This window comes from Gallinula chloropus, assembly GCF_964237585.1.
Source record: "Gallinula chloropus genome assembly, chromosome: Z".
In the NCBI taxonomy this organism is placed as follows: domain Eukaryota; kingdom Metazoa; phylum Chordata; class Aves; order Gruiformes; family Rallidae; genus Gallinula; species Gallinula chloropus.
In genome coordinates, this window is record NC_140089.1 from 45,861,057 (window position 1) to 46,005,235 (window position 144,179).

Genomic DNA, 144,179 nt, shown 5'->3' on the forward strand with positions numbered 1-144,179 from the left:
GGAAGAAAGAGATGATACATGAACTTGCATGGCTGAAAAGACAGGAATCTTTATCTTAATTTTTTTCTTTGGAATATTTATTGAGCCAAATCCTACTTTCAATATAAAGAAATAGTACCAAAACCTACCAGTGAGTTTCCCAGAGAATTTCCCAGCTGGGGTTTCACCAAAGCAGAGGAGCAGAATAACCTCCTTTGACCTGCTGACCACACTCTTTTTGATACCACCCAGGATATTATTTTTGTTCTGGGTTGCAAGCATGCACTGCCAAATCATACGTAATTTTTCTCTACCAATATCCATAAGTCCTTCTCTGCAGGACTGCTCTCAATCCATTTATTCATGAATCTGTAGTGGTACTAGGGACTGCCCCAACCCAGGTGTAGGACCTTGTGCATGGCCTTGTTGAACCAAAGTTCACTCTGTATCACCTCTCAAGCTTGTCAAGGTCATTCTGGATGACATCCCTTTCCCCACACATATCAACAGCAGCAGTCAGCTTGGTGTCACCTGCAAACTTGCACTCAATCCCACTGCCTATGCCAATAATAAAGATATTGAGTGGTTCTGGGCCCAATACAGATTCCTGAGAGACACCACCTGTTGTTTACCTCCTCCTGGACATTGAGCAATTGACTGCAATTCTTTGGATACAGTTAGCCAAATCTTTAGCCATCTTGATCTCCATCCATCTCCATCCATCAAAAGCACATCTCTTTAATTTAACAACAAGGATGTTGTGGGGGACTGCATCAAAGGCCTCACAGAAGTCAAGACAGATTACATCAGTTGCCCTTCCCTTATCCTCCAGTGCAGTCACTCCATCTTAGAAAGCCACCAGATCAGTCAGGCATGATTCTCCCTTTTTGAAGCCATGTTGCCTCTCTCTGTGCACCTCCCTGTCATCCATATACCTTAACATAGCTTCCGGGAGGATCTGCTCCATTATCTTAGTGGGTACAGAAGTAAGGGTCCTCCTTTTTACCCTTTTCAAAAATGTGTGAAATGTTTCCCTTTTTCTAGTTACAGGGGACTTTGCCTGACTGGCATGACTTTTTACTTTGTACAAGCTATAAGTGTAGTTTGATTGATAAAAGTCTTCTAAAGTTACTCTGCCATCTACAGCTTACACAGAATTCTAAGGAAATCTAATATCTGTAAGAAAACATAAACCAAAGTTATCTGTGTCAGCGAATAGTAAAATTTATTCTCAGTCTCCACTGAGACTTTTATTTTTGCATAAAATATTTCATTTCCTAATTTAAATAATTCTCTATACCTTACTATGGCCAATTTTTAACTTTGACTAAAAATACTACTTTTGTAACTAGAAGGAGAATAATTTCATATTGTTGCTTTAGCATTTATAATTATCTTATTTTATTTCCATATATATATATTTAATTGAGCAGGGAGGATTACCTTTTTGTTAAGGTGGGGATTCACACTGGTATAAAACTCAAATTAATTTATCACACTTGTCAGCAGAAATTCAGGGAGTCGATGAACTGTATCCCATGTTCCTAAAATCAAGTTATGGAGTTAGAAAAAAGAACAATTTCAGAAGCTAATCCTGACATTATAGAATTTCTAACATATATACAGTAAACAATGTGAAGAGTTGTATCTACAGAAATATAGCTGTACATTTCTAAGTAGTTTGCATGTCATGGAAAAGGTTTTATTTTTTGAGCTAGGCATATCTTTTAATTTCATCTTTTAAATTAATGCCATCATTTAGTCCTGGACCTGCTGCTGGCCAACACTGAGTTCATCAGCAACAGTGGTAGTGCCTTTGGGATAACATAGTTAAGAAAAAAAAAACCCCAACAGCTATGAGTAGCATTTACAGGCAGAGAGACGAGTGAGAAGATGCAAAACAAATCTGCAGACACCAAATTCAATGAAGAAGAGATCTTCCAGGCACCAGAGCAGAGATTCCCCTGCGGCCCATGGAGAAGACCATGGTGAGGCAGGCTGGTCCCCTGCAGCCCATGGATAAGGATGGTGGAGCAAAGATCCATCCACAGCCTATGTGGAACCTCATACTGGAGCAGGTGGATGCACCCAAAGGAGGCTGTGACCTCATGGGAAGCCCATACTGGAGCAGGTTCCTGGCAAGACTTGTGATCCTGTGGAGAGAGGAACTCACGCTGGAACAGGTTTGCTGGCAGGACTTGAGACGATGTGGTGGAGGAGGGAGAGAAATCAGGAGTGTAGTTGAGCCAGGGAAGAAGGGAGGGGTGGGGGAGGTTGTGTTTTAAGATTTGGTTTTATTTCTCATTACTCTGCTCTGATTTGTTTGGTAATAAATTAAGTTAACTTAAAGTTGAATCTGTTTTGCCCGTGATGGTAATTGATGAATGATCTCTCCCTGTCCTTATCTCAACCCAGGAGCCTTTCATTATATTTTATCTCCCCTGTCCAGCCAAGGAAGGGAGTGGTAGTGCAGCTTTAGTGGGCACCTGGACTCCAGCCAGGGTCAACCCACCACATCAACCAAAAAGATTAAGGAGATCTTGATCACTGAGACCATGCCAGGGAGCTTTGAGCCACAGATGTTTCAACTTAGTTAATGAAAGTAGTATGACATACTTCCTCCCACATAATGGGATTAGATATTAATTTAAGAACACTAAATATTCTAAATTACCAGAAGATGTTCACTTTATAAACAGGAAATCTGTGTGCAGGGCAGCACTGCAGCAGGGTGATAAGTTATGGCATCATGGAAAATTCAGTGAGAATTTTTTCAGGGTACTAAAGAGACACCTGAAATTGCCAATTATCTTGTGCCAGAAATTTATCACAATTAGTGTTGAAGACTGATCTACTACTTACAGCAATGGTGATGAGAGCTTTGACATTTTTTTTCTTGTATAAGGAACTTTTTTGGCTATCACAAAATGCTCATTTGAGTGAAAAGGACAATCTCCCAGACTAAAAGTAGAAAGACCTGCAACACTGGTTTTAAATTAGGTTGGGAAGAGGCAAGAAACTAGATCATAATAATTGTTTGGACTCGCTCAAGTTAATTTAGCAGATACAACACATGAATAGGTAGGCTGAGGTCACAAAAGTAGTCTGAAACAAAGGTGGACAGTGATAAATCATTCAAATGTCACTAGAACAAGGGAAGAATGGAGTAGAATATTTATTAGTGAAGGGATTTCAGATGGTTAGAGCTAGCCTGGTGGGCAAACTCTGAATAAAATAAAAGTCACTTAAAGTAGCAGTCCTATGTCTGCATTTTATTAATTACACCTGTGTTTAATAACATTAGCAACACTGAAGCGTTTGAATTAAATTTCTAGTATATGGGTATGTGAAAGCTTAATTATTAAAAAGCGCGAGTGGAAGGAGTTTGGGGAATAGTAGGAGATACAGGGTCAAATTTGCCTACTCCTGTACATGCACTGTGAACCATACAATTATGTTTCCGCAGTAAATGATTTAGGGTGAATATCCAACTGCACATGAATAGTATTCTTTTTGTAGTTCATAACATTTGAATATGTGTCATAATTTCCTGCTGTTGGCATGCAGGTCTTTTTGTGTGCTTTATTCCAAAAGCTTTATTTCGAAAGACATATTTTTAGTTGCACTGCTGTAAATTGCTACACAAATGGAAAAATAATCCGGTTTCAGAAATTGTAAGTTCAAAAGGACTCATTTTTCTTAAGTGCTATATACTACTGCTTGCAGAGACCAGGTTGATTATTACTGATATTTCAGGTTGTAGATGGCCTTTGGACCTCCTTAAAATTAGACATCAGACCTATAATATTTTGGTTTTGGAGTTGTAATAGGAAAAAATAGTTCCACAGTCTCTATTATCAAAGCTATTCCTTAGCTTTACACTTAAACAAGTCTGTATTTTGTTATGAATTTTCTTAAGAAGATCAAGATCAAAACATCTCTTTAGCAGATTCTCATGGGAGTCCCTTGAAATATAGTGTAACTCTTAGCAAATAGTACATATAAGGATAAATTCAGTTTTGTTTTAAAGCAGTTGTCATCTTAGAATAAGAACTAACATGTCATACCAGGAGAAATACAAAGTGTAAGTCCAAACAGAATGAACAGTTTTCCCGTTAACTGTAATTTAGCGGCAAATGAATAAAAACTGGAAATAAGGGTCTGAAAGTGGTTCTTGGGCTAGCTCAACATAGGTAGATGAATTATGGAGAAAAAAAAATCGGACAAGGGATCTTTACCTCTTCTGTGAAATTACATTTCAGATCCTTACCCTAAACTCCCACTACCTTCATCCCCCTGGTCTACCCCTTTCCCGCAAAGTCTGTGTACTGTAAATTGTTATAGGTCTTAAACTGACTTGTCATAATTGGCATTAGTTTAATTAGTTTTGGCAGATGCTTTTTGGTGACTCATGGGAGAGTTCTTCTGGTCTCTAATAACAGATGTACCATTTCCTGTGCTAAAAAGTAATGACAACAATGTCACATGGCTATAAAATCGTAGGAATTTGCTACTCATAGTCCAATAAAAACAAGTTACTTAAAAAAAAAAAGAAATGGAGCAGATAAGATGGAAAATACACATTAGCAGAAATGTTTGGTCATAAAAGATCTGGTCCTTTGTCACTTACCTACATTTCCTATGTTGAACCAGAATTCTGTATTACACAAAACATTAGCTTGGTAGCAACAATTAACTTGTGTGACAAAGAAAACCCACTGCATTGCACAAAGCTACCTCTTCACATTGCATGCATGGAACACATATGAACTAATATAACTTTAATTATCATCTCTAGTACAATTTGCTAGATGTTCCCTTCTTTATCCTAGTGTGTTTCTCCTGGTTAAAGTTTTTCAATATGAAAAAGTTTTTCAATATGAAAAACAATCTCTGTGGAGTCAGAGAAGGCCAGAAGATGCTTTACAACAATTTTAAAATTGTGATTTATCCACATACATGTACTTACTCTTCTTCTCTGCTTACTTTATGCAGCAGAGATGCCCCCAAGAGATACAATAATAAATTAAAATCTAGCGATTAGGATAAAGGAGTTTCTTTTAATGAAGAGATGAAGTGGGGGATGGGACCTCTTCCAGGATAGGTGAGAAAAGGGAAGCAGGACCATTCCTGCATGCCATCTTCTTCCAGAGGCAGCCCTGGAGGAGGCCACCAGATCTTCACTAGACTCTCCTCAAGCCTTCAGGGAGAGCAATTTAAACTATCAGTGACTGTAAAGGGGACTTTTCTGCCACACCACACTCACAACTGTTGGTTCGGGTAAAGCTCCACAAATATGTGTAAGGCTTTGTGTCCCACAAATATTAATTTTAATTTGCTTTTGTAAGCATTCTGAGATTTTAACCTCTTTTATCAAAGAGAAAAATCATCAGGGCCACAGACTTCTGTCTGAACATAGAATCATATAATCACCTGGGTTGGAAGAGACCTTCAAGATCACCGAGTCCAACCACAGCCTAACCCTGCCTAGTCCACCTCTAGACCAGGTCCCCAAGCACAACATCTACATACGTTTTAAATACCTCCGGGGATGGTGACTCCACCACCTCCACCAAGCCTGGTTCTGTCACCTTCCCCCCTCAAACCTAGTTTAAAGGTCGTCTATCCCACTGATGGGAACCCAGTTACAACCCCATTCCCCTCTGAATCTAGTTTAAAGCCCTATGGATGAGGCCAGCTAATTCTCTTTCTAGAACCTTACTCCCACACACTCCTGTCAGACCTGTTGTTTTATAAAACCAGCCGTGGCCAAAGAAGCCAAAGCCCTGCCTGTAGCACCAGTGTCTGAGCTATGTATTTACAGACTGGATCCTTCTATTCCATCCCATGTCATCTCCCAGAACTGGTAGGAGGGAAGAGAAAGTAACTTGCACCCCAGAATCTTTCAACAACTGTCCCAAAGCCTTGAAGTCTCTCTTCATTCCCTTCAGGCCACGGGCTGCAGCTTCCTTCCCCCAGTCTGGAAGATGAGTAGCGTCATCATCAGACATTTGCCTGGCCATCCAGAGATATTTTTGAGATGCCTGTCTTACAGAGCACAGACACAAACATGTTGTTGTGCACAGATGTATCACACTAATAGCATTTCAAGGTGTGGATGCAGGTAGAAGGAACAGACTCTCCTGCTGTCACTAAGCCGTGATTTTTAGACCCAGCTGAAACATTTTTTACATAATTTGGGGCAGGGGGGTGAGGGGGGGGAGGAGTTAATGAAATACATTTTGAACCATTTCTCAACCAGTTTCAATGACTTCATTCCCCAGTGCAATTAATCTGTCACCTTTATCAGAGCTGAATTCACCAAAACAAAACAAAAATGAAGGGAATCTATTCATCACTTAATTACAATTAAAGGTTCAGATTTAGACAAGCTGCCACAGGGAAATGTAATTTGCACATCCTAACATCAGCCAACCTTCCTATGCCAGAAGGGGCAATTCATCACAGTGGAGGGGTATTTGCTGTTTTGTGACTGCACTGCCAGCAGTAAGCTCCACATCAACTCCTTTGTTAGACATCTTAGTCATGCCCTCTTCTGGACAGTGCTGTCCACTCCTTCATCTGCTCCTCCAGCAACTGGGAGTACCTGGGACTCCATACTGATGCTATTTATACTGAACCAGCACTCTGCAGCTGCAGCTTCCTCAGACATCGCAATGTGGGGAGAAGAAAATTCCTCAGTACTAGAAGCAACGGTTCATGCCACAAACGTGAGATCACCCACACTTGCTCTTTTAGTTCTAAATACCTCCATACATGAAGACAAGAAAGAGAAGTTTTTCATGAAAAGATGGACATAAAGGTGAAACTGCAGTTAAACCTGGAGTTGGATGGGTATCAACCGCGTTTCTTGAATCACCGTGGTACCACAGATTCCTCCTTTTCACCTCCATTTTGTTTCATGTAAAAATTAAATTATTAAAATATTTATGTGTTATAGGTAGGACCCTCACCTAATGCATGAATATTTTCATGACATGTTCAGTATTTGATGAAATAGATCCAGCCTCATCAAACTCTATAACGTGGAAAATCTTTTCAAAATAGAATCACAGAGATTAGATTTTCAGTGTTAGGGATTTTTGGACGTGTCTGAGAGTTTCTTTTGTGTTGAATTAAAGATAACCTTGACTTCCTCTTTTTGGAGACTCCGGACAACGTTTAACACAAAAGGAGTTATTTTTCTAATGAAGAAACCCTACTGTGACCTTTTTATTGTCTGTGATACAAAAAGCTCTCACCATAGCAGAAAGCAATGTCACATTTAATTTAAATCCTTGCAATTTGAATTGCCATCAGTGATAAGCTCTTCCTTATCATCAGCAGGGGAAAATGTGTCCAGTAGTTTGGAAAAGTGTGAAAATATTTCATGTTAATGAAAAGAAATTGAGAATTGGTTGCCGGGTTAAAATTTTTGTTGTATAAACCCAAGATGACTATGCATGATTTTAATAGAACAGTAATATCTCATGTGAAAAGACTTCAGAACACTTCAGGAGACCAAAAGACCAACTGGTAATGGTTTAATTTCACAGCGCTAATGTAGATCACTATGCTTTCGTCCCTTTGGCAACAGATAAACTGAATGAAGTTCAGGTGCTCTTTTTTGAGAGACATTCCAGGATCTTTTTTTTTTTTTTTTGATGGGCATTTAATTTGGAATTAATTTCATTGATTTAATGGAATTCACTGATATCAAGAAGAGGGCCTGACTGTCTCATGTGAGTGTTAACATATATTTATATCAGTATCTTATGGAATGACTTGAATCTTGAACAATAATTTAGTCTCCATTCATGTTATTCCTGTTACCTTCTTCAGAATTTATAGCTAGGGAGCTAAGAAGATCATTATTTACAAAATTCCTGGCAGGCCTACATAGTTCATATTTTCCCCAAAGGACTTACATGAATATTAATTCCACTACCATCTTATCACCACTGAGCAGAGAAACAAATTAGAATTTTTTTTAAATTGTTAAAAATATAGTCCACACTTCTTACAACTAAAGGTTCAACTTGTAAAACCATATACTTCATGAACGCAGGGTCATGAACAATGACTCACTTAAGTGAATCACCCTGGGTTCATGAAGTATATGATTCATCTAAATGAATCATTAGTGCATTCCTTTCTTCTGTCTTTCAGATTCATTCTAATTAAAGATAGAATGTATTTTGTATCTTGATTACTGTTTAAATAGCACAGTAGGTTTTATGTAAAGTGCATAACAACTTTGCTTCTTAACAGTTTTTTAGTATTTTTGCAGTGTGTATCTTTTACATTTTTCATTAGGAAATGTTTATGTTTCAAACAACACTGGCTCTTGTTTAGGATGACGAACTAATTTTTGTGTAAACAGTAAAAGTAATCATAAGACATCATGCTGGAAATCTCAGTTACCACCCAACGTGTATCTTATTTTTAGATATCATTACTCATGCATTTACATTTTTAGATACAGTTTTTGGCTTTACATTCAACTTCAACTCCACAATTCAACTTGACTCACTCACTGTTTTTTGTGTGTCAGCTGAACCAAATTGCAGTTCTCTCTCTGACAGAGCAACGCAGAAATTTTTTTTCAAAGTACACCCTTGTTTCAAATGGTCTTTGCTCCTGAAAGCTTAGTTCTTCTACTGTGGAGAGGTAAGGGCTTTTTAGGCACTATACCCTGCCTGGAGCATTGGGCAGCAGTTAGCAATTAGGGTCAATTGTTCACTCATCCACCACCAAGGAAACTGCCCCACTGCTAACAGAATTTCTGTGATGCCTTTTGGGTTTTATGTGACAGTGTAGTTTGAGAAAGACAGAAGAAAGATACAGGTGGTTGAGTTCAATCCAGTAACATTACTTGCCAACAGAAGTGAAACCAGAATTCACATCAGCTTCCTACTGAGGATGGGGACTGTGTTGACCATCTGTATTAACCACTAGGCATGATACCACGACAGTAGGCTTAACAGTGATCAAACACTTAAAAAATATAATTTGAAAGGATAGGACAAGTCACCATTCCTGGTCAGTATCTGTTAACAATTGAGAATTTTATTTCTGCAAAATTTTGAAAAGTAGTATTTTTATTTCCTGGTAGGTATATGGTTTGTTATAGATAAGAATGGTGTTAGAGTGAATAGTGACAGAATATTATTTTGCCCATCTTGTAGAAATAAGTATTCAATCAATAGTTTTGAGAGAGTAATTTAATTTGGGAATGTGCATTTGAGCATACAGGTGCATACACAGCATATACAACAGAATCACAGAATCACAAGGTTGGAAGAGAACTGGCTGTCAAACCGGACTCAGAGGGTTGTGATCAGTGGAGTAGAATCTGACTGGAGACCTGTGACTAGCGGTGTTCCCCAGGGCTCAGTGTTGGGTCCAGTCCTGTTTAATATCTCCATTGATGACCTTGATGAGGGAGTAGCACCCACCCTCAGCAAGTACCCAATGATACAAAGCTGGGAGGAGTGGCTGACACGCAGGAACATTGCGCTGCCATCCAGAGAGACCTGGACAGGCTGGAGAGCTGGGCAGGGAGAAACCAGATGGGGTTCAACAAGAGCAAGTATAAAGTCTTGCACCTGAGGAGGAATAACCCACTGTATCAGTACAGGCTGGGAGATGACCTGCTGGAGAAGAACTCTGTGGAGAAGGACCTGGAGATCTCTTGAGGTCCCTTCCAACCCCTACGATTCTGTGATTCTGTGAAGAGACCTTTGAAGATCATCGAGTCCAACTAACACAGACAAATGCTTCACAGCATAATTCCATACCCAAGGATTTAGCTGTCTTCTGTGTTTATCAGACCCATGTACTGAAAATAAAATCATCATGCCCACGATATTTCTCATTAAATGTCACTAATGTGCAGCTAAAATGACACTAAAGAAGAGTACAGATGTTTTTACTGCATTCTCATTCTTGGCAGGTCACCGCGTGCTTTTTTCCCTTCTTGATCTTTCAGATTACACATCTGGCCTCCAGAGCAGGTCTGTTACAGGGTCATATAAAACTCTGTCCCTTCTTGGCTGCTCCAAGTCCAAAATAAGGACAAACCCTCAAGTTCTTTCAACACTTGTGGGCCTGGGCTTTCATTGGATTCTTTACTACCACTAGACTCTATAAATGCTTCTATGCTCCTCAGGTTCAGGCAAGCCTAATTTGTTTTTTGGTAGCTAAATAAGTAATCATCTCCTGTCAAGCACTACCTTTCCACAGAGCGCAATCTTAGCTCCTGGCACACACCCAGTGCTTTTACTCCCACAGTAACAGATTAAAAAGCCCATCCTCTTCTCATTCTTAAAGAAAAAAAAAAAATCCTACAAAACCAAAAACAAACCAGCAGTGCTAGGCATCTTCCTCTGAATCTTCCAGGAAGCTTAATATTGGTTTCAGCCACTTCAGAACTTGCCAAAACCTATTGGGCCTTGCTGTGTATCTCTTATGTAAGGGTGATAAATCTCACTAGATTTGTCTGAACCTTGGAATACCTAATTCAAGAAAAATTAAGATGGGATGTCTTTTTTCTTTAAAAAAAAAAACAACAAAACAACAAAAGTTTCTACCAGTGATGAAAATGAAGACCATGTCATCATGCATGGGTCACATCAAAAATTTTGATGCAAATAATTTAAGAGTAAGTTTTTAATGCAAATAATTTTAAGAAGCATGTTAAAGAGTATGGATTGCATTTATACTATATATGCAAGATCACTGGAACAGGCTGCCCAGAGGGATTGTGGAGTCTCCATCTCTGGAGATATTCAATACCTGACTGGACACCTATCTGTGCAATATGAGCTAGGGAACCTGCTTTGGCAGGGACCTGATGATCTCTGGAGGTCCCTTCCAAAGTCTACGATTCTGCAATTCTGTGAATGTGCAAGAAGTGATGGAGGAACAGGAATAGGCATTCCAAATACTCAAATACTTCAGTCCACCAAGGAAATGACAAAGGCAGATGGCAGTAATTAGACCAAACAGCTTTCATCCTGATGTTCGCTGAGATAGACAGGAAAGGTCTACACAGGCAAGGGTATGGGTTCACAGGGTAGGTGCACAAAGGCAACAAGATCTTCTGATACTGTGGTTCTTGCCTGCTGTTCCAATCCTACCATCAGAACAAACACATCAAGGTGGTCCGGGAAGCTCTAACTCTGTGCCAAAACTCTTGCAGCATGGAAGTCCATGCACAGCAACAACTCCATACTGCACAGTAAGATCCACCGATATTGGCTCTTGTTGGAATCAATGTGCTTATTTACTCTAACAGCTCAAGCTTTGCAATCAGTGTTTATTATGTAAGACGCTGCTTGTCAGTACCTTTCAAATCCAACTTGCTATGCACCCTGCAAAAATAAAGAAGAAAAATCAAAACCACAACCCTCCCCCTTTACACTCGTTATATACCTTTTTGTTTGTTTGTTTTGCTGCTTACTGAAAGAATTACTCTACATTGACTGTGCCAGCTCCACTGCAGATCACAGGATTATCTCAGTGTTGATTGTTAAATGCAACAGAATGCCTCATATTGGCAGGTTAAGGTGATGGTGGGCCTTGATGTCCTAAAGGGTCCCTTCCAACCAAGACACTTCTATGATTCTATGACGTGCTTGTTCCTATTGGTAGACAAACTCAAAGGGTCCCTTCCAACCAAGACACTTCTATGATTCTATGACGTGCTTGTTCCTATTGGTAGACAACTCTATAGTGACAGGTATAGTAGCAGGAAATACTGTAATTGTAAGAACAAGTTCTGAGAAGCCAGGAACATCACTGTTAAACATTTTTGCCAAGCTATCCTGCTTCCAGATGACATACACAACTTTCAAATAAAAGAGCTTGGCCAGAGGTTTAAGCAATGACCTGCTAGCATTGCTTGGCTGCTTCCTGTATGTGATGCAATTGTGAAGTTACTCAGTCTTAATAACAGAACAACTTCTTTTTGAGCATTTAGTGAATCTATAGGGGGAAAAAAAATTTAAAAGCAAACTTAACAGTGAATTAAGTGTTTGGGGTATTCTTAGCCAAGGAATGATTTGAACAGATCAAAATAGCTCCTCAATTCGTTGAAGACAATGCCCTATTACAATTCATACTTCGAACGTCCTGCCTGTATATTGCAAATATTGTGCCATTGCATACACCACTTTTCAAATGTTCCTAAAACAGTACATTATGACCAGATATAGTAATTAAATAATTAATTTAAATTTTTGTGCAAGAGTTGGCATGGTTGCTATGGCCTTCTGACAAAAATCCAGTCAAGAGTATCTGATTATCTGATACTTAATATTTTATTCAGTTTGATTATCTGGATTCCATATGGACATGCTGACCTATATATTTGGTTATAGCAAGGAAGTGCTAAGGACAGTTTATAAAAGACATATATACGAAATCTTTGCTTTCTGTGATCTGGTACTCATGCAGTGTACCGAATGTTTTCTCAGGATAAATTTCTGTCTGTTTGCATCTGTATTCCCAAGGGAGCTCCTGGAAACTGACACATCAAAGCAACCCAGGTTTATGCTCTTTTCCTCAGTTATCCATCCTTCTTGGAATCAGATCCTGTCTTCAGCCTTCCATGCGTTCTGTGGCTACCTTTGCAGCCTCTATATGTGACAGGAAAATCCTACAATTTTATATCATGTACCTAATGATACAAGCTCTTTTGTTCCCTAGAATTAATAATCTCACATCCAAACAAGAAGAGACTACATTCCAGAGACAGACAGCACGTGTTCATTTGTTTTTCTAAAAGACACTGAAATTTCTGGAGACAGTGTGAAATTGGTAAATACTTTAAATGCACAAGTTCCCCCAGGAACAGCGAATACCAGAGGAATACGCTGAAATGGAAATTATGTCGGTGCCAAAGGCAGGATTTTTATCCAGAGAAAGAAAAAAAGGAAAACAGGCTTGAATTACGCAAGTATTAATCTTTCTTCTTCTTGGTACATGGTTTAAAATATGGTTAATATAAAAAAATAAAGATTGAAATTAAGATTGAAGCAACATTCATGACTAAGCAATCTTTACATCTTCCATTGCATGTACCATCTCCTCCAGATAAAAGTTTTGGCTTTTTCTCCCACTTTTTCCTTCCACTCTTTTTCATGGTTTGTTTATCATTTCATATCTTTCACAAGGCTAATTTGGCTTGGATCCATTTGAAGACATTTATCCTGATCTTTCTGTATTTAGATGGTCTCCATGTTAACTCACTGATGATAGGAAGACTCTCTTCTTGAGCCTAGGCATGTATTTCAGCATTCCACCTTCCAAGTTGGAGATGTTTATTAACGAAAAAAGAGCAAGCATTTCAAACCAAAATTGGGAACTTGCTTGACAAGAAGCAGAAAAGAGATGTAAGATCAGATGATGCACTCTAGCTAAATGGTGTGATGCCATTTCCTCTCACTCGACACCTAGGTTGCACTCCCAGACGTTAGTGTTAAATATCAAGAGTGCAGAGTGATTTCTTTTGGCTGCTGAGTTGGATTCTTCTGGAGGCTATGTGGCAGAGAATATGAAAGATGAGACATCTGAAGCAGAAATAAACTGTATATCTTAGGTTTCTAATCTAAAACCAAATCTTTAACACTTGAATGTACATCTTTATAAATGTGTATAGCCATAGGGATTGTAACAGTATGTATAAAGTTTGGGTCTAGGGCCTGATAAGGTTTCCAATGAAACACGCCTAACTGATGAAATCAGTAGGAGTTGGCCCTATGACTTCCAATAAAATTCGGACAAGAATCCACTTCAGCTACTGAGGGAAGCCATGAAGAACTTGAACATTCTAACACCAAATGTTTAATAATTAACAGATCTTCTCACGCTATTAAAAAATGTAATATTTCAAATGCACAGAACAGCTTCAAGACCTCTGTATCAGCACTGGTATGCATAGAGCTAAGATGTTAGACCAGAACAGTTCAGGGAAAAAAAATGCAAGCTGAGACACAAAAGACTAAAGAAGTCAGTGTTACAAAATGTAATTGACTGTGGTTAAGTTGGATAAATCACAATAGAAAGCATATTACTTCTCTCTAGTTAAAATGCAAACAAATACCTCAGTAAATTGCAGGGACCACAGATGTGCCAAGTTATAGAGAGGCCAGCAAGGGAGGGAAATAATTAATCCTTGGGGCTGAATCTGACACAGCAGATCCTTTTCCTTCTTCTGACAGCTACTTCAGTTTTGTGGCAGTCTACTTTTTCACAACACTCAAGTTTCCAGCTAGTTTATACACAGTGTTAACTTTAGATGTAGTAGTACCCATAAGAGAATCACACAGCACTGTAAGGATCCTGGTGAAGTCCCTTTTCCCCAACCAAAGCAAGAAAAAGAACACAAAGTAGACAGAAGCTGAGTGCAATCTTCTCCTCATATTTCAACCCCTCTATTATCCAGTTTATTATCCTCCCTTTACATGGGTTGCCTCTACTGTCATAGGAGCTTACGATCCTTAATGTTTCCTACAGGAATAGTGAAATAAACTGTCCGTTACAAAGTCCAATATCAAGACAGTGCTTATAGGCTTACCACTAAGGCTAATTCACTAGCCCCCACAAGATAAAGGTTGTGGGGGGGCTCCCTATGAACTTGAAAGACACAACTCTGAAATCGTAAATAAGAGTGCCTCAGGCACAAAGAAGGAAAGGCAGGCTGTTTCCTTCATCGTATTCAGGCACTATTGCAATGCAGAAAAAAGCATTCCTTAAAAAAAAAACCCAAGGAACTCTACAGCAAACATTGTACACTTTTTCTTTCTTGGCAGCTTTCACTTGAGGTGGGAGATAGCATGAATTTTTGTTTTCTGAGAAAATCCTCAGTTCTACACTGGGACCATGTCTGTGGTTGATAAATTTTAGTATATTTAGATAGAAAAGGATCAGTTATCAAAACAAGTTGCCATTCAAGAAGTGAAGTACATAATTTTTTTACCATCAAGTTCTCTTTGGTTCACACTTTGAATAATATCTGTCCAAGAAGGCTTGTTGCAAACTTCAGTGTATGGTCAAATGGAAGAACTGCCCCAAGACATGACATGTGGGATGGAATATATGGAACAGGTTTTGTCTTCTCAGCACCTGAAGTTTCCCGAAGTCAACATTGTACAAATCTATAATTATGAATTGAATTGAATCCCTCAATCAAAGACCACTTGTGATTCAGAAATTCTTTGGAGTGTCACATCTTGAACGTTTGTTTTTCACAGGAAGTAATTTCCATATTCTGTAATATTTCTGAATGTTATTCTACTTAGCTCTGTGAGCACAAGATTAACAGGCCCATAGGACTAATTGGTTCATCTGTGGTCCAATGAGAAGCATTTTTTTTACTTTTAGGCAAAGGGGTCACTTTTGAGGCCTACCTGGACAGATGAGGAGCACTTAAACTGTTTGGAGAGTGCCACATGAACAGATGTTGGCCACCTATAGATGCAGGCAGATGCACCTGAAGGTGGCTGTGACTTCATGGGAAGTCTGCGCTGAAACAAGCCCCTGGCAAGACCTGCAGCCCATAAAGAGAAGACCGCACTCTGCAGAAGGTTTGCTGTCAGAACTTGTGACCCAATGGAGGTCCATGCTGGAGCAATCTGAAGGTCTGCACCCCATACAAGAGACCCATTCTGCGACAGTTCATGAAGACCTGCAGCCCATCAGAAGGTTCTTACTTTGGAGAAGGTTGTGGAGGACTGTTTCCCATGGAATGGACCCCACACTGGAACAGGGCAAGAGTGTGAGGAGTCCTCCCCCTGAGGAGGAAGGAGCAACAGAGACAATGTGTGATGAACTGACCGCAACCCCCATTCCCTATCCCCCTGTGTTGCTCAGGGGAAGAGGTACAGAAATAAAGTTGAGCCAAGCCCAGGAAGAAGGGAGGAGTTGCGGGAAGGTGTTTTAAGATTTGGTTTTATTTCTTATTAATCCTACTCTGTTTTGATTGGTTAAGAAATTAAATTAATTTTATTCCTTGCTGTAATTGGTTTGTTTGTTTTGACAGTAGTTGGTGAGTAATCTCTCTTTGTGTTTATATTGACTCAGGAGCCTTTCATTTTTGTCCCGTCCAGTCAAAGAAGGCATCGATAGCACAGAATTGGTGGACACCTGGCATCCAAACAGGGTCAAGCTACCATACACAATAACACAGGGACAGCAACCTAATGTTACTGCCACTGTGGATCAAAAATTCAGCTAGAAGTTATTCTCTCTGCTATTCTTGAGGCCCTGTGTCCATATTCTTGACAAGTAAGAATCTCTTCTTCCTTTCAGACCTCTCTTCATCTCTTAGGGTTTTGGCAAAACTAGCAGTCCCCCGAAACAGACTCCTAGAGGCCCTGACAGAGAATTTTTTTGCCCATATTTTGCATATAATTAACAAAATATAAAATCATAGAAGCCAACACTAATAAAATGAGCCTACCTTGATATGGAAAAAGTTTTGATAAGCGGTGCTTTGCCAGGATGCAGGGCTTTGTCTCACCACTGAGAAGCACCTCATCTCTATTCTTGTGAATCTACTTGCAAAACTCTTGCAGATGTAGCTGATGTAGAGTTGTGTGCGACTAAGAGGTCCCACTGAATCAGCAAGGGATCTACAGTGAAAAGTATGTAACTAACAGTTGATGAAATTAATAACATTAATTTTAGGACACACCCCCCCCTTCCTAACTTTTTTCAGGTCAGTGAGAATGGCTAACTACAGTGCAGTGGTGAAATTCCAGAAGCTGTATTTGAATTATATTATCCTTTGGGGACAGTAAATGCCTTCCAGCTCAAATCCATTTCTCAAGAGGGAAATAAAAATGGAAGCACCCATATGCCACAGGGACTGTATCTGGGCTGTCTCTTCCTAGGGCTACATGTGTTGCTTGATATGTCTACTGGATGTAGCAAAGAAGAATACTGCAGGGATCTGAAATGTATTCTGTAGGGTGAAAGACCACTAGAGAAAAGCAAAGTCTGACAGTCTCATTCTGCAAGAATAAACTACCAAGTTAAAATGGTGTTTACCATTATTCTCAGATTACGTGATAGGGAGCATGACTGCAGAACCTACCAGTTGCCAAACTATAGGTATTTCAAAGATGAGGAACTATTGTTTTTGTCCAGTTGTGGAGCCAGGAGTTGGACTTGATGATCCTTATGAGTCCCTTCAGATTCAGGATATGATTCTATGATCCTCAAAATCAACCAATGCAGCTAATTCAGTTAACCTAATGAAATAATTGAAACCTCTTAGTTACACACAAGATTTGCCAGGAGCGTCACCTACATCTCCAGCCACCTAACTGGGGGCCTCTGTCCATGGTGCCAAGCCCAGCACTGCCTTACATGCAATCCGCTAGGTACGTGGCAGAGGAGAAGATGGGCAAGTATTAATACTCAGGGATAAAGTACAAGAGGAGTGTGAAAGACACAATTTAAGATGTCTCTGTAGCCTTCTGGAGAATCCCAAGAATATTAGAGTAATATTCATGTAACCCCTTGTTGTGGAGAAAATGGCTTTGGTCCCAAAAACCTGCAACATAGACAGGTAGCAGAAAAGGCAAACTATTGGAAGGCATGCAACAGAGTAGAATGACACAACAAAGGTCCTCAGCTTGTATCTCTGTTTTCTTCAAACATGTTCCTCAGCTTTTTTGCTCCTTCTCTATTAACTGCCGTGTTGAAGAAAGGATTGAAGAAAGTATTAATCTACTAACTGCATTTGCAGTAGTATTAAATGTGAAGAAAACAAAGCTCAGCAAACTCAAAGACCGCTTTTCTGTGTAAAACTCAACCTAGAAGGAGCTGTGCATTTTAGACTATTATTTTCTGGAAAATACTTGCTCCAAAAAAACAGAAGTAAATTGGTAACATGACATAGGCCATCTAAACAAGAAGTCCACTTGTGGAGATGCCATCCCTTTATCTGCTGTGAAAAAAAACCAGGCCTTTACAAACTGCATTATAGCTCCATCTGTAGGAAGCCTGAACATAAATTCTTCTGTGAGTCAGCAGATACACATGTATGGATATGTATCTCTCAGCTCTGGGTTTCCTTGAACCTGATTTTGAAAGCCTGAAGTCTCTAATTCTAGCTCCTCTCTGGCCCTAGGAATATTTCTGGAAGTCAGAAGAAAAACAGGCAAAAGGGAAGGCAAGAATGACATAAATGTGGGAGCACAACTCTCTCTTCATCCCAGTTAACTGAACTGGTTCATATAATTCAAAAGTTAGAAAAAAACCCCTTTTATAACATGCGGTTTTGAGATGTGACTGGAACACTTTTCGAGGTTTGGCTCCCGTGCCTTAAGCAGTTTTCTTTGTCAACTCCAATATTAAGGCGACGTTTTAAAGTGGCAGCCAGTTACGATTGTTCAGTGACAATAAATGCTCTTTTTTTTTTTTTTATTCACTCAGGGAAAAAAACGAGTTCTGTAGGAACTAGGCATATTGACAAGTCTTTCCTTCCCGTCTGTATTTCTGGGCCGTCACTCTCCGGCTGTAATGCAGCTGAAAGTAAATACACAGCAATACCAACAAACTCGGTTTGTATTAGCACAGTGATCTATCGCTGGTGACTGGATACTGAACAATCTAATCTTAAACGGGCTTCGGGTGGGCACGGATATCATCTCAACAAGACACAGCACACTGCAGGCTCCAAAGCCTGCAGGAAAAACACAAGTACACCCTTGCTGGGCTCTTGTCCGGCATGGCTGAGCTGCTACCTGACACATGGATTAGCTAATTTAAAGCTAAATCACTGCAGTATTTCCTGGCACAATTACTGTAATACACCTACACTTGGGTACTCTTCTAGTTTAAACACAACTCACACTGGTAACAGAGTATTTTTGGGGTATAATTTATCCTATTTACTGAAACAAAAGATTAAATTCTCAGTCAAAAAGTATTATTAGAAATAAAAAAAATGCTGGGAGAAATTTTCACACAGATGTATACCAGCTGTTTTGGCAAATGGAAGTGTTTGTCAGATGATGGTGGCTAGTTTTGGCGGTGCATGTTCAATGAAAATTATACGTATACTTACTAAAACAGTACTCTGCTTTCTTGTCTTGGAGGCACATTCGTTCCAAAAGAGAGTGCACAGTCACTCACTGGCCAATGCAATCTTTTCTGGTTGTGCCATGGGAATGGTCTTACCCGCTTCAGTTCATATAGGAGAATGACTTTTGTGTTTATGTAAGATTGTTTTCTTGGCATGAATGGTAGGGTTCCACTGCAGATTTGTATAGGTATTTCTGCAGCTAAGCCTGCAGCCGAGTTTCAGCTTGCACTGGCTTCTGTATGAATCTCAAAATTTTAGTAGAAAACATACCACTGGTACAAGTTGATCTTAGAATTTGAGTTTAGCAGTGTAAATCTGAGATTTAGAAATGACAAACTAAGAATCAAGGGACACTTTATTCCTGGCTGCTGTTAGAACTTTGTTTTTTTGTTTTTTTTTTTTTTTTGTCTGGGGCAATTCTTCTACTCTACCTCCCCATAGTTGATTGCTTGACTGTGAAACACTTTGCTGCTCTCAGAATCTGCAGCAGTGTGTTACAGATGCTGTGACAGAAGTTATTGTTACTAATAACCAAGGTATTTGAAAAAAAAGAATCAAAATCAACTTCATGCAGTTAACAGTATATTTGGTTTTCCGTTACACATTTATCCCATCACCTATTTTGCACCAGTACATTCCAAAGTTGGCAATATGGCAAAGTGGAGAGTTGGGTAATCACGCAGCTGTTTTTATAACACACTGCAGTCCATGTGGCATTTGTAAGGACCTCTGACAATGCTGAATTCTGGTTATTCCAGTGTGAGCTGCGCAGCGGTTCGCAGGATGAACCTGAATGCTCAGCTGTAAATTCCGTACTCTGTATGTGGGATCTTTCATATTGCACCATGAGCATTGTAATTTTTCTTCTCACTTGGCAGAACACCTGTACCATCTACTAAGGTTCTCTAATAATCTCTAAGTCTCTGGGCCAATTTTACTTGAAGGAAGATGGAGTCACAGAACCTTTGACAAACCTAGTCAGAAGAGGTTTTAGGTGATCACACATCCAACCTCTAGCCGAAAGAAGTCCTAATTTCAAGTTAGAATATGTTGATTAGGACTTTGGTCAAGCTTTTAAAATCTCTGGCATAATTCGATTTAGAAAAATTAAAGAAATTTGTGAACTGGTGGAGAGGTCAATATGGCCGGGGCTGTCAAAGGAAAGGGAGGTAGGAGGCAGTTAATGCACGTTTTGTTTCGCTTCTGCCAGTCAGCTGATAGCTGTTATTACAGCCTACAGAGGAACTGGCAAGAAAGAACTTGGTGAACATATCAAGGAAAAAAAAAAGCTTTGTTAGGTCTCCTGTTTCCAGAACTGCTTATACAATAAAACATAACAAAACAAAACAAAAAAACCCAAACCAAGACAGTAAACAGAATTTTAATTTTTCAATTGTTTTTTTCACTGAGGAAATGAAGAGCATTTTCACATTAGAGATATAAGCATATACATATATATATATAACAGCCCAGATTAAGAAACTTTAATTGCAGATCTCTTTCAAGTAAATGTGAACCTCCTAAACAGACTTTAACTAGAATTCAGTTTATTTCTGAAGGCTGAATTCAGATGGGCAGGTCTGGTTTTGTTACATTCTGCAATTCTTTCACAAGTCCATCAATTTGCTTGATTTATCCAAGTTTATTTAGAAATCCAGGAGAGTAAGAAATCAAACATTACAGAATGGATGGCAGAATCTCTAATTAGGTTGTAACACTTATAATTCTGCGGATTCATACAGACATACTCAGACTCTTCTAAGTCTAGCTAACCCTAGATTTATGAGTAAATATCAAGAGGCAAAAAGGACCATTTGCTCTGTTTATGGTGTTCTTGAGAAATAAAAGCATTATAAATGTGATATACTTTAATCATATCTTAGAGGTTGTAGACTTCTGGACCTCTGAATGTCCCATTATAGTAAGAAAATACATGGTTTACTCAGTGACTGGCTGGTGTTCCAGCTGTCTACCAATGGAAGATAAAAATCTTCCTAATGCAGTTTTACCCTCACATTTTATTGCACTCTATCAAATCCATCTGCAAATTTAAAAACAAAAAACAAAAAGAAACGTACAATATTTGATATAATTTAGTACTTTACATCAGATGTACTAACGTGGTTAAAGACCTCTCCAAAGCAAACAGCTTAGACAAAGATCGTTTTTCAGACTGATGTAAATATTTTTTAAATTGGTACCTAGCCTGTAAGTATTAAAGAAAGACAGCTTAAAATGATAGAAATAAATCTCAGTGTAGAGGTAAAGTTTTATATTCCAACCTCCCAAGAAACTGGTTGTACATAAGCAGGGTAACTGTGATTTCTGCATACCAGCACTGCCTCCAGCAATACTCAGCAATCCAGCATTATATATTCTTGAAAGGCAGAGTGACATCAAAACCACTAAGCATTTCAGGGATCCAGTAATACAGACTGATTTCTTCTTATTTCAGATGTGGTTTGTTTAACTGACAAATTGGATTTTATTTCCTAGTCAACTATATCTTTCAATGACCGATCATCATCCAGCTCTGAAATAAATGTTACCTGATTAAAGTAGTAAAGGTTAAAACATTTAAAACACATGCCGCAGATCTCAGAAATCAAGTCAAGATGTGTAAGGGTAAGAATTATTAGAGGATTTATGAAATCCGCTCCGAACAAATTGATTCATCAGTTTAGCCAAAGGCCTGTCAATGAATTCAAGAGCTTTTAAAAAAATGGAACATCTGTTGCATATTTAAAGGTTCTGTTTATATGTGAATAGAGTGGATTATTCTTTCTGAGGTGGGATACACAGTTTACATAAATATATTTGGAAGTTAATTTGGAATTGCTCTCATGTCCTTGAGGATCAGGGGTAATCCATGGAGGATTCCAGCAATCACCAGTCCTTGAGTCATTGGAGTGATTGAGGAGAATTAGATCTTGAGTGAAGCTGCAAAATACAGCCATAAATCTGGATAATGACATTGTCAAAACAACCTATTACCTCACAAGAGGTAATAGTAGCTTTTTTTTTTTGCCTTTTTTTTTTTTCTTCCCTTAAAGGAATCAAGATGGCCTTTTAGGAATAAGGCGAAAGCCTCTCTGCCTTCTGTGGACCCAGGCTCTCATTTGTCTTAACATTAAGAACTGACTGATCACATACCATTTTGGAAAATCAATTAAGTTAAGGATTAGGTCCACTCAGCTAAAACAATTTGTTTTACTGTCTTTGCTGTGAGAGGATGGTACTGATCAGAAGATGTGCATAAAGCAAATGTTTCAGCTCTTCAGTTTTTTAGTCTGTGTATCCACACATTCTGTTGTAAATGACTGCCCCGGATTCCACAGAAAACCGGCTTGATTGTGCTTCTTACTACCTATATTAACTTCATATACATAAAAGTATGAATTAATACTGCCATCTACTAATTCAGGGTTTTTTTCAATCTTTCTACATTTTGCCTCAAGTCTTCTCAGAAAACACTGCACCAAGGCACATGAATGCAAATATTGCTCATACCACACAGGAAACACAGAACCTCAAGACAACATTTTGGCATGAAGATGTCTCTTCTGCCTCATTTTCCATAGTGGCTGCTACAACTCCATTCATTTTTATGGTTCCAGTAGTTGTAGTAGTCAGATGATAAACACCAGGGAAGTCACAATAACAGCGCATCTGTTTTAACACAGAATTATTCCCTCCCATTTATGGACACAGAACTGGGTCCAAGTAACAAGTAAATCTCTTCTTTAAAAGACACACAATAGGATTGACTGGCAGTGGGAAGAATGTACTTGGGAACACTTTTTTCTGTTTTGTTTTGTTTTTTAAAAAATAGCTATGGCCACAGATTTGGATTTTTTCCCATGCCCTTCCCCATCCCACCCCCACCCCCCCATTTTTTTTTCTTTTTTTTTGTGAAAGCCAGTGGACTACACTTGACAATCAACCTGAGTCACCAGTTACTTGTGCTTTTTACTTGCAAAACAAGACCCACAGAGACAGAATCAGTCCTTAGGGCTGACCTGGAAGAGATGGCTGAATTTGAAAAGGGCTAGAAAGCTCTGGACTGACAGTAATCTTGAGTCTTGAGGGAATACCCTGGTAGGCCTGTACAGAAGCACAAGCAATGGAATGCTGTATATTTTTGCCTTTCCATTTTGTTCTTATTTTAATTTCCTTTCAGCTTTATTTACTTAGGATACTTAAAGCATTAATGTTCTTTGGTTTTGGAGTACAAAATTAAGCATGCAGCGTGAGAGCACCATGCTGAAGGCAGGTCCACTGCTCACTGCTGCTCTGTGGCAGTGCAACCAACTTGGTTACAGGTCTACTTACAGTCCGTAAGCAATCATCCTCAGAAGCAAAAGTATTCTTGCAAACATCAATAAATTTTCTGCTTCTTTGGCCCTTAAAATACACTATGAAAAACAGTAATTTAAAACTAATTTAACAGCAAATATTCAAAAAAATAAAATCCATTCTCTTTAAAAGTAGGGAAAAAATACTAAGGTTGGAGTCCAACCCCAGACTAGGAGTGAATATGTGGGGTTTATTTGTTTTCAAGACTTTTTTTATAAGGAAGGCTATTACCCATCCTTGAGATAAATTAAAGCTAGAAAAAACATGCACGTTTTTAACAGTAGTTCTTTTTGTAAGCCTTATTGTTTCTTCATGTAGTTAAAATTATCTTATTCTACATTCCATGTCTTGAAAAAAATCTGGTGTCAACTCAGAATTTACTGGATAAAGTGAATAGCAGAAAATAAGAGAATAGTGCCATTCAAAGTAATGGACAACTTGCTTACAGCTGAGGAAGCTATGCATCTTTGATTTGGGCAGAAAGACTTAGCTACTATGGCATAAGAATCAAGTTAACTATTCCGTGGCTGTTCGTTTTAATTCTTTACTTGCATTTGGAAACCTTAATTACAACATAGGAATGGGTTTCAGTTTGTTTGGGGGCCAGTGGCACATCACGTACATGTACGTGTGTACGTACAAACTGACCCATCAGCCGTTTTCAATAAACCTAACAGAGGTGTTACCCACTACAATGATCAGATACCTGACCACTATTCTAAGTCATATCAAACCAGTAAAAGACATGCAACTTACCTTTTTTATGTAACATATAAGGATGATTCATTTATATTAAATTAACAATTCCTGATGCTTTAGAAATCATGTAATGGTATTTCTCCTGTTTTGTTTGTAATGGTATTTCTCCTGTTTTGTTTATTATTCATCAGGAAAGACTTGGAATAGTCTATTGGTAGTTTTGTTAGTATTGTAATTTATTGCTGGTGTCATAAAAGGTTTTGTTGTGCTTTAACGTAACAGCGGACACTGGGCAGGGGCTCAGACTTGCTCTGAATCAAAGATATACTTTGCAGTGCAGTTCCCATTGTGTTATGAAATGTCTGTGTGCTTGGGTTACTGGTTTAATATACTTGTTATATTCAGAGCTGATTCAGCAGAAAGAATCTCTGACATACTGGTCCCAGACGTTTGTGGTTTCTGGCACCACCGACAGACTGATCCTCCTAGTAAAAGAGGTTAACTGACTTGAGAGTTGAGGGGAAAAATCCCCCAGAAACAAAAATATCCCTGCCTTCCACATGAACATGCATCATTCGTGCATGCTTTAAGGAAACTGACTGGTGAATTGTTTGACAAGCCCCCAGTTAGCTTGCCTAGATCCAGTTTACATCTTTAACATATTTGTACACAGCTATAATAATCCCCTGAAAACTGCCACTTCATCAAGTTACCCTGTTTTCCTAGATAAGTTGTATAGATAACACAAAGAAGAAACACAGGAAATAGCTTCTATAAAGCACTGCATTCTACTCACAGCACTGGAATAGGGTTGGGGTGGTTTTGTTTAAACTGGAGTTGTATCTTTTTAACAGAGCTGAAGGGTGGGCAGCTTTTTGTGTCCTTATTTGTGTATGTCTGCACGTTTCCTCAAAAGTGTAACACATCAAGTTATGGCTCACACAACTAATGAGGTAAATGGTTTAAAACAAACCAGAAGGGGAAAAAAAAAAAGGATAACTTCTACAGTTTTTCCTTATTTTTGGATCATCACAGAAGTCTAGCAATTCAGAGCCGGCAGTTTCATTTGATTAGAGATGCTTTGGCTGGGTTGGGCCTGACAATGAAGTCAGATGGCTGTTTACATGGGTGGTGTATTCTAGGTTTTGTGATTTTTAGTTATGAAAGCTCTGTGTTCCAGCCCCCTCCACCAGATCACATTCGCATCTTATCTGCTGAGGAAGCTTTAAATCATGAATTTCTTATCTCTTGAAAACAGCTTGCCATATTAGCCTCCAAAAAAAGTAAAGAAGTATTTCCAGTTTTAGTCGGTTTTTGCTCGATTTCTCTGTGTGTGGTGCTTTTAGGTCTTTCCCTTCATGCTTTGCTGTCAATCAGAACTGAAAAATGTGAAACCAAACCTGAGGAAGCAAATACTTTTTATTTTTTCCTCAAGGAAAAAAGGGATTATGGGAACCAAACTGAACTGTAATGTCCATAAACCATTTCTATGACTACTACTCCTAATGGAAAGCACTGTTTCATTTCTGAAATAATTTTTATTTGCAAAGTGAGATGTGTAACACATAATAAAAGATCCTCTGAAGAACAATTATGCTGATTTGGTTTAACCAGAGCCAGAGCGTAACGGAGACTGGCCCACAAGCCTTTTGAATGTTCACTTATTTTTCTGAAACATTCAAAACTGTTCTACCCAAATACCTGCTACAAATCCAACGGAGCTGACAAGCCTCATTATCCAGTTCCCACTCCAGGCAATCATGAAATCTGAGTGTTGCTGACATGATCCATTTATATACAATATTTATTTAAGGACAAAACTTTACATTTTCCTCAAGTCACTCTTTAACCAGACACTCGAAGGAAATGAATCAATACTTTGTAACACTTGTGGAATCAGTCTCTCAGGTTTATTCAAGCCGAGTAACACATCATCTGGCAGACAAACTTTAAAGGACAACTTTGCAGCAGGTTATAAGAATTATACTACCCTGGCTTCTAAGAGTTAGCAGGATTTGGGACTGGCTAGACTCTTTCTGAGAATGAGTTAACAATACAGGGGATATCTGATTCTTTGAGTTAAACTCTCAAGATGTTACCTATTTTTAATGTGTTGAGCACAGTTTTTTAAGTATTGTGCAGCACTTCTAGACTTCCTTAGTTAGCGTTTTCGGGCTTTTATAATTGGCAATACAAAAGAGAAGAACTTGAAGATCTTACAAGAGCATAAGCAGCTAGCCAGAACTCAGTTTGTCCTACAGACTTCTTCAAAGAATCACTGAATGGATGAAGTTAGAATCACAGAATAGTTTGGGTTGGAAAGAACCTTTGAAGGTCTTCTAGTCCAATCCTCCCTTGCAATAAGCCAGGACATCTTCAACTAGATCAGGCTGCTCAGAGCACCAACCAACCTGAACTTCAGTGCTTTGAGGGATGGGACATTTACCACCTCTTTGGGCAACCTGCTCCAGTGTTGCACCACCCTCAATGTAAAAAATTTCTTCATTGTATCTAGACTGAGTCTACCCTCTTTTAAAAAACACTGTCCTTTATCCTACCACTACAGGCCCTACGAAAACGTCTGTCCCCAAAGGCCAGAAGGCTCTAGAGAATATCTAGTCCAACTTCAAAGTAGCATCACATACAGGTTGTTCAGCCCTATTCCCGTTTGGGTTTTCAACATCTTTAAGGTTGGGGATTCCATGACTTCCCTGAGCAAACAATGGCAGTGTTCAACTACCCTCACTGCTGAAGGGGTTTCCTGTATATTTAAATGGCATTTCCTGTTTCAGTTTGTGCCCACTGCCTCTTGCCTTGGGCACCACTGAGAAAATTATAGCTCCATCCTATTTCTATCCTCCCATTAGGTATTTATGGACCTTGACAAGATCTCCCAAGATTTCTCTTCTTGACACAATGCAATCCCAGCTCTCAGCCTCTTCTGCTATGGTCAGATGCTCCAATCTCTTCATCTTCATGGTCTTGGACTTTCTCCAGTATGTCCATGTCTTTCCTGTCATAGGGAGTCAAGAATTGGACATTAGCACTTCAGATGTCGTCTCACCAGGACTGAACAGAAGGAAAGGATCACCTCCCTTGACCTGCTGGGAAATGGTCTTCCTAGCACAGCCAAGATACTGTTGGCATTCTGTGCTGCGGTGATGCACCATGGACCCATGGCCAACTTCCAGTCGACCAGGACTGAGACGCATTTTCTGCAAAATTACTTTCCAACTAGTTGATCTCCAGCGTACACAGCTGAATAGGGTTATCCCACCACCTAGTGCAGGACTTCGTTGGACTTCATGAGGCTCCTGCCTGCCCATTTCTACAGCCTTTTGCAGTCTCTCTTGGATGGCTGCACAAGAATCTGGAGTGTCAACCACTCCTCCCAATTGTACATCATTTGTAACCTTGCTGAGAGTGCACTCTGTCCCACCATCCACGTCATTAATGAAATGGCCAGTGCTGGCCCCAGCATCAGGCCTCAAAATACTCCACTAGTAGCCAGACTGTGGTTGGACTTTGTGCTGCTAATAGCAATCCTTTAAACTCAGAATTTCAGCCAGTCTTCAATCCACCTCATTGTCCATTTATCTATCCTACTTTTCGGCCTCTATATAGAGGATGTTATGGTAGAGTGGTGAAGGCCTTGCTGAAGGTCAAGCTAAACAACATCCACTGCTCTCCCCTAGTCCACCAAGCAAGCAATTTCATCATAGAAGGCAAATTGCTTGGTCAATCATGAGTCTGAAGGTATTTCCTGAAATCCAGGGTTATCATCCTGCTATTTGTCTTATTCGCCATTCTCAAAATCCTGTACTCCACTACCTTAGGGCCACTACAGACTAGGCAGACAGACTTCCATGCATCCCTGCTGCTCTGACATAAGATGCCAATTCTGCTCCCTGCTGTCATGGCTCATCCCTCCTGGCCCATGCCTGTCCACAGCAGCACTCCAGTCACTTGAGCTATCCTGCTTGTCTCTGCAATCCCAGTGAGTCTAACCCTGCAGCCGCTAAGAAGGGATTGAGTGACCCTTCCATGATCCCTTGTGCATTAGTGTACACACGTCGGAGAGCATCATGGGTCTGATATCCACAAAGAACTTTGAGAGCTTCTTGAATACCGTTAAGGGGTAATGAATAAAATACTGCTGCAAATGAACTGCTGAAGAGACAAAAGGCCTTCCAAAATGTTAATTCGGTGCACATCACACGACAGAGTTCCTCTTTGTAGCACTTTTAACGCTGCCATGCTTAAGAAATGCCAACACATTGAACCACCTCTTCTTTCTTCTAGTATATAATTAAACAACTAACTTGCATTTTCAAAAGTTCCAGATGCCTATACTTTCTGTGGGTTTCAGTTAGCCTTGCAAATGCTGAATGCATCTAAGAATAACTAGCTTGCTTTGTTTTCAGACATACTGACATGGAGGATGCTGTAAATGTAACCAAGCTGCCATTTTTAGATGCACATCAGTTAATTTATCTCCTCTATCTGTCAAAGAAGAGTGAACAGGAAGGCCACAATGTTACATGTGAAATGCTTTCAGGGATATAGCACATATTTAAAAAGCGCTTATCCCCATTATCCTATTCATTTTGGTCGTTATCTCTGCCAAACACTTATGAAATCTAAACTAAGTCAAAAATGAGCAGAGTTCAAATTTTCATATGGAGTTTGGTTATATTCAACTTCTTAGTAATGGCAACAGCTTTTCAAAATTAAGTCCTTTTACAAACCTTTCCCTGCAGAAACCTGGCGTGAGACATGTTTGACATCCTAGCAAATAACTTCTACTTTGAGCTAGAAAGATTTCCTAAAAGAAGGACTTTTATCGTCCATTAACTTTCAAAGATACACGACAGTAAATAATTCCCTGGCCTCTGAAAACAATTTCATTATGGCCCTTGTCCTAACCTCAGTGGTCCAGCTTGTTTTCTAGCTTTTTTCCATAGTGGCGTAAGAAAGAAAAGTGGACCAAGATACAGAAACTTCTTGTAATTAGCAAGAGGAATTTTAATGCCAAGAGGATACCTACCTGTTGACATGCTAAGCAACTGCTCCTGTTAAGGGTGCCTTCCTCCCTTTTGTCTCCCTCTTTAAGGGAAGAGATACAAGCTGTACATAACTAATGGGGACCCATCCTAGTGATTTCACTGGGATTTTCAGGGGCTTCCAGCCAAGCCAGTGAGGTCTCACCACTGACAGAAAAGCAGAACAGGATCCTTGGAGTGTAGGCAGAATTTTACTGTCTGTATTATAAAATCTGAAGTGTTTATCCAAGAATTTAATCTGTTTCTTATTTCCTTCTATTGTGAAGTAACTGTATTCTATTTGTGACTGTAAAGTAACAGCTGTACTCTGCATGAAAGACTCCTTATTAAGCACAAGTACCTTGGTAAGAACCAAGCGAAACAGTATTCAGTAAATTAACAAGTTGTGGTATAAACACATTTATCTTCAAAAATGTCTAGTTTAAAAACTTGCCTTAGAATCAGAACCTATATTCTCACTGATTTTTCCAAGATGCTCTGAGGGCTGAGGTGTACTAAGTATCTGAGGTCATGGTAAATTTTTAATCCTTTTATTTTGCTAAATCTTTAAAATCTGACATGTCACCCTGTTTTCAGCTTTGGTTTTATAATGGTATAGTTCTTGCCACACTCCTTTAGAATAAACACAGTTAAATGCATGACTCCGTGCATATTTTTAAAACTTATTATTTCTAAGTTACTTTTTCTTTTTGAACAACTTCCCTCAACATGATTTGTTGTTGCAGGAACTGTATTAGCACGTCCATGCCTGTTATTCTCCCATTACTGTAACACAACTGGCATACCATACATCCTTCATTAACTTCTGTTAGATCAAAATTCTGGGTAATAGCACACAGCTTGAAGAAGGAACTTAACATTGCTCCAGGTTGTGCAAGTCTTCCATTACTCTTGGAGAAGGCAGGTGGCTGCCAAAGACCACGTGGACCCACGCAAAATTAATGCCTTGCTTTCTGAGAATACTGTAGGATGTAGGATCTGATTGTCCAGACTGACTATCCCAACTTCATCGTAAGCAGCATTTACTGCATATGCCAAAAGGATGTTTTTTTTCCTGTAATGCTCAATCCCTCCTTAACATGTCATTAAAATGACTGAAGTTATCAGATGATTAGGAACAATGACAGCAAATTCAACCCAAACTCATGAGTCCTGCATTTAAAAAGTAATCAAAGCTGCTTTAAAAACAGATCGTGCATGATATCTACACTCTCAGCTTTCGTAACTGAAACTGCTTAGTACTGTACTACTAAATGCATGTTAAAGCATTTTATCTAAGTAATAGCAAGTATCTGGGAACCCATGCTCTTCACTTAACATTCTATGAAACTACTACCAAGACATGAGGCAACCCAGGTAGATTTCTTGCTGGGGCTGAATTTTTTTCAGCACAAGATGGTTATTGCTGACCGTGTTTATAGTTTGCAGTGCTACTGCATCTAGTTTAAGCCTGTCTGAAAACAGGCAGAGGGAGAACATGGGCCTTTCACGCCAGCCTTCTCCCAAATGCTAGATCTCAATGTATGTTATGATCTTTACAGGCTCACATCATCTACAAAGGGCTACAAAGATGATTAAGGGCCTGGAGCATCTCCCCTATGAGGAAAGGCTGAGTGAGCTGGGACCGTTCAGCCTGGAGAAAAGAAGACTAAGGGGGGGGGGACACCTTATTAATGTTTATAAATATCTTAAGTATGGGATGCAGGGGAAAATGGCCAGCCCCTTTTCAGTCGTCTGTGGAGACAGGACAAGGGGCAATGGCTGCAAGTTGGAGCACAGGAGGTTCCGCACCAACATGCGGAAGAACTTTTTCACAGTGAGGGTGACAGAGCCCTGGCACAGGCTGCCCAGGGAGGTGGTGGAATCTCCTTCTCTGGAGATATTCAAGACCCATCTGGACACCTCTCTGTGCAATATGAGCTGGGGAGCTGCTTTGGCAGGGGGGTTGGACCCGATGATCTCTCGGGGTCCCTTCCAACCCCTGTGATTCTGTGTTCTCACTGCCACCAACTCCTCCCTACTACACTCCTCCGCAAGGCCACTGCCTGACGGAGCCCCAGCTGCATCTTCCATTGAGCCAACCGCACTCCTTGCTTCCTTACCCACGCAAATCCTCAGGAAGTTAACTTTACACCCCCTTTCCCCCCGTTCCCTGCAGACCTTTCCACAAACGAGGGCCGCGCTAGGAGGGAGCCCGTTACAGCAGCCTGGGTGACAGCGTCCCTGGCTGGAGCAGTGATGCTCCACCCAGGGCCAACGCCGCGCCCTTCGCGGACCCCTAGAAAACCGCCACGGGCGTTTCTCTGCTAAGGCGCACTTTATTTAGCGCGCATAACGCGGCTCCGAGGCGTAGCCCCGACCGAACCTGAGCCCTGCGCCAGACTCAGCCGGGCAGCCGCCCCGCCGGCCTCCCCGACCAGAGGGCGCAGCCCGACCCGCCCCGCTCACACGCGTTGCACACGGCACTCGCCCTCCGCCGGGCCCTACGCCCAGACCCCGCCCCGCTTGCCTCTCGCGACACCGCCAGCAAGCCCCGCGAGACCTCCCGCTTCACCCCCCCGGCTCCTTTAAGAACGAAGTCCCGCTCAGCCGCTCCTCTCGCGATACTCTGCGGGCCCCGGAGCGGGACATGGCTGCACCGGCGGGGGCGGGGTGACGGGCGCGGGGAAGGGGGGGTTGTTTCTCTCCCCCCCCCCCCCCCCCCCCCCACACACACACACCTTGGTTACAGCAAGCACCCTGCTGCCGGTGTGGTCGGTGCGGGCAGTGGTGCGGAGATGGGGGGAGCGAGGGACGGTTTCCCGCCGTGACACGCTGCGAGGTGACCGCTCAACGCCCCCAGGGTCTTTTCAGCCCCTTCCCCGGGGGAGCGTGCGGCCTCCAGCGAGGGAGTGCGGCCGCTGGCGCAGCCCGGGCCCCAGCCCTGTGGGTCCGGCCGGGTGCCCCTCCTGCCCCCGAGTGCCTCCGCCCGCGGGCTCTGCTGGGCTCGGCAGGGCCAAAAACTAAAATGTGTGATGACGCCCCAGGTAAGCGTCTTCCGCGTACCCCGCCTGAGCGAAGCTCAGGTGTTTGCCCAGCTGGTGAACCGAGAGCAGGTGAGGGAGAGGCGCTTGGCAGCGCCGGGCGGCAGCCTGCCGGCGGTGCCAGGCTTCGTCTGACAGCGGGGCTGAGCTGCCGGAGAGCAGGGAGCTGGTGCCGCACGTGTCGGAGCGGTGGGCAGTCAGGAAGCTTCTGAGATCGGTTCTTTTCCTCAGGCTCTTAAGGGTTTTTCGTTTGCTGTAGCGAATGGAAGCGTGTGGTTTAAGTGAGCCCAAAACACCACTTTTGGAAGACAACGTTTTAGAGTTTTTTAACCTCTTTTATCAAACAGCTTTAAGCTTTGGGCTTGATGCTTTTACTTTATAATATCCTTGAATTTTGCTGTTACAGTCACTTCCTGGAGTGTAGAAAGACCACCTGTGAACTCTACGTTAAGTGGTCAAATCTCAGTAGCCAGAAAGCATTCGTGGTACTTCTGCATTATTGGTTTGGGATATTTTTTCTTAGAGAAGTACTTGCAGTGTGTGATGCCAGGCCATTAGCAGCATGATTTAGTGTGTTAAATATATACTTAATGGTATCTTTTTTGAACTGATAAATGGGTAAGTACAACCAGGTATCTTAAATGCCAGCTTGCATCAATAATGGCAACTATAGTACTGTACTCATGCTAGGAAGCCATATTTTATTTATTTTTAAAGATAAATTATAGTCTTTAAAAAAGATATCTATGTAAGTTACAGTTCTGGTTGAACCCCCAAGAAGTTAGTGAATCAAGCTCGTTAAAGTAGCAGTTTTTGCATTGTTTTGTACAGCACGATTTTTGTAGCAGTGGTGGCCTTAATACCACTATCCCTTTCATTTTAATTAGTCCTGTTCCTTATTGCTCACTAAGTTTGCAGCTTGGTAATGCTGAAGCTGTTGTCCAGTGTGATTTATTCCAATTAATCAAGTTAGATGCAACTCATTAGACTCAAGTGAATGCTTAGTTAAAAAGGCGCTGTCATCTTAAATCATAGTTTTGACTTCAGTCTTTAAACTAATGTCATGTGTCACTTCAGGTATTACTGTAAAAGAAAGCAATTGAGGAAACGCTCTTATTTTAAACTTTGTTTTGCATATTTAACAGTATGCTGGGTATGTAGCTGGTTTCACTTTTTCAGTCTTGGTTTTTGAGAAGTTCTTCAAAGACTTGAATGCTTCTGGAAGAAGTTCAAGTACGCTTTTTGTATGAATTTTTGAGCATGTGTGAGAGATGGTACAAGTGCCTTGAACTTTGATGGTTTCCTTTTGTATGATTTGTTGAATATACCGTCTGTACTTCACACTGTGCTTCAAAGATAGTTTTGAACTTCAGATCTCTGAGAAGGTCCACGTGAATGGCTGAAGGTATGGAGCAGTTTGAGTATGGGTCACAGGGTGTGGGGGCTGAGTTTACCAAGGATGATTTGGGGGGCTTTACAAAAGAGATCTGCAAAATGGTTTTAACAGAGAGGTCACGGTTTATGATACTGTTCGTGTAAGAACTAATGAGCTACCAGTTTAGGTTGTTGGATCCACGTTCATGGGAGGCAAAATCTTGTCAGATATCAGAGAGCAGAACTGCAGAATTTAAAGACAGAAGAAACGTAATGCAAGAAATCTCTGTGTGTTGAGGTGCAGTGGAGCTACTTGAGCAAGGCCCACTGGGGTTTGCTAAAGAAACCACCTGGCCCAGGAGATCTAAAAGAATATTTAAAGGGAAAGAGTTTTAGAGATAGATACTCTGTATGCATGTGCTGTTTTTAATATTACATTTAATATTACCTGATGTCAATTTATGGACACTGCTGATTAATTTTAAAAAATAAGTATAATTATCACTGATCTAACTAATATGTTGTGGAGAATAATCCCGTGAGCATACGCTTTTAGGATCTCAGGAGCTACTGAGAAGGACCTGTCTTCAACTACTGAGAAGAACCTATCTTCGCCATGAGTGTTTTGCACTGACCAATAAAGAGGGGGGGAGGTGGAGTTTCTTGCCTTCCTCTTTGCTTTACCTAACCTCTGAAAAGTAGCTTGATTGGCGTGACTAGAATGGTGTGCTACTGCTGACCATGGTTAAGAAAGTATGAGTACTTGCTCTGGTGCAAGATTGTCGCTCCTTCCCACAGAAGCTTTAAGAACCTCTCACAGCTGCTGATAATGACTTTCTCAGAAACAGCAGAACTTATTCCAAAAAATAGATAAGAAACAATGAACATTCTGAAATGAGTCATGTATGTTCCTCTTTGTTTTGGGTGGTTTAGCAAGGGAAAGTTGGAAATTGTTTTCCCAAACACAAGAGACCAACACTTCCTCAGCTCTTTATGTGCAACTGTTATTTTATCTTTTTACTATGAGTGAAGGCTTTGGATTTTTTTATAGAGGTAATTGGTTGGGTTTTTCTTTGTCAGTTCAATGTGAATTTTTTGGACTTTGATACACTGCAGTTCTTTTCTTCCTCTTTCTCTGTTAGCATCATACACACCACTTCAAAATTGCGTTAGTGCATGAAGTATAAAACTGAGATAGCTTAAAAGTGATCAGTTCAGTCATCTGTGTTATAAATATTTGATATATTGAGGCTGTAGTGAGTCCACATAGAAGAATGGATTTTGTCAGTCCCAGACTGGACAGCTGTGTAGGCAGTTTACTGAGTACTTAACGACTTTGATGAACAATATAGGTATATGACATGCTACAAAGCGTTCTTAAAGTGTGATTCTGTTGTTTATAAACATAAAATATTTACCTGTTCCATACTTGTTTGTAAGAGAGTGATATGTGATTATATTTGTAAACAATTTACTGACAGTGCAGTGTTAGATTCGGGTAGACCAGAAGTGTATCTAATATAGAAGGTCTTTTTGATCAGTTCATGTGGGCTGTTGGACACTAAACCTGCAGCCATCAGCATACTGGCGTTTGCCTGTGTGAAGCCACTGTGGAACAGCTTAATGTATCAGAATACGACTGTTACGTGAGATGTGCTTCCTACAGACTTCCTGAAGTCTATAAAATAGCAACTCCAGCTAATTATAATTTAGTATCTGACTCAGGATTTGGTTCTAAACAGTAATTGGTATCCTAATTCTAGTGCTACCTTCAGTAAAATGTTTCGTCTTTAAGTTATATGCATTTTGTCAAATTTATATCCAATGTTTTTTTTAGTAGGAAAGAATGAAATACTTGGTGCATTTGGTTACTTTAACACTGTGTGTTTATTTGGGATTTTGTAGATAATTGGCATATTGGGGACAAGTGCCTTGCCCCTTTTGAAAATGGGGAACTTCATGAAGGAACAATATCCTCTATCGAAAAGGACAAGAACGGAAAATTGTTTGCTGTTGTATCGTTCTTGGAGTCTGAAGGAAGGAAAATACTAATAAATAAACTTTGTAGAGTTAAAGCCAATAGAGGACCCTGGAAGAGCTTAATATTTGATGACAGTGATCTGGAAAAGCCTTATTTCCCTGATCGAAATCTTCCGTCTCCTGCAGTTGCTTTTAAGTTATCTGACAATGGTGACTTCATCCCATACACAATTAACAGATATCTGCGTGATTATCAAAGAGAAGGAGCTCAGTTTCTGTACGGACACTACGCTGAAAAGAGGGGATGTATTCTTGGAGATGATATGGGCCTGGGAAAGACTATACAGGTATTCTTTTAGATTATTGTATTGAGTGAACAATACATCTTTTGGTAGTGTGCTTTATGTGAGATTTAAATCTTTTTTTTTTTTTTTTAATGTACTAAAGAAAAGCCACCTCAGTGGAGCTTAACCTTGCTTTTTTACTGTGGAGTTTGGAGGAGGTAGGACAAATTATCAAGGACAGTGCTTAGAGCCAGAAGCCATTGCCATATTTAATACAGTCTTCCAGTGGGCCACAAAACTGGTGCGTAGCCCCTTTTTAGTTGAAGCATAGGCAGTTACAATAGTTAAAAAGTTAGTGTTTATTTTATGTTGAATGTACTTTGATTGCTACTTGTGCATCATAAAAAGACTTTGCATTGGAGTGTACTAAAGCTGCTGGTGGCTTTTACCTGACTGTAGCTGTTTAACTGGATTTTTTTTTTCTGTGGAAACCAATAGTTTGACTCTACTGGGGACAAGAAAGAGCAGACACTTATCCACATCTCTGGAAAAAGTAGTTAGGTGTTCTATGTTATTTTTATCACACTTCTGGAACTATGACCTGGATTGATGAAAGGACAAAGTGTATCTGGATTATTTGGTTATGCTTTGAATCAGTGTGGACCAAATAATTAATATTACTAAAATGGGGGACATCTTGTGCTTGAAAATTCTCTTTAATATGTCTGGTTTTAAGTCAGCAGCTTGAATCTTATACCCCCCCTTCTTCCCTCCTCTTTTTTTTTTTTTCCTTGCTCCCACATGTCAAATGCAAGCTCACTCCTCCTCTGGTAAATTCTGTCTCTAGTGTCTTTTGCCATTCTGTTGAGGAGAATGTTGACAAACACCCATCAGTGCAGAGAAGTATTGTTCTCTAGCAGACCTGACAAGAGGTGTGAGTAAACAAAACTGGCACAACTTCTCTATGTAGAACACTTAGAGGTGCATCATGGATTTGTTTAGCTGCTTCTGCTGTGTTAAAAGATGTTTAACTAAATCAAACTACCTCTATTTCCCTTATGTTTTACCTATGCCTGGTCATATTTCTTGTCCATGGCAGTTTAAGAACACAGCAGTTACGGAAGTTTGTTCCTGATCAGAACTGCAAATACCTAATTTCATGTAGTGAGAATCATCTATATAAGGTTGTAGTAAACTGGATACCAGGAGGAGGATCTTGAGTTGTCTTGCTTACATCTCTTGTAATTTTTGAATGTCAGAAGACTGAGACTTGGGAAGCCAAACGTGATCACTCTAAACACTGCCCTCGCCTCTCTTCCTTTTTCCCCCAGCTTTAAACGCTGAGCATGACATGGTATGTTATGGAGTATCCCTTTGGTCTGTTGGGGTCAGCTGTCCTGGCTGTGTGCCCTCACAATACCTTGTGTGCCCCCAGCCTGCTCACTGGCGGGATGGTGTGAGAAGCAGAAGAGGCCTTGGCTCTGTATAAGCACTGCTCAGCAGTTAAAGAAACATATATCTCTAATCTTCCGTCTCTGTTAACACTGCTTCCAGCACAAATCCAAAAGGCAGCCCCATACTAGCTATTGTGAAGAAAATTAATTCTGAAACCAGGACAACAGGAAAGGCAGTTTAGTGGATACAAAGTAAGAGGATTCACCTGTTTACAAGAGATAGGTATGTTGGAAAGAACAAATTTTAGTTAAACTTCATGAAGTAGTGGGTAACTGATTTAGCCTTAAAGAAGATGTCTTATGATTGTAAGTTGGCTGAACTTGTTTGTGAATTATAGATTGATTTATATGATAAACACTTTTCTGGAAAAGACTTTTGCATTATAATGTTCTCTTCTTGCTTAAATGGCCTGACTATATGCAAAAGCTGCAGCTGCAAAAGGAAGCACATGTGGATTTTCAAAAAAAAAGGCACCTCTGTCATGATGCTTCTGATTCTTGCTGCTGCTTAGTCCCATAGATAACAAATGGGTTTTATGGGTTTGAATGTTCTGGGTAGATAATCTCTCAGCCGCCTTTCTGTTTTGGATTGCCATGGGAGCGGCTTGGCATAGGCTATCCAGGGATCTTTGTCCCCACTGTGGTATACTATAAGAAGTGTCTTCCCATAATCAGAGGGAAATCACCTTGACTGGTTTGAGGCAGATGAGAGGATACAGTGCCAAGCACAACAGAAAGAACTGGTTTTGAAGTTAACGGGAATTGGAAGGAATGAAACATGAAGAAAATTATATATTAGTAAAAATCTGATTTCTGGTTTAAACCTCTTCTACCTTTTGCAGAAGTACTTTTGGGAGTGTAGTTAGAGAACAGCCTTTTCTTCTGTATTCTCATCCAAGATTCAATTGTTGACCTGAAAATGGAGGAAAATTGCAAAGCATTCCCCATCTCTTATTTTGCTGTCTCATCCATAATCTTTTCTGTATTTTTGGACATTATCCACTTGGAGGGGGGAAGGTCAGGGAGGGTAGAGTAAAATAGAGCAATTAGTTATTCTTATAATGAATTCAGGATTCTTCCAGGGGAATCAATTCCCATTTAAAAAAACAGATTGGTTTAAAACAAGGAAACAACACCCTCCTGCCCCCCCCCCCCCCCCAAAAAAAAACCACCAAAGAAACACCTCCCTTACACCCAAAACCTCCCTTCTAAATTCCATCCAGTATTTTGTCTTAGATGTTTATTTTGAGTGAAACTAATTTGCTTTTGGTTTGCATTTTTATGCATGAGCACTGAGAGTTGTTTTCTTTCTCAAGGTGATTTCGTTTTTGGCTGCAGTGTTGCAGAAAAAGGGAACACGTGAAGATATTGAAAATAATATGCCAGAATTTTTACTGAGGACAATGAAAAAAGAATTGAAGAGTAACCCCAAGAAGGTACAGCTTCTAGTAATGCAAGCTTAAAGACTTTGGTAAAAGACAATACTTGGATTTTTTGTTTCCTTCCTTTAGGAGTTTACGTATTTGTCTTTACTTTTCAGCTACTCCGCTAGATTAGGGGTTTGTGGCCTTCCTAGTAGTGTTACAGAAGCCTTTAGTTTTCAAGATTATCATGATGCATTATCTAAATTTTGTCTAATCTGTTAATAGTGCAGTAACACAAAATATTTGGAAATACCTGGATAAGATTTATGGCTAGAGTACTTTGAAAAACCCATGTCAGTGAACAGAAAACTACAGTTTTCTGTGATTGTTTTCCAGAAGTACAAAAAACGTGTGTGTGTATTAACCTGATACTTAAATAATTAAGGCAAACGCATATATTTGGAAAAATTATTGCTTATATTCTTGTGACCTTGCCTATTGTCTTGAATGATTGTCACAAATTAAGGCTGATAATCTAAGGAACGAGTTAAAGAAATAAAGACACATTTAAAAGTTCTGTTTGAACAAGAGAAGTCTGAAGATTATTTCAAATGTGTCCATCACAGGACCCATTCAATTTCTGTTTTCCATTGCTATTTTTGTTTAATTGGAATATTTAACTGGCGGAATAGTTAGTATGACACTACCTGTGAATAATGGGTACAGGTTCCTCAGTGAGGATAGGCAGAGAAAAAGTGGTGAAGGGATAGCGCTTAATGTGAAAGAAAAATGGGAATGCTTCTGTCTAAGAAAAAGATTTTCACTTGGAGCATAATTAAGTACTGGAACAGGTCACAGAGAGAGGCTGTGAACTGCCCCATCCTTGGGGGTTTTGAATACCTGAGTGGAGAATGCCCTAAACATCTGAATTCAGTGGTCCTCCTGCTTTCTTTGTAAAGATGGACAAGAAATGTCCTAATAATCCCTTCCTGCAGCACTGATTTTATTATTCTATAATACTAAATGAGTTGTATGAGCTGTCTTAAATATTTAAAACCTTTTCAGGTGTTTCTGTTTTGAAGTCCCATATTGACTAGATTTGTGGATTGAAGGAAGCTGGTTACCCTCTTCATCCTTTTGCTTTCTCCATCTGTAAACATTTTATGGTACACAGATACAGGTGCTATATCAAAGCAAAGTGACAATATCTCTTATTGCAGCTGTTAGCATAGTTTGAGTAAGTAGTTAGCATAGTTTGAGTAAGTAGTACTACTACTGTAGTACTACAGTGTTTTTCTTTACTGTTTTCATAATCTGAGCAGATTGATAGCTTTTGGATTTATGTTGACTCCTCATGTATTTGCTATGCTATGCTGTGCAGTGATAGAATTAAAAAATTAAAACTATAAACCAGCAAAAAAACCCCCAAAATCTGAAGATTTTGACCTTCCTTATTTAAAGAGCTTTATGCTGTAGTTTTTCCAGTAGTACTATAATAGCTGTTTCATTTTCAGACTTTCCTCATAGTGGCCCCTCTTTCAGTGCTGTACAATTGGAAGGATGAGCTAGACACGTGGGGGTACTTTAAGGTCACTGTCTTACATGGCAGTAAGAAGGATGATGACCTGAGTCGCATCAAGCAAGGGAAATGTGAAGTTGCCCTTACAACTTATGAGACGCTTCGCCTGTATTTGGATGAATTTAACAGGTAATGATTTTAATGTATCTCTCTACATACAGAATTTTTACTTGGTTTAAGTTCGTGTTGTTCTTTGCGGGTAATTATTCTTTCTGTGTAATGTACTTACTGTTAAATCTGATGACTCATTGTGTTGAGGAGGAGAATCCCATTTCACTCTCTCAGTAGTTTATCCTATACTAGCTTTGTGGTGAAATGCATTAGAGAAGTTTGAATGGTTTGTAAAACTAGTTTTTTGCCATTAACCAATTTTTGAAATGTTCTCTAAAAGATGCAGGAATTGCCTGCCTGAAAATCAATGGTAACTAAAAGATAAGATGAAGAGATGTCTGTGTTTCAATACAGTGTAAATAGAAAAAAATGGGAATTTTTAGCAAATATCCAAAAGGTATTTCCTTTGTTTTTTTCACTTTTTACCACTTTGAAATTCTTGAGTACTAAAAACTTTGAGATACAAGATGCATGTGTCTGTGTAGCTTTAAGTATGTGAAGTACTTTCAGACTCAGAGTCCTTCTGACACAAGACAATATTAGAAATCCTACTTTATTTACTCCATAGCTGTCAGAATACTCAAACTAGGAGTGTTGCCTTTCCTTTGGCTATGTTCAGGAGTACTTGGCTTCTCATCTGATCACAGAATCATTAAGGTTGGAAAGACCTCCAAGATCATCTAGTCCAACTGTCCCCCTGCTGCCTATGTTACCAACTAAACCATGTCCCTAAGTACCTCATCCAGCCTTTCCTTCAACTCCACGAGGGACAATGACTCTACCACCTCCCTGGGCAACCCATTCCAAAGCCTAACCACTCTTTCTGGGAAGAAATTTCTCCTAATTTCTAACCTGAACCTCCCTTGGTGCAACTTGCAGCCATTACCTCTTGTCCTATTGCTGCTTACCTGAGAGAACAGACTGACCCCTAGCTCACAGTAATCTCCTTTCAGGTAGTTGTACAGAGCAACAAGGAAGGTCTCCCCTGAGCCTCCTCTTCTCCAGGCTAAACAGTCCCAGTTCTCTCAGATGTTCCTCATAAAACTTGTGTTCCAGACCTTTCACTAGCTTCATTGCCCTTCTCTGGACATGCTCCAGGGCATTGATGTCTGTCTTGTAGTGAGGGGCTCAAAAGTGTTTTGAGGTATTTGAGGTGTGGCCTCACCAGAACTGAGTGCAGGGGGATGATCACCTCCATGGTCCTGCTGACTGTGCTATTCCTGATGCAGGCCAGGATGCCATTGGCCTTCTTGGCCATCTGGGCACACTGCTGGCTTATGTTCAGGCGAGTGTCAACCGGCACCCCTGGATCCTTTTCCTCCCCAGCTTTCCAGCCACGCTGCCCCAAGCCTGTAGCGTTGCCTGGGGTTGTTATGACCAAACTTCAGGACCTGACACTTCGTCATGTTGAACTTTATCCTATTGGCCTCTGCCCATTTATTCAGTCAACTATGGTAACTGAAATTACTAAACTGAATAGTGCAATACAATGTAAAACAGTAGTAGTGTCTTATTATAATCATGGTTGTGTATGCAGCTGACTTCACTTTGTATGTGTAGATGGGACGATGGGATGAGTAGTTTCCGTTAACGCAGTATTTCGTGTTGGTCTGCAGTGTGGAATGGTCTGCTGTGATAGTGGATGAAGCACATAGAATCAAGAATCCAAAGGCTCAAATAACTCAAACCATGAAGTCATTGAAATGCAGTGTTCGCATAGGTCTTACTGGAACCATTCTTCAAAACAATATGAAGGAGCTTTGGTGTGTTATGGACTGGTAAATATATATTTTTATTTTGTTATTTAAACATATCTATATGTTAACCATGAGGTGGGACTGGGATAGAACTGAATGATGGGACCCATCTGTGTCAGAGGAAAACCAACCTAAAAGCCCCCATTGTTTTGTGGGAATGTAAGTATCTGTGTTGGAGGTAAGCTCCTGGAAGATACCTCCACAGTATGTATTTAATAAATTTGGAGCTCCTTACCATCAGGCTTCTTTGAGGAATCTGGGAAGCAGTTAACATTATTTTCATATGCCCGCCCTCTGCCGCTCCCCAGTGTTCACCTTTCTTCTTAAGAGCACTGTTTTATTCTTTGTCTCTCCTCCACACAGTAAAGAGAGAATTGTTATGTAGTTTCAAACAACATTGTGCGTTTGCTGTACAGGTCATTCAGACTCAACTTGGAAGTTGAAACTAATATTTGCTGGTTTTCAAAATGCACAAGTGCACACATTTGGATATTCTTTTTCCTATTGCATTTCGTATTATTTTATTTAGTAAATTGCAATGTCTATGTAATCTGATATTAATAAAATGAGCACGCATAGAAAATGTGATTGCTCAGTCTATGATTTAGGCAGCCTTGCAGTTTGGAGGTTTTGTGTACTTGTGTGTTCTGTTCTGCTGAGCATTTTTTCTGGAGATGGCAACCTTTTCCTAGTAGGACTCTCTTTAATATCTAAGTATCACAATAATTAAATGTAAAAAATGGTATGTTTGGAAGTAGTGTATGTTTTATTTATATACACCATTTTTATTAATCTCTCTAGTGATTGTTAAGATCTGCTACTGTGAGGCAGAAGCATTTTCACTAGAAAAGAATAGACTGCCTTGGGATAAAGAAAATGCTGTTATTCCTTCACACACGCGCTTTTTGTTTTTTAATAGGGCTGTACCAGGACTTTTGGGTAGCAGACTGCATTTCAAGAAGAAATTTTCTGATCCAGTGGAGCATGGCCAGAGGCATACTGCAACTAAAAGAGAGCTAGCAACAGGTCGTAAGGCCATGGTGAAGCTAGCAACAAAAATGTCTGGCTGGTTTCTGAGACGTACCAAAGCGCTTATCAGTGATCAGTTGCCAAAAAAGGAAGACAGAGTAAGAGCTCCTGCACGTTTGATATGCGATATTAATGAACATATCTCTTATTTTTTGGTTTTGATGTGGGATTTTTTTCTCTTTATCATGCCTTTAATAGTTTCTGGTTTTCTTTTGGACTTATGAATTTAAGAAGAATCCAGAGCCTTAGAAAAAAATGCTCATGCAGTAGTGTGCTTTGTTCACATAATTACTATGATTGCATGTTGAAATGGAGTTAATCAAGCATGAAAATGCTCAGCTAGACTTCTGACTACTGATTTACACATCTATTTTATGTGCACTTTTGTATTTATCTGTGCAAACCCAATGCAATGTATGTAAATCTCTTGAAATTCTATGTAGGACTTCTGAATTTGCATCCTGATGCTTTGTAATGTAGGTCAGTATGCTTTTCATTTTTAACTCCCTCATTTTTGATCACTAAATAAAAGCCCCAAACCTAAAGCTGATTTGTTGATGTCTGTAATCCTGTTCATCTAATGGTATTGTAAACATTATATAGAGTGATGATATTTATGACTATAGCTGAGAGTTCTGATAAATTCTTATTAGATAGATTTGTGCTTTTTTTTCTAAATAGACAAGCACATTAGTATGCAGCTGGTCTTGTTTTCAAAATTTGGTATTCTTCATCCTTAGTGTATAATAATGTCATCTAAATGTCTTCTGAAGGGAAGATTAACACAAATGTCAGTCAGTTGCTTTTCTAAATCTAGCAGGTTTTATTCTTTTCATTCTCTTCTTAATGTGAGTATATGTTCAAGTTACTGCTGTATTATTACAGCTCAGCATGGTGCTGCTGCTGTGTGGGTGGCCTAGGTTAAGGAATGATCTTGGGATTTCTGTCTCCTGCTGCTTAAGACTAAAGATGTGATGGAGATGCCACCCATGGTCTCTAAGAAGAGGGATAAGAGTTTTGGCCATAGCACTGTGTAGATTCTTGCCTCTTGATTTCTTATTCTGTTTGTCCTGCCTGTGGTAGTGCCCTACAACAGCTACAGCCTTAAAAGAGGACAGAAAGGATAAATTAAGCAGCTGGCAAAGGAGAGGGGAATCCTTAGTTCCAATTACACATTTATTCCTCACTCTTCCCTCCTCCTCTTCTCCCTCCACAAAAGCCATGCTGAAAGGTTTATAGAAACCTAACAGCGGGTTGTTGTCGCCTGATATTGATACTCTGAAGAATTTTCAGAGAGGATAAGACAACTACACCTATGTTTTTGGCTACAAGTTCATACTATTTTGGTGTCAAGGTCCAGTTCTTTTTATTTGGTGGTAGAATAATTTAATGTAACTATTTGAGCAAATATATTCTTGTTTTCTACTTTATTTTAAATGTTTTATGGTTTTGTTGATGCAGTGTTCTTTGCTTTTCATTGCATGCTGCACATAATTGTGTTTTGGGGCTTCTTTCTCTTTGGCAGATGGTATACTGCTCCCTGACTGACTTCCAGAAAGCGGTGTACCAGGCTGTGCTAGAGACAGAGGATGTAAGCTTAGTATTGCGAGCTGGAGAGCCCTGTAGCTGCAGCAGTGGCCGTAAAAGGAAGAACTGTTGTTACCAAGTAAGAACTTGCACTGTTTGGATTTTAATTGCATACTGTTTCTGGTTTGAGCAGTAAGTAGTTTTCTTGAGAGACACTTTGCTGATGAAGAGCTGATTGAAATGGCTCTGTGGTAGTAGGCCTTTTGTTTGGGAAATACTGACAGGGCACATGGTGGTTGCATCATGAGCAGTGATGGAGTTAGGCACTTTGGGATTACACCAAAGGCACTTTGCATGCACTCAGCAGGTGGTTGTTATTTATGTAGTAAATTCTGGGTTTGTTATATTAAGTGCACTGGTGAAACAGTTGATGTTAGCAAGGGTATTGCATTGGAATCCTCAGCATGCGTAAGGCACGCTGCTCCTGTGTGCCTCAGGTGGTCAGTGGAGAAGTAGTAAATGAGAGGCATCCTGGAAAAAGCAACTTGCCTGGGCTTTGCTTGTATTACAGCTGCAGATAAATTGTCTTTCTCTGCCGCTAGATGCATGCTTTGCTTTGCTTAATTGAAGGGAGAACTGACAGTAGCCATAGAGACCAAACAGAGCTTTGTGACTAACAGCTCTAGATTTGTAGATGTGTTGCCTTTGGACTTCATTAACACTCAGTTATTCCACCTTTGTGTTTGTTTTGTCTGTATCACTCAGACCACTCGTATAAAGCATATCTTTTTAACGTTTAGGAGCACATGTCTCATACTTGCTTCTCCCTGTTTTATTTTTGGCCTGTTGGGATTCTTATAGTGTGTTGGGGTTTTTTAGTTTTCCAAATTGTATAGCTTATTTGAAAACAATCCCTCTATTAGCCTGTTTAACATTCCATTGATACTGGCATTAGTTCTTTTCTGGCTTCTGTTTTTCAAGATATTTAGTAGAAAAAAAGATAAATGATGTTGTTGAACTCAATTTATAAAGGGCATTAGGCAGGCCTGCAGATACTTAACTGCTCTTATGGACCTGTCGTATTCCAAAGTTAACCATGAAATCTTGTAACTTGAGAAGGGAAAGGAAAACAATTATTGGTCGAATCAGCCAACCATAACCAGAAGAATAGCTGATGCTGTTGCTGCTGCTGCACTGTAGAATGTTTGAAGTTGTTTCAGTTATGTTACTTGAGATGTTTATAAAACTTTAGACATTTCTTCTGTAGAGAAAAGTAAAGTTAGCAGTTGCAGGGTAAGAAGTCATTCAAACAACTCTGGTTTGATTTACATTATGACCCTAATTTACATTATGACCCTTTATATTTAAAATCAGCTCTAAAGTTATTATCTTTTTGTCTGCCAAGGAATTCTTGGTTATCTTAGTAATTTCTGTAGATAGCACACTATCTGACATGTTTAGCAAACTATGAACGTAGCTGTGTTTTGAGGTTTTTTTTCTTTCCGAGAAAATGTTTTCTATCAGTAGGATCATGAGGCACTTTTGTTAGAAATACATGATGTTTCTTTTTAGGATCAATTATACAACTGCTTAAAATTGCAAATCCATTAAACCTTGTAAGAATAGCACTTAGTTTATTTCTTATTTTCACAGGTATTTGTTTGGATAAATATGCCTTTACTTTTTTCCGATAGGCAAATGCTCACGGTGAAACAATCAAGTCGCTGCGCTTCAGTTACCTGACAATCCTACAGAAGGTTGCAAACCATGCTGCACTGCTGCAGACAGACAACACTAGCAAGCAGCAAGTTAGTTGCATAAGTATCTTAAATACTTGTGGAAAATGGAATGGAAACTCTTGAATGAAAATTGTGCTGTCCTCCTTTTTAAGTTTTATCTAAATGAAGTTGACATATTTTGCAAAAATCCATTCAGTAATTCAGAATGTAGCTCTTATCTAATAAATACATAGTTACACAATGCTATGTTCATTTAGTTGATGCATCTCTGAAAATAAAGTATAGAAATACTGGAGAGCTTTAGCAGGAAGAGTAATTTTTTGTGATTTCTAAGAATGCCATTTCTATTCCCTTTATGGCACGTGCCTAGTAAAGAGGAATGTCTTTGTGCAAATAAATAAATAATAAGTAATTAGAATGTGGACTTTTTTCTTTAGTATTTTATATTCAGAGCTGAGCTTTAAATAATGAGAAACATGTTTTGGTAAAAAATGCTCAACAAGAGAAGAGTATCAGTTTATCTTGTTACTGTAGCAAGTAAACAACAGGACCCACAAATGGCAGAGATTTTAGACATGCTTGTATGTGGTCCTTACGATCCAAAAATGAGAAAAGTGATTTAGGGATGTTGCTGCTTCCTCTGAGAAGCCAGGAAGGAATGGAAATAAGAAATCTTAGCTAATTTTGGCAAGTTTGTTCCATTAAAACAGTTTTGCTTTTTAGAAAATGGTGGTGGTGGTGTCCAGGGCCAAATATGCAGTAAATAACACTGAAAGCATTTTGGTGGTTTTATATTGTGTGTGTAGATTTTGTTGTAATAACATTTGAGAGTTTAACTACCAAAATAATATGTGAGTATTTTGAGGCTATCTTTTACAGCCTATATAATTATTAACCTTTCCAAAATCTACTGGAGAAACCGATATTTTGTAGTATTTCTTACCTTTAGTATTAGAAGTCCATCCTGTGTGTCACTAAGTAAGAGAGGAGAACTTTTCTGCTCCTCTGGGAAAATAGATTTTAAGTGTGTGGTCACATTCAAGTTCAGAGCTACCCAGATTCTAGCACTGGAGCTTTAATGTGGCTTTTAACAGTTTAAATGTGTTTCCCATATTGTTTTTTGTCATATTGGTGGGACAGTCGCTAGTTCTTGTATAGGCTTATCATGCCAGAGGGACATGAGAAATGCTGGTACACAACTGTTGGGTAATGCAAACATCAAATCAACAAGAGTTCTTGAGTCTGACAATTCAGGCCAGCTCTATTGCAATTTCTGCCCAGTGCATTTCTTAACTGTTGTGACTGGAATCCATGGTTTCAGATTGAGTCTCCTTCCTTTAAATGAAGGAAACCTGAACACATAGAATATATGTTTATTCAGTTCACTATTGCACTTCAATAGTTACTGTAGCACTGTAGTCAGGTGTTTTTATGCAGTTCACTGCAGCACTTCTGTAGTGAACTGCATAAAAACATCTGACTTTCTGCTTGAGTTATTTTGGCAGATTACTTGTTTCAACCTGTTTAACTCCTTGTATGGCTTACTGGTATCCCAGTGTAGTTCTAATTTTTAACACATATTCAAACTTTCTGCTTTTCTTCCAGGAAGCACATATCAAACGAGTGTGCAGCCAGGTGTTTTCCAGTTTTCCAGACTTTGTGCAGTTAAGCAAAGATGCAGCCTTTGAAACTATTTCAGATCCAAAGTACAGTGGAAAAATGAAGGTAAACCTGTTCTTTAGGGGAAAAATAAGTGTTAGTAATAGATCTGCAGCTGTAGTATACATGACAATATACACCTCATAGTTGTGGCTTGTAATCATTCTGAGTATGGTGGTGGTACCACCACACACCCTGTCCTGGGAGAGGGTGCCTCTCAGCAAAGACGGGATAGGATATCTTAGTGTGACAGATCAGTCTTAGGATAACTTTGCATATTTAGTGGTGGTCACAGAAATGAACCTTGCAGCCAAAAGGATTGGGTTCATAATGTCCTGACAGATAGTTCCATGAAACCTTCAACTTGGTGGCAGGTCAGAAATGTCTGAAGAAGGAAAAGAGAGGGAAACAAAATCCTTATGGACTTAATGAATTATGCACACCTTCAATACTGTTGACAGTTCCACTCCCTTCTCTCAGAAAGCACATGTTAAAATGTTGAAAATGTGAAGAGAAGGGCCAAAAAGTTGAAAAGGGCCACAAAGGTGCTCTGTGCTGTGGAGCAGAAGCAATCCAGTAGGGTGGGTCTCTCCAGTCTGGAAAAATGCCTTAGTATGAATGTGAAAGGGGACATCCTAAGTAGCGTGGAGGTAGTGAAGATGTAAAAAAGTGCTTGCTCTTTTCTAACCCTTTGGACATCAAATGTAACTAATGGGAGCTAGGCTAAAGATGAACAAAATGAACTAGGTAAGTGAAAACTGGTAAAATTCTTACCTCAAACTGGTTTCAGAGAGGAACAGGATAAATAACTGAAAAACTTGTCTAATGAGGCTTTTCTCATGCTTGTGCACAGAAACCCTGGGTGTGAAGGGGGAAGGTTCTTCTATATTGCAGTGCTGATGAGATAGATATCAGGCAGGTTGACTGGGGTTTTTTGGCACTATTGATGACCTCTAGTTTTGTATACATGATGCTTTATTTTAGAAATCCATTAGCTATTTCAATCCGTTGTAAACAGGATAAAGTTTACCCAAGGATTATTGAAAGAATTGCTTAGTTTAAGGGAAATTTGATTTGCTTTCTTTTTTATTTTTCAGGGGAACTTGAATTTTGTGTCAGTTCATGAAATGTATTAGTACAAACAGAGTATTCTGAACTGAGTGAGCCTATCTCAGTGATTGGAAGGAGAAGTTTTATGTAATAGTCCAAGTAGCCATCATTGAAAAATATATTTGACTTCATAATAATTATGGTGCCAAAATGGGTTCATGCATGTTTGGTATATAGTAGCTTTTTTTTCCCCTGCTGCTGATTCCATTGGAGGTTTGTCTTTTAAGATTGTCCTAAGTCTTTTGTTTTGCATTCTGAACTTGAAAACAAGTTGTGTGGGATGATTTTGGGTTTTATGCTCTGAAGCAAAGTCATTCAGAAAGTATTGAATTTAGCAGGTACTCTTACAATCAAAAAATAATCAGACAGTCACCAGATATTGTGACTTGAAAACTACTTTATATATTTTTAACATATGTATTTGAAAATGAGAGAAATTACATTAAAATGCTTTTAGTAACATTTCATTGTAATGCTTTACACTTTCTAGATGCTAATTGAAATGCTTTTGTAAGTTTCATCTGGTAGTACAGACTTTATAGGTATTATTTGTCCTTTAAATGAAAATTTAGTACAGGCTATCCAGAAATTTTGGTGCAGGTAACTTATTTTGTAGCTGAGCATATTTCCAAAGGAAAAAGTTTGTGGCATTTATTTGAATTTATTCAGGGTAGTGGAAGGGCTGGGATTTGCTGAGGAAGTTCATAAGCCAAACAGATCTGGTTTTAAGGGTTGAAAAGGTTGGCCTGTCTGCTAAAATACCTTCTATGCTTTCACCAAGCAGTGATAAAACATGTAGGGAAATGCAGCTGTGGCATATGCCTACTGCCACCTGTAAAACTAAAATTGCTTTTCCAGGAGCATGAGGGTGTCACATACTGGTGTTTGTGTTTACTTGTGCTCTGGCTACAGTCATCTCTATGTGTTTTGCAAGCAGTAGCATTTACTGTGTCACCCTGGGTTTGCTGGTCAGAAATCGTGAATATAAAAAGAGCCTGGAAAAAACTACCTATAATTCAAACATACACCTTTAATTGTTGATGATATAACTCTGACACATCACTGTTATTTACCCACCTCTCACCCTACACACAGTGATGTGATCTGCTCTTCAGCTATATTTGTGGAATTATCCCTTCATTTTCAACCATATTGTTGAACTTTACAGTTTTCAGAAGACTTTGCTTACACTTTATATTGCAAGGTGAATTTCATGTCTAGGCTTTTGACTTGAAATAATTGAATATGTGAGAATTGAATTGAAAGGAAGTGTACTGCATTGGTTAGGAACCACCCTTTTTCAGCATGAAGTAAGAAAGTGGGGTCCTGTAAAGTGTGATTCCGTTGCTTTTTAAACACAAAGATTGTTCACACAGCAGTATCAGGGACTGCTTGGAAAAGAAGTAAGAAAAACAAGAGTAGTTTTAAAAGCCTGCAGTAAGCCTCATTACTACTTTGTCTGATTGTTTCTACAGTTTTGTTGAAATTTTGGCTCACAAAGACTCTAAATGCTTTCTAAAAGAAAAGAGCTATTAAATGTCTGAGCTCTTGAAATAACTTTTTTTTTTTAGAACTGCATGTATAATATTTCCATAGACATCCATTTGTGGAGTTCTGGAATACTGTTCTCAATTAATATAAGTCTCTCAGGAATAACTATATTGGATTGATTTATTTATTTTGTTTGGCATAATACCATTATTTCAGTAGGAAAATGGAAGTCTATTGGAGCACCTTGAAAATAATAGTAACTTCCACTATTAAACATAACCACAACCCAGGCAGGTACGGTTTTGAAGACTTATAAACACTCCAGGCTAGCTTGGACATTGTCAGGGTAGTTGGAACTAGATGATCTTTAAGGTCCTTTCCAACTCAAGATTCTGTGTTTCTATGCTTCTATTACATCTGTTTAGAAACAAGGTGTTCTCAGATGTGAGAGATAAAATTTCATCATGCTGCGTAGTAGTGGGGAGATAAGAAATTAAATCCACATGGATATGCACAAAGAGCATGTTAACTTCTGGTTTAGTATGGACAAGTGTTTCTCAGACAAACAGCTTTTCAGGTATTATTCTGGTGTACAAGTGTAGAACATTTTTCTCCTTGCTGCCAATACATTTGTTACTTCTTCCTGTACATCAGAACTGTTTTGTATTTCAGAATACCCAAAATTCCAGTGGGCACAACATTGATCCGTTTTATTTGAACAGACTGGATGGACTTGCTTGTGTGTTCTCCTATGGGGAGTTCATTATCTGACCTATGCTTTATTAATAGCAGCAATAATGCAGTAGCCAAATGCCTTCTGCTTTAAAAGCAGCATGTCACTGTTTTTCTTCTGTTTACTAATCTAGCTAAATAAAATGCAAATGTAAGTCACTTAGCTCTTCTTAAATTACCTGATGTGGATTTTACACACACCCCCACACCCTCCCAAAAAAAAAATCTTGGTTTACACGCTGTACAATGGAACTAGGCAAAAATAACTGCGCTTATACCTTCTTTTCAATTGTAACTGACTGGCTAATATATACAAAAGGGATTATAAGTGATGTAGAATTACTTCATTATATTCTATATATTGTCCAGAACTGTAGATTTAATGTAAATATCTCTTGTTATGTGGTTGTCAGAGACTACTTAGGCTTTTAGTGAAATCACTGTTGATCAACAGTTTATGTATTTATCACTGAGTAAATATAATTTTAACATATTTATTGTCCAGTGGGAGAAGGCTGCAGAGATGGTACAGAAAATTCCTCTTTCCCCTTCATGTTGCTTCTGCGCCGTACTCTGGAGCTGCCACTGCCAGATGTGGACATGCTTCTCTTGAAAATAACAGTATCACTGTTATACACCAGGCTCTGGATTATTTGCTTCCCCACCAGAAGAACATTGTGTGTGGGCGGATTATTGGCATTTCAGGGTCTGTGCAGAGTCTGGGAAGCTGGATCCTACTGTAAACAGAGCAGCAGAGGAGAGTGGGAGCGGGGAGGGGCGTACATCTCTGTGATTATTTTAAGAAGACAAGTTCCAAGTTCTGAACTCGGATGTAATACGGAAGACTGAAACAGACCTTCCTGTTCTCAGAGGAATCGTGTGCATTTGCTAAATGCAGACATTTGCAAGCAGAGCTAGCCCCTGAGTTAAAATCTGTATTGTTATGGTCTGTGCAGTGACGCACGTGGCTTCTGAATTTATCTGTTAGTAGTAGGATTGCCTTTTTATAGCAGGATTTCCTTGTGGATCACTGAGAAATGCATAGGTCTGGCATATCCATTACCTTTGGTACATATATTATGTTAGAGATGGGTTTAGTTATGCATCTGTTTTACTTTGCAAACAATTAATTACAGTGTAGCTTGTATAAAGGCTGAAAACACATGAAAGTCTATGTGAGATGACCTGTAGAGAAAAAACCTCTGTATTCTGTATTTACAGGTCCTTCAGCAGCTTTTAAATCACTTCAGAAAAAACAAGGATAAAGTTCTTCTTTTCTCTTTTTCCACAAAGGTGAGCTCTGTATGATTTTTAGCAATTAACTGCAGCAGTAGGTTCTGAAGCTTAAAGCACTGTGGTGGCAGCTGTCAACCACATTTAATATCTTTGTACTATGGGAACTAATGACAGTGTGCCATACTCCTGAAGCATTTTGAAATCGTATGTAACCTCATGATAAAAATGTTGATGGCAAAACTAGTGTAACACACTCTGCTTTCCTTAGAGCTTTTTAAAATTGTTGCATTATTTCAAGTGTAGACAATAGCTGAACTTGGTATCAGCTGTGTCTTGAATTAGAGCACTATCAAAGCAAAATGTGACTGTAGCATCCTGCAGCCTTAAATGTAGTTAAATTTCCTCTGTTCTACTTGCTTTTAACCATCACCAGTGATGCAACTTCAGCCCTGATACTTACTACATCACTTGGTTGAAACTGGAAACAGTGTTTAAGTTTAATAACGTGTCCTCAAGGGACTTGCTCTTTGAAATTCTTGTTAGGGAAAACTGTGTTTTCTGAAATTACATAACCAATGGCATCTTGTTCTTTACTTAAATACTCATCATGATAGCATTAAAAATGTTTAAATTATATATTTAAAACTAGTTTAAAACATGAATGACAGTTCAGAGTCTTAAATATTTTAATAATGTTGTGGCTTTAAGGTAGACTATAAGTTTAATATTTACATGTAGTATTAAAATTCTCATGTTTCTTAGGTTGTGCTTCATGGTGTTCAAAACGAGACTGACTGTTGGTTACTGCAGTCTCTTTTGTTCTGTCCCTTTGAACTCTGGACGTTTCCCTGTGCTGGCTCTGGTGCTCGTTTACCACACTTGAAGTCACTGTAGCTTGCTAAGGTGGTAGGAAACTGTTTAAGTTGCCTGCCTGCTTGTTAGGTTGAGCTGGCTCAGAATCATTTAGAGGTGGGGAGGGTGGCCAGGGTTGGAGGATTGACTCAGCAAACCATCATTAGTCACCTTGAGTGTTGTAGAGCAACAGCTAAAGAGTGTTGAGGATGTGGATATCAAAGTGGGGAAGATTTACTCATATTTTCAGTGCCTGAAAATATTGAAAATATATTTGAGACATGACTTCAATAATATTTATTTCTGTTTAATTAAAAAAATAATAGCAAGCACTTAATTTTCTTTTATTTTTTCATTCAGTTGCTGGATGTGCTGGAACAATACTGTATGGCATCTGGGCTAGATTATCGAAGACTTGATGGAAATACAAAGTCAGAAGACAGGATCAGAATTGTGAGAGAGTTCAACAACATTCAGGAAATCAGCATATGTCTTGTATCCACAATGTAAGAAAAACTAACTTGTAGTCTGTTTCACTCTGTCTTTCTAGTGCTTAGTAAATAGGTTATTCAATTTTTTAGTCGGTGACCTTGTGAGGGATTACTCTTTGAGAAACTGAGTTCTCTTGTCTGTTAGTAAAGTCCACTGCTGTGGACTGAAGCTTCTTAACCTATCTGAAGACTTCCTCCCTTCCCCTCCCCTCTCCTCTCCATTACAAGGATTACTAAGAGCTGAAACAAGTGGGTTTTCTGAATCCTGGTTTAATCTTCCCACACAGAGGAAAAATCTGAATCTTGATGAAACATGCAAATGTGCATGGTGGTTCTCTACTGAAAGGGTGCATATTTGAGTTAGAAGGATCCACACTACTGCTGTTTAATCAGAAGTTAAATGTATTCTAAAAGGCTCTTACAAGTTCATGTCAGGATGGTTTTCAGATACTCTGTGGTGCATGTTGGCAGGGTTGTGAAGAGATTTTTGTTAGTCATACCCATAGATTTGGAACCTGGACATCTTCTCTACAACCTTCATGGGTCCCTATTCTCTGTCCCTTAAAACCACAGGGAAGTACTGTGTCTGTGCCATTAGGAAAGACTCTCTAGTTTGTGCTTCTATCAGTCTAGTTTAGTTGCATAATTATAACCTCTTCAGTTAGAATAGAAATAAAATGAAGGTCAGGTAAACAGAAATGGGCTTTCTTCTTACTGCTATTAGACCTTATGAATACAGAGGCTGGTGAGTTTTACATGCCTTCTGGAGACAAGACTGTGCTCTTACTGTTACTTAGTAAATGGAAGAAACAAATGATGGAATCACAGTCAATATAACCAGTGCTTAAGAAGAACAGAAGGTCCAGTTTTGTGTAGCTTATCACAAAGTTATCTTTTATTGCTCGATACACAGTAATGGAAGGAGCCTTTATTTTCTAATCCTTTGGAAATTAGAAACTGATTTATCCCAGTTCTACACCTCAAGAGATTCATCTTTCCTCTTACTCAAATTTCAGACATTAGGTCTTCACAGTATATCCTTTATTTCTCAACACATAGCAAGTTGACAGAATTGGGTCATACTCTTCTGTCTGTACTTTCTTGCAAAGTTTTTGGCCGACTGTTCTGTGTAGTCAACTTGTGTGTGTTCTGAAAGAACCATGGCTTGAAGAGACAAATGTTGATTTTTTGCTGAAAATACTTGCACTGTCTTTTGGCTGCAAAAATGCATTCTGCAAAGGATGAATTCCCTGCATAGTGATCATGAATCTGCCATTATATTCAACATTATATTCCACTGGCACAGTTAAGCTACAACTTTAAATAGGAAGCTCCAATCTATAAATTTGTGAGTTACAGTGCAGACAGTGTGATGACTTCACTGTTAAATTTACAATGTCCCTGCTTTATATTCCATTTCTTTTTTATTCTGGTAAAATGCCATATCTGCTTGGAATTGGCTGTGTATAGTCTGTAGATATTTGGAAATCCTGGCCTTAACTCATTGGTGAGATTTTTGAATAAGTAAGCTTTATTAAAGTATGTTTTTTTAAAAACAAAGCTATCCATAATGCTTTTATGGATAACTATGACATAGCTATATGGAAAAGTATGTTTAATAGCTGTTGAGAGAAAATGACTGATTTATTTGGAGCTTGTAAATTCCATCAAACCAGTAGGTATAGATTATGAGTTTCAGTCATGAGCTTTATGGAGAAATAGGTATACATTTGTTGGAACTTCTAGGGCTCATGAAGTAAAGTCTATTTCAGAATACTTCAGTCCTATGCTGGTGTAGATGGGAAAACGTATGCTTTTTTGGAAGGAAAGGGGATTTTTGGTCATGCTTAGAAACATTGACATAATTGTTGGATTTGCTATAACTTGATAGGAGAATGTCAGAGTGTGTAACTATTGAAACTCCTTAGCTTGAAGGGGAGCTGTATGTGCACAACGCCAACGATCTTGTTCCATTGCAATGTTATGGAAGAACTAAGAGCAGCAACTGCTGCTGGTTTTCTTTAATTCCTTCAGAATAATCATAAATGAAAAATCTATTTCCACTTCTCAGTTCTCTTTATTATGTAAAGAGAAGTGCCTAGGTGGTGAAAAGGAGATGGTTACAGAAATTTGTAGGCAGTTTGTATAGAGAAAAGTTATACAGTATGTGCTTTCATTCTACCTGCAGTGTTCTCAGTTACTGTCTGTTACTGTTATGCTGTTCATCACTTACACTTTTTAAGGGCTTCATTTAACTTTGATTCTTTACAAATATGCTGTAGGTAGCTTTTAATGTGCATGTAATCACATTCTGAGAACTTGCAAGTACAAGATCCACTGCAACAGGGAACTTAAACTAAAAATCTTCCCTCAGTAAATATCATTACATAGTCACAGCTTTCATGGAAAATTCTCAAGTGTGATACTGTGTTGTAACTTCTCAACATTGTGGTACTAAGTTGTTAGTGACAGAATATAAAATGAAGCCATTTATTTATTACAGTTGTAAATAAGATAATCTTTTGAAATCTGTTGTTTGTAACAGAGCTGTTATGAGACACTTCATGTAGGACATTTAGTTTGAGCTGTGCTATAGAAATTTGCATGTTCCATCTTGTTGTAATGGCTTTCACATCTGATGGAATATATTCTCTACTATGCACAAACTGAACTGCTGTGGACGTTCTGTCCATGAAGGACGTAAGAGCCATTCTTTCTTGGTTTTGGAGTATGTGAATTTTTGTCGCATGCCTAAAAACATTGAAAGCTAAAATCTTTATAAAGCTTAGTATCCTGTTTAGTTGATTTTCATAGTCAGTCCGTTCTACTGACACTAAGGCTTTGCACTGAGGCTTAATTCATACTCCAAATATTGCCATTTTTTATGAGAAAGCATTTTGAAAATCATGTAGACTTGTGTTTCAGCCTGACTGCAGGGTCAGTTTCATAAGATGAGGCTGAATTCTGCCCTCACTAAAAAGTACACCAAAATTCCAAAATACAGTAAGGTATTCTGAGAAAAAGTTTTAATTTTTTTTTAAATTCAGCATTTCAAACGTTGAGAACGCTCATCCTCCGGAAACCTCCGTTAATATTGGCAAGTTCCCACATCCTCTCCCTTTCCAGATTTAACTAAGCCAGCAGCACACCAGACCTGGAAGGAAGAGGCCACAACTGTATTTACATTAACAAGGATTACATGAAGACCAAAAGGTGGTGGGGCTCCATAAGCTTTTGGTTTCTGTCTCCATTTGTTCACGTCCCTGGGAAAGTTGCCTTTCTCACTGCTTTAAAGAAGCATGATATAAACCAATCTATTAAAACCCAGTGCTTGGTAAATTAAGGGGGTTAACTTTTTAAACTTTGTGGTACCTCATTCAAAAAAAAACATTCTTGAAGCTTCTGATATTTGAATGTAAAGAATTGTTTTAATAGTTAAAATAATAATAGTATTTCGCATGTGCTTCTGTAGGAATGTGTCCCTTCTTGTAGGAATGTTGGTTGAACTAGCTGGAAAGACTTTCCAGTATTTGAGAGTTTTGCACCTGGATGACAGGTGATATTTTCCTCACTGTTATTCCTGTCAAATCATCCATCTATGCACATGAAAACTCCAAGTAACTGAGCAGTTTTGTTAGAACCTTAGGTTAAGCATATCAGATTCTTCACTGACTTGCTGGCTTTGCCTGAAAACACAGTACAGCTGTTGAACATTTAAGATGATGCAACTGGTACCCCTCTTACTCCTTACCCCCACAGTAGACCATTTTTTTACGGTGACTTTTTTCCTTGTAATGACAGGTATGAATGTTGTTGAAATGTGGCTGTGTGGCTAAACATAGTTTTTCACAGTTGTCTTACATGCTGCACCAATATACTTGTGACTGTTGTTAGTTCTTACAGGTAGGACTTACCCTACACTGTGCCTGTTTTAGTGGAAACGCTGCATAGCATTATTGTCAAAACTGTGTTCTGGGATTGGAGGAAGTTCACATTTATTAAAGACTTCTTATTTAAGCCACAGTTTTCCTGCTTCTGTGATGTTACCTGGCATGAAAAGGATTATGAGTTTCAGTATAGTTTTTGGGGGAGTTGGCTTGTGTAGGGCCCAGTATGAAGTGGCAATCAGGACTCTCATTGTAGTAAGGTGATAGTTGGTTATGACTCAGCCAGTCATACAGTTTTTAATGTTCTTACTATCCAGGTGAGATGACTACGTTTTTCAGCAGTGGTTATTTAAATACTTGGTGCTTATTGTCACAACAGTAGGACAAAGCTGTACCCCACTATTTTCATTATCTGTTGTGCTCGTCTTTTATGTTGCACACAAGGGTATGCTAATGTCGTCCTAATACACTGAAAGAAAATTGTTGCTTTTCTTACTGTTGAAGTTCTCTTCTATTCATTTTCATCTTTTTTAGGGCTGGTGGACTGGGTCTTAATTTTGTTGGTGCCAACGTTGTTATACTGTTTGACCCTACATGGAACCCAGCAAATGATCTTCAAGCTATTGACAGGTACACTCAAAATACAGAACTTGATCCATGCTGTGTTCTTCTTTTGCGTTGATCCTGTAATGTAATTGTCCAAACACAATTTCCTAAAGGAAGAAAATTTTACGTCATCTGACTTGCCCACAAAACAGTAAGAAATATCCAGCTAAATTGAGTTTTTTGCTTTGTTCTTGTTTTTAACGTTGAATTTTACTTCTTACTTGCCATTTTGGTTTTGTGGTACTGTGATGGTAGGCTCATGAAAAAAAAAAAGCCATATTTACTCTAACTTTTCATGATCTCTAGTACAAGCGCATGTGTGTCTCTATAGCTGGATGGCATTTTTCCTATGTTTGTCATTCAGAAAATGTGGGTTCTTTTCTTCCTCACTGTTGTGGAGATTAGTATCTTCTCAACACTCCCTTCCATCTGTGGTATTACGCCACTTGCAGATTTCCAGAAGTCTGCATTTTTCTTTCCAGACTTTTTGATCATAGGATGTTTTGCTAGGAATTCAGAACAGGCTTTTGAATAGCTGTATATGGGAAGCCTTCAAAATTCAGTACACAATCTTTTTGTGAGCAGAAATAAACTTGCTTCTGTTATTCTATCCAGTTACATAATTCCATTTTAAGGGTCTTTCTGACTTCAGACCGGTGTTTTTGTGCACCTATTCTGGAGAAGTATGTGTATCAGCAATGTGTATTATTGAAAGGGACTGTCTTTAAAGAATCCTTGTAAAGCCACATTTATATAATTTGGTTCAGCCTCTCCTAAACTTTTCAGAATATAATCTATTACAAGTGTCAGAATTTACCACTTGATAGTACGCTCCCTATTCATTAGCTGTTCGTATTATGTTGTAATTTGCAAAGTGCTTTGTAAAGTTAAGAAAGAGCAGACTGCCCCAAGTAATCCTTGATCTAACTCCTATATAATGAACAATATCTTGTTCAAGACGAGATAGAAAAGGGATGTGGAGAGGTGGGACCAACAAGAAATGCCCCACCAAAACAAAACTGAGAAAACGTAATGGAAGATGTGTTTTCAAGGGACATGTAAGACAGACCTTGTGGTACAAATTGAGGAGAAAGCATTTTCCACTGGATAAGATAGGGAAGAAACTTGGAAAATTAAGGGTAGAGTAAAAGGGGGGTGTTGCACTGATAGAAATTTGGACAAGTAGAAAAAATTAAAAACCAACGAAAAAACTTTATTTTACTATGCTAAGAGTTCACTTTAACTGATTAAAAAGTGTGTTGTTTTTTAATGTCCTCACAGAGCTTATAGGATTGGCCAATACAAAGATGTTAAAGTGTTTAGATTGATATCCTTGGGAACTGTGGAGGAGATGATGTACTTGCGACAAGTTTATAAACAGGTAAAGTTCACAAACTATTTATATTGGTAGCTGTTTTAAGCTGTTTCACTGACTGAAGCTAAGCCAGGCTGTAGTGACATTGTAGTTTACCTTGGTTTTATGATATATGCTGTTACCTTTGCTTGATAAGCCAAGATACATAATTTAGCATATGAACAAAACAGAAGACATTGCTGCTCTCCCACAGAGGAAGCAGCTTGTTGCTGCCCTTATGAAGATAAGAAGTGATGTTTGCCAGAATACTCAGCCTAAAAAAATTCTCTCTCTAAATTTTACTACTTGCATTGATAGGTTGAAAAACCTAAGAATAGTGAAAAAAATAAGGGTGTGTTTTTGGGGAACACACAATCTAGCAACTATCCCCTCATGAGAAGGGCATGTGGTGATAGGACAATGAGGAATGGCTTCAAATTGGAAGAGGTTAGGTTTAGATTGGATATTAGGAAAAGTCTTCATTACGAGGGTGGTGAGGTGCTGGCACAGACAGCCCAGGAAGATGGTGAACGTCCCCTCCCTGGAGGTGTTCAGGGCTGGATGGGGTCTTGAGCAGCCTGGTGTAGTAAGAGGTGTCCCTGCCCATGGCAGGGGGTTTGGTACTTGATGATCTTTGATGGCCTTTCCAACCCTAATCATTCTGTGATTCTATGAAGAGAAGTATGGACAGCAAACTGAGAGAGGTGACTCTGCCCCTCTGCTGAGACCTCACGTGGAGTACGGTGTACAGCTTTGGAGCCCTCAACACAGGAAGGACATGGACCTGTTGGAGCACAGCCAGCGGAGGGCCACAATAATGGTCAAAGATCTGGAGCACCTCTGCTATGAAGACAGGCTGAGAGAGTTGGAGTTTTTCAGCTTGGAAAAGAGAAGGCTTCTGGGGGAGACATTATAGTGACCTTCCAATATTTGAAAGGTGCCCATAGGAAAGCTAGGGGAAAAACTGGTCACAAGGATGCGGAGCACTAGGATGAGGGGTAACGGTTTTAATCTGGGAAAGGGGAGATTTAGATTGAGTATTAGAAAAATGTTCTTCAGTATGAGGGTAGTGGATCACTGAGCAGGTTGCTCAGAGACGTAGTGGAGGCCCCATCCCTGGAGATAATCATGGTCAGGCTTGATGGGGATCTGAGCAACCTGATCTAGTGGAGATGTCCCTTCTTACTGCAGGGAGGTTGAACTAGATGACCTTTAATGGTCCCTTCCAATCCAACACATTCTCTGATTATAAATCAGATACTAATCAGGTAATTTAAATATGAAACACAATCCAGAAACTACTTTTGAGGGACAGTGGTCTGAAAACAATAAGAGCTTATGATACAGTTTTCTGTCACATCAGGAGCAGGGATTTTACTGTTCTGTGGACATTACTAAGGTTTTAAAGGATAGTTCATGGCAAAGAACCACTTGATTTATTCTTTATATACATATTCATGGAGAAGCTTATAGTGTGTCCTGTTCCAAAGTTTATGTGAAGTACCTTACTGATTTGATTTCAACAGCAAGTGTCAGCTGGAGAGGCCTGTGAAAGGATAAGAAAATGATAATAGCAAATTGTAAACAACTGCATTCACTGAAATCCTGAGGGAGCAAGTCATGTTTCACAGAGGTCTTTGGAGTTGGTGATCTTGTAGATAAAGAGGCTCTGGATGGTCTCATCTGTTAGTTTCAAAAAGGCGTGTATGAAGCTTCTTGAAAGGCTCTTCTTGTTACTATGGTTTATTTTTTCAAGTTGACTAGTGTGTTTATTGCTTCTTATTCAGAATGAAACAAAGTTACTGTGAATCTGGGATTTTATTTTTTTTTGTCTACACGTGAACTGCATTCCCTCTTCTGATACTTGAGCACAGTTAGGAAATTATCAGTAAGTTGTGGAGAAAATGCCTTTATCTGCTATTGAAAATTCAGAAGCTATTAATGTATGTGGATGTGAGGCTTTCAGTGAACTATACCAATGTGCTATCAGAAAGCGAAATGTCATCATCCGTCCTCTTAATGGAATGAGTTTATGTGAATTCACTTGATCATGTCTGTAGTGTATTTGTGCTGAGGAATCTGTTTGATTTTAAAAATGCTGGAGTTGTTTTTTAGTGGTGGTTGGCTGTCTGACCTAGCAATATGTGATTGCAGAATGTGATATAAATAACATTGAAATCTAAGATAATAGAAATCTGAAGAAGTTATACATGTATCCTGAAGTATACTTTTGTAAATACTATGCATAATTAAAGGAAGAGTAAACTATGCTTAGGTAAAGTAGAATTTGATGGTGTAGTATTGGCCTGCATAACTCGAGAGGTACTGTCTAGGAAAATGCCTGTTCAGTGCTAGAACTAGAAGTGAGTAGAACTGAAGAACTAACTACTGGTTAGAGACAGAAGAAATACTAAAGGTCTGGTATCCATAAACCTGTGGGTTTGACATTTTTCCAGTTAAATATACCAATTATCTATGTACTGAAAATTTTCAGTTGTTGGAATGAAGCTAAACCTGCCTGACTTCAAAAATGTTTTAATTCTGCTTGATAAGCTATTTACTTTTCTTTACTTTTCAACTGGAAGATTGTCACTTCTGTTCAATCTTCTTCACAAGAGAGCATGATAATAAAAGTATTCATAGAGCAGTAGGAGTAATCTTGCAGCTTTTATTTAATCCTGCCAAGTAACCATGCAATGTGAAGGACTATGAAGATATAGTAGGTATTTGTTATTGGGTTAAGATGAGCAGTCAACATGCAAATGGGTGTCAGTAGATTGTATAGCAGGTGTCTGGTATTAAGCAACAATGAGATTAAAAGATTTGAATTGTTGGGGTTTTTTTTGTTTATTCAGTAAACCCAAGCAGGTTCATGCTATACCACAGTCTATTATATCAACATCTGCCAGGGAAATAAATAAAAAAATGCTCCCGTAGGAATTTCTGCCTGGTCCAGCTAAAGCTGTGTATGTGATGTGGATGCCAGGAAATTCTGACACGTTGTTGGAGCAAACACTTCTGAAATCTCTTGTGTTGTTCTGTTTTAGCAACTTCACTGTGCTGTGGTTGGAAGTGAAAATGCCAAGCGGTATTTCGAGGCAGTTCAAGGATCAAAGGAACATCAAGGAGAGCTTTTTGGGATCCATAACCTTTTCAAACTTAGGACTAATGGGTCCTGTCTTACAAAAGACATCCTGGAGGTGTGAAGTCCTACCCTTTTTCTTCTTGATATTAGTTTTATATTTTTCCTTCCCTTAGGAGATGTTTCCTTCCAAAATTATGGCAAAATACTTTTTAAAAAGACACTCACAATACCTGTCTACGCCATGTTTTTAATGAAATAGGCATGATAATTTCTGATGTATACAAGATAAATTTCCTAAAATCAGACTATAAAAAATTTGGATTATAACTTAAAAATATTTTTAACATATTTCTCTTCCCAGCAAAAATGCCGTAACTTATTTTGTGATATTTTTGCATACTGTCAACTCTGTGCACAGATACCTTTTTATTTATCAGTATCTCAGAGTGACCTTTTACGTTCAAAAAACTTTTTTTATGGTAGAGTAACCTTTGTATAGTACATTTTGAGATATCAAAACCTGCTTAATAAGGTGTTTTAAAGTGCTAAATTTAAAAACATTACAAGGTGGAAGTAAATATTTGGGGATATTAAGATCAAAAGTTTTCTGAATTAAATCTAAATTCAAACATGTTGTCTAATATGACCAGTGTAGCAGGTATTCTGCTTTGGCAAGAAGTTTAAATTATTGAAACAGTGTACACATTAGATCCTCCCAATTTACAGTGCTTGTTACTTTTCCCATAGGTTATGAGTTAAATTAAAGAGCAATAATTGCCAGAATGTGAGTCTTAGTCTGCACTTTGCTGATAGCACTTCTGATGCTTGTGTCTCTGTAGGAAAAAAGGAAAGGTGTGGGTGTTTTTTTTCTGGGTTTGCCTTTTAAGTTGAGCAGGTACAGTTCTATTCTCTGCATTCTTGATTGTTGTAGAGGGAAGGGCGAGTAGAAGCAGGAGTCATGACAGCAACTACGTGGCTAAAGGAAGAGACACAGACTCCATGCGGCTCGGAAAAGGTGAGGTCTCTTCGTGGGCTACGGACCAGAACGTAACAGTCTGTCGTGTTCCTGACACTACAGTGGCACATGTGGGCAGTCTGTTTTTAGGCTGGTAATGCTTTTACCCTAGATTGTACTTGCTGTCTTTTGTCTGCTTGGCTTGACATACTGTAAAGTGTTAGACAAAGTCATGCTGTTTGTGTTAAAATGGAACGTTCTTAGCATGTGTGGCTGTAGGGAATGGGCTTTACGTAGGTTGGATGTCCTCAGTTGGAATGAATGAAGGTGTTGCTGACAGGCTGTTACTGTGAAGCAAAATTGTGCACCCAATCATTGGTTTGGAGTGGCGGCCTTATGTTATGACATGACATGATATGATAGCCTCTGCTTAAGAAGTCAGTTGAGAATCTTAAACACCTATTGTTTACAAGATTTTGGTTAGGAACTTGTGGAAAGGAGTACATTTGGTTTGGAGGGTTGAAAGCTTGCATCAGGTTTTGTGGGCCTGCGTGGAAGACATAGGATATTTATTTGATGTAATCAGACAGTGATTCCCACAAAATAACTGGTCTGTTCAATGTTTTTTTCTCAACATGCCAAATCTCTTCCTTCTAGAGCAAGATTTTTTTTCTTCCTGCCAAAGGCTAGGTTTGATTGGAAAACTTTTACAAATGTTTTTGACTGACCACTGCATTTACATGATTTCATAAACAAATAATTACATCTACCATATGGCCTCTAAGCATGAAAGATTAGACTAGATCACACTGAATGGTACTGAAAATTAGCCACTGTCTCCTAGGTTTTTTTGAAGATTTCTCTGGGTGATTGTCAGTATAAATTTAAATCTGTATACCATCATATTGTTCATCACATCACATTAATATATCACTGTGTGATCATGATTTCACAGTGGATTTTGTGACAAACTTTTTTAGCTTGGGTGAAATGCTTTTTGATAAGCAGAGTGGTATCATAATTAATATGTATTAGTCTTTAATATTCCGTTTCTCTACAAAAGTTTAGTATTTATCCTTCTGACTTTTCATTTACATATTTTACCTCACCAGTGCACTGTTTTGGATTTGTATTCTGGACTTAACGTAGCTTCAAAATTACATGGAGGTCATTTTTGTTTGATTACAGTAGGCCCCAGCTAATTTTAAGAGCAGAATGTTACATACTCGTACCTCTCTGAAATTGTGTTAGCCCTCATGTACAAGGAGGTTGACCGCTGGTGGGAGGTAACACTTCTGTGAAAGTCGTTATACACTGTTAAGGTTTGAATCATGAAGTCAATTTTCAGGATACCTTTGAAAGATGAAAAGCTGCAACAAGATCAGTACAAAATAGCAAAATATGGGTGTGGATTGTGAGGACATAGTTTGGTTTAGATACATATGTAATATCAAATATGCAGTTTTGATTGTTTTGCTAAAAGTTCTATTCAGCCAAAGAGTTCCATGTTTTATGACTTGTTTTATTAGTTTTTGCTTTCTATTTTGTGTACTGTAAATACTATTTTGCATGTATTTTTGATCGAGTAGCATAGTGAAAATCCCCTTTTTTCAGTATTTCAGATTAGGGTTTTTTGTATAATTTATGGTTTAAATACCTTTGCTGTATAATAATTTTGTTTTTAGGGTGAACAGCAAGACACTAATGAAGATAGAGCACCTGGAAGTATTCAAGCACAATCAAAGAAAGAAGAAATGGATTTTTGTGATGACTTTAGTGATGATGATATCCTAGAAATGTCTGTTAAAAAATGTGACAGAAGGAAGCCTTCCAATGCCAATAATTCAATGGCAACGAAGGGACAGCTTTCCTTAATGCAGTGTGGATTTTCTAAGTTCTTGCAGAGAAAAATTGAAACTACCAAAGAGTCGTCTAATAATTACAACTCTTGTCATTCCAATTCAGACTATCAAACTGTAAGAAGAAATGCTAGTAGCAAGCATAGTGATTTTCAAAGCCATGTACCTGACTTGGAGTATGGCAAAGCTGCTCAGTCACCGGATGGAACTGATGAACAGGATATGCCTAGTCCAGGCTGGCTTGCTTTATCAGGCTCTGAGGAGGAAGAGAGCAGAGGAAGTGAGGATCAGTGTGTATCAAAGCAAAGTGATGTAGTCACTGAAACTGAATGGAGTTCTGAAGAGAGTGATGATGTAATCTTTCCCACCCAAGTTCCAGCATACCAACAACCAGTGCTTACTAAAAAAGTTGAAGTCTACAAGTCAGCACCTGAAAATTGTGAAGAGTTAACAAGAGAAAAAGATGGGTTAGTATGTGAGGAAGGCAGTAGGCAACTTGAAATCTGTAGTACTGAGGCAAATTTGAGCAAAGTCACGTCTTTCAAAGAGATTAAGAATAGAACAAGAGATGTGAAAGAGGCAAGTGACATAAGCGATGAGTCTGATGATATTGAAATTCCCCATAACTCCGAATCAAAGTTAAAAGCTTTCAGCTTTCAGAAAGGGAAGGAAGGCCATGTCCGAAACAGTGGGCTAGGTACCTTCTCCAAATCCCTGCTACAATCAGAGAAGGCCAGTAGAAAAGAAGAGGAAAGTGATTCGCAGAGTATAGATGAATTTTCATCCTCTGAAGATAATTTACCAGTAGAGGAAATTCATGTCAGAAAGCAAAGCTCTAAGTGTAAAAGACAGAGTGGCAGAGTTCAGTTTGAGTCTAAAATGCTTCATCCTATTCATAAATCTGCTGCACAAATGAAATCTGGCAATTATGCTGCATCTAGAACCTCTGCAAGTAAAGCTGCATTTCAACATCAAAAAGTGGAGTCAATGGACAGATATTTAGGTAACTCCTCATTTGATTTTATTGCTTTTATTTCAGCTGAAGTAGTAACATACATTTATCATTGTTGACAGGTTTTAAGTTCTTTGTCTATACATTTTTTTTGTTACAAGACACTAATAAATGCTCTGCTGAATTATTTAGTAATGTCCTTTGGTATCTATCTTTTTACATATTAGCCTTACTTTTGTGTCACCTGAGGGGTTCTTTTGTCATGCTTTGTTAAACATTTGCTGTCAAAGGATGCTAAAATTGAAGATTTATTGACAATTCACAAATCTAAATACCTGACCTGCAAAATCTTGACACGACTGTTAAGTAGTTGGGTTTTATGTGTGGTTTTATTTATATAATTTGGGAATTTGAAAATCTGTGTAGGAGACTTGCCTTTGTTAGAGACTTAACTTCAAACATTAATATTACAGCCATTAAATCATAGATGCTTTGAAACTTCTTGGTCCATCTGAAAAAAACACTGAAATGATGGAAACAGGACTAAACTGGACAAATCTGATTAAGTCTAATGGTTGTTTGTTTCATAGAGCTGAGAGACAATGCTGAGTGTAATCATCACAAATTTTACGATTTCTATGTAAAACTTATTTTTAAAATTGCAAAATCATTCTTCAGGGCAACTATATGCTTTCAGGGTTTTGGAACAAATATTTAATTATACCTTTCTTCTACTGTATCAGATGGTGTTCAAGAAGTGGCATATATTCATTCAAACCAGAATGTGGTTGGATCCAGCAAAGCTGAAAATCACTTGAGCCGGTGGGCAGTGCGAGACGTATTTGAGTTGAAGCAGTTTTCCCAGCTCCCTGCTAATGTAACTGTCTGCAGTGCCAAGGTAAAGAGTAATGTTTGGGAAATGATGTTTTTACTGTTTTTATCCTCATTTTTCATCTTAAAAAGCACTAGCAAACTTGTTTTTCTGTTAATGGCCACCATGAATGATCAAAGCCACTGAGGATGGGAGGAGGATGAGAGGACGCTCAAATGGAGGTCTAATAAATTATTTTTGTGTTTTGTTTTTTGGTTGTTCCTTTGTAATTGGCCAGCTCTGAAAGAGCTGGAAATTAAGCAGCAGAGCACCCTCTGTGGGATTTTTCTGAGAGAAGTGTTAAGATTAAAGATAGGATGTTTGAAATCAAATTCTGTTCCATGCTTTTCTGATTTAAGGCTTGAAAAAACTTCAGATTGTTCTGGATCCAGTTAACAAGGATCCAGTTGCCACAGCACAAGCCAGAATCTCTGTAGTGTAGAAAGTCAAACATAAATCATTTTGCAGAATTTTTTTGTTGTGGAGTGGACGCATGCAGTGGGTTAAAGCAATGGTCATTATTGTCTCTACTTAATGTCTGCAACTCAAAACTCAAAACCAATGTGAGTGTGCATTTGCAGCAACAGAGACGTGTTATGCTTTTTGTTTGTCATGCATCTTGTTTAATTACACTTGGAATACATACAAATCTGGAATAAATTCAGCTTACAGCTTCCAGGTTTTTTATTACATAGTGGCTTTAATCTACTCTGATTATCTGGACACTTTGTTTGCCTTGTAATAAACATTTTCTGTTTTCTAGAATGATTCTTAAGATAAACCACAAGCATAGAAAAAGTAATTGGTGAAGGTACAGTTTTGTCTTTACAAATATGCTACTAATCACTATAGAAATTATAGGCAGAACACTGTATTGTTTATTGTTCTGGGGTGTTGGAACATCAGCAGTGACTAAAGGAGTTTCTTCCAGTGGTGTTGATGTATTTAATCAAGCCATTAGCAGGGATGCCAAAGAACTTTTGCACTGGGAAGATCAACAGGCCAACAAGTGAGGCTTTTCATTCTTAACACTTTTCCATTAGACTATCCATTATTCACAGAAAAAAAAAAAATTAAAATACTCAGGAATGCTGTAGAAAGATCCCTGTTTAATGGCAATGGCTGACAACATTAATAAAGCTAAATAAAAGGAAAAATATGTTGAAGACAGTACTTTCAGTAAACATCTGTTGATTCACCTAGATTCAAAACTAGTCTGTAGGAGTCATTTGTATTGTTCATGTAATTTACAGGTCACTATTTAGAGTTTGTGTGACTGCAGCAATTACAAATTAACCTCTCAACTTGTCAGACAGTTTTTTTACTTAGAAGCAACAGCAGTATCAGTTCTCTTGGAGATTTAAGTAGGGAGAAAAGCATCAGTAATTATGGAGAAGGCTGCTGCTTCCTTTGCTTCCTGTTCTTTCTTTGACGTAGAGGCACTAATCTAGAAATAACCCATAGATGGTTGTCTGTTCTTAAATTGGAGCTTTGAATTTTTTGTGCTCAGCTTAAAAAAAGTGCTGCCAGGGGTTCTTAGGCAACTTTGAAATATTATCTACTTAGGAAAATTGTAGCAGTAACAATCTTTCTTCGTTATTTTATTTTTATTTTTAAAGGTGTTCTGTGAAAAACATGATCAGTTGCTCTTCAGACTACCAGCCTGGTAATTACTTGCCATCATTTTAAGCTACGACATTCACTGTCAGAGCAACTAAGTGTTTTATAAAGAGAATTCTGACTTCAAATGCAGTTCAGTAAAATTTTTCCTACATATTAAAGCATGATGTGTAATATTAAAAATACAGCTGAACAATTATAACTTTATTTACCAAATGATGGAAATTTTAAGTATTAAATACTGAAACATTAATTATAACCTGATACTGAAAGAAAAGCAAAATTTTTGTAATGTGAAATTTCACACTGATGTCGCTTTTTAGACTTTTCTCAGCAATTATGTTCATCCTGGGTATCAGTCATTGCATATTTAATTAGAAGCCTTTTCTTTTTTTACTATGGGTTTATATTGAAGCTTTATTTAATATCCTCATGAAGGCTTCTGAACAGTTTTCTGTTAATATTTATGTCCTTTTTAAAGTACATTTAATTAATTTGTGTTATTTCTAAGTAGGGTTGATCAAAAATTATTTCAAAAGTATGTCTCTTGGAACAAAAGTAAAATATCCTTTGTGCTGTTCAGTTTACCTATGTCATCTCTTTCTTCCTCCTTAGAATTTTTGCTCTGCAGTCTGTCTATAATAATGCATTTTTTACTTAAGTTTAAATAATTTTTTTCAAGAGTTTACTAATCTCTGGGAAAGGGAGGCAAAGAACAGTTAAAAACTAACAAAGAATTCTGTTGAAGCAGATGAGTTGCAAGTTGGGAAATGCAGCTATTCCTACAGATCTTGGTTGAAGATTGAATGAAACATCTTTGCTTCCAGCTTACATATGGAAGCTGGAGTCTAATGTAGTCATGTAAGTTGCAAAAACTACTTAAAACTAGAGCAGGCTGCAAACCCTGTGAGGACTCTTCCTTCAAAATGAGAGAGGAGGCATGGGAAGAAGATCTTTGAGAGCCAGAGTAGAAGGGATGGGAGACAGGGATTTTTCTTCCTCAAAAGAGAACTTTGAAGGTATGTGGAACAACTTCTTTAAGAAACAGAGTAACTAATGAAAATGTAAATTTGCATTTCAGTTGATTATAAAAAGTGTAATACTGTCACTTTGGCATAAAAAGTTTGTTTGGAGACAGTCTTTCCTTGATTCCACTACAGAAGGTGTTAGATCTAGACTGTTGGCACTGATGTAGTTCACAGTAAAACCTCTCTTAACCTTTGAATATGTACGTTTCAATCAAACCATATGGTTTTTTTAATCCAGTAGTCAGTCTGTCCCTAATGTTAGCTGTGTATTCTTGCATCCCAGCTACCATTTCTCTGAACTAATAGAACATAGTATTTTAACCTGCTATTTTTCTGTACCATTAAAGGCTTAAGGGAACAAAATCTTGTTGGGTTTTATGAGAAATGGGTCTTGGTACTATTTCTTCTGTTCCTGCTTGCTTTATTCTCCAGGTTCCCTAACAGTCCTGGTGAATGGCTTCCAAGATTGCTGCAGAGCCTTTGACCCTTTTTCTCCCAAGGTGGTCATACTCCCTATTTTTGTTTATTGTGTAAATTGACTAGTTGAGCTAGAATGTTCTTGTTTATAAGAATGAATGCTTGTTTAGTGTGTGTTTGCCTAAATTCTTTGTGACTATTAAAAATACAGTTAGATAACAAAAAACAGAATATTAAGTCTGATGTCAAGGAATAAAAACAGAATATCATGAGAGCTTTCAATTTATCAGCTATGAAAGGTGAGAAGATCAAAAAGTAGTAAAAGTAACAGAATTAACTATGCATAATTATACAAGCAAGAGAATAATCGATATTTTGGTTTGTTAGTCAAAGTTAGTCCTGTGCAGCATCTGAATCAACAAAGTTAACTATTTGAAGATAATCTATATATAGCAATGGTAGAAGCAAACACATGTGGAAGGCTTTATGCCATGATTCTGAAGAAACTAAAATAAATTCTGGTTTGGGAACGCATTCCCTTTATCACAGAAGCCCATAGGATTGCATAGAAGTGGAAGGAAATTCAATAGCGGTAGCTGTGTAGCATTTTCAATGGAGTGAGGTACTCGTGTCTTGTTATGGATGAAGCCTTCATAGTCATCTACAGCAGTGGATATCTGCTTATACGGTATTTTGCAATCAAGAAACTACTTATAATACTAAAAGTTTTTAAGGTAGACATGATATTTATATCTTTGATATTCCTTAAAAGTATAATACTTATAATTACAGTAAAGATATTTTAACTTGCTACCAACAGCCCCTGAATTGTACAAGTTATCCTGTGTCTGAACATTGTCCATGATCTGACGCTGCAAGTGTCAGTGGTCAAAACAATGTAGACTTTCAGTAGAAAGGACAGAACACCAGCATGATAGTCATTCCTCAGTCTGTTTCTGGTAGTGTTGCTTCTGTGGAAGGCACTGAAGCATCAGTAACTACGAGTGTTGAAGAGCCTCAGTAATTAAAACAAAGCCAGAGATTTTTATTCCGTGCACAGGTGTGCCAGGCATCTGTTCCTAAAGTAATTTGAGAGATACAGATTATGCATCTGAATTTCCTCTGTAGTTCTAAAATCTTACTGTGTGTCCTAGAACATTAGATGTCTCAGATACCATGATGTAAAGGAGAATCACACCAGGATTCAGCATCCGAAAATCAGGGTAAAAAATGCAAGTCATTTAATGTGACAGATCCCTTCTCCGTTAAAAATTACCAAGGGCTGGTTTTCGTTGCTTCTGTATACATATAACTCCAAAATACACTTCTGCTATTTCACAGAAAGTGATTTCTAACAAGAGGTTTCTGGTCTTGTATGCAGAAGTCTGAGTGAAGATGTTCATATTAAAAATTAATTGCTTGGAATAAGTAATTTGTTTTTTCCAGCATTATTTTGTGTATTGGTTTTAGGCTGATTTAATGATACTGAAACATCATTGTTCTACATTCTAGTTTCAATTCAAGGCCTCTGTGTGTGAATATACTTGGTTAAAATTCATTGGTTTTATATGAAGCCTATTTCTATTTCCCCATTCCTAGTCATTAAGAAGACAGTTCTTTTATTTTGTTCTAATCTATTCATATAACCAGAAAGAAGGAAAGCTTCTAAAAGAAAACATGGAAAATGAACTTGTAAACTGGTCATGGTGGACTGACAGTGCCAGGGTAGTATTTTCATAGCAGACCTACAGGTATTTCAAGCCTTTCATGGAAGAAAAGTGTCTTCGTCATTTATGTGATATTGCCTTCAAATTTAATTATTAATTTTGAGCAATAAAGAAAGTGTGGACATTTTCTGAAACCTTTGTCATCTACTAAGTATTTTTAGAGGCTTGAGGGTTTTTGGAGCTTTTTTCTGGTGCGTTCCAAAGCAACCTGGTTGACTGGCAGTGCAGGACCTTGTTACTTTGTTTTCGGGTAACTTGCGTTGTTATTTGTGAAGCTGTTTTTCAGTCACCATAAGAAATAGAAGCCTCCTGGAGGGAAGATTAAATATCTTCTTTTACCATTTCTAGTCTATTCTGAAGTAAATGACTGCACTCCTTAATTTCCTAATTAATTTCTGTGTTAATTGGCAAAAACAGTGTATGTGAAATGATTTACATAAGTACAGAAGTCTGGAATAGGCTTCCTCTAGCTCCTATAAAGCTGAATCTGTGTAGTATTTCTTAGAGGCATCTGGGGGGGTGGTTAGACCATGGGCAAGACGTTGGAGAAGGCTTGGAGCATCACAAAAAAGACAGAATATGGGAACAGTACATGCTAAATTTGAAAAACTGATGATATCCCTTATTAGAGCTAATTTGTGCTTTTAATATGTGGAAAAGTATTAGTCACAAGAACTTGTACTGTACCTGTTGAATATGTGGAGTCTCATTTTTTTCAGTCAACTGCATGTTTTCAACTTTAAGTTTACTTAAAGTTTTACTGAAAAGAAATGTACAAAGACAGCCATTCAATTGAGGATTAATCACTATGGCAACAGAAATGTGGTAACTGAAAAGGGGGAGGATGTATTCTACCCTCAGCTTCCTGCCAGCTGTCATATTCAACCTCTGCGGCATGAATTCAGGCCAAAATATAGACTGTGACCAGCTCTAAGAAACTATATCTGTATTTTTATAAATTGGTACAAGAATCGCACTATAAAAGAAGACTTAATCCTCTGAATTGGATGACAGACATTTGGCACTCTTGCCAGTGTTTGACAGAGAAATAACGGGATGCTTTGTAGTAAAACCTGGATTAATGGTAAACCCCTCTTTATGTTATTGCAATGTGGTGTAAATGAGAGAACTAAGCATGCTGTCAGCCTAGGAAAAAACATGCCCTTTGTATCTCCAATGCAGATTTAAGTGCTGTTGAGAATACTGTAAATACAAAAGTTGTGTTATTAAGAACTCTTCTTTATCGTATTTGTATTACATTGACATTTTGTAGATTATTTAAACAAAGTGTCTCTATCAGTTAGAGTAACTCTGATTGCAGAGTATTTGCACAGCTTTCCCATTCAACAAGTGTAGATAGTTGTTTACAAAGAGTAGACTTTAGGGAGATAATGTTCCATTATCTTTCCTTTTCTAAGATGGGCAGTGCTATTGAGCTTTAAAATAATTGTTCCCAAACGATTGGCCTGTAATTGGGCTTTATCAAGTTTACAGTTTCAGTTTACAATAGAATTAACCATTTCAGTGTGGCTTTTGGTTTGAGTGTTTTTAAATACGGTTAATTCCTATGTAGCATTCTGTGAAGCCTGTAGTTGCACATGCACCATAATGAATATGGATTATTTAGTTTTGCTGCTGTTTGGAAGGGTGCAAGTCCACAGGCTTCCGCTGGAATCAGCCTTGAGTTGTAAGACAAGCTGATTATTCAACAGTAATAATAACAACTGCATTGATTTATGGTCAGATTTTTCATGCAAGAAAGTGATACTGCTTATAGCACTCTGCTCTGAAAGATAAATTCTTGCTCTGTTACCTGATTGGAGAAGTAAACATGAAACAGAACACAATCCTTCCTTGGTTGACTTAGTAATCAATTCTCCACTGTAAAGCAAATGATTAGTGTTTATGGGATGTCCTTGGTCTTTGTACAAGCAGAAAAGCTGGAGATGACAACCAGAGGGCATTTTACTCTGATTAAAATTTCTTTACTTTTATCTGCAGATGTAGCTAAATACTGGTTTCTTGATGTTGCAGAAAATTTTTGAGAAGTAATTTCTACCCAAAAGAAGTCTAATACTTTTTGTAACTTGAAGAATATTTCACCTGTTGGTCTCCTGTGATACAATAAAATATTAGATAACTTTGTATTGACAGCCACCATCCTGAGTAGATTTGTTTAGCTCAGAAGGTTTGGGTAATGTGAATGTACTAGAGTTTTAAACTTTTATGGCAGGATATCTTCATTTTCTGAGGCAATTGAGGTACTGACCATTAGCTAAACAACTACCTTTAATGGCCACATCAGGAGTCATTCTAATATATTGTAAGATTCAGGCTTATTTCAAACAGAGGAATATGTAAGTCATCATAACCTTCTGAAGTACATAGTTTAAGTAGTGTGTCCTCTGCAAGCAGGAAAGCTTGCTTTCTGGTGTATCAAAGAATCATAATCACTGTTCTGTTATTATCTTGACCATATGGACCTCACATTTAAACTACATGGCATTTTATGTGGACTCTTTTATACTTTGTGTTCCTTGGCATGCAGAAGAATTTAGGAACAAATTCCTGTCCGTCATGTGTACGTGTACAAGAGAGAAGGAAACAAGACCTTGAATGAACTGTCAAGTAGCAGAAATTTCAGGATATTTATATATGTCCTGACAAATAGAAGAAACATAGGTAGACTAGAAAACAGTATGGAAGAATTAGTATGTGTTCAAAAAGAGACTATAGAAAGGTCATAGTAGTTTATACATATTACAGGAAAAGCTACCAGGGAAGAAGAAATAAAAACCCGAACAAAACAATAAGGAAAACTATGACAGGGGGAAAACAATTATCTGAAATAATCAAGAATTCCAATTTGGGTAGATACTTGATGCATTGTAATGAATTTATCACCGGATCAAAATAATAAAACCTCTGAAACTTGACTGCAACTTCCAGTATATCTGGAATGTCATGTGTTTTCTCAGGTTTAGAGGGGAGTGGAAAAAGAGAGTAGATATGGCATAAAAGTTTTGTTACTTGCTTGTGAGTTTCATGCATTTGTATGATTTAGGTGACTGCCAGGCAGCTAGAGATTTGAGAAAGGCTTTCTTGTTTGTTTTAGAAATGAAAACAAACAATGAAACTTTGCAGTGGAAAGTATCCTGGATATCTGGCAGCAGTGGTTTCATGCATACCTGAAGAGAAAAGCCTGTTAGCTGTTAACTCTGCTTCAGCTGCGAGTTGGGAAGTTGAAGAGGGTTGTTGCTAACTGGATGTCTGTGTTTGGCAAGGTACTTACCATAGTGATACTCTAAGTAGCCAAGCAGTAGAAGAGAGGAAGATGCTCAGATATAGCACAACTTTGGCTAAAGAAAAACTATGTAAATCTGTTTTCCGTTTGGGCTTTTGAAGGAAACTCATTATCCTCTGAAGTCTGGTGACCTGAATTGCCACAAACATGAGACAGCTTAAAAACCTGTCCCTGGATCTCTGTTTATTTTTTTTTCCTACTCATCTTACTCCTAGCCTCTGCTTGCTTGCTCTGCCATAGGTTTTCAACTTGCAGTGCTTAAAACAATGAACGTTGTTCTCTTTTTGTCTTACTTGAAGGGACTAAAGAGAGGAACAGTGAAGTCACAGGCTTAAGGTTGCCAGTCATCGTAGTCGTGTCTGAGTGTGCTCAATCACGGGTTCACATACATTGCTCTGGAGTGTAGAGCTGCCCCTTTCTGCCTGTTGTAGGAAGAACATACTGAAAGTTTTCCTGTCAAAGCCAGACAAAATTTATTTTGGTGGGTATTTATGATTTTTAAAACTGCTTTAACTGCAGCAGGAGACAGTGTCACATAGAGCTGACAAATCCAAGGCATGTACATTCAGGATAGAATCTCTAAGTAAAAGTTACCACTGCATTGTGGCACTTAAGGTTCTGCTTGATGCTCAGCTGGATGTCCTCATTCTTCTTGAAGGTCATTATCGTTAAATATGAGCTGGTGTGGGACACAAAATGTGCAGATGCTGCCATTTTTGAACTCTTAATCACAGCCTGTGTGTAATATGTAACTTAAATAGAAACTCATTATTGGTGTCCAAAACTTGTTATACACTTTTACGAACAAGGAGCATACATAACAAAAGAAAAAGTGGTTAAGAAAAATATATTCTGTGGTAGGAAGATACTTATGTTGAAAAATCTGTAGACTAAATGGAATGTGAGAGGTGGAAATAAATACTTTCCTAGAACTGTTTTTTCACGTGTGGTAAGAGTCCCTACGTTTTCTGAAATCTTAAACTATTCTGCACAACTGCTTAGTAATCCTTCTTTCCCGTTGCAGTGTATGGAAAGCTGCTTTTGACTGAGTGCAGTAAATGAAGAGGGGATAGGATAAGAAAAGAAATCTAAGACAGGGTAATGTCTAGGCTTTTACATGGTTTTTATTGAATAAAAAAAAATGTTGCCTTCTAAATAATGTGCATCTGTGGCCCTTTGTCTTAAACAATTTCTTTTCAAAGTCATATATATTTTTTTTTTTCCTGAACTTTGTGTAAAGATTGTATTGGTAACATGGAATTGCACAAAGTTGAATGAAGCAATAAAACGTTACACTCAGTAAGCCAATAGAAATTTTCTTTGGTATCAAAGAAATTATTTTGCTGCACCTTTTACCCCTTGCTGAGGTACTGATTTGAGAAAGGAGAAAATGTGAAGAATGCAGAAATGTATAACAGTGTTACAGATAATTCACTATAGGCACACTTACTTACTATTCATCTAATAAATGCTGTGGTCAAGTTTAAATGAAACTTTACCACTTTGCACTTGGAACAGTGGGGATTTTGTAACATGCTTTGTAAATGTATAATGTCTTCAATGTATGTAAACCCTGAGTAAAGGCTAACTGCTTTTGTGATTGCTGCCAGTCTTTTTGTAAAAATTATATAGCAGATACTGTATGCTGTGCTAAATATTTCTCTAGCTGTGCATCATGCGTATTTCAGAAGGCTAAGAAGATATGCTTTGCAGTGCATAAAGGAAACATTTTAACACATAGTGTATGTGTGTGTGATACAGTGTTTGGCAAGAATTCTTTTGGATTTCTATACTGTGATTATTAGTTGTCATTCAGAATAACTTGTTCTCATAATCACATATTTGAAACTTTTAAGCTACGTTATTACCTATTTAGGCATTGGATGGAATCTTAATTCCAAGAGAAATACTTTGTATTACCATTTGTGGAATTTGAGTTGGTTTACTATTCTTCATCTCCCTGTGTTAAATTGGTTATCACTTTTCAGTAGGTACCTGGCTGAGCCATAAAGCAAAGTCAGACTTGCTACTTGGCAAAACAGTTGGATATTTTTGATGCAAAGAGATGACTGTGCTTCTTAATTCTCCTTTCTTTCCGTTGTATCGCTCTTTATTTCCAGTCCTGAGAGATGCTTATGGACTTCCAATTTTCCAGTGATGATTTAAAAATGCTATAGTCAGATCTTATATCATTAAAATGTTCTTGAATGAAGTTCAGTAACACTGGTACTTAGCTAACTAAATTAATATAAAGTACTTTAAGTTAAACTAAGATTCTGTGCACTTGGAAGTGCACATTAGCATGTTAACAATTTTGGTTTCCTTTTATTATTCTGGTTTTTTGGTCATAACGTATTATTTCATAAAGGATCTGACATTCAATAATATAAATAGATTGCTAAATGTGCTAGTATCATTAGTGGAAGAACAAGAGTCAGAGAATTTCTTGTTGAATCGTTACAATTAGCAAGGATTGATACAAATGCTCAGTTAATGTAATTGATATTTTATTTATTTCAACCTTGCAGAGCAAGATCAGTCACCTTATGCATGTGATATTCATGATAATTCATGTGAAAATACTGGTGCTGTAAAGTCAACATGGGATTTTGTGTGTAATGGGGGGACACACAGCAGCATTGTAGAGAAAGTGCTCAATGAACAGAAAATAGAAAGCTGTTGAACAGAAGTTGTTATCATGAAACAGATTTCAATTGATGAATTTGAAGGTAAACATGGAAAGAGACTAAGAAAGAAATTCTCCATAATATCCTGGGGGGCATTTAGAAGACTGTTGCCAGCAGGATGAGGGAGGTTCTTATCCCCAGTCTTCTGCCTTGATAAGGTCACATCTGTAGTCCTGTGTCCAGTTCTGGCCTCCCCAGTTCAAGAAAGACAGGGAGCTACTGGAGAGAGCCCAGTGGAGGGCTGCAGAGATGGTGAGGTGACTTTCCAGTGAGGAAAGGCTGAGAGCCTGCAGAAGAGAACACTGAGAGGGGACCTAGTTGATAGTTATAAATAATTTAAAGGGCAGGTGTCAAGAGGATGGGGCCAGGCTCTTCTCAGTGAAGCTCCATGACAGGACAAGGGGTGACTGGCACAAACTGGGAAACAGGAAGTCCCACCTGAACGTGAGGAAAAACTTCGCTCTGAGGGTGACAGATCACTGGGACAGGCTGCCCAGAGAGGCTGTGGAGTCTCCTTCTCTGGAGATACTCAAGGCCCACCTGGATGCGATCCTGTGCAGCCTGCTTTCAGTGATCCTGTTTTAGCAGTGGGGGGTTGGACTAGGTCTCCAGAGGTCCCTTCCAACTCCTGCCATTCTGTGTTACTCTGAGTGGGAAGAATTAAGGAGAGTAATACATGAAGTCAAATTAAGGGAAACATAATAGTGTAGAACGTGGAGAACGTGGAGAACGTTGAAGTTTTCACTATTTTAATGAACACAGAGACATTCTAAGAAAAACTGAAATAAGTGGTTTAGTCTTACTGACAAAATGTTTATTGTTTTTCAAAAAAGAAATTATTGAATTTGGGTGCTAGATTTAACTTCAGAATGTTTTTGAAAGCATGGCAAGTTTAACAGAGGCAGTTGTTGTTTCAGCCTAACTGGGTGCCATTTAATCAATTGGCTTTGCTCCAGATAGCTGAGATGTTTCTCAAGTGTAACTCACAATGACCATGGGCTTGTGCTGGCATTAGTTCCAGCAGCTCTTGGGTTAACTTGTTTATAGTAACTTTTTTTACCTTCAGGAAAAAAAACCCTAAACTAACAAAACCCAATCTTGAGCAGCTAATGTAGATAGAAGAAGAGAAGAAGTCTTTGTGTTTGTGTGGTGGTATTTGGTGTTTTTGTTCTGTCAGGTTTGGCAGTGTAGGTCAATGTACTTCCAGAACTAAGTGTGCCATTTGTGAGTTTATTTGCAATTATCAGTACTTTTTTATGTTAATTCTGATTTTCTGCAAGAATTAGAAAATTAGAAAAAAGATTAACAGATTTAAGACTTTCAATGTGTTTTCAACATTTGGCTCTTTTCCCAAAGAGATTTTTAATCTTATGTGTTTGAACAGATGTGTAAACCAAAGTGTTGCTGCCTCATACTTTGGTCTTGTTTAATTAAGAAGTAGATGGATGCATATTTATAGGAGTTTAAAATACTTTTAAGACAAGCATTGACATGGTTAGACTTGTATTCTACACAAGTCATGCTTGCCTGAGTTAAGCTACACACTCCTGCCTTCTTGATGCTTCCTTAGTGAGTTCTGAATATTATAAATATTTTCATGAAAAAAATTCCATCGAAATAAATATATTTTAAAACTAATGTTGCTTTCTTCTCTCAAAATACTTTTTCCAAGTACAGTATTACCTCTGTATATCTTTTTTAAAAAGTTAATATTTTAAATGCAAACATAGTTAGCGAGATAACTGTAGAATATTTATGCTGTACAGAACTTCTAATTCAGTGTTAACTTTGTTAGATAATCACAATATTATTATTTTGGGGAGATAAAACCCGTATCGTAACTGGGGCCTTGGTTTCAGTTTTGTGTTGTAAGACTTGTAATGCTGTGGTGAAATTTTAATCTTTGGAGTAGTGCGTTTAGCTTCAAGAGTGAAAAATTATGCCTGTAGGTCCCTTACTATTAACCTCTCTCTGTATGCTAGTTTGAGGTTACTTGGAAAAGTAATGGATTAAGAACAGATGTGAGATCCCAAAGCTCAAGAACGTTGTGAACAGCCCACGGAAATAAAGGAAGTGGACATGGATCAAATAGAAACACATTGGGAAGAAACATTGTAGATCCAAACCCAGATTTTCATCTGCAGTTGACAAGGTGTGAACACAGTTTGTGTTTTCATCTCTTAAGTAGTGTTTGTAGGGGGACTGAGGAGATGAGCAAACAGTTGTTCTTTCCCCTAACCTCATTTTTTGAGGGAGCAGGGGAAAGGTAATACTGTTTTTCTGTTTTTCCTCTGTTTTTCTCTGCTTTTCAAACACATTCTTTAAATGTCGTATTTCCCTTGCCTTTTGGGAAAGGGAAAACTTTGACAGGAATTTGTGACAATTTCTGAAAAATAACCAAGGTGTGTAAATAGGGTTGTGTTTTTGTGCAAGGTGTTGACTCTTAATGCACAATGAGTTCATCTGTAACATGACCTCCTTGAATTTGATGAAAACATTACCTTTTTATGATCATTGCATTTAAAATGTTGATCTTACCAGTTTTAATCTTAACAGTATTCTAATATGTAACGTGCAATTTTTTTCTGTTCATTAGCAGGTAAGTATGGTGATACCTCTTCCGAAATTATCTTTACAGTTGAACAATTTTGCCTCTCTGTGTGTGTGCAGGAAAGACTGTAATATTGACAAAAATAATTTAAGGGTAACTTTGATATTTTTGAATAGTGTTGTGCTTATTTATAGTTTTTCTTTGAGTGTTAAATTGCTAAGCTAAGAGTTCTGAATATGTGCTGTGCAAAAATTGTGTAACATAAGTTAATGAGTAGGAAGCAGTGAACCCACATAACCCATAAACCTTGATGCATAACACCGTCTTGGATTAATTTACCTATTAAGTTTGTAACCTAACAATGCAGCCATTTTCAATTTTTTAGTAATATTTGGAGGTTGTAAATGAGATTTGGGCCCTGTGGTGTAGCATTAAGTATTTGTATAACCCATGTTTATGCATTAGAGACCTTAAAAGATACTTAATTTAGCTACACAATTGACCGGTCTGGAAGAATACCCCACTTTATTCTCAGCAAACCAAGACTTGTCTTCAGTGTCTCTGCAAGTTTCTGACTGAGTAGGGAGTTCACACTGCAACTCTGAATGCCATTCTTTGTGTTCAAAACACTGAGTGCTAGCTATGTGTGACAGACTTGGGCATAGCAGAGCTCATCATTACGTCTCTGACACAGTTCTCTTGACTATTCCTGTGTCTTGTTTTACCAGACGAGTGAAGAAAACCCAGAACACAACACGGCAGCACAGAGCAGTGACAACAGAGAGCAAGAAATGCGGGCAGACAGTAAGCAACATCCCCTGTGCCTTCTGCATCCTGTCACCCAGAAAAACAAGAAAGTACACAGAGTAGGTTCGACCACCTTCTTGATTGGAAAGACACCCAAAGAAATCCGCAGGTGAGATTTGTTTTGGTGAGGTGGAAGTAAAATTCTGAGCTTCAAACAAATGTCTTGTTGGGCAGTTGGTTTTTGTTTTACCTATACTTGGGGAATATTAACGCTGTCCTGCGGGAAGAGCAGAAATAATGGGAGACTTCAACTCATGCTATGCAAAGAGTACCATAATTGATCAATAAAATGAGTTGAATCCACAAATCACTTCAATGTGTTGATTCAGCGTGTCCCATATTACATCGCTGTGCAGATGTCATCACCACCAGTATTCATGGTATGCGCACCACGCAGTACTGCAAACCAGTGTTTAAACTATATAGAAGTAAGAAATTTTAGTGTCAGCTACTGACTACGTATTGGTTTTGCTCAAATCTCATCACTTGACTTTATTAAAAAAAATAAATTGGATTTTATATTTGTTTTGTAACAAGGGGCTCAATATTTTTTTTTAATACTTTAATATGTTGTTTCCTCCCTTGTGTTTGGAAGGGTGATAATTTTTATGTCTTTGTTTTCCCTTTCCCCCAAACTATGGCTATTAATAATACAAATAATTAAATTCCATTAGTACATATATAAAAGCTCAAGAATCATTGACGGAGGGTATGTGGAAAAAGAAAACGCAGAGCAGTAGCTGACTAGGCAAACCTACGGAAGTGGGATTTGGTGTATATTTTAATTTAGCCTTCAGTCAAAGTATACTGTATTAGACCTGGCATCTAGGTAGTAACTCTGAAGTGTTCAGAATCTGTCACTTTAGGTTATCCAAACTGTTCCTGTGGTAGTGTCCAACTTGCTTACTGTTATGTTATAGATCCTGAAGATGTTTAATATCTGAGGGCAGATAGAGGCAAACCACCCATGCTAAAACGCTCAAAATTGTGATCAATAATTTGTTGAGGTAAAGATTTTCTAAGGCAATAAATTAATTCAGGGTGCTACTCCAAAATTCTAAAGCCATATCTTGCAAAAGCTTTTCAGCACCCCGCTCTTCAGACCACATCTGCATCCTCTGTGCCATGAGTGCGGGTGAGGAGGTGCCTCAGTTCGATGCGTTGCAGTTGTGAGGTTAAGTGGGAAGCTGCCTGCACTCCACAGACAAGCCTGTGTCTGGGGCTGGCCCGTCAGGCGGCACAGGAGGCCAAGCAGGGTTAAATCTCACTGCCTGCAGGAGCCCTCACACAGGAAGGGCAACATATTCTGAAGAAAGCATAAACCCACATCTCCAGCCTTTCAGTTCTGTTACCTGATCCCAAGCTTTGGCTAACTTGATTAGGCTGACCTCCCTTAGAGCTCGGCCTCTTAGCAGAAACAAATACTCCATAGCTCACTAGAGGGGGATGGTCCCTGTCTCCTGTGAACATGCTCATCCAGTTCTAGTTTTGGCAAGTATTTTGAAAGGAGTTCGAGCAACTACTTCTGAACTCCGGTAACTTTGTACAAAATCTTACCTACACTGTAAGTCAGTAAATCTGTGGGTCTCAAACTGAGGAAATCACATGGGAGTTTTGAATTTGGAAGTCAGTTAAGTTCTTCTAAAGTCAATTCTTTCGTCTGTTTGCTGATCAAAACCAAAGCTAATCATGAAGAGTAACTTCCATATTTCTTACTGGGATATGTGAAATATGTGAATTGAATTAATTGCTTCAGAGCTGCTTTTGTTTCTAGTTAATTTTGTCAGCACATTTTTCCTTCCTGATAATTACAGGAGACAATTTGAGGAAATGGTATCCCACTTTAATATGGGATCAGCAGAAGAACTGGCAGAACATATTGCAAAAGCTACATCTGAAACAAGGCAGAAGATGTTGAAGGATTTCTATGTTTCCAAGCATCCAGAGATGGAGTCTTTTTTCACAGTTGAAAAAGCAGCACAAGCTTCACATGATGGTGAGGAAAGAGAATTGGGTACAACACGCACCAGAAAAAGAAAATCCATTGTTAATTTTGGAAGATCTAAGTCTAGATCTTCATCAGCTGAAGGTCTGCTTCTAAGGGGAACTGCAGAAAAACAGAGGCAGCAGAGCCACAAGAGAGAAGTAGAACAACTTCACAATGACTCCAATGTGCAAGATATGGGTGTTGATGCGAAATACAAAGAGTCACCCACTGTTACTACCCCACATACTGAAAAGAGAAATAGTCAGACATTCAAGGATCTTGCAGCATCTGGCTCATTAAACAATAAGTCACAGATAAATCAGGTGCTGTCTGTAAAAAGTTACGAAGGACAGCAGGACTCAGAAGGAACGCAGCTGCCAAGAAAAAGATCCCTGTCTCAGTCAGAAAATGGGGAGAGAAAAGCTCAGACTTCTAAGAAGTCTTTTGTGGGCTTACTTGGAGATACCTCTTTTCTCAATGACCTCTTCAGAAATGATGGAAGTGGGCCTACAGAATCACCAAGGAACGTCCTCTCAGGACAGGTACAAAAGTCAAAGGAAAAACCAAAAGATTTCTGGGACATGCTGAGTGAGCACAATGAGGAGAGCCTCAGAAAGCTCACGGATGTAGCAGTCATAGAGAAGTTGTGTGAAAGAACACCTCATCTCCCAGTGACAGAAGAGAGCGAAGTGTGTGAAAGTTCTCTTTGGAAAAAAAATGAAAATTTTCTATGGAAAAAATACAGTCCAGATGATACAGATGAACCATCCAGTGCCGCATCTTGTAATGTGGCAAAATGAAAGCTTTCTATGTGAGTTGCACTCTACTTGTCTTAGCTAAACATTAAAATATGCACACAACTTCAGCAGTATGCAGCAACAGGTGATACCTCCATTAAATTAAAGGCAAAGAATGAATTTGTATTTATGACACGGATTTATGTTTTACAGAAGTGAATACAGATGTAATTTATGGTATATATGTGCATATATAGGACTATATATGTACTATATATAATTATAAACTATGATGTTTTAATTTTAAATTAAACTTTTTAACTTGTTCTGAGTGCAGTTTGCTTTGTTGTGTCATGATTTTATTTCTTTCCCCTTCCATTTGGATACCCTTAGTCATGACAGGAGAATCTAATGATATTGAAAGGACTTGCCGAAGATACTTCACATGTTTTATGAACTATGAGAGACTTGGACTTCTTGAGACATGGACAATACCTTTGTGTCTAATAACCTTTGAATTTTTTAATTTTTTTTTTTTTTTACTTCTGTGATCTTGCTGAGTCTCTTTATGAAGCTGAAGAGCTTCTCATCTCCTTCAGTAGCTATAGCACTGAGTTTCTCAGCTTGGTTGGTGTGAAAAATCACCTATTTTTGTTACTGTACTCTTTTTTCAGTGCGAGATCTATAACACATCAAATTATGTTAGGTGTCACATCTCATTTTTTACTACATTGTCATATCTCCCTTTTTTATTGTCTGTAGATTTCTGGCATGTCTGGATCAGTCTGGACAATTCTTTGGCATTAAGGTCTCCCTGGAACCTTCTCCAGGCTTAACAGTCACAACTCTCTCATCCCAGCCCTCTGACTGTTTCGGTGTCTATCCTTTGGGTCTTTGTATCTGTTCTAACAGGCCCATATTTGTCTCATACTGGGGACCCCAGAACTGGCTGTGATACCACAAATGGGGTCTTAGCTGGTCAGCAGTTCAAGGACTAAATGACCCTCGTACACTGGGTGTGCAGGCCGTGCATCCCTTCACCAGTGAAAACACCATGTTCCCGTGTGTTTAACTCCATCACTTCAGGAGCCTGCCTGCTGGGAGGCAGTTGTGGTTATGCTCTGGAGGGAATGTTGTTGCTGTGAGCCTTGTGTTACCTGTGGCGTGCGGTGGGCCTCAGCGGAAGTGCGGGTGATGCTGCTGAGGGCTGTGGAAGAAGCGAGCAGCTTGCCCAGCAGCCCGTGCCTGAGGAAGCACTGGTGCCAGGCCCTGCTTTACCTGATGTACAGGCAGGTTTCTGCCTGACGTGCTGGGCACTGTGTGTTGCTCCACCTTTGACCAGGCAGCTCCTGGGTGCCTGTTGAGGCTGATGTTTTTCAGCCAAAGCAAATATGTCTTCCTCATTTACATGTCTTCAGCACTGCACTTTATCCTCAACGCTGGCGTGTAAATGGGCCAAGTTATGATAGCACTTCTTGCAACATCGAATCTGTGTGCCAGTGGTTTCACTCAGCTGTCAGGGAAAAAAAAAATTTGTGTAGGCTTTTTTGCCTGTTAGCTTTGCCCAGCAGTTAGTTCACTGGTGCTACGGAGGGTTGTGGACTCAGGCTTTTAGAATAAATATATGTAAGACTGGGATCAGACTCTAACTCCTCTCTCTGATGCATGTGTCAAATGCGTGTGTTACCAAATAGAATGATGGATAAAAAATATTGGGGTTTCTTAATAAGCTATGAATTAACATGGACTTCATTTGCATTTTTCTTAAAAGAGCAAGGACCTTGACCTAGAATTTTGGAAGGAAAACCCAAGTAAGTCTACAACCTTGAGAACATAGAATCATAGAATCTTAGAATTGTAGGGGTTGGAAGGGATCTCAAGAGATCATCGGGTCCAACCCCTCTGCCAAAGCAGCTCCCTAGGACATATCACTCAGATAGGTGTCCATATGGGTCTTGAATATCCCCAGAGATGGAGACTCCACCACCTGGGCAGCCTGTCCCAGGGCTCTGTCACCCTCATTGTGAAAAAGTTCTTCTGCATGTTGGTGCGGAACTTCCTATTTTTGTTTTTTGCGGAACTTCTTCTCAAGAAGTACTGGGGAGTGGTGGTGGGGAAGCTGCTGGATCCCATTTTTATTCTGATACTTAGTACACTCTCAGTGTTTCAGAAAGGAAAAGCGTTCACCTTGTCTGTTGTTGAGCATATGCAATATAGTATATACGAAGTAAAAGTTTCTACATACTGGTGTGTTATCTTACTCCCGAAATGCTGGCTCCAGTAGAATTTTGAAATGAAAACTGTTCTTCATAGGTTGGAGAAGTTGTGAGGTAAGCAACGCCATATCCTACTTGCTGAACAGCCTGCTATATTTCTCAATGCTGTCGGACCATGTGAAGGAGTACCTGATTGTAACACGTAAACAAAGGGGGCCAGGGCTCCATGTTGCTCTGGAAACCTTAACCCTAACCTTTGATTTTTTTTTTTAAGCTTTGAAATCTCAGATGTAATGCTGTATTAGTATAGGGTTTTACACTGAGTATACTGTATAAATTGTTTTATGTGAAGGGTAAATGTTATGAAATTTTAAAAGCTTGGACACTGAAGCTGCACAGCAGCAGTCTGTGAACGGTGGTGGTTTTTGTGGTCTGGATGACTGCCCATTGGAAAATAAGCTTAAATTTGATCTGGAGCAGCTTCCAGTTCAGGTCATGGGAAGCCGTTGCAGGCCTTGGGCTCTCTGTGTTAACCATTATGTGCTTATTGTAAGCACAAGCCATCTGAAGGCTTGGGAAATCCTGACTTGACTACCTGGAATAAAGAGTTCAGTATTTAACATACATGGTAAAACAGTAAGAGGCTTGGTCTTTGCAGGCAACTAACTTAAGCCAAATGTGTTCCTTAACTGGTTTTCTCACTCCGAATCTCTCCTCTTAGTGTTGCATTATAGCCAGTGATATTTAAGATACAAACTGAAATTTAGGGTAGTGAGTTGGGAAGATTTTTTTTTTGGTTGGTTTGTTTGGTTTTTGTTAAAGCTCAACTAAGAAAATAAAAGAAGCCACTTTAGAACTGTTAGTTATTGGTACATTTGAATTGTGTACATATGAAGGAAGTCATCTTAAAACAGGGAATGTGTAGGCCCTTCTTGCTGCTGTTAATGAGTAGAGCATAAATTAAAGCCTTTTATTGATTACACTGGTTTTCTTTTACAGTGTTCTGCTTAGAGGCAGACTGCTGCTTAGCTAAAGAGATGATTTGGTGGAATGAAGAATATGGTCATCAAATACATAAAAATGCTGCTGCATGCAGAAGGAGAATAGTCCTGTATTGTCCATAGTAAAAAAAAAAAAAAGAAATTAAGTGTTTTAGCACCAAAGGTAACAGACATCAAATAGTAGGGCAACTCTGTAAGGCTAAATGTCTCTGTTGGCTGGCGTAGTGCCAATATCTGAGGCCATCAAGAATGGGAGAGACAAGTATCTGTTAGAAGTTGCATAGGGAAAACTGATCTTACTCTATGTAGGTGGGACTAGCAGCTTCTTACCTGAGGGCCAGAGGGGTCTAAATAACCTTGCTAATTTGAGCTGGTATCAAGGCACTAGAGAAAAGCTTCACCTGAGCACCACTGGTTTATCAGTCGTGGTCTAAATCAGTAGATACTGGGGGAGGGCGAAGTGCAATTGAATTAGGTGTGGTGTCTCATTTGACTTTTAGAAGAACCGCAGAGCAGTGGAACTGTACAGGTACAAGGGTACTGCAGGGCTGTTCCCTAAGTACAAAGCCGACATCATTTTCTTGAAGTACTCATGAAATTTAACATATTTTACTAGGTAGTATCGCCGAAGCCATAAATAGAGCAGGTTTTTTACCCTAGGGATGTATATATAAAATACTTTTGTCATAAGTAAGATGTGTGTATGATCTGAAAAAGAGACTCTGAACAAATTCAAAAGGGAAGAGTTTGAACTGTGTTTGAGGGCACATCCTGCAGATAATAAAAAGCAAACATAATTTTTGTCATTTTGGAAATCTGTGATTATTGTCTTGCTTGGCTTTAAAAATGGAGGAGGCATCAGGGTGTTTAGTGGAGTTCATACGACTTCTGGGTGGGGGTTCCTGCCGGGTTGCAGGGAGACACAGGCTGGAGGGAGGCTGTAACAGCCTCCTGGCCTATGGAAATGGCTCTGCAATAGTTAGTCCCTGGTCAGACAGGAGGAGAAGGGCATCTTCCTTGTCATCGTTTTTTGGCTGGAAATGGCTCGCTGTGTTTTTACTGTTACTTACTGCCATTTCCTTCTTCTTTTTTACTCAGTGGGTAACTATTCTATTTTTTTTTAATTTTATTGCCATAGATCTGGCTCTGAGTCCCTGATCTAACAGGGTCTACTGATAGTTCCCAATGCCTCCAATGGAAATTCTGTGGGGAAAAAAGAAAATAGCAGATTGCCAATGAAATAGCAAGAAATGTGACCCTGCCTATGTTAACAAATGCTGCTCTGTCAGCAACCTGTTTACAAAACTGTCACTAGACCTAGTTAAAAACACTGTGTGTGTCCTGGGTCTGATTTGCAGTGTAGCTGGGATCTTAAACGTGTTTTGCAAACTGTAGCTGTGCTTATAACTAGATTTGGGAGTAGCCATGTGGTACACAGATTTCATATTTGGTCTGGGAGAGGGAGAATGAATGATTTCAGATAATTAATGTTTCAGAAAGTCAGGGTGTGCATACAAACGTTTTGTGACCACAGTAAGGCAGTTTGAAAGGATGTATTTGCTCAGCTTTAGCAGGTCATGACTTTGAGCAATGAAAGGCAGACTGATGCCAGTGCCACAGCTTCAGCACAGTGAGTGAAAGCAGTGTTAGCAGGAGGGAAGGGAAGCAGGTAACAGCCTCGTCAAAGTTAGCACGTATGAAAAGCATGGGTGAAGTTACTTGCTGAAGAATTGTAACAGGAGGAGGAGAGAGTTCTGTGCTTCCGAGGAAGCATTTAACTGCCTTTGCTGCTAGGTATTTTTCTGTTCCTGCAGTGCCCTGGGTATTTTACTCACTGCATACCTTCCAGCTTATGCAACAAATGAGGTAATATTCTTATGACAACTCTCTCTCCTTGCATGTGCACATTCTGTGATTAAGTACATCTCGACTGGTGCATCCTTTATAGATAATCGTCTAAGACTTTGTGCCAGAATCTACCTTCCTGATTAAGGCACCTGAAAAACAGAGAACTGGCTTAAGGTAACTCAGGAAATTTAATTTCTGATGTTCTTAGTTGAACATCTAGATGCGCAGGTGAGAGAGGTAGGCAGTGATTCAAAGCATTTAAGGGGTATGCCTCTTCTGTAGATCACGTGTGGATCATAAATGATTCTGTATCTCACGTGGGCTTCTGCCATCTAATCCTGAAAGAAGGGAAGTACATCTAAACAAGATGTGTGGAGGACTTCAGAGTTGTTTGCTTGCCTTTGCTTAGCTGGCATCCAAAAATCCTGAATTTCCTTTTTCAAAGATGGGGTGAAGATTGTGCTCCCAAAATGAAAGAAGTAATTTAGTGATGTCTCATATGCATGATGCTTGTGAACAGGTTATCTCGGTCAGTTTTTGAGTTTGCTTGAGGTGAGAGGGTGGAGTCAAGCGGTCAGAACCTGACCTTGTGTCTAATTGACCTTGTGCCTACGTGTCTACGAGCAGTACAACTGAAACATGACTGCAAGTATAACTGAAGCTGGAGCACAAGCAGGCTGGCCACGCTAAAAGCATTGTTTGCTGAAATCCACAAACACAACCTAATTACATTAGAGTTTGTTCTGGTCTGTGGTAGCAAGCTGCAATGGCTGAAGATTGGTAGAACATTTGATACCAACATTAGCCATCCCTAACACTGCGCCCCTTAAAGACAATGGCAAAGCAGTGGGGATAGATCAGATGCTAAACAAATACCCACTCAGCTTAGAATGAATCTGTGTTTTACTTCCAACAGTTCTGTTTATGCTAAAGGGATTTTCTTCCCCTATGATTTGATATTAAGTTGTTTCCATCAAGTGAATGCTCATGTAAACACGATCTCCTATATCACCCTGAAAGCCATTCTGTGCCAATTACTTTAAAAACAAATACCAGATGTCTATTTATATTGTTTGAGGTAAACGCTCACAACTGTTGGCAGCACTGGCCTCTCCATGATCCAGGCTGCTGTGGAAGTTCCAGCCCAGTTTCTAGTTGTTCCGGTTGACAAATCAATGGCAAAGAAAATAAATTCATAGTATGGTCTAATTGGAAACATAATTTAAGTACCTCTGAGAGAGTTGTTCTCTTAAAATTTCTCTTTCTGTGCTTCAGTCTCATCACCTCTGCAGTCAATTTGAATGGTAACTTGATTTGCTCCTTCTGTGCTCAGATACTATGTTAGCATAGCTAGAGGAATTCGGGCTCCTCTTGCCTATCTATTCGCCCCCCAGTGTTTTGGAGTTACATTTCTATATATATTCTACAATATGTAAAAGGCAAATGAACAAAATGTTTAAAATAAATAATAAGGTATTTAAACATAAATATTAATTCTATTGTGTGTATATATGTAGTATAAATTACAGTCGTATATTATCTGTATAGTAACGTACATGGAGAGAAGTTATGAAATGCAAATTATGGGCCTGTGTCAAAACAAATAGTAGGTATTTTACCTACATGCTATTGTTCAAACCTTGGGAATTTAGAATAATTTTGTAGTAAATAATTTTTTAGTAAATTATAAACTGTTGTGACTGGGTTACATCTGTTTGTCACTTGGTTTCGAGCTCAGAAGCCTTAGGCTTCTAAGAAAACACTAAAAAATCATAACTTGCTTTCATAGAAAATACCTGAATTCAGTGGCATTCATGTCTGATTCTTTGTACACTGCCCACATGAACAAGGAAAAAAAAATACAGTGAAATCACTTGGCTTAGACTGTGGTTTTACTCTTGAAAACTTTCTGGATATTCGTGAAGGGATTCTCTTCATAAATTCCGTTTCATTGAGACAGAAGCAGTAGTGTGGAAAAAGGGGGAAAAGTTGGACTTGCTTAGGTAATGGAAAGATTAAAATCCTCAGTAATAGTGAGGAAAGCTGTTTAAAGTTGGGTTTGTTGTGGGGTTTTTTTTAATCTTTACCTATTGGTTCCGGCTCTCTATGTATTAGCATATCTGAGTACCAGTACAAGGAGAAATGTCCTGACCAGTGACTAAAAAAAAACAGGAGACCCTGATGTCTCGATTATCAAACTGTTCTGCCACCCTCACCCCAAGAAATGTAAAGGCTTGGGCCTTTTGCAGTGCTCTGGTGTTGTCTCTGCATGGTTAGGTACTGAGACCGTGGTAGTACATTCAGTGTGACTGCAGTTCCTTGTGTCATAGGTAGTGTCTCAGCCTCTAGCCCGAGAAGAGACAGCTGTCTCCTGGGTAGTCTTCAGGATGATGTGTCTGGAAGAAGAAAAAAAAAAAAAAAAAAAAAATTATGGTAAGAAAATAATTTTATAAAGTTTAAGGGAGTTTAAAAAAATAGAATGAGATATTTTTATTTTACTTTCCTCACCATGGAAATCCCAGGAGTCATCTTAATAGAAGGCTCTGTGTTTAACACTGGGAGGGAGCAATAAAACCCTCTGTAATTGAGTTACTATAGTTTAAGTATGTCCGAGTTTATCTTTTGTCGTGTTGTTCCTTGAGAGGTGAGAAGTGGGTGTTCAGACCCTCTGGGAAGCTGCAGCCAGCCCATTCTGCCGGCTGGCAGAGGACTTCCATTTTTAACCTTGCAGGATTAGAGGGCAGGAGGTGCACTGTCAGTCTGCGGTGGGTGCCTGGCTTTACCTTTTGTTTCCCTTCAGGCAGGGAACCGGGAGTTAACCCGGGGAGGTTTTAACTGCCCGGTAGTTGGGTTTAGCTGAGTGGAGAAGGGAGCCGCTGCGCTGCTGTGGAGGAGGATGCAGCTGATCCAGAGGTGCAGCCTGGGACTTCCTCATTCATGGCTTTGGTCTGGCATGGTCATACCAAAAACTGCAAATCTGGAAGGGATCCTTTCAGAAACATGCCCTCTGCAGAGAAGAGGGGGGTAGTATCTTTGGGGAAAAGTTAGTATGAATGAGCACAGAGTTAAAGACCATACCACAGCGCATCAGCGCTGGTTTGCATGAGCATTTTTAATGCTGGCATTCTCTGAATTTTGAGTGCTTTTACAACTTTAACCATTGTAGTTTTGACAACATGCTTTTCAAAAACATCAATATAAACCCGAAATGGAAAGGAATTCTGTTACTTAGAAGTGATTGATTCCCACATTGGATCACTGTCAGCATTCAGAATCACAGTTTCTGCTACTTGACCAATTAGTGTGGCTAATGCTGGTAAGCAGTAGGTTACAGACTCTTCTGTGGACCAGCCAGTTTGGGGAAGAAGTAGCTGCTGGTACATGTCACAGGTACGGGTTGAAAACAAAAGACAACTGGCATCTGTGAGTTCTTGGCTCATTTCTACTGCCTGTGAAGAGTGTGTGTTTTAACACTATGCATAGAATCATTGAATGCTTATGGTTGGAAAAGACCTTCAAGATCATCGAGTCCAACCATCTATCCAGCCCTCCTAGGTCCAACGCTAGACCATGTGGTGACCCAGCCACCTCCCCGGGCAGCCTGTTCCAATATTTGACAATCCTTTCAGTAAAGAAATTTTTCCTAATACTCAACCTAAACTTCCCCTGACACAACTTCACACCATTTCCCCTTGTCCTGTCACTAGCTACCAGGAAGAAGAGACCAGCCCCCACCTCACTGCAACCACCTTTTAAGGTAGCTGTAGAGAGCGATGGGGTCTCCCCTCAGTCTCCTTTTCTCCAGACTAAACAATCCCTGTTCCATCAGCCACTCCTCATAAGATTTGTCTTCCAAACCCTTCACCAGCCTTGCAGCCCTTCTCTGGACATGCTCAAGCATCTCAATGTGCTTCTTGTAGTGAGGCGCCCAAAGCTGAACACAGTACTCCAGGTGCAGCCCCACCAGCACTGAGTACAGGGGAAGGATCACTTCCCTCCTCCTTACGTCATTATGCCTGTTCTGCTCCCCTGTCTCTTGGAGCCTGCTCTGCTTTTCCACTTACTCCTTGTTACCCCAAGCTCTTTGGCTTGCTTCCAAGCTGACAAGCTTCCTGAAGTGGGCTACATGGGCAACTTTAAAGGGTTTTGGCAGTAAAACAGTAGCGTTTCTCAGCACTCTGCTCTGATGCCACAGCAGCTCCTGGGGGCCAGGACTAGAAATTGCATGGAAAGTCCCAAAAATCCCTGTAGATCCTTCCATAACTGGGAGGCTGTTCATTTGGTCTGTGGGAAGACGAGGTCTGTGAAGTCAAGGTCATCTGTTTCAGTGGAGAATTCACAAAATACTGGTGCTATTCTCTAGAAGACTTGTATGGAGTTTGGATAAAACACAGTTTTGGCACATTTTCAGAAGGCTGGTCCCAGGCGTGACCCTGACAGTCACTTACATTAGGGTTCCCTCTTCCCTCCCTAAATATCTCCCCCAAAGCCTGCATTCTCCTAGATGATCAGTGAAATGGCTCTAAGAATAACATGGGGGAAAGGGAGGTTTCTCCCCTTTAACCCCATTTTCAGAACAGCTGTATGATTTTAGTTGAAACTTACCAGAAAAATTTGGCCTGACGCAGATGCTCAGCATGGAAAATTTCAGCTTGAGCACTTAAGAGTTTGGCCAAGTTATAAACACCCGAGCAGGGTCCTATAATGGAAAGTGTTAAGCAAGGAAGTAATGGCAGAGCGTTTAATACAGGTGTAGACGTACATTTGTATGCGTGAGCCGATACAGAGCATTCAGGATGATGGAACAAATGTCAGTGGCTCACTTGGGTATTTACCCATCAGGTAAAAAGCAACAAATGAGGTATGGAAGTCAATTTCTATTAAGTGCCTTCGCGTGCTCATTTTTTTGGCTTATTGGGGGCAGTTCCAGCTGCAGGAGTGCTGTAAGCGTAGTGCAGGATTGCTCCTTACCTGTTCAGCACAACAAACCTGGCAGTTTTAGATCAGTGTAAAGGAAATATCTAAGGAGAGCTGAGCGGGTTTTTATGTTTAAGTGTACTGGCTTGCTGTAAGGCAGTTGAGAGTTAAGCTCTGGAGATTATATTGAAGCGATGGAGTAGCAGCCGTGAAGAAGTTTTGCCCTTTGCCTACTCTGCTTCTAGTTTGTTCTCACCAGCCGTGCAACACAGATCCTATGCTCGGTAGAGGAAAGTATGTGAGTATGCAACGAACTTATCTGTTTTACTTCACTGGATTATAATGGAAAATAATATTTTAAACACTCACTGATTTTAGCTTAACTAAACAAGGAGTGACAGAACCAACATTATTCTTTAGAAAAATCGTGCAGAGGGCTTTCCCTCTTCTCCCTATACAGTAAAAATATCCTTAATATATTTGCATCAGCAGTTTCTCCTCTTGAAAGCTGTGTTTAGATGGCACAGGCTTTTTGGTATTCCTCTTTGGCATGGTATGCACATACTGTAGTAATCCATTTTTTCATCAGCTTGTTGCTAATAATGAGCCACCTAAGCTCTGAAAACCTCCCTCTGCCGTTAGCCGTAGAAGAATGCTTAAAGGATTTAGGGATGTCAGTCATCATCTTGTTTTTTAGTAAGAGCGTGTGTATGTGTGCGCGGGGACGAGGGGAAAAGAGCGTGAGCTGGAGTTCAGAAATTACAGCGTGTGTGTGGTCTGAGGTTATTTCTCATTTCATGAAATGCACGCTTCATTCCTGGCTCAGGCAAAACTTTCACGTCACTGAATAAGTCCCTTATCCACTTTCCAAAACACTGAAGAGATTTGAAAGGGCTCTGTGGGTGGACTGCTACTATCAGCAAAAGCAAATAAGCTAACCTATTTAGCTAAGCATTTTTTAATACTTAAACAGAATAACCTTCAGCAACACTTGAACAATTGTGACCAGCCAGGGGAAGAGAAGGGGAGGGGGAAAAAAAGAAGCAAAGTTTAAGCAGTCACACCTTAATTGACATTAAAGGCTGGATTATAGTTCTCGGTGTGTGAAGGTGCTGTCTGATCAGTCCAGGGACAACACTGGGGCACGATTAAAAGAACTGACTGTGCAGCTTGGAGTCCCCTGTGGTGTGCTGGTCACAGTTTATTCAGCATTTCGCCTTCCCTTAATCAAATGTGGAGCAAACTCAGTATAGTCACCCCCAGAAAGATGGATCCAAAGAGTCCTTGTATAAAGCTGTTTTGGTGTCCAACATAAGTAAATGGTTCTGTCCTGGAAAATCTTGGGTGTCCAGCAGCAAGGTGTTTTGGAGTACCGAATACTAGCTCTGTGCTAAATCTTGGCATCCAAAGTAAATCATGGTTGATTCCATGGCAGAACAAAAAGCAGCCAACAGTAAAACCCCAAACAACAAAAAATCTCAGAATGCAGTCAGGGTGCTAACAAACCAAAGCAGTAACTCTGGGTGGGTAAAACCTGAGTGACGGGGCCATACCAGGGAGCCTTACAAAATGTTGCTATTCACACAATTGGAAATGATTTGGCCAGAGCAGGGTCGAGTACTGCAAATTCTGGTTTCAATTCATTATTCAGTGATCAGAATATCATTGGTCTTGATAGATTTACTGCATGTATTTACAGGATTAATTTTGTTATTCTAAGCGAAATTAAAATGGAAGAACCACCTTCAAATAAGTGAATCTCAGAGAGAGATCTTGGAGGCTGAGAGATCAGGGCAATGCATGGACAATTTGGTTAAGGCATCCAATGACAGGTGTGAGGCAATGGCAGCACAGGATCGATCAACACCTCTCAGAGGTCCAGCAGAGTACAGGTCTACAGGCTTTGCTTGAGGAGAGAAGTTCTTGCTTCATCATGTCATGGGTTGAGTTGAAGGTGAAGGATTTTCCCAAGACCTTTTCAAGACAAAATGCAACCTCAAATTCTTCTCACCTACCAGTACCAATGTTAAGTTGGGTCACAGGGGTATCACATTCTGGATGAAAATGGAGACATTAATGGCCAAGAGGCCATTGAATCACAAGGGAGAAGGAAAAGATGTTTAATGTTTTTGCGCCCCTCATGACATTACTAACTCCTGCTTCCCCAGTACAGGCTGGAAATGGATGAATTGCCACATCCGTGTTGCACGTTGTCTTTGCAGGATGTAGAGAGCCAGAAAGAACTGGCAACACTGCAGTTTTTGTCCTAGTCCACAGCCCATTGCCACAGGCTTCCCCTATCACATCCTCCATGTGGGAATGAGGGGATTGGCTTAGCCTTCACTTTGATTGTCAGATCTGTATCTGACCCTTGTTACCTTGGCCCTGTGGGGAAACTGAGGCAAGAGGCAGGTAAATGGTGCATGCAAAAAGTCTGTAATGGACCCTGGTTCCTGGAGACCTGAGCTGCAAAACTGTTCTTCCTTTCTTAGCTTGTGTAGCATCCTGCAGCAAATCTTCCACTGGGCTGGCTGGCAGATGTGCCAAGTGGTGAGCACTGGAGAGGGTTCTGATACGAAGCACTTTGCCTGGTCAAAGATGGCATGTAAATCTCCAAAGGATGTACAGATACAATCTATCAGGTTAGTCAACATAGGCCCAGAAAAGACAAATGTGTTGTTGGGGTGTGTGTAATTAAAAGTCAAAGGTAAAAATATCTGGACAGTGGAGCAACTTAGCTAATGAGGAAAGGTGGGATTTGAAGAAATTTGGGGGGTTTGCTACAGGCATGTTGCAAATGGTCCAGGACTTGTGAATCACAGCCTCTCAATACACTACAAAAGTCATTATAAGTTTTCCCTGCCCTTGGATGACAGCAGTGGATGTTGAAGGTCTCCACATTTTCACCAGCTCTGAAGCTGAAATTTATCTTGCGGTGTTGTTTATTTAGTCTGACTAGTTCTGGACAAGGTGTTAGCCCCTGATTCATTTGTGCTTAATGCACAGCAGCAAGTCCAGCTGCTGAATATGGGGCTTTTCTCGGCAGTTGTCTGCATTAACGTCTGGCTACTGAGACCAAGCTGTGTTGCCAGACCTCCACGATGCTGTCCAGACAAGGCTTTCCCAGAGTTGGATGAGCCTAGGAAAAAAAAATTCCAAAACCAAAAACAAAACACAAAACCAAAACCCTCTTCGAGAAATCCATGCCAATTTAAAATACCGCACTGAGAAGTGCTTCTGCTTGTGAAGCTAGCAATCAGAAAACCTCTGCCTGGAAGAGGGCTCTGAACCAGCTCCTATTATAGGACCTGATGCTGAGTTCTTGGTGGTAAATGACCACATTACTCTTTGGGGCCTGTGGGTGTCAAAGAAAAGATGCATGTGAGAGAAGTCACTGGCTGAAAGCAAGGGCATGTTTTGAAACGAGGTAGTTTAGTAGCCCAAGCCTGTTTCTGATTAAAATCAGAGTCCTTCAGATGAATGGAATGTAAACCACATACCAATTATTGGAATCCCATAAAGGAAACTCCCTTTTCCGTCTGTCTATCCATCCATCCGCCCACCCACACAAGTACAGTGTCTCAGAAATATCCCTCTGTAGAAATGATGGAAAAATTCAGGGCTGCCTTCCGTTTTCCTTACCTCCCAGGTGCTGGATGACAACTGAAGAGATGAAATTGCAGTGAAGCCACTTAAACACTTATCAAAGAAATGGACCTGCTAATTAAAAGGATAATATTTCCTGGCACTGACACAAAACACACAAAGCTGGATCTCGAGGCCTTCCCCAAGCAAACTTCTGTGGGAATGTGGCTGCGCGAGGACTGCAGGAACAAGCCTTAGAAAAAGACCCACTCAAAGTGAAAGCATTAGATCAGCACACAGTTTAGAAGAAAACACCAAAGGCATATGTGTGCCCGTTCCTTTTGCCAGATCTCTCATTGCTTTGCGTTCCTGTTGCGCTCTTTATTGAAGGCCTTCTGCACAACTGATTCGTTGTGCAGAACAACAACAATTAATCTCCGCACCACTTCTATGAGCCAGGGGGGTGTTTCTGCCAGGTCAGCTGTGTATTGTATCACAGTGTGTATCTTACAGATGGTGAAACCAAGGCACAAAGTTCAGAGACAGCAGATCAGTGCAGGGGTATGTTAAGAGTCCCATTCCCGGCTCTAACCACACTGCACACAGTTTCTCCTAAGCATCCAAGAAAAGTGTTGCCAGCAGGTCGAGGGAGGATCTCCTTCCCTTCTACTCGGCACTGGTGAGGCCACATCTGGAATACTGTGCACAATTCTGGGCTCCCTGGTTCAAGAGGACAGGGAGCTACTGGAGAGGGTACAAAAAAGGGCTACAAAGACAACTAGAGGGCTAGAACATCTCTCTTATGAAGAGAGGCTGAGGGACTTGGAACTTTTTAGCCTAAAGAGGAGAAGACTGAGGGGATATCTTACCAATGCTTGTAAATACTTGAGGGGTGAGTGTTAGGATGGAGCCAGTCTTTGTTCAGTGGTTCCCAGTGACAGGACAAGGGGCAATGGGCATCAATTTGCGTATAGGAAGTTCCAGCTAAACACGAGGAGGAACTTTTATACTGTGAGGGTGGCAGAGCACTGGAACAGCTGCCCAGGACGGCTGTGGAGTCTCCATCTCTGGAGATTTTCAGGACTCACCTGGAAGTAATCCTGTGCAACCTGCTCTAGGTGATCCTGCTCTGGCAGGGGCATTGGACTAGATGATCTCCAGAGGTTGTGTCCAAGCCCTATCATTCTGCAGTTCTGTGATGCACCAACCTCAAGCACACTGCTTAAGTGAGCAGTTCTCCCCTGTGTGAATGAAGGCAATACATCTGTTTCGGTGAGCACTCTCTCATTCCAACATCCATGAGACCACATAAAGAATCTGGACCCATGATAAAGGTAACACTACAGCATGCTTTCTGTGTTCCTACTACATTTGTAGGACAATCCTGTCTCAATGCAGAAGGCAGCCTTGGGACAGCTGAAAGAAGTTTTAAAGGTTCATCATTTGGGTGGGAGTTGGTTCTGCAGTATTATGGTCTAGTTCACAATAACTGTTTTTTGATACTCTGCTGGCCTCTAGAGGGATGATTTATACACAGGCCAAAGCAGGAACCTTGGGATTGTAAACCTTACTGCCTGCCCTTCCATCTTCTTGCCAGGTAATGCTTTTCCATTCTCCAGACCTTTAAGTAGTTGAGGCTTTGCAGTCCTTTGGAAACACTTTTCCTCACTTCTATGATTTTCCTTCTCTCTGGGCAATGGATGTAAGATATGTTTCTTCTGTTCAAATAAAAGAGGGTAGAAGATCCTGGCAATAAACACCTCTCAACTGCTGAAGTGAGAAGCTCTGAGGAAAATGTGCCAGATTGTGAGAGAAAAATTCAGAAAATAAAATATAGTTTTTTACATATGACATTTAAAAGGTCCTAAATGCTGAGAATTCTTCTGATGAATTCTGTTATGTTCTGCACAAACGCATAACTGCATTGTGTTTTAAAACAAAACCGTGACTTTGAAATCCCCCCAATTCATCACATCTTCCTTGGCTTTCTCTAATTTCTCTTGCAAGGGTTTGCTGTGTTTTCCATCTCATTCCCAGGTCACACCTTTTCTGTTCCATTCAGGATACATGTGTTGAATCTGAGACAAACAATGGACAGAAAGGTGGATGGTTTTCTAATGAGGGTAGACAGCATTTTGTAAGCCGTAGCTGCTCTCAAGGAATGATGTAGTTTTGTTCAATATAAAGCACACATTTTCTTAGTGCTTAAACTGTGTACCTTTCAGCGGTACCTTCACAGCATAGGAGGCACCTTGGTGTGTCTATGTGAAGGCCTGAGTTACTCTTCCAAAGTCATCTGTGCTCTGTACCCAACACCACAACCTCCAGGTCCTCAGCTCCAGCCTTTTGCCTCTCCTCCCCATGGCCAGTTATCTGCAAGCTGAAATGTCTCCTCAGGGTATCTCTGTTACCCCCCTGTTGCCAGTTTTCCACTTGAAGGAATGTTGGCTTGCTGGACCTGGACACCAACCTGAACAAATGATACAATAGTTGTATTGTATAGTAGCTCATAGTAGCTTCTCCTTTTCCCTTGGAGGTGAACATCAGAAGCTTTCCGTGTAGCGAGGAGCCTTGTTTAGAGACTGTCCTCATGTCAAAAGCTACTTTGACATTTCAGTTGATGTACTGGTGGACAGAATTCTCCCACTATGTCCTTTGCTGCATTTAAATGTGTATGGCAAATATTATGCGACAAAAGGTCGAGTGAGGCTGCTGGGGTAGGGCAGACATCTGTCACCAGGTTTGCTTCTGTTTAGCCTTATGTTAGTAAAACACCAAAGGAAGTAAAACACTGTAATAATCAAGATCTGCATCTGTGCTCTGCAGCAGAATTCATTTTTGGCTTTAGGAGGCTTCCAGTCTTGTGTGGAAAACAGAAACACCCCACAGCGTTCCAGCCTCCCCTCGTTCCTCCTCTCTGCCATTGTTCTGGAGATACATCATCAAGGCAGCACACGTTGAGGTACCAGTTATTCATCAAAGTTTACATACACATATACAGCACATACAGGAAGGTATTGGGTTAAAAAATACAAAGCATGGTGACACGCAAACACGTGGTGAGAACTTTTTAAATTGTCTGAACTGCCACTGATGCTTGCATCCCACTCAAGAAAGCAGACAAGGTAGCCTGCATAGAACTGATCTTCATGAGGCTCTGCATCTACTACCTACAGTCAGCAGAGATCACGGCGAGTCCGTGTCATTTCTATCTATCATTAGCAAAAAAATGTGTCCCCAAACAGAGAAAGAATAAAACAAGGGAAATTCAGCTGAGAAAACGAATGGAGCTCTGCAGAGCTGTGGAGTTTTGGTGCCGTTCTGTGGGCTTGGTTAGTGCGTGGTGTGCACAGGGAGGCAATCACACAGCAGTGAGTGTCTGGCTTGGCCCTAAAATCTGCTCTGGAAATTACAGGATTAGTGGCAACAGTAACTATAGGTGCCAGGGAACTGCAAGGGCAACATGTCACCTGTGCCACAAATAACTGGGGTCAGAGGAAACGCCCAAAGACCACATCCCTTTATTGTGGGAAACACCCTCATAATGCAAATGCTTATTTGTTCAAACAAACCTTGATGAGACTGCTGGAAATTGGGGCAAAGTAAAAAAAAATAAATATGCAGGTCATTGTAAACCTTTCAGGAAGGTGTGATATCAGGGTATTTTGGGTTTGTCAGGTTGCAGGTGACAGCACAGGTGAAGCTGATGCAAATGTTGTAGGAGTTCTGCAGCTGTAATGCAACACAAGAATAATCACCATTAATTAGACGAGAGTTAAACTAGAGCTTGATATAACCTCCACAGTTCCTTCACAGCCAGGCTATCACACACGACCTAGAGGGGTGAATATGCAAAAAAATCTTGATGTTATGGGTAATTTAAACAGGGGAAATCCATCTTTTTCTCTCGGGTGTTATTACAATAAATTTCACATGTAGTTGTAAAAATCTGGGGCTAAAACTCTGTGTTATGAAGTACAGGAGTGTTGCATTCTTTGGCAGAGAGCAGCAGAAGTATATTCGTCTGACCTGCTGAAGTACAGAATACCCAGACAGCTTATCATGGGAGCTAAATTAGGTGCTGAATCTCACCACTTTCCCTGCCCTGCTCCCACCCAAAGCTTTGGTCTGAATCACTTGTTATTGTGAATTTGGAGGCTATAATTGGCATGCAGTGTCAGTGAATATGATCTGGAAGGCCTGAGGGCCTGGAAAAAAAGGGGCAAGTTCCTGCCTAAATAGAAGTGGAGCTTTAGCTTCAGGTATGTCGACTTTGGATCAAAACTGCCAGGAAATCCAAGAAGTCCATGGTTTCTGAAAATGATTCACCTTTGCTTAAAAGGTGAACAAGAGATTTCCCACCTGGAGTGGAGGCATGCCATGTGCTGGAAGGTCTTCCATATTCTTGAGTTTCGGACTTCTGCATCAGCAGAATGTCACTGTGCTCATGCTGGCAGAGGAATTTAGCAGACGCTAAGGGCTGCTGGGTAGGAAATTATTTTCTCCTATTGCAAATAACTGACATCTGCATCTTGCTCTAGAAGTACAGGTACAGGTCTTATGAGAACAGCAGAGCAATGATGAGGTCCTTTACAGCGCCAACTGTTAGGAGATTCATTTCAAGATGTCAGTTTAGTTGCAAGTGATGGTTTCTTGCCAGTGAAAGCAGGAGTGGCAATACTGATGAGGACCCCAAGACAGTCATTTTGTGATGTATTCTGATATGATAGGGCAGTATTTAATAAGAACCCCCATTGGCAAAACTATAGTGCATTAGGGCAAATGAATTGATTCATACACACAAACAACAGTTTCAGCTTTTTTTAGTTGAAAGCAAGTTACAGTAGCTAATCTGTTATTTTCAGATGATTGTTCTCATGAATCAGAGGTGGTTTATGCTCCAGTGTCAGAGTCTTGGGAAGATGCTGAATCAAAATTCTTTGCAAGAAGTGACTGAGTATTTGTATACAACTAAGGGATAATTTTTATGTTATTAATAGTAATGCCTCTGTGACTTTTTTAATATCTATTTTATAGATTCGTACTTTTTAAAGCCAGAAGGGACCATTAGCTTCTTTCGCAACTACTGATTTTTATTTGCTTTATGTTAGGATATTAAAATTACTTACAGTAAAGGACCTTTAAACAGCTTTCATTGCGCTTTATGCTTTCAAGTTTGTCCAGAGCAACATATGCATAGATAGCCTTCAGATGTTCAGTGTAATTAGCCAAACATAGTATCCAAAAGTCAACCATTCTTAAATGATTTTTCCACATTATTTTGCTCTATCAAGAACATAAGATACAAGGGGAGCCATTCCATCACCCATTCTTGTTCATTTGCACACATATGTCAAAAAAAAAAAAAAAAAAGACGACTGGTTTCCAGTAATCCCATTGGTGGTTTTTAGGATTTTTTTTTTTCTTGAAAACAGTAATACAGGAATCCATGCTGGATTTATATTTACCTGACTTCATCCCACTGCGTTGCTTGGGTTTGAAATTGCTGAATAGGATTTCCCATGGGAACTACAACATGGAGCTCGCTTTTCATGACTGGACTCTTTTTCCTCAGTGAGATTTTATAAATTCTCCAAGACAGGAAAGAAACTCATGGGAATAGGGAGAGAAAAATACTACTTTCAGTTTACAGGGGAGACTTTCTGGCAACAGCCTGACTAGATCTATTCAGCACATTGAACCCAGTAGCACAAGGGACGCAACTGTGTATTGAAAGACATTGTTACCCCTGCGTTTTTTTGCCTTCATTGTTGAGGAAACTGGAAGGTATTTATTAAATCAAGCAGAGCTCAGCAATTAAATGCTACCACTTACAGCTGAGCTCTCCCTGACACATTTAACATGCAGGGTTATCACCAAGAATTTAGCAGGTAATCATAGAATCAATCATAGAATCATAGGGGTTGGAAGGGACCTCGAGAGATCATCGGGTCCAACCCCCCTGCCAAAGCAGCTCCCCAGCTCATATTGCACAGAGAGGCGTCCAGATGGGTCTTGAATATCTCCAGAGATGGAGACTCCACCACCTCCCTGGGCAGCCTGTCCCAGGGTTCTGTCACCCTCACTGTGAAAACGTTCTTCTGCATGTTGGTGCAGAACTTCCTGTGCTCCAACTTGCAGCCATTGCCCCTTGTCCTGTCTCCACAGACCACTGAAAAGGGGGTCAGCCATTTCCCCATGTGTTACATACTTAAGATATTTATAAACATTAATAAGATTCCCCCTCAGTTGTCTTTTCTCAAGGCTGAACAGTCCCAGCTCACTCAGCCTTTCCACATGGAAGAGATGCTCCAGGCCGTTAATCATCTTTGTAGCCCTCCTCTGGACTCTTTCTAGGACATCCCTGTCTTTTTTATACCAGGGAGCCCAGAACTGGACACAATACTCCAGGAGGGGCCTGACCAGGGCAGAGTAGAGGGGGAGGATCACCTCCTTTGACCTGCTGGCCACACTCCTCCTGATGCACCCCAGGATCCCATTGGCTCTCTCAGCCACCAGGGCACACTGCTGGCTCATGGCCAACCTGTCATCAACCAGGATCCCCAGGTCCTTCTCCACAGAGCTCTTCTCCAGCAGCTCATCTCCCAGCCTGTACTGATACAAGTGGTTATTCCTTCCCAGGTGCAAGACTCTACACTTGCTTTTGTTGAATCTCATTTGGTTTCTCCCTGCCCAGCTCTCCAGCCTGTCCAGGTCTCTCTGGATGGCAGCGCAGTGTTCCTGCATGTCAGCCACTCCTCCCAGCTTTGTATCATCGGGTACTTGCTGAGGGTGGATGCTATTCCCTCATCAAGGCTGTCAATGAAGACATGGGAGACAGTATCAAAAGCCTTGCTGAAGTCAAGGTAGATGACATCCACTGCTCTCCCTCCAACTACCCAGCCGGTGATGACATCATAGAAGGCTATGAGATTGGTCGAGCACGATCTCCCCTTGGTGAGTCCATGCTGACTGCTCCTCATGACCTTCTTCTCTTCCAATTGCTTGAAGATGGCATCCAGAACAAGCTGTTCCATCACCTTTCCAGGGACAGAACTGAGGCTGACTGGCCTCTAGTTGCTGGGATCCTCCTTCTTGCCCTTTTTAAAGACAGGAGTGACATTGGCTATCCTCCAGTCCTCAGGCACTTCTCCTGTTCTCCAAGACCTGTTGAAGATGATAGATAGCGGCTCAGCAATCACTTCTGCCAGCTCCCTCAGGACACGTGGATGCATCCCATCTGGGCCCATGGATTTATGTGTGTTAATCCCTTTGAGACACTCCTGGACCACCACCCCCCTACCTCAACCAGAGGGAAGTTCTTCATTTCCCAAACATTACTTCTTTCATCCAGTGTCTGTGGGGCCCGAGGGGCCTTTGGAGTGAAGACCAAAGCACAGAAGGCATTCAGTATCTCCACCTTCTCAGTATCCCTCGTTACCAGGACACCCTCCTCATTCATCAAGGGACCCACAGTATCCCTGATCATCCTCTTACTATTCACATATCTAAAAAAAACCCTTTTTATTATTCTTTATGTCCATTGCCAGTTTCAATTCCAAGTGGGCTTTAGCCTTCCTAGTCACATCCCTATAGGCCCTGACAACATTCCTATATTCTTCCCATGTGCTCAGACCCTTTTTCCACAATTCATAGACCTTCTGCTTCCCTTTCAGTTTACTCATTAGCTCCCCGCTCATCCATGCAGGTCTTCTGCCTGCTGCATGCAGGGGTCTCATGTGCGGAACTGTGGAGCCCTTGCAAGAGCCATGGAAGTCAACGGACCTCATGCCTGGAAAATGTGGAGTGCCTGCTAGTGCCAAAAAGTGTGGGGAAAAAAGAAAAGAATATAAGTCCTAGAAGCCTCAATTTGGGCACCCAAAAGAGGTGGGCATCTCCAACACTAATCTGGGCTTCACTTCTCACCTTTTATAGTAGTTTCTCATTTCTTAGGCTTGTACAAATGCAGCCTGTGAAGCACTCAAGTGTTACAATAAGAAGGAAAACAGAGGCCTGTGAGCAACTTAGCACTTCTGTCTTCAAAGCTGTGTCTGAATTATGCAGAAGGCACATGCAGAACACTGGGGATGGGACACGCTGATGACTAGCAGCCCAGTCTGTAAGCCCTCACCATACCCTGAGGCACACATGCGAGTGAACCCAAGGAAGACTTTACGAGTGGGGGAAGTTCTGGTGTTCTTCATTTTAAATAATTGAAGCTGAAACTTCATTGTGTATTTTTAGTTCTACATGTGTGCACCACACATGCAAAATACTGCCAGCCTTAATAGCTTTGCTTTTCAGGATCCCTAGAGTCTCAACCTTAATTGGAGGTTCCTAAAATTTTTCCCTGTATTCCTGAAGCTTCTCTTTCACTAGAAAACTGCATGTGGGTTTTCTACATCATGTCATCATATAGGCCTAAATCAGAGAAATAAACATTTATTTGTCCACAAACACTTCTTCCACCTCTCCAAAATCACAAATAAAATCAAGAGCTTTGCATTCTGTCCTCACCTGCTTTGGTTCACGATTCTGAGAGTGGTCATTTACTGGCCCAGTTGCCAGTTATTTAACTTCTGCTTTGCTTTTACCTCCCTGCTTCCTGCCCTACCCTTCTTTCTGAGGATGTCCGACCTGGCATTGCAATGAAAGGATTTCTCCGACAATATTCACAAAAATTGCATCACCATATGCACAGAATTGTGCATTCTGTCCTACCATGGCATGAATCGCTTTCTTATCTTTTCTTTTAAGTGTTACAGAAATTTGCAGTATTTCCTACTTAAGGTCCATCAAATACCTCCGAGCTTTCTCTTCTACCAGTAAACGAAACCTCATAAATTTTTAATGGCTATCATTCAGTATACTCCTTACTTCAAAGGCATTTCTACGATCTTAATGGAATTTCCCTTCTTGAAGATACATCCATCAAAATTGTCATTGCGTATAATCATCACTGGAAGAAGCAAAGGGTTGACTAGATACAGTATATGCTTACAATAACTGTAGGGACATGGCTGAAAGATCACACTCAAGGGTGTAAGCTCCCCTTCCAACGCCGATCCGTGTAACAAAGGAATTTTGCAGTATACTGCTCTCACAGGACGGGTCTTTAGGACTTTTCTCATTCATCACACAAAAAAATTGATGAATTCGTAAGGAAGCCAACGAACCTCTAGCTGGTGTATGCTCCTTATTTGATGTGCTGCGCTTCTTTTTGTTCCTGTTCTCTAGTGCATAGAGACCTCGGATGAAACAGGAGACCGGGAGACTGCTGGGTTCTTCAGGATTTGCAACTTCCAGATGTTTTTACACAACTGTTAGAAATTGAGATGTTGGGTGTATGGCTTTCATTTGGTTTTTCTACAGTATGTTCTTCTGCTCATTTGTCGTCCGTGCCTTCCCCACATCCCCTATCCCACTCCCCCCTCCACCCCTATCCTTTGTGTGGTATTTGAGATGGTTTAAGGTAAGGGCATATATTGTCCATCCATTTTTATTGTGGCTCTGGATTCAATCAGTGCTGCTAGCAGTTGAGTGAGCTCTATCTAGTAGCTTTTTACAAGCTTCTTTACGCTGTCTGAATAGTTGCGTCTTTCTTTGGCAAAAAAATGTTTGACACTGCTGGATTGAATGAAACAGAAATTTTCAAATTAACTTCTGAACTCTGCTAATAAAAAGAAGTAATATGAAAAAAATAAATCATTACTGTGAAAAGACCCCTATGTTATGTCTCACAAAAGAGCCTTCAGATGTTTAGAATGAACTGTATTTATTTTTATTACTTTTCCTAATATCTAATAATGAAACCTTCTATTTATGTGCTTCATCTTCAAAGTGCCTTAAAACCTCTTGTTATCTGAACGTCTGCAGGACTGGATGTCCTTCTACCATTCAAAGTGTCTCCCACTACTACATGACATAATCTAATGTCTTAAATGATTGCAGCACGAGTTTGCCACACGCTGGACTCCTGGGAGGATGATTTTGCTGCAACTCTAAACTCAGGTCCTATTTGCTCAACAGTTTGTGGCATATTTTAGACGTTCTTGGCTGTAGAATCAAACATGCTATAGCAAAATAATATTGTGAGTGACACAAAAATTTGACTTGATTCTTTCACAACTGGAGTTTTTTAATGCGTGCTACCTGATAACCTTAATCTCAGAGTCATGTGGAAGTCTAGTGCAACACAAATGCATGTTAAGATGCATTCCAGCTGGACTTATTTACCATGTTCTTCCTTCACTGCAACCAATTTAACGGTGATCTATTCGTTCCACTGCAATCTATTTACCAGAATTAAATACCTCTCCTATTGTGTGAGCTGGTCATGTTCATAGTCTTCTAGAGGAGTCAGGCTTTTCCTGATGGGTGTTGAAGGGGAGTTTCAAGCCAGGTAAGTGAGCACAACTGACTCGGTTGTAAAATGTTCCCTGCCAAACACAGGCTGCAGTGGAAGTCTTTACTATCTAACAAGGCTACTCCCTGCCACCATTTGTGATTGCCCCGTGTCAGAGATTATCAGCTCCCAGCTGCTGAGTTGGCGCGATAACAGAGTGCTTCCTGATTCCCTGCCAGCAGAGTTGGCTATGTTCACCTAGCAGTCACTTAGGGTGATTTACTGTGGTTTGCCGCTTAGGGGAGGATATTACCAGGCAGCAAAGCAGCTCAAGAGGTCCACAGCCTCCTCCACAGCGTCTCACATAGATCCCTGTACAGCAGCAGAGCTCAGGAGTAGCTTTCTGTATCAGTGATATCATACTGCTGAAAAGGAGGATTAACGGACTGGTAATCAAGTGAAGTTTTGCTGTGAGACTTAGCATTCATTGGGACCTCACATTACCCCTACCTGGGGTATGAGTCTAGGTTCAAAGGAACAAAGAAAACCCACCCACAACCCCAACCTGCCCTGACTTTCAAAGGAAGAGCATAATTATTTAGCAATTTAGCAAACTCAAATTTGGAGCTGAACTTTCATCTCCCTGCTCCTCAATGGTGGCTCAAGTCCTATTTCTGTTGTTTGGACTTACTTTTCTTTTTTCATTTGGATCCTTTGGTAGTTGAGATTGGGAAATGGCAGATGAGTGTGTTTTGTGGGAAAGTTTAAAGGGAAGAGTTCATGTGCAGCATGTTATCAATCATGTCTTGTGAATACGATTACAGCATTTACACTGCATCACATCAAAAGCAAATGTTATGTGACATCTCTGCTATCATAAACTTTAAGGAAGCATTTTTAAAGTGTAGTGATCCATCTCTGAAACTGGATGCCTGCTGTCAGCATTGGAAGCAGCAGTGCTCTTGATCTGAAAGAGCTGGTAGGAAAGAGGGTGCAGATGCCAGGCTATCAGTGATGCCGCTGCTGAGGGAAGAGACAAAGATTTGCTGTCACCTGCTCCAACTGTAGTGAGGAAGTTTGGCATCTCTCCAGCTGTGCCCCTGATGAAATCATTGTGGGTGTCTTGCTGCAGCATCTGCAGAGTCATTGGTGTTTATCCTCTGCCCCCACTACCCTAGTACGAGTAGCTTTGGTTAATCTCACTGGTATTTTATTGATAGAATTTGGGCTTTTTTCATGGGTGTGATTTTTTTATATGTATTTTCATCAGGCCTCAACAAAAGTAAGATTTTTCAGATTATTTTCCTTGGCTCTGAATTTTCACTTGTTATTGAGATGAATCCAAGTGCAACCTATTTCTGGCTGACATTTTCACCTGTTGTCACCATCATCCAGTGTGTACATCTGACCCATAGCTTTTATGCAAGTGTTGTAGTTTTGCATGACTGGGTTCTGGTGGAGAAGGGGGGGAGCTGCAAGGGCAGCTTCTGCAAGAAGCAGCCAGAAACTCTCTGCAGGCCCAACAGAGCAAACACCAGCCAGCTCAGGGCCAGAGTTACTGATGACCATGGCCGAGCCCATCAGTGATGGTCACAGGACCTCTGGGAATCACATTTAGGAGAAAAAAAACCCTCAAGCAGCTGCTTTTTGACACCAGAGAAGAGAGTGAGAAGATGTAACAAACTGTGCAGACACCAAAGTCAATGAAGGTGGGGGTGGAGGTGCCCCAGGTGATGGAAAGATGCCCCTTCACCCCTTGGAGAAACCCCTAGTGGAGCAGGTGTCCCCCTGCAGCCCATGGAAAAGGCCAAGACCCCACCTGTAACGCGTGGAGAGGCCCCATGGTGGAGCAGGTGCAGACATACAGGAGATGCTGTGACCCACACTGGCGCAAGCTTCTGCCAGCACTTGCAGCCTATGGAGAGAGACAGAGACACAGAGAGCGAGAGAGACCCATGCTGGAGCAAGTTTTCTGCAGGGGGAGGCTGGTGACTCCATGGAGGACCAGGTTGGAGCAGTCTGGGTCTGAGAGACGAAGAGACATTCTATGATTTAAGACTGCACCCTATAGAAGGGACCCACACTGGGGCAGCTGGTGAAGAGCTGAAGCCCCATGGGAAAGGACTCACATTGCAAAAGTTCATGCAGGACTGTCTCCCATGGATGGGACCCCACAGTGTTGCAAGGGAAGGGTGTGAGGAATGCCCAGCACCCTGGCTATGAAGGACAACATCTCGTCAGGAACTGACTGAAACCCTCATTCCCCCATTCCCTGCCCCTCCCTGTGCCACAGTGAAGGGGAGAAGGCGGCAGTGAAATCATGGATAAAGTGAAGTCTGCTAAGAAGGGAGGGGTAGGGAAAGGTGCTTTAAGATCTCAATATCTGACTCTGGTTTCACTGGGTGTGCAGTGAAGTGTAATAAATTGGAGAGTTTTCTTTCATTTATCCTGTGTTGAGTCTGTTTTGCCCATGACGCTAACTGCAGAATGATCTCTCCCTGTTCTTATCTTGACTCCCAAGCCTCTCAATATATATTATCTCCCCTGTGCAGCTGAAAAGGGGAGTGACAGAGTGGCTTTGGTGGGCGTCTGGCCTCCAGCCAGGGCTAAACCACCACAGCAAGAGAAAGAAGGTGACTTAGAAAGGTGGCTGAGTACAATTAGCTGCTCATCAACACCCGTATCAAGGATTGTGGGTACTGTAGTCCATGGGGCTTTCCCTTGAGGTAAACAGGACCAGATGGTTCATGTTAGTGCTGCAAGAGATCACACTAGGAAGGGCCGCAGGCACAGGAACCTAGCACAATACAACTGTGCTCTGGAGAGTGGGTTGTGTGCCTGTGCCGTCTACAGAGGCTGTTTCTCAAAAAGAGAGCCTGTGAGACTCAGCACAGCAGGGCTTGTGGGCACAGGGAGGTGGAACCAGGACATGCACTGGTGAAGAAGTTTAGCCTCTGGGTGCTGGGATCTGGCATGCAGGAACAATGGGAACAGAAATGATTGGGAATTGGGATTTCTGTTTTAAAGGAAATTCCAATGGTTTGAAACAAAGCTTATTCCAAAACAGAACAAAATGCTAACATGCTACCCATCAAACATAAGTCTAACAGGGCTTGATTACTGTGGTAGCATTGAAAAGAATTTTGATTCAATATTAGTGTTCTAGTCCTATGGAACTTTGAAAATTAAATTAAACTAGCCCATGTGATATACAATGTCAATAATGAAAGTTCAGCTCCAAATTTGAGTTTGCTGAATCATCGTGCTCTTCCTTTAAAAGTCAGTAAAAATTGGGGTTTTGGGTAGGTTTTCTTTGTTCCTTTGAACCTAGAGTCATACCCCATGATACCGTCAAATTGACAAATGACAATAGATATCGTCAGTTACACAGTCAATGATGTGTAACTATTTAACATTGTGTATTATATATATATAGGTTGCAGTAGTATGTCAAACCTGGTATTTGTTACAGTCTGAGCAATTAAAACAATCAAAATGGAGAAATATCAGTTACATATTCCAACCCCTTCCCGACAAATTTGTGGAAGCCGAACTATTCCCACAAAACTTTCTGATACTGACAAAGTGGATGTTTTGAAGTAGTCTGAACGGGAGCACAGTCACTGGCACCTGTCACACGACAGTTGTGGCATAATGAAAGCAGGTCCTTCCCTCCATCTGTTGGAAGTCAAGAGCTGCCCTGCTAGCCCCATCCAGCACTGTTGAGCTAAGCCCAGATATACAGGTTTATGATCCAGGATTTAGAGTGTTAGTAGTTTTCATATGAATTTCCTTCTCTTCAGCGATGAGTTCTAGACAATCTCTATGGTGGTGCTGCCTAATGAGACATCGGCTTTGTCACTCCATCTCAGAAGAGTGTAGCGGCCTTTTCCAATCTGCTTGTTTCTAGGTGCAACCAGTATTAGACTTGTTGTAGGCAACACCAACAGAGTCGCAGGCAAAGCTAATTTATTGTAACTTTTAATTTTCCTAAATATCTCCAGAATAGCCGTTTATTTGTCCCTGATGCATTTTTAAGTTTTGTTGTACAGTCCAAGTTGAGAATTTCTTCTGAGGCACAAGTTCTTCCTCATTCTGCTCAGGGGCACCTTGGCACATCTCTTTGGAAACCAGCAGCCGGATCCAGCAACTAGGAAAATGAAAACCACTGTTTTGTGCAGAGATGCATTTCTGGGGCCATGACAACTTCTAGCAGACTGGATGGTTTGCATTCCCAGCAGGCAATATTGGGAGATAAATGCATCCTTCCTAATCTGGGGTTCGAAATAAACAGGCAGGGTAGAGACCCCTGTAAGCCACTAAAACAGCTTTAAGCATAGCTTCTTTATCTAAAAAAGAAAATAACTCAGGGCAACAGTGATTTCACCAACCTGGTGTCCCTTCAGGAAAGAGAGGGTAGCCTGCATCCAGCTGCAACTGGAGCTCGTATTTGTGCTGGTAATTGTCTACTTAATGTCATTTTTCAAAGGGACATATGCTATAAACAGCCGTAGTGTCCCACTTGAAATTACAAGGTATCCCTGAAATATGCACCTCTCAAAAAATTGTCCATTATGTCTTTCTTGGTAGAAACATACCATTTGCATTTGTTTGTATCCAACAATGTAAATAAAGCCCTTTACATGCAGATTTCAGACTAGGACATTACATAAGTCAGCAGTAACAATAGATACCTCTTGGTGTCAAGAGGGATAAGTGTCCACTCTACTACAAGCACAACCAATCCACTCTGCACACTGAGAGCACTGTACTGCTGTCCTTCTGGGAAGAAGTAAAAGCAAGTAGTGCTGGAGGAGCCTTGACCTCACTGACAGCCTATGGAATGCAATCAGGCAGCAAAGGTGAGCAATTTCTCTGCTGCCAAAATGTACCAGAGATCCTTGCATGATGTCTTATCGCATGTCCTGCTCCACATCTGTCCAGCACCACTTTGAGACACATCAGACCACCAACAGTCAGGCTGCTCTGTACACCTCTGGCAACTTGATACCCCTTTCATCACTAAAGACTTTACTTACTACTGAAGACCAGCAAAATGAAGATGGTTTTATCTAAAACTGCAGTGGGCATGATGGGATAAGTGACCCTTTTAAAGGGTTTAGCAAATTCAGCTGCTGGTAGATAAACAGGGTATTTTGTAGCTCGAGAATTCATCTAGATTCATCACTGCTTTGTGGTAGTTCAGGAAACAATGGCTGAGGCCAAGTATCACCTTTCACATTTCTTTGACACCATGGGAGAAATTCAGTTGCTTAAACATTGATGTCTAGTGCCATTTTAGGTGCTATGGGCACACCTTACTACCAGGTGATGCCACAGATGGCTACAGGGCTTCCACAAATCCTTTATTCAGGTTTCAGGTGTCTGAAGATGTCTCAGATCACGTTAGGCTCCTGCATCAAAGCAACTGCAGTTGCCTTTCTCGTTGCATTTTGACAATGTCTCCCACAAGGTACTTTACCTGTAATACCTCTGCTATGGTGTAGAGGGGTAGCTCTGAGTTTTTACCAGTCCCAAGCATTTATTAAGAAGAGGAAATTAATGTATTATTGTAGAGGGATGAAAAGACCAACAGTGAAAATTTGGATAATTCTCTGTGCTTTTAGCTCATATCTGGGGAAGTGACTACTTCACAGCATTGTCCATAGAGCTTGTTCAGCCTCAGTCTCCAAGTATTTATTGCCCAGCTTTCTGACACACAGATCACTTAATCCCACCACAAACTTCATCTACTACCTTGCTCAAATCTGTTTGTGTTCCCTGGTAGGCAGAGGACACATAGAAGTGGCAACCCTCAGCAGCTGCAGTGAGGTCTTACAAGCAGCCTTCTGCTAGGTCCCACCCTACAGTACACCCATGCTGTCTGGTGATATCAGCCCTGCTTCTGCCAGCCAAAAATCACAAGGAGGTTAGGTTTGGGTGGCTGCCACCAGCTAGGTTCCTGCATAGCCAGCTTTGTGCAGATGCTGCTGACTCGGTCCCTCCTTGCTGTGAAGTCAGCTCTGTGCCACAGTTGTGGCTCCTCTCCACACTTGGCACAGGCTTTCCATGTTGGGAACGCAGAGCAAAACTAAGCCCTCTGCCACCTCCAGCTGACCTTTTTAGCTTTGTTACAAAGCCAAAAGCTGTCACTTGTAAATTCAGTGTCCTCCCATAACTATACTTAGAATCATAATCTATTAACAAAACACAAACAAGTTCCAACTAAACTTTCAAAACTCAGCAAGGGAACTTATCAGTAAGCATGTAAATGAAGACCTCCAGAGCTGTATTTTGTCGTTCTCTGGAGAACAGGGACGGGTTTAAAATTAAAACTTGCACCTAAAAGGAGATCTTTACCTTGTCTCCTCTGTCTCTCCTTTAAACCCATCACTTCAGACAATGTTTATTCTTTTCTCATCATTCCTGTCTTGAACCATTGTCCTCTGCCATGCCTTCTGTTTGTCATGCCTGATTTAAAGTTAAATTCTTTGGGACAGGGGAAATATCTGTATTTGTAAAATGTCCAGTAGATTTATGGTGCTGTATAATTTATGATTGTAAGTGCAGGACATATTTCAGTTTGACATTCCAACTTATATTTTCAAAGCCATAAATAAAGTATTTATGAGCGAGATCTTGAACATTTTATTTTTAACATGTTATACTTTAATGTTTATTTCAAGGATGGATAAATATTGAAATAATGTGGGCAGAATGTATTCCTCACTTTCTCCTTCTTCAGGCAATATTGAGGGGCCAATCCCATCCTTGCTGCCAGAAAAGGGATATTTTACTCTGCTTATAAGGATCCAGCACAGTGTGCGTCACCGGGAGCATAAGTGAGCAATGATGGCTCCAGCTAAAAATGGCTTCAGAAAGGACAAACAATGACTCCCTTTCAAAAGCACTTGTGAACTAAGCTGATATACAGAAATGTTATTTTGATATAGCACAGAGTGAGTATGAATGTCCATCTCTTAAGAAAATATTTGAGTGCAGCTGTTGCTCTCTTGTCCCATATGGTTATGCTTTTAAGCATGGATTGAACTTGAAGCATTTTCCATTTACAAAAAAAAAAAATTCTTTAACAAAATCCTTTTTCCAAAAATAATATTCACATGTGAGTCTCCACTTCTGATATTTTTATAATTAATTAATCTCTTGACAGTTCCCTGTCCCCTTGCTCTCCTTTATATGCATTTTATACCCATATCTCTGAAACCTCCTGAACCGGTTCAAGAGTGTGGAGAGGTCAGGCTGCCTTGTTTTTGCTCCAGATGATCTTAACTTACCTATTATGACAAAGTGTAAAGTCTCACAAACCAGATGTGCCGCCTGCAGACCCCAACCGATCCTCCTGTGTTACTGTGCTCACTGACAAGAGTTTCTGCTGCATTTGTGAGACTGTCTGAAACTCAGCCCTCGGCGTGGGCAGATGCTAAGTCAGTGGATCACTTGCATCCTTAAGAAAAACCAACGTCCCTCTAAACATGGGAATGGGTTCATGCTTTGTACTCTGGGCCACCTGGCAATGTAGCTGGGATTGTATGTTAGGAGCTGGGCTCATATCTGTACTGACAGTGGAGTGTAGCTTTAGACAGGTCATTTTCTTTTAAAGGCAATGTTCTGCACAGGATGTTAAACAGATGCCCTTTCCAGTAGCCATGCAGATAGAAGCAAAAATTGCACTGAGTGTCCCAAATAAGATTGGTAGACTTTAAATCTCATTGGCAAGACAAGACCCTAGAGTCCTTGCAGCTTATCAAATACCCTTCGGGAATTCCTTTTGTTGAGCATCTCATTATTTTAATGAAAGTAACAAAAAATATAAGCAGGTTGTCTTTCTGTGTGTAATCTGTTACTGGCTGAGCAAAAAAGACACGTGCTGTTTCTGCATCCGCTGCTGGGGTGGGGTCTTTGTAAGAGAGATGAGAACAGAACCCTTCATCTCACTAGGAAGTGCAGAAAAGGCCATGATAGATGAGTGATAAACAAAAATAATACTGGAATTGACTAACTTCTGCCATGCAAGCAGAGAATCCACTGTGACATCAGATTCTAGATTTTGTTTTCCCCAAGCATCCTGCATAAATAATCTGTGACAGTTTAATAAACCAAATTTAGTACATTTGTAACACACCACTATCCGCCAACCCTAACCTTTTTCTTCCATGTCTGATGCTAGGAGTGTGTGGCACAGAATCCTGAGATAACATTTTTCCATCACAGACTTGTAATATAAAATGGCTTGTGGTGGAAATTACTATATTTTCTCAACTATTTTTTTTTCTTTCTCCTTTTGCAAGTGTTCCCTGCATTGGTTAATGCTGTACTCTGAATTGCCTCAATATTGATATAGTGCCTTTTTGCAAATGTTTAATACCTGTAGCTTCCCTAACAGAGCTAGTAGGTCTGGATTCAGGGCTCTACAGTAATAAGTGCACAGTTTGAAAGCCACCCTTGAGAAGAACAGAGGGATACAGGCAGAGACGATGAGGAAAGGGTATCGCCCTGTATGTCAATAACCTGCTGGAGTGCATGAAGCTCTGCCTAGGGACAGATGAGGAGCTGCTTCATGGTGCACTGTGGTCACCCCAATGTCTATTGACAGGACAATACAGTATGACAAAAGATGCCCAGGAGATTTCTGGAATACATAAAAGATAATCTCTTTCTCCAGCTGATAAAGGATCCAACAAAGAGAGGTGGCATGCCAGACCTTGTTCTAACCAGCAAGGAGGATCCAGTGGGAGCCTTGGCTGCAGTGGTCATGAAACAGTGGAGTTCAAGACCCTCAGGGCAAATATGAGGTTGTACAAGGGGGTTGCACAGCAAGCTCAATGCCCTGGACTTCAGGAGAGCAGACTTTTGCCTCTAGAGGAACCTACTTGGTATGGTATCATGGGTCAAAGCCCTGGAAACATGAGGGGCCAAGATATCTGGTCATATCACCATGTATTCAGGATCACCTCTGCCAAGCTCAGGAGTCATGCATCCAAAAAAAAAATCCAGGCAAAACCATCAGGAGTTCTGCATGGATGAACAAGGAGCTCCTGGGAAAACTCAAACACAAAAAAGAAGCCTGCAGAGAGTGGAATCACAGGCCAGTAGCCTGGGAGGAATAGAAAGAAGCTATCTGAGCAACCAGGGAACAGGTTAGGAAAGCTAAAGCCCTGATAGAGTTAAATCTGTTGAGGGATGTCACAGACAAGAAGAAAACCTTCTGTAGGTACATTGTGGAAATAAGGAGTAGTAATGAAAATGTGAGCCTCTCTGTAAGGAAGCAGGAGACTTGGTTACCCAGCGTATGGAGAAGGCTGAGGCGCTTAATTACTTTTTTGCCTCAGTCTTCACTGTCATGTTTCCTCTAGCCACACTACTCAAGTCACAGAAGGCAGAGGCAGGGACTGGGAGAATGAACTGCTCACTATAGGAGAAGATCAGGTTCAACATCATCTAAGGAACCTGAAGTTGCACCTAAGGAGATGCATCCATGGATCCTGAGGGAACTGGCAGATTAAGTTACTAACCCATTGTCCATCATATTTTAGAAATGGTGGCAGTCTGGTGAAGTTCCCACTGACTGGAAAAGGGGAAACATAACCTCCCTTTTTAAAAAGGGATAAAAAAGAAGAACCAGGGAACTACATGCCAGTCCATCTCACCTCTGTGCCTGGAAGGATCGTGGAGCAGATCTTCCTGAAAGTTGTGCTTAGGCACATGGAAAATAAGGAGGTCATTGGTAACAGTCAACATGGCTCCTCTGAGGGCATATTATGCCTGACAAATTTGGTGGCATTCTACAATAGGGTTGTAGCATTCTGCATAAGGGAAAGCCAACTGATGTCATCTACCTGGATTGTGCAAAGCATTTGACACTGTTCCACATGAAATCCTTGACTTTAAACTGAAGAGACATGGATTTGCCATGTAGACCACTCGATGGGTAAAGAACTGGCTGAATAGTCACACTCAAGGAGCTGTGGTTAATGGCTCAGTGTCTAAGTGGACATCAGTGATGAGTGGTGTTCCTCAGGGATCAGTACTGGGGCCAGCACTGTTAAACATCAGTCAGAGACATGGGCAATGGGATCAGGTGCACCCCCAGCAAGTTTGCAAATGACACCAAGCTGTGTGGTGTGATTGACATGCTGGAGGGAAGGGATGCCATCCAGAAGGACCTTGACTTGATAAGTGGGCCCATGTGAACCACATGAAGTTCACCAAGGCCAAGTGGAAGGTCCTGTACAAGGGTAACTAGAGGCTGGGTGGAGAATGGATTGAGAGCAGCCCTAAGAAGGAGTTGGGGGTCTTGGTTGATGAAAAGCTCAACATAACCCAACAATGTGAACTTGCAGCCCAGAAAGTCAAAGATGCATGACCCAGCAGGTCAAGAGAGGTGATTCTCTCCCCTCTACTGCACTCTCATGAGACCTCAGCTGGTGTTCATCAGGTGAGGACATGGACCTGTTGGAGGAAGTCCAGAGGAGGACCACAAAGATGATCAGTGGTCTGGAGCACCTATACTATCAGGACAGGCTGAGAGCATTGTGCTTCTTCAGCCTGGAGAAGAGAAGGCTCCAGGGAGACCTTACTGCAGCCTTCCAGTACATAAAGAGGCCTACAGGAAAGATGGAGAGGGGCTGTTTGCAAGGGCAAGGAGTGATAGCACAAGGGTTAATCCTTTTAAGATGAAGGAGAGTAGATTTAGATTAGATGTTGGAAGAAATTCTTCCCTGTGAGGGTGGTGAGGCCCTGGCACAGGCTGCCCAGAGAAGATGTGGCTGCCCCCTCCCTGGCAGCATTCATGGCCAGGTTGGATGGGGCTTTGGGTAACCTGAGCTGGTGGGGGGTGTCCCTGTCTGTGGCAGAGGGATAGAACCTGAGGTCTCTTCCAACCCAAACCAGTCTGTGATTCTGTAGAGATCCAGATGCTTAATGTTAGCAGAAAAGAAACCAAGAACGATGTTGCTACAATGAGTAACTAGTCTTATTACTAATATTGCTTAGGCCTAGACAACAGATGTTTAAAGAAATGATGCATTTTTCCAGTTCCAAAAATTAAATTATAATGGGTCAAGCCTCAAAAATTTGTGAAAAAAAATCTGAAATTAACAGTTAAATTATATAATGAAAGTAACTTTTTTTTTTTTCCTTTTTCTTCCTTTGAGTCTTATGACTGCATTGCATTTTTCAAACTTCAATTAGGGAATCTAGACATTAGTCACCAAAAACTTTGATTCAACAGTTTAGGTGCTCAAAAGTTTAAGAAGATCAAAATAGCCTGAAGATCAGGATAAAAGCATGCATAAGTAACTTTAAAAAGATAAAAGTAGGCTTTAAAATAGTGAAAAATGCATCTGTGGTCAAACTGATTAGATAACACTTTTGCAATTTCTGCATTTTTCTTTTTTTTTTTTTTTTAAAGGACAAAGTCTTTGTTCTACCCACTCTCGTTGTATGATCCAGAGCCTGCTGAAATCATTGGTAGAACAAAGGAATGATTTCCATCAGGCTCAGAGCAGGCTTTGAACAAAGTCTTCAATCAGGATTATGGGAAGGCTGGGACCACAACCAGGGAAGCTGAAGAACTTGAGGAAATAAAGGTCTTAGGGTAATTTTTCTGCATGTTCGCCCATCCTGTTGACCATGCAATTGATGCACAGATGGTGTTCAGCTACAAAAGTGAAGGTCTTGTTCCAATAAGGGCATGTAAAATACACCTCCAGCTGAAGCAGTTCATCCTGCACGACTGAAAATGAGTAAGACTAAGATTTAAAATGTGACACTGAAGAGTCAGAAACAGTGTATGACTGTAAAAATAATTTTTTTTAAAATTCAAAATGAATGTGTATTCTCTTCTATATGATGAAGGCTCAGTGGTAGGGCTTCACTCGAGAAATTCCATTCTTGCTGGTCATCAGAGCACTCTCATGCATACTTTAAGCTCCCACGTGGTTCCTTTAGCCTTCTTTGGACTAGGCAGGTGCTAAAGTTTCTTGATATGCATAAGGACTTTCCTGATTTTACACCTAGCCATGCTGCTGCAGTCTGCCACTGACACACAGACCTAGGCTCTGCTGACATGTCTAAATGCAGCTCACTGCACAAGTGACAAATATCTGCCTCTCGCCTCTACAGTTGTTTTATTTTTTTGCTTGACTAGGTGACAGACAAAGTAGCAACTAAAGCATCCAGGCTGTTATAGACCAGGCTATCCTGGCATATTGTGGTCTTGTCTCAGTTGGCAGTTTTTGTCCCACTGGCTGCTCCTTGTCATAAGAATTCAAAATTTTTGACATTCAAATCACAGGAAGCCTTTGATAAAATGCTACAGATGTTACCAGTATTTCCATGAGAGCTAGGACTACTTGATTTGGGTCTGCAGATCACCAGAAAGTTCTTTAGCTTTCCAGATATAGCGGTCTGAGAGAGTTTATTTTTCAGGAGAGTTTATTTTTCAGGAGAGTTTATTTTTTATAGTTTCCCGTTAACCCTAATTTTGATCAATGTTGGGAATGGTGATTACATAAACCTTCAAAAAGTAATAAACATTGTGATGTTTTTACTCAAAAATCCTGGCTGTCATCATTACTCTCATTTTTTCTGCTTCCTTCTCTGAACCCTCGTTGTTAGCTACAAGAGCTCTGTGTAATGTGCGTTTAGGTATCTAGGGAAAGAGCAATTTTTATGCTCAGAAATGATGAAGGCATTTCTAAAGAAGCATTATTTAATCTTCTCATACATGTCGATGCGCGGGTTTTCTTTAATTCTGCATTTGTATGTTTGGCTCTTTATAACCTCTGTTAGTCTGTGAGACTAACCAAGGGGTTTTTTTCTCTGTTTCTGTTTGATTAGAATCCAACTGAATTTAATTCTGAATGTCCCTGAACCTTTGGTGTTTGCTCTCCATGAACACTGAATGTTCGGGCTTAAGAAGAACAACTTCTTACCCCTTGTGAAAGGGAGGGAAAGAATTTTAAATGAGCCCTTGAATGCCTATGGAATGAAAAGTCTTTCATGCTCTTGGCTGCAGTGTTTGCAACTCAGAATTCACTCTTGCCAAGCACAAGGAGAATTGTGTCTTGGTTTTAAATATGGGAGTTTGTGTAAGCCCCTGTGTGAAAGTGCCATGCGGAAGAATTGCCGTCTTAGGCGATGGAGCACCGCTGGAGCCAGGCTGTCTCTCTCCAAACTGTCCAGACATTTAACTGGGGTGCAGTACAGCACCTCAGACAGGGTGAGGACTTTGTACAACTAAAGCCCTGCTTCTTCACTGCACCAGGAGCACCTGAGCATGCTTCAAAGCCAGTGGAAGTAAAGGGTATTCAGTGCCTGGACATTCGGCACAAAAAGGTGCGTGAATGAACGCCCGATGTTGCCATCACTCGCTCTCCCTGCGTGCCAGTGCAGTGCACCGGGGTTGGGTGCCCATGGGCAGTGAGCAGTCTCCACACTGTTAGAAGCACTGTTAGAACCAAGAAACTTAGGCAAAGTCATTAGTGACTGGCCAAACCCCAGTTCCCCGTGCTTCTCTGCGGTTCCTTACAGGTATAACAGCCACCATAAAAAATTAGGCCTCTGAAATGACAGGAGAGATCACAGGCTTGGATTCTTTCCTGACCTTGCCCCACAACCACCACCATCTGGTTAGCCATCGCTGTAACCCAGATCAAAAAAGCAAGCGTATTTACTGTCCTCTCACATCAAGGCAGGCTAAGAAAGAGCTCTTTATGTACCACTACAGCTAAAGCAATACAAAGATAATTTAATCTAGCATCGGAAAAAAATGTCAGAAATTCCAGTCTCAGGAAAGGCCATTATCATTATTCCTAGTTCAAAGTCCAGGAACACTATTGTATTTCAGCAGCTAATAAAATTACTCTCCGGGATTTTTTAAAATTTGCAATCTGCTGTGCTTATACGTTCCAGGGATAAAAAGGAAAAATACATTGATGTTTTGAAGAAATGCTGTCTAAAATGGAGTCATTCCATCTGAAAACAAATCACCTGCAATATTACAGATGCCTAGCTGAGATACAGTAGACATTGAGGTGGTTCACAAAGAAGTCATTGTACAGGTAGGGAAGTTGCAGCACAGTATGGGGAGGTGGCTTGTGAAGGGAACCCAGAGCAGCGCTGTTTTCGCAAATGAAGAGCAAGGAAGTGTGTCATCCAGCAGTACACACACTTACCAGGTCAGTTTAGGCAAGTGAATCTCCTTCCTTGCACAAGTAGAGGATAGAATGACAGAGAGCTACACCTGGGCCTCTAACTGGACTTTCTAAGATTGATGGTGCTAGGCTAACCAAAAAAACAAGCTTAAAATCTCAGCCTCCTGAGCCTGTCACATCCATCAGCAAATAATCCCTGCCCCCGTTCTCTGTCAGTAAATCCATTGGTGATGTAGAGGAAGAGGGTTTTTGCCTTGCAAGGAAAATGTGATTGAACTTTTGAGATACATTATGACTGTCGAGCGCTAAACTTTTGCAAAAAGAGTAGAAGTTTGCAGACTAGGGAGAAAAGAGGAAGTGTACATACCAGAGAAAGGTGGGACACCCTCCTGCACTGAAGACCACCCGAAAGTGTCAGTGGGTCTGGGGTGTGCCTGCCTATTCCCCACCACGAGCTGCTCAAAGTACGTCAGTGACTATTTGTGTGACACTGCTTGGATCAGAGGAAGGCGGGTAGACTGTGCTGCTTTTATTTCTTGTTTCTTTCTGTGCATTTCATTTGAGGTTTCCAGCTGGTGTGGCTTGGGGAACCTCAGTAGCCACAGCCCTACCAGGCAGGAGTGTGGGAAAGGTGGGAAGTCCCCAGTTTCTTTTTTAACTACTGTCTTCTCAGTAAGATGGCCTCCTTTCTATACTTAACCCCTGTTTGACCCTGCAATACACAGTTCTTTCACTCCTACAGTAGTTTTTCTATTTTGGGGTGATATAGTACTGCCAGAGATAGGAACTCACCTCACAGAAACTCTTGTTTCACCCTCGCACATAGCTATTGCTCCTGCAGCTGTTGTTGCCTCCCCCTTCTGCTCCACCAAAGAACAAATAATATGCACCAGGGAGTGGAAAGGGCCTTTTTACGGCTACATATTTTGGTCACGCTGTAATGAGATGAACAGGAGAACTGCCTGACTACTGACCACCCCAGGTGCTAGGCAGGAGGGTGGCTGCTGTTGTTTCGCTTGGTGTTGCTACAGCTGTTGTTCCCCAACAGGGATACGCTGCCAATATTTTAACTCCATCAATTACACAGGTCTCAAATCCTCTGCAAAACCTACACACATGTACACACACACACACATAAATATATAGTTCCCGTGATTCGCCTTTCCTCCTGCCCCTCCTCATCTCCAGTGATACCTCCTCTACTTCCTTCCCTCTTTAGCTGACTCAAGCTCGTTTTGTTGGTCCCTCCAAACAAACTTAGTGTTTGTGGAGGGACAGTTTCTGGCTAGCTTGGAGGATAACTCCCCTCAGGCGTTTATCTGCCATGTGGCAGATAAACTGGCCTTACTGCTATGAGGCTGGGAGCCAGCCTGTCCCCCTGCAGTGCCCACTTCCCGGGCTTCGAAGGGAGGTGAAAACAGCTAAGGTGGATACAGCTAAGGTGGATACTGAGCCTTACAGCTTGGAGCTTTATGCCTAGTTAACCTGGCTGTGTGCCACCAACACCAAGTAAAGAAAACAGTAAGATTTAGGAATTAGCAGGGAAAGGCAGTGTGAAAGTAGTGTAACCAAGAACAAATCAAGGTGAAAGTATTGTTTGTGGCATGCACACGTATGGCCAAAGTTTCCTTCACACCCCAGCAACTTTTCTTTGCTTAATTACATTTTGGTCTACAAATTTTGGCAGAAAACTTGAATATAGAGTCTTTACGTGAGTCACTGTCAGAGTGAGAATAAGAGTACCTGGGTAACCAGAAAAGATTGTTTGCAGTAGTGCTTGTTTGTTTTTTTTTAAAAAAAAAAAAAGCTTTTGAAGCTCAGCTTCCAAATGTGCTTTTATTTCTTTTTGTACAGGTAGCAACACATATGTACGCTGCAGCCAGCCTGGTAAAAATTGTAATTTGCTAAGAAATTGAACGTAAAATCATTTTCAAATTGATAGTAATCTCTCCCCACCCCCTTCGGCTCGCCTCTGTATGGCTGTTGGAATTTTGCTTTGACTGTGAACCAGAGTTTGATGAAAAAGTCTTCACTTCTCATGTTTGCGTCCTGCAAATGTTATGTCTTAAATCCCTCTTTTTTCCAGATGACTTCATGTGCTAGCAATTTGACTTAATGAGTAGCTACAATAAATGTACAGTATGGAAATATTGTTATAATTCTGCTAGAGAGTTCCCATGCTTAAACAAAGTGTTGCGTTGAAAGAGATGTAAAATATATAATTACACTGAGGCCTTGAACAAAATCCCACTTCTTAGTTCATTCTAACCTTTTTTTGGACAGTGTGAGTGGCCCTTGTTTATGCCCTTATTTTGAACACTATTGCTGAGCTTCTAAGCATCTGAGCTTTACTTTTCCTATCATCATCCGTGGATGCATTCAAGCTATTAAAATTAATAGATTTCCTTGTGTATTGTTTATTTTATTTGAAGCTTTGCCAGATTCCTTACATAATGATGTCATTAAAAAAAAATCTCACATATGCCCACTGGTAATTTTATCTGGAAATTTAATTTACTGGAGGCAACAAACAAGCAAAGCCTAGAATTAAATACAATGAGATTTCCTCTCTGGTGTATTTACAAATACTAGAGAAGTTAAACCGGCCTTCCCCCCCTGCTTCAGCGCCCGCCCTCGCCCAGTGTGTTTCTGCACGTCAAGGCATCACAAGTGTAGATGCCACGGATGAGGACTGAGATTTATTTTTTAGTTGGTGTTTTTGTTCTTTTGCAACCCAGATCTTTTAAAAGTTAAGGAAATCAGCCAGTGATAACTTATAAACAGCTCCAGGCCGTGCTGTCCCCTGCCTCCAGGGTTTGGAGAAGTGTGTGTGCCTGGTGCCTCTCAGAGGACACCCCTATGCCATTAGCAGGTCTCTACCTGCGTAACTGGTGAGCTGCCATGCCCACATTTTGTGTTTTGCACTGACCTTCCAGTGCTGGCAAGGATTTCTCAGCTGCTCATGGGCTCCTTCAGTGAGCCCTGTGCCCCCCCAGCCTCCCAGCCTGCTTTCATGCTGAAGCACAATGTGAACGCCAGGAACCCCTGGCTATAGTGCATCACAGGAGACAAAACATGTTTGGGGAGTCCTGCCCCACAGGCCATGAAACAGCCCCATTTCAGCCCTCACACTAGCAACTGTGTTTCCAAAATGGGAAAGCTTCCTGTTGGCCCAGAATTTTTGGCTTGTCAGTCAGAGATTTTTATTATTTTTAAGAGAAATCTAGAATTCATTTCTCCTCCAGAAGAGCTTTGAGTAGAAGTCCCCTGAGCTACCACCACTCTTATCAACCTCACGGTTTTAGTCACTGCTCTTCATACTTCCAGTAAGCCACCATCTTTACCTCTGGGATAGGGAACTCATATATGTTCTTTATCACACTAACATTTTTGTGTGCTTCAAGAAAATGTCTCCTTTCAACGTAAGTATTGCAGGGAAGCCTGTACAGACGACAAATCACGAGGTGGTACATTCTGTAGCAGTGCTCAAAAACAGCTAAACTGTCCTTGATCTTTACACCCTAGTTCATCCTCATAAAACCGAGGATGAAACAGTTTTTCTCACAAAACATCTGTTTCCTGTTCTGCCAGAAGATGAAAAAGGACTGAAAGTCCCATGAGAAAGGTTGGCGAGCCCCAGCATGATGCTGTTCCAGCCCACCATGACAAACAGTGTGCAGCATTGCACTAGGTCCTGGTTTGTGACTGCCTTTCCTGAGCAGACATATATTAACTCTGAGGTCTACTACTCAGCATCACAGACTCTCTCATCTGACCAACTCTTGAGGATATTTTGAAAAAACGTATTCAAAACTCTATTTTGGGCAGTTTGTAGCACCGACACAATAATACCACTGCCACACTGTTTCACAAGGCTGTAATTCGGTTCCCTCTCTGGCATAAACAGGGAGAACTTTAGTCTCATAGTTCCTCCACTTCGTGACTCGCTTACTGCCTTGTAAAACAGCACAATGGGACCATTACTTCTGGAGAAAGGGACAGGCATCAGGAGATCCAATTGGTTGACACCTCTTTTTCATTTGGCATAATATTTTTCTTCTTGGAAGTAGCATATAAAACAAAATGTTTGCAACTGTAACACCTCATAATTTACTTTTACCCTCCAATGCAAAATCAATTTTTAAAAAAATTGCTTAATTTATACCCAACCTACTGATATGATTATTAGTTATTAATACAGCACTGGAACCAAGAGGGATGTGAAGCGGGGAGGATGAGGTGGCCATGCCACCCCACTGCAGCTAGTGGTGATTGGCAGCAAAGCTGCAGCTCCTGGCTTCTTCCTGTGAGCCTGTGCTGGCTGAAAAGATGTAGGATATTTTATAATAGTGTTTTTTATGGACCTTCACAGAATCACAGAATTTTAGGGGTTGGAAGGGACCTTGAGAGATCATTGGGTCCAATCCCCCTGCCAAAGCAGCTCCCCAGCTCATATTGCACAGATAGGCATCCAGATGGGTCTTGAATATCTCCAGAGATGGAGACTCCACATCCCCCTGGGCAGCCTGTCCCAGGGCTCTGTCACCCTCACTATGGAAAAGTTCTTCTGCATGTTGGTGCGGAACTTCCTGTGCTCCAACTTGCAGCCATTGCCCCTTGTCCTGTCTCCACAGACCACTGAAAAGGGGCTGGCTGATTCCCCCTGCATCCCATACTTAAGATATTTATAAACATTAATTAGGACCCCCTCAGTCGTCTTTTCTCCAGGCTGAACAGTCGCAGCTCACTCAGCCTTTCCTCATAGGGGAGATGCTCCAGGCCCTTAATCATCTTTGTAGCCCTTCTCTGGACTCTCTCCAGGAGATCCCTGTTCTTTTTTATACCAGGGAGCCCAGAACTGGACACAATACTCCAGGTGGAGCCTGACCAGGGCAGAGTAGAGGGGGAGGATCACCTCCTTTGACCTGCTGGCCAAATTCCTCCTGATGCACCCCAGGATCCCATTGCCTTTCTCAGCCACCAGGGCACACTGCTGGCTCATGGCCAACCTGTTGTCAACCAGTATCCCCAGGTCCTTCTCCACAGAGCTCCTCTCCAGCAGGTCATCCCCCAGCCTGTACTGATACAAGTGGTTATTCCTTCACAGGTGCAAGACTCTACACTTGCTTTTGTTGATCTCATCTGGTTTCTCCCTGCCCAGCTCTCCAGCCTGTCCAGGTCTCGCTGGATGGCAGCGCAGTGTTCCTGCGTGTCAGCCACTCCTCCCAGCTTTTTATCATCGGGTACTTGCTGAGGGTGGATGCTATTCCCTTATCAAGGTTGTCATTGAAGATATTAAACAGGACTGGACCCAACACCGAGCCCTGGGGAACACCGCTGGTCACAGGTCTCCAGTCAGATTCTGCTCCACTGATCACAACCCTCTGAGCTCAGTCTGACAGCCAGTTCTCAACCCACCTCCCTGTCCACTCGTCTATCCCATACTCTCTCAGCTTTGCTATCAGGATGTCATGGGAGACAGTATCAAAGGCCTTGCTGAAGTCAAGGTAGATGACATCCACTGCTCTCCCTCCATCCAACCAGCTGGTGATGAGATCATAGAAGGCTATAAGATTGGTTGAGCACGATCTCCCCTTGGTGAATCCATGCTGACTACTCCTCATGACCTTCTTCTCTTCCAATTGCTTGGAGATGGCATCCAGAACAAGCTGCTCCATCACCTTTCCGAGGACAGAACTGAGGCTGACTGGCCTCTAGTTGCTGGGATCCTCCTTCTTGCCCTTTTTGAAGACTGGAGTGACATTGGCACTTCAGTCTTCAGGCACTTCTCCTGTTCTCCAAAATCGGTCGAAGATGATAGAGAGTGGCTCAGCAATCACCTCCGCGAGCTCCCTCAGCACATGTGGATGCATCCCATCTGGGCCCATGGATTTGTGTGCATTAATCCTTTTGAACCACTCCTGTACCTCCCCTACCTCAACTAGAGGGCAGCTCTTCATTCCCCAAACACTCTTACTTTCATCAAGGATCTGTGGGGCCTTTGAAGCGAAGACCGAAGCACAGAAGGCATTCAGTGTCTCCACCTTCTCAGCATCCCCTGTTACCAGGACACCTGCTTCGTTCAGCAAGGGACCCACATTATCCCTGGTCATCCTCTTACTATTCACATATCTGAAAAAGCCCCTTTTTACTATCCTTTATGTCCCTTGCCAGCTTCATTTCCAAGTGGGCTTTAGCCTTCCTAGTCGCATCCCTAAAGGCCCTGACAACATTCCTATATTCTTCCCAGGTGCTCAGACCCTTTTTTCCACAATTCATAGACCTTCTGCTTCCCTTTGAGTTTACACAGTAGCTCCCTGCTCATCCACACAGGTCTTCTGCCTCTCTTTCCCAATTTCTTGCTCAAAAGGATGCACTGGTCCTGGGCTTGGAAAAAACACATTTTGAATGCTACCCAGCTCTCACAGGCTCCCATTCCTTCTGACAGCGTAGCCCACAGGATAGCTCCTATTAGGTTGCAGAAGAGATCAAAGTTAGCTCTTCCAAAAATCAGGGTAGCTATCCTGCTTTTTGGCTTGTTTCTTCCACCCAGGATCTTGAACTCGACCATTTCATGGTCACTTTGTCCCAAGTTGCCCCCGACCTTCACTTCCCTAATGAGCCTGTCCTTGTTAGTAAAAACAAGGCCCAGCACCCACCCTCCCCTTGTAGGTTCCTGCACCATCCGTAGCAGGAAATTGTCTTCAACATACTGCAGAAATTGTCTGGACTACATGTGACTGGCCATGTGGCTTGCCCAGCCAATATCTGGGTAATTGGAGTCCCCCATAAGGATCAGTGCCTGGGATCTTGAGGCTACTTCTAATTGCTTATAGAATGCACTATCAGCCCACTCCTCTTGATCAGGGGGCCTGTAGTACACACCCACAACAGTGTCACTCACACTTGCCTGCCCCTTGATTCTTACCCACAAGTACTCAACTGATGGATCATCCTTCCCCAGGTGGAGTTCAATACATTCCAGCTGCTCTCTCACATAAAGAACAACTCCTCCACCTCGCCTCCCTAGCCTGTCTTTCCTAAAAAGCACACAGCCATCCATGACAGTGTGCCAGTCATCCAGACTGTCCCACCACATCTCTGGGATTGCAATGAGATCGTGGCCCTGCGACCGCACAAAGACCTCTAACTCTTCCTGCTTGTTCCCCATGCCACATGCATTTGTGTAAAGGCATTTTAGTGGGGCAGCAGGTGCAGGTATCCTCAACAGATTGCAGCAAGATTTCCGACAGGGTATGGGCAATAGTGGCTCCACTGAGGAGTCCTCAGGGCAATCCACAGAATTCCTTTTGAAATTTCCTTTTGAAAAGTGTCTTCACTTGGGTTTGCAAGGCTTCTGCATGGTAGGTAAGTAAGTGATCACTATCCCTGTTTGAGGTATGAGAATTTCAGGCAGAGAGGGGCAAAGCCATGCACAAGCTGGCATTTGGCCACCAGTACCAGTATTGACCCTGTGATCCAGGTCTTTGCCACCTGCCTTTGGGATCAAAACTGCATTGTCCATGTCCCAGTGAGTTCCCCTCTGAGTGATGACTCTCATGACAGAGGGAACCCACAGCACTGCAAGGGGATGTAAGCATTACAACAGTCCTGCTGTAAGCTCCTAGGCACGGAGAATCACATAATCGTTAAAGTTGGAAAATACCTCAAAGATCATCTTGTCAAATCATCCCCCTACCACCTATATTGCTTACTCAACCATGTCCCTAAGTACCTCAGCCAACCTTTCCTTGAACACCCCGAGGGATGGTGACTCCATCTCCCTGGGCAACCCTCTCTGATGCCTAACCACTCTTTCTGGTAACAAATTTCTTCTAATTTCTAACCTGAACCTCCCCTGGGGCAACTTGCAGCCATCCCCTCTTGTCCTATTGCTACTTATCTGCGAGAAGAGGATGAACATACTGAGGATATCCCCACGCTGTGTTCTTTGTGATACCCACTGAAGCAGGCATTGTGGATGTCTGTGCTGAACACAGCTATCACGTTGAGACATTCACAGGAAACCTAAGGTGAATTAGTTTGCCTAAAGACAATCAGACATCATCAGCAAAAGGTGAAATAGACTTGCACATCCTAATTCCTACCTGTCCCTTCGACACAACAGCAATGATAAAGTTACACAAGCAAGTGCTTTGTTTCATCACAATGGAGCATCACAGGAGAACTGTGCTGCTCCAGAAGCATCAGAATCTGTGAAGTTTGGGTTTCCCCTGGATGCGTGTTCTGTGGCTGAATGTAAACTTGCCTGAAGTTTATTCAGATACTTCTAGGGCCTTTCTGCAGCGAGAGCACCTGCATCTTACACACCACCAGCTCTCTTTCAATGGCACTATTTGCTGACTCTCTTTCCTCTCCCTGGCTAGCGTTTACTTAGTTTTCTTTGACATCAGTCTTCCTGTCATGCATCAATATTGCATCAACACCAGGGTGTAATCCAGCTGTACCTGGCTGGCATAGACCCCAGGGGACACAGTGAGTAGTAACAAACCAGAAGAGTCTACAGGCTGCTACAAGCTTTGCTAGGGCTAGGTCAAATAATTCAGCCAGTAGGGTCTTTTTTCATCCTGATCTTGTGCAGTTGATAAACATTGACAAATATCACACAGCCAGATGAACAGCATTGCTCTTCTAAGCAGGCAATTGCACGTTTCCTTGCAAACTTGCCAAATTTCTTGTTAGCTGCACTTGGCTTCTGCAACTGCTACCAAATGATCGGGTGTGGATTCTTCTACTCCAGGATGGCACTGAGCTGCCTAAGTGCTGCCTCGAAGCTAGGTTCAGTCACAAGTGTGAAAACTGGCCTTTAGAGTGGAACTGACCCCCTCAGTTCTCTTTTCTGCAGTTGCAGCTCTGGTTTGAGTTGCTCAGAACTGAGTGGCCACTACGGTGGGGGTCAGGCTCTCTCCTGCAGATACCTGCTGTGTCCTTACTCATGACTGATTTTGCAGTGGCAGGGTACACCCCCGCCAATGGTCCCGTACCTCAGCTGCCCACTGCTGGTCCTGCTGCGAAGGAGTAGATCCAGTGGTGTGAACTACCACAACCCACATCCCACACCATTCCTGAGAACTCACTTAATGAGTTTATTGCCATGAACACTAAGTGCTGGGCTGCGAGTGACGGCAGCTGAGAAGAGGGTAGATCACCCACCCTGCCACCCCTGCTGCAGGGGGCTGACCTGCAGCCAGGAGCAGCAGCCACAGCTGATTTCCACATAAACTTGAGTCAGATCCCGTTTGGGAGCAGCGTGCTAATATATCTCAAGCAGATTGGGACAAGTGCTTCAGAATAAAACATGTGTGTGCATTCAGTCTTGAAAAATAAGGTGGTAGCTGTGCAACCCTAATTCAAATCCTTTCCAGGCGCTACCAGCAAGTTTCCCTGTTAAACCCAATCCACTCAGTGCCTCTTCACTGTGAACCTGCTGAAGATAAGTAAGGTGTGATCAATAGCTCGGGCCTGAGGGCAGCAGGGAAGAGGCTCCACGCTGTGACACTGCTCCCAGCATTACTACTGGGGGACTTGTTGGCCCAGCATCCCGTGATCCCCCTGTTCCCCACAGGCTCCAGCCACAGCCATGCCCAGCCTACCAGCCACATTGCCACCAAGGGGGAGGAGAGGGGCGTGGGGGTGGCACATAGAGGGACTCTGGGATATGTTGTCAATGTCAATATTTTTCCAAGAAAATGGAACTTTTTTTTATTTAAGTTGTGGAATCCGTTTCTCTGAGGGGAAGCATGGAAAAAATGACATAAGCCCACAGATCAAAATCTAACAAGTTTATTCAAATCCCAGATCACTTTTTTTTTTTTTTTTTAATTGAAGAAAACATTCTGTACTGAAAGGAGAGTCTAGTTCCCACTTGGTAACATTCCCAGCGCACTGCATGCATCTTGGCTGCATCTCAGAGAGACTCTTCAGAGTGCTGCTGACAGGATTTAAAGCTCACCAATGATGCCGGGTTGAGTTTAAAGCCCAAAGCCAGCAGTCATGGGGGCTGTCTGTGTTTGCATGCATAGTTAATCAGACATTGATTAACATCTTCAGCACAACAAATCCCTGTGGATCGCAATTTAATGGATCCCTCCTTGGTCCTACAAAGAAAACATGGCGCAGTGCAGTCCGGGTGAGCGTGCAGAGAGCCGGCTCCTGACCATGAAGTGGAAATGTTTCTGTTCGTGTCACCAGCACTTTAGACAAGTTTTGCACTTTCGTACACACATTTGAGGGTGGGACCTTTAACTTAACCAACCAGTACCCCCTCCCAGAAAAATCCCACATTAGTTTACTCACTGCCGACCCTTTCCTCTTCGCCCTCTTTTCTTTTTTTTTTTTTTATTCTTTGAAACATTCAATTAAAACCACAACTGATCACTTTATTGGTCCAGTGGTTCTACTCTGAGAGATTGCACACCTGGAGGGTTTTACAGGAGTTTAGTTTTGGTCTAATTCCTACGGGGTTTTGTCCCCCTCTCTTAACGTGAATCAGAATAGCTTACATTCCTGCACCATGCTTTTCCTCCCAAAGGATCCTAAAGCCATTTACAAACTATAAAAGCTGCTTTTTCTGTAAACAGAAATCACTTTACCCATCAGCAAAGTGCAGCCACCTGGAGGGGAGGGGGAGTGGAGAGCAGCAGCTGTGTAAAAGCACCCCACGTTGTGACATTCTAAGCTGGAAAGTGATAAGTACTGTATCCAGCTGAATGTACGGCTGGAATTTAAGAAAGTAGGATGTAATTTTTCAAACCGTAATTTGACCGAGGGAACATCCCCAGCTCTTGCCCTGAGTGCAAAGAGGCACTTAATTTTAGCATGTGGTCAGGATAGCAGCTTGTGACTTATCAGAAAGAAAATCAGGACCCCTGGCAGGAAATTATCCTAAAGCTATGTAGAAAGGAAGAAAAGAACCAAGTGGATAATCAGCTCCTAAGCACAACTGCGTAGCATTATTTCATGGAGGACTAAGTGCTGAGCAATCTCAGGCTGCTTTGTTTTCCAGGTCTCAGAAGATGGTAGGCCAAGGGAACGTGGCTGCGACAATTGTCTTGATGGGGCTTGCAGAAATAATCTTTCTCATCTTTGTAACAGTAACAACAACAATAGCAACAACACCTAAGACTGATGATACCAGCAAAACCAAGTTCATGTGAACACACTTGAGGCTGGCTTTGTTTGTTTTCAGAGAGATTTCTTTTTGATGACTCAGAACAGAGACTGAGCTGTGTTGTGGCAAGTTGAGTACTTGGCAACATGTACGTGAAAGGTACAGAAAAATCCACACAAGCTTGGAATTATCAACATGTTCATCTTGCCCAGCTGGGGATGATGTGCCAAGGGAGAAATCTATGTGCATTTTAAAATACTGTGGCCGGGGTAAAGATTTTAAACGAGCACCTTACTGAAAAGGAGTTTCATGGAAGGCATTTTCAGCTACTGAGGCTGCAGCTGCATGACCACCACAGCAAGAATCATTACTGCTTATTTAGCACTCCTCATCCAGGTGCCTCTCAACAATCACAAGGGATTGTGGGAGAGACAGAAAGGGCTGTTACTCTGACCAACATGATAAAAAGGCACCATTCCTAGTTTACTTAATAAACTCAGATTTTTAAAAGTCAGGAAAAGCACCTATACGCTCTTTCCTGGCTATGACAGAGCAGGCAATTGCTGAGAGTCACTCCTTTGTGGAGCCTGGTGCTTGGTCGTGCCCGAGAAAGACACAGTTCTTCCTATCACAACGGGAAGCAAAGGAGTGTCCACACCTCCCTTAATAATATTTCTCCACATTTTTCCTAAAACCAAATGGAGCTAAAGCACTGTTACCCAGTGAAGATCACAACAAATGGAAAGCAGTAGGGGTGATTTGGAAAAGGACTGAGTGGCCTGTGGGGGTTCACAGGCAAAAGGGAGTGACCTGAGCCTGAAATGGTGAAAATGAACTAGCGCTGTTCCCTCTGCGTTTGTCCCAGAGGTATCTGGTCTCTGTATATGACCCCTGTGTCCTGCCCCAAAGCAAACCCACATCCACCTCCACACTCTTCTGTACCATTCATGTGAAATGCCAGTGCTAATGCACTTTGGCTGGGGTGTTCATTGCTCTTCTGAAGTGTTCTTGGCAGACTATAAAGAAAATAACAGAAGATGTTCATGGGCAAAATAGAATTTTTAATATTTTTAATGTATCATAAATTGCTGAAGTGGAAAGAATTTTTAAGATGCTAAGTTCACTGTGTAGCTCTTTTTTTTTTTTTCCATTTCATCCCAGACAGCCAGAGCGTGACACAACACCTATACCCAAACAAGTAAACAAGCTTTCTGCAGCTTGATTCTTCATGGTCTTGATTTTGTGGCTTAGTTCACATCTTCTCTATAAAGTTACACTTTTGTTCAAAAGGAAATTAGATTTTCCTACTTCAAAAAGAAAAGCCTGCTAGATGGTAAACTTAGAGTCAAGAAGGATTGACTGAAGCAGTTGCTATATCCAATTTATTTTCTTTTATTAGTGTTAATTGAAGATAACACTTTTAATTCCATTTGCTTTCCACGTGCTATTTCCATGTTAGAAGGTCATTCACAAAGAATAAGTCATAACCAGGTTCACTCCACAGAAAGACAGAGCATGTAATTCTTGCAAGGAGATCAACTGATATTTCATCCCCCAATGATAAGAGTCGACAACAGGATGAAGATAACATCAGAGTCATTGAGGGAAAGAGTAACTGTACCTGAAAAATACATCATGATCAAACCTGTAAAGTATGTCTACAGGAAACCTTAGAGGGCCCCAATGTTTTTATCAGCTCTATCTTTTTTAAGTACTGAAGTGATATAAAAGCAGAGGGAAATGATTATAGAATTTCAGTTCCTTTACAGTATTTCTTTCAAGGCCATGGGTCAAGTAGAAATACACCAGAAATAACCCTGGCTAAAGTTATTCCGAAAAGTATAAATGCCACCAAAGTCATGGAGGCTTTGGAGGCATATTATTTTAAGTATAAATTACTATTTCTAACAAACACTTACACACCATCTGATTTTGAGAGTACTCTGCCAAGTTCAACAAGCCTAACAAGGTGTATAATTTTAAGCATTCTTGAGTATTTGAAGATGAATTTCATCTCTGCTTGAGCTTTGTCTGGCAAAATGTATTTTGAGGATATACCTATGAGCTTGTTATGCCTTGAGAAGCCTGCCTGAAAGTCATGTTAATTTATATAATGGACAAAAAAGAACTTGCACCTTGAGGGTATGAGTGAAATGTAAGGGTGTGCTCTAATAGGAGGGGAACTGCATAGATGAAGAAAAAAATGTCCGGTAATGAACTTGCAAATTAGCTCTGAAATTTTTGTGAACTAGGTAGAAGAGATATTTAGGCAGTTAACCTCTACATTATCAGTGCTGTATTCTGAATATATTTGAAAAATTACACTTTGGCAACTATATAACCATGATTAAATTACAGTATTAGCAGAGATAATTCTGGCATAGATTATGTATGGCAATGGCTAGAGTTTGTAAATGTGCATCTAAGTATTATTGCTTGAGGGTAAAGGCTGAGCCAAAGAGAACTGTTTTCCTAGGAAGAGATCTCTGGCATCTGCCATTTATTTTTCCTTCTAAATATGAAATGAGGTTTGTGGGTATGAGAAAAGGCTTTGGCTTTGTTAAAAAGCTTGCTCAAAGAGTAATAACAAAGAGTATTTAACTTGCACTTTGCGTAAGTAGTATTTATTGTGTAACTATATCATATCTTCTGTAATAACTTTAATATGTCCATGTGATTGTTCAGTAGGATGTACCAAATGAAAGGGATATTTAACAAGTCTATTTTTATCACTGCTTCTACCTAATGATCTACCACAAATGCATACCATGTGGAAGACATGGGGCCCAAATAGGCAGACTCGGAGTAGGTTCATGACAGTATTTTAGGCAAAACCAGAGCTTAGACTCAGGGCTAGATTCAATTCAGCCTGAAATCACCTTTTCTTTTCTTGCAGGACCTCATAGCTATCTGAATGATTTATTAATACTAGAAACCTCACTTGCTACCAACCATAATTGTGACTGTCCATTGCTTGCCCACAAAATTTCAGCAGTAAAGCTATCTTCAAGGAATTCCACTTGCATTTTTGCCCCATGCAGAAGCAGCCCTTTTGGATTTCAGATGTGATCCTAACCCATGGAGGAGTTTCTGATCTGAAAAACCACCCAACTCTTCCATGTAATCCCCCACAATAGAAAAAAAACTATTGTGCTGAGTATGACCTTGGCTCTGTGACAAAATGATATGGTTACACTTAAAAGGATAATATCCTTCCATAGGACTCATGAATCTTTCTATTCTGTAAGAAGGATATAATCCCCTAATTAGTAGGGGATAATTCAGAAATTCTATTACCTTTTTGGGGAGATTTCCTTGAAGGTGTGTTCTCTTCCCCCCTTTCCCCTGCAGAAATGCAATAGGACTCTAAAGTGAGTCTATCCCTGACACTTTTTAAAATTAACTGGATGGTTGCAGTAACGTCATTTAAACCTTACCCAGAATGGGGGGAAGCAGCCAGACATTTTCCAAAGTGCAGACTTTTCCCACAGCTGCCACAGGGCTTTTAAATGCTTCAGATGCACATCACAGGAGACTAATGCCACTCTCTGTACTAACTGGCTCCCTTTTATTTTATTCAGGTAAGATGTCTGCTTTTAGAATAGTGTAAGATCTAAACTCTACTTCTGAAGATGATTCTTCCATGTTATGTTTTGTGTAGTCACTCTGGTAAGGAAGGGCCAAAATTTGTACCATATCCCATAAACAGACCATTTCTACCCATCAGCTGAAACATTTCCAGGCACATGAACAAGAAGAAGGGATTTTATTTTTTTCCCTTTTTTTCTGATTTCTAACATGAGTTGTCTGATTTAAATTTGACACTGTAGATGCAAGATAGTTATTGAACTTTTCTACCTCTCTTTACACTATGGATCAAATAGATTATTTTCCAGGGGAACCTCTTGCTGTTTCTTTTTTCTGAGGAGCCCAAGTATGTATTTAAGCTGGCCTGTTTTATATTTCATGCTTTATTGGTGTTTTGCATCATTTTAAATAGATTTGAGGGCATGGAATCCTGTGAAGCCTAAACCAGATTTTCTAATGATCAGTGGAAAGGTATCAGGGCAAATTCTCCTAAGGGCTTTGTCATCATCATCCAAACCCAGACCTCAGAATTGAATATGTGGACCCACAAAGGTTGTTCAAATGCCAGCGAGGATTTTGGGTGGTATTGAGTTGGATTTTCTTGCTGGATTCTCCTTCCCTGCTGTCTAGGGCAGAAGAAAAAGAGCCAGTCTGAAACTGTCCCTTACCAATTTGTGGGTATGGTTTTAATTCCTTGGGGCTGAGAGCTGCAGTTGGCATTAGGCGGCTCTGAGTGAGTATAGGAAATCAGAATGTAACTGAAACAGGAAAGTGATTAGAAGGATGGAAAAAAGGGAATGGGCAGAACCACAACCCAAAAGCAGCTCCTACTGCATGCAATTCACCCCATGCCTATTGTGTTCAGCTGCCTTTTCCCATGCACTTGTTTTTGATCTACAGCACACGCGACGGTGGTAAATACTAAAACCAAGGGAACATTTGCAAGCTATCAAAGGAGGTGGAGTCACTCAGGCAACTGGAAAGGGAAACTCTGCTATTTCTCAGGATATTTATAGAAGGGTACCCCCACTGCCATTTGTGCTTCAGGGAGGTCCTTCCCTTGATTGCTGATAGTGTGTACTTTAGCCATGTGTGGTGCAGCAGATTGGGCTCAGCACTGCGAGCCACAGTTCCCCTTTCGCAGAGCTTCCTTTGAACTTTGCAGCCCTATGCAATAAAGTTATGTGTGGTGCTGGGCTGGCCCACCCAGAGAGAGAGATATTTCTTGGAAGCTGGCTTCCACTTCTCTATGGCAAGCTACTGTGAAAATGCTATGGTAGGCTCTCTGTGTCAACACTGCTGCTTGCTCCCCTCCCTGCTCCAGCCTGCCCACTGTAGGCAGGCAGCGACTGTCCCAGCTGGGCCAGCACCCTTTGCTCCATGTTGCCTCTGATTTGGGACTTTTGCTTACTGTCCCAACCCATGTGGCTTGCTTGCAAAGGAGGGTGTTCAATGACAGCATCACATTTGCCCAAAGCTATTGTTTCAGCTTTTGTTTTTAATTGCAGCATTCTCAATAGCTGGCATTTTTCCTCTTCTTTGATTCTGAGAGAAATGAGGCTATGTTCCATGTGTTTCGTTAGTACACAGGTTTTTTAAAATCTCTAACCCATTCTCAAAACAACAGTTGGAAAATACTTTTCAGGTCCTGCTCCCCAACAACAGCTGGTGCGTTTTCAAGGACTTTGGTACAAGATGAGAGAAGGGAAGGGAACACCAGAAGGGGTGAGCAAGCCGGTCAGCTCTCTTATCCAAACACACTGTCATTCCCATGATTGATGGGGTCCTTGGCCAAACTCTGGAAGGCTTTCAAACACACTCTGTTCTGGGGTGGTGTGAGTTTCAGAGGGTCATTCTGGCAGGTGTGACTCTACACAAATTAAGTGTTAGATCCCCAAATAAGTACTGACTCCAGGAAGATAACAAGTACAATTTTTACAACTTACTACCTTTGAGCAAAGCAAATTGTCCTAGAGATTAGGGATATTCAGGAAAGACTCTGAGAAGTTTACAATTCACTGAGCACTGAAGCATTAAGTTAGTAATCACTACTTCTACCAGCAAATAACCTCTTCATACTCAATACAGTGAATTTATGTTTTTATTCTATGCTTTAAAACAAAACAAAACAAAACAAAACAAATCAAAACAACAATGAAACTATCTATCCAAAGTAATATTTTAGTCATGTGCCCAGGGAAACATCCTTTTTACTAAAAAACATCTTCAAGACTAGTTTACCAGCAGGAAGAGGCTTGTAATGTAGCTATCTTCTCATTGAGAAGAAAAAACCCTAACTTCAAATGGCTTTAAGAGAGTCCAAAACTTGAAGAGAAGCAGCCTTATGTTCATTGATGGTACAAGGCAAACATCTCCTACAATACAAAGTTAAATGCACATGTGACTCAATTCAATAATTTTTGAGTATGCTATCTAGATGGAAAGGTCAAATGACCATACCCATCTTTTAAACTGAACTCTCAATTCGCAAATGTGAAATTTAAATTGAAGTCTCAAATTAGAAAGACGTGTTTTTCTGGTGTTTTCTTATACTATGGTGTTTTCTTATAACTATGACTGAAAATGTGTATCGGCCTATAAATGCACTGCCCGTGGACACCTGTTTCAAAGAAAAGCACTTCCTTTGGCTTCCAGAAAGCAAATCAACATCTTCTTTCTTTTATAAATAATACTTTGTATGTACAACACCTTCCACCGAAATTTCCAGAAGTGGGAAATATCTCCCAATACCTTTGGGAGACTGGAAAGTGTGAAGTGAGGAAGAGAGAAGGTGTTAGGTTCCCAGCAACCTAGGGAAAGTCAGAGCAGATGTAAGGAATCAATTCCAGTTCATCCCTCTGCTAATGTGTTGCTTTGACTATTAAATCTTACCTTCCTTTTAACAGGAAGTCAGAGGAGAGTTACCCACCCAGCTCATGCGTCTATTTGGAAATACACTTTTTCTGTGTTTTCCCAGGGCTCTCTGGAGAACAATAGACTGATAGGTTTTCTCTGGAATCGGCATAGGCAGATTAAAAGAAGAAACCCCAAATACTGTGTGATATTTGTGGGTCTATACATTTGGCGGGGCTCTTGGTTTTGCCAGAAGGCAGATGGGTAGAAATCAAAGACGGTATTCAGTCACTGTACGAGCTTTGTGGCTGCTTCCAGATGAAATGCTCTGGGAATTTGCCTTTATAATGGAAAATTCTGGAATTAATTTTGCTTTTACAATTGCTCTAACCGTGGTCAGTGCTTCATCCCCTGTCACTGCAGGACAAGAGAAATTTTCTGCCATGATGACTCAGATTTGTCATACGCAAAAATCTTGCTCTTGGCAGATCTTCACACTCAAGCCCATTTCTCGTAAGCGTGGATGCTGCAGTATTGTTTCCTCTGTTTTGCCAGCTGCCTCAGATCCCTGCCTCTTTAAAAGTCCCAACTAACTTGTCGCAGGGGCCCAAACTCCCGCATGTGTCTAAGACTGGAACATTTTAGCACTTTACAGCCTGCTCAAATTGGATCATTGTGCATGTGCCTCTGGTCTGCCCTGGCACATGAATCACCCTTCAAACGAGAACTCCTATTTACCATTATACCGCTTTATTGGTATAAAGGCAACTAAATGTTTCGTTTACAACCAGGTTCTGAATCCTAGCCTTGAGGATCTCGTTCTGGTTTTAATTTCTCAAATGCTTTTGTTTTGAATATATTGTCAGTGATTGAAAGCATATACAGGGTGGGAAGGGGAAAGACAGCAGAGGAGTCAGCGCATTACATAGCCTGTGAAAGGCTGGAACAGAACGGCTGCTGTAGAACAATGCGCATTTAGAAAGGCGCAGAGCCTGTGCTGGCAACTTTAGGGAGCTTTAAAGTGATGTGGATATAATGTGTCCCCAGTGAGGCTGCATTACTCTGCCAGAGTGCTGCAATGGAGAAGTACTGCCAAAGGGTAAAGTGTGGAAAAGTTCCCAGTATCTCACTGAACACCTCAGTCTTAGGGGATGCTTTGTTTTTGCAAATACAGGAAGGTTGGGGAGTGGAGTGGGGGGAATTATTTCCACCACACATGCCCCTATATAAGTTGACAGTGTTGTCACTATGGCCCTTTTAGAGATAATGGGGAGAAATCAGCCCTCTGGAGGAGGGTCTATTTCAGAACCTACTTTAAAAAGGAATAAATAGTTCCCTACTGCACTTTCTATATAGACTTGACAGTTACTGACTATGAAAAGAGTCTTGGGTGACTAGTTGGCAGGTGAGACTTTATCTGACCGTAGTCAGTCTGATAAAACCCAACACAAAGTACCTCAGCGCTGCAAGGGCATCTTGCAGAGTCACTTCCTATGCACCTCAACCTCAGTGGGTCTTTTTGTAGGGAGGGCTTTTGAGGCCAGCCTGGCAAATGATAATTTTTTTATTGCTTGAGGTCTTTGAACAGGTCTCTGCAGCCTTTCCATAGATCCTCAGGAACAGCCACTCCTGTGGTTGTTTCATTCAACCAATCCAGGTTGAATGAAAAAATATAAACACATTATAAAATACATACAAACAGGTATATGTGCAAATATGGAGAGGAAAAGTGGGACCTCTTTTTTTTTGCTCTGAGTTTGGAAAAGGATTGTAAACGTATAGGTACTTCATTAATTAAAGCTCATTTATCTCTTCTTAGTCCTTACTGGTGTCATTACATCGGGGAAGTGGTGCAGTATTAGTGCTGCATGATTACACATGGACGCAGTGTGAGACAGCGGTTATGAAAAGCAAGAAGAAAAGATTCACACTGAGTGTCATGTATGTAAAATTTATAAAACTGAAGTGCTGTTTCTTGTCACTTTATGCACACGACTACCAAATTTCTGCTAAACCAGCTCCTCATGTGTGGTGTGTTCTTTTCTGACACAGAATATGGTCTGGTTATGAGTTACCATTCTAAAGTTCATCATTCTGTATTTTAGGCATTTGTTAATTTACAGTACAGATTTCATTATGTTATACTCATAGTTTAGTTGCAAAAAAAAAAAAAAAGCCCAATCAAAAACCCCCAAACCAATCCAAACCCTGACCCAGAAACACCCACCCCCAAAAACCCCCTAGAAATGTAAAAATTTAATTGATTAGATCTAAAAATTCAATTAAGTGGTAGCAGCACTATGGGCACTCTTTTCTCCCATGTTGGGCAGTTGACTAATAGACTAGAGTGCTCTGAGGGTTGTTCCCAAATATTGGTTTTGATCTGTGGCAGGAATCCAAACTAAACTTACATATGTTTCTAGTAACGTAGTAGTACTGTGATTACTTAAATAAAGGAAATATGTTACCTAAACTTGCTATGCGCTCTGAAGGTGAGCTGAAGCTTTCTGAAGATGATGGGGGTCAAGCCTCCATTAATTTTCTTTCACACTCAATTTCATTTTCTTCTTAAGGGCAAACCCTCATTGTACTAGAAGTAGGGCGTTGTTTGGGGGGTTTATATAACAATGGATGCTATATTTGAGGTTTTCTGTTCTCCCAAGTGCGGGCAGAAAGGGGATAAGTCAAATAAGTTTCTGAAGAGGAAATCCTACAGATAATCAACCTGAGAAATAATGGAGTTAGGTGTAGAAACGTTTTGCCAACATTCCCAGAGTAGCTCAAAACTTCTGAGCATCAAGGAGGTGTGAGGAGCAGAGGAAACACAGAGGAAGGGAAGCACACAAGCATAGGAAGCAGGCTGTTTGAAAGATTGTTATTTTAAAAGGGCCTCAATACTGTGCTTCAAGGAACAAGTTGGTGCAAGGAATAAAACCGAGCAGAGAGTGAGGATAAGAACAGTTTCTTACTTCTCTGTCATCCACTTCTGTGAAAATGCATACTTCTGGTTTATTTAAATATGTCTACCCTGAAAAGCTTGTAACGATGACTTTGCTCTTAAGCCTAGGCAGAGACTTTAATAGACGTTAATAATGTATATGGCTTTAGTGAAAGCTGTTATTGTTTAGATCCCATGCAAATAAAAAGCACTGCTATCACCTGTCATAATACACTATATTGTTGCAGGTTAAGATAAAAGACCATTAGAGTGATTGGCTGACCCACTGGAAGAATTCAAAGGCTGTTTATCTCGATTAGTTAAAGACCTGTAATTACAGCAGTTTGACCTCGAGGAAGGTAATTACTCCACAAAAGCTCTCTACAGGAAACCAGACATTAGCCTTGGCTAATTAGCTTGACATTCACAAGCTGCCCGTATCAGAATGCAGATGGTTTGGCAACACCAGCATGCAAACAGCATTTAGAAATGGTGCGTGAGCAGCTCCCAGGAAAGAACTGCCTGTCAATGATGGCTAAGAGAAAAATTATTCTCCTGATGGCTTTTATAACTAACTTTCAGAAAAATCCTTTCCTCAGAGACAATTTCCCATGGAGGAACATGGAAGAAGTGGATGGCGGCAGGAGAGACTTACTCATTACAGGAAAAATAGATGAGGCTGGTTCCGCAAACTTTTCTGTTATTCCTTGTCCTTCTGACAGTGATCAGTCTTCTCATGCCTACTGGCACATTCTTCAATCCTTCTTTTCACTGTCTATAGGGTTTATATTTAGGATGCTCTAGGCTCCCTACATATGGTCCGAATACATCTCCACAACAATCAAAGAAAAAAATAGCATTTAATTTATGCTAAAAGCTGCATCATTTGCACACAAAATAAATCTGAGTTTTGGTTTGGATTTACAGTTCCAACTTCCATAGACGTATAAATAATGATTCAATTAGTCCTGCGGAGATGTTTTAACATGTACTCAGCATGTAGCTCAAAATAAGCTCTGACTAGAGATCGCACTTTTTTAAAAAAGGAGAAGTTAGAATTATTTTTCTAGTGTCCTTCCCAAGTGGCTGCCAAATTTTTGACCTATATTTGATTTTTTTTTTTCTCCAACATGGTCTCATACTGCATGTCTTACTCAG

The 144,179-nt window shown here is 40.5% G+C and overlaps 1 protein-coding gene across 1 annotated transcript; it reads left to right on the forward strand.

Annotated features, from left to right (window-relative positions):
* Positions 1–32,004: 32,004 nt before the first annotated feature.
* Positions 32,005–84,748, forward strand: ERCC6L2 (ERCC excision repair 6 like 2). Its single transcript, XM_084278722.1, has 19 exons — positions 32,005–32,222; positions 35,499–35,920; positions 38,628–38,747; positions 40,190–40,383; positions 41,982–42,143; positions 43,042–43,249; positions 44,677–44,817; positions 46,373–46,486; positions 48,023–48,142; positions 52,631–52,702; positions 53,858–54,003; positions 58,410–58,505; positions 59,763–59,862; positions 62,883–63,035; positions 63,852–63,935; positions 65,561–66,737; positions 67,430–67,584; positions 81,620–81,807; positions 83,513–84,748. The coding sequence occupies exons 1-19, from the start codon at positions 32,204–32,206 to the stop codon at positions 84,483–84,485; spliced, it is 4,644 nt and encodes a 1,547-aa protein (XP_084134848.1). The 5' UTR covers positions 32,005–32,203; the 3' UTR covers positions 84,486–84,748.
* Positions 84,749–144,179: the final 59,431 nt, after the last annotated feature.

Excerpts from the sequence above, each read along its gene's own strand:
- ERCC6L2 (XM_084278722.1), top strand. Across the intron at positions 35,921-38,627 it reads GCCTGGGAAAGACTATACAG|GTGATTTCGTTTTTGGCTGC; the intron begins GTATTCTTTTAG and ends TTCTTTCTCAAG. Across the intron at positions 44,818-46,372 it reads GGAAGAACTGTTGTTACCAA|GCAAATGCTCACGGTGAAAC; the intron begins GTAAGAACTTGC and ends TTTTTCCGATAG.